Source organism: Eubalaena glacialis, chromosome 15 (assembly GCF_028564815.1).
Source record: "Eubalaena glacialis isolate mEubGla1 chromosome 15, mEubGla1.1.hap2.+ XY, whole genome shotgun sequence".
NCBI lineage: Eukaryota > Metazoa > Chordata > Mammalia > Artiodactyla > Balaenidae > Eubalaena > Eubalaena glacialis.
In genome coordinates, this window is record NC_083730.1 from 92849503 (window position 1) to 92980037 (window position 130535).

The 130535-nt window shown below is 48.7% G+C and overlaps 1 protein-coding gene across 5 annotated transcripts; it reads left to right on the forward strand.

Moving 5' to 3' along the window:
* Positions 1-21273: 21273 nt before the first annotated feature.
* On the forward strand, positions 21274-118477 carry SFSWAP (splicing factor SWAP). 5 transcript variants are annotated; one of them, XM_061169184.1, is made up of 19 exons: positions 21274-21622; positions 24171-24340; positions 24922-25053; positions 30224-30309; positions 36089-36314; positions 37261-37373; positions 38322-38457; positions 62293-62533; positions 63540-63671; positions 64178-64271; positions 65208-65379; positions 72592-72822; positions 73920-74110; positions 91794-92063; positions 105273-105424; positions 106715-106840; positions 116403-116558; positions 117723-117795; positions 118179-118477. In XM_061169184.1, the coding sequence occupies exons 1-19, from the start codon at positions 21405-21407 to the stop codon at positions 118242-118244; spliced, it is 2985 nt and encodes a 994-aa protein (XP_061025167.1). In that variant the 5' UTR covers positions 21274-21404; the 3' UTR covers positions 118245-118477. The 5 variants fall into 5 exon arrangements, with proteins under 5 accessions (XP_061025167.1, XP_061025163.1, XP_061025164.1 ...); XM_061169180.1 differs by lacking the exon at positions 105273-105424 and having other exon boundaries at positions 91794-92059; XM_061169181.1 differs by lacking the exon at positions 105273-105424 and having other exon boundaries at positions 91794-92059; positions 116406-116558.
* The last annotated feature ends 12058 nt before the right edge of the window (positions 118478-130535 follow it).

The window sequence follows — 130535 nt, forward strand, 5'->3', positions numbered from 1 at the left end:
CTTGGTTAAAGCCAGTTCTACTCCCTCCTAACTCTGGCCCTTCCCGCCCGAGCTAGCAGCTGTGGCAGATCAAGGAAAATGAGACGGAGGCTGGGTCACAGAACAGGAGCTGGGACAGGGCAGATGAGGCAGAGCCTTTTCCCATTAGCGCCACCTAAGCCAGAGCCGTTCATGGAAGAACAGAACTCACTAGTCTCTTATGTGGTTCATCTGATACGGCTTGGAAGTGTTTCAGTAACAGCTTCGTTAAGTATTCAAAGAGAGAAATCAGGGCCCTCCCTGGCGGTCCAGTGGTTAGGGCTCCGGGCTGCCACGGCAGGGGGCGCAGGTTCGATCCCTGGTGGGCCAAAGAAAACAACACAACACAAAAAAAGCCTAAAAGAGAGAAATCAAATTCCATACAGTTTAAATCAAAAAGGGCAGGCTCCCCTGGCAACGCAGTGGTTGAGAATCCACCTGCCAACGCAGGGGACACGGGTTCGAGCCCTGGTCCAGGAAGATCCCACATGCCGCAGAGCAACTAAGCCCGTGCGCCACAACTACTGAGCCCACGTGCCACAACTACTGAAGCCCGTGAGCCTAGAACCCGTGCTCCACAGCAAGAGAAGCCACTGCAATGAGAAGCCCGTGCACTGCAACTAGAGAAAGCCCATGTGCAGCAACGAAGAACCCACGCAGCCAAAAAATAAATAAAAAAGGGCAAATGGGCTGAAGGCACTGGGCACAGTGGACCTTGAGTCTGACCCGTACTGTTAGGGATCTCCGTCTGTCTGTCTGTCTGTCTTTGTGGCTCTCCTGACATTACCAGGCACTTGTCCTCCTGTGGTCACACCGGGCGGCACATGGCACCTTCAGGCTCACAGCCCCCAGTGCCTGTGTTTCTGAAGGACAGACCCGTCTATTCTGAGGGCTCCAGTGAAGTGGGGGACACCATGGTCCAACTTCACTGCGGACCATGGAGGGTTCCCTGTGGCCCGTGAAAGGGAATATCCTCAGTCACCAGGCTTGGCTAACATGTCCCCTGCTGGGCTCAGAGGTGGCTCTGCCCCCCTCGAATGAATGGACTGAGAATGGGGATGCGGTTCCCAAGGAGGTGCTGGGCCAGCACATGTACACACACGGCCCAGGTGAGGCCGATAGCCTGGGACACGTCGGGCGGAAGGTGAAGGCCAAGCAGACAGGGAGCTGGGACGGGAACAAGCTACAGGGCTTCTAGCCTCAGCCTCCAGCGGCCCCTCCCCATCCTCCCACCTGCTGAAGAGCCACACCAGCATCCTCTCCAGGGAGGACTCAGAGGCCGGAGGGAGGTGGCGGGGCCGCAGGTGGACAGAGGCGGGTGCTGTGGGCACCGAGTGGACCAGGCGGGCCTCAGGTGAGCGAGGCTCAGGAGGGCTGGCGGGGAAGCCACGGGAGGTTTCCTCTGCTCTCTGCTCCCCCCGTGGAAGCCCTCTGTGGGGTACGGAGGGGGCACAGGCAGGATCCGGGGAGACTAGATGAGAGGGACCCTGCAGGGCACACCTGGCCCTGTGGCCCCAGGCGCAAGTAGAGAGGAGGTTAGGGGCCCTGGATGTCCCCAGGAAGGGGGATCAGGGGACAGAGGTGAGGCAGAGGTTCACATCCCGTGGGCATCCTGCACAGCTGACACTGATGCTGTTTACTCCCCTCCACAGACACACAATAGATGTAAGTCATTGGATGCCCGGGTACCATGGTGATGGTGCCATAGCAACCCCCACCTGTGGTCTCCACACTAGTGCAGGTGGGATTAATGAGTTTAGGTTAATTTAGTAACATAATTGCCCTGGGGAGTCAGGTCTAAAGCCACTTTGAACGCTGGGCCCTGACCATCCAGGACCCTCCGTGAGAGGACAGAGAGGAGACGAGGTCACAGGTGGGATCAGGGAGGAACCGCACCTGAGCTCCACGCCTCCCGTCTGCCATCACTGCTGCCTCCGTGGCCACGGGCAGGGGAAGAGGGAGGAGCGACCTGAGCTGAAGGTGTGGGTGATGTTTACACGGCCCCTGTGGCCAGCGGCTCGCACGCTGGATCATTCACATCTGGAGAATCATCAGGACCACAATAGCCCCGAATCCCTCCCAGCCTCCCTCCCCCTTCCCTCCAGGGTACCATCGTCCTCAATCCTGTCTCCCTCACCCTTGCTTTTGTTTATGCTTTACCCCCTCTTCATGCGTCCTTCACACACAGAGGTGATTGTTGTCACTCTGCACATCTATAGGATGCAATTGTCCCGCCCGTGATCCCCTGTGATTTGCTTATTGTGTTCAACTTAACCTTTGGAGCATCATCTGTGTTAAAGAGTCCGTTGAATGTGCATTTTCACTGCTGTGTACAATTATTTGTACCACAGTTTATTATCCAGTCTCTGGCTATCCATTCCATTCCACACATTTGTTTCTTTGTTCTGTGAACAATGCTGCTCTGCACACTGTAGGTTGTCGAGATGATTAAATGAATCTACCTTGTTTATCCACCTGTGTATTTACCTTTCCACCTGCCTATGCTGAGTGCAGCGCCCGGCAGACAGCAAGAGCCACATAAGTGTGTCATTGTTATTACTCTTGTAGGATCAGTGACGGTGCTTGAACCGGGTATTCCGTCGACTGTGGCGTGTGGACACACACACTCATTCACACTCTCACACTCACGCTGACACGAGCACACACTCCTTGGCTGGATTTTATCAAAAGACACCACAGATCGATGTGAAGAGTGAGGCTGCACCGCCCACCTGTCTCATCTCTGACCTGTGACGGATGCTCAGGGAAACAGACCCCAGGCGAGTCCAGCCAGGCCCTCTGGGCAGACAGAGGTGCAGGGCTCTGGCCGGGTTGGGGATAGGAAGAAGAGGCTGGGTAAAGTCTTCCAGGGCCAGAGGGAGGTGAGCTTTCCCCAGACCAGAGTGCTGGGATCCACAGGCGTGACAGTGTCACAGGTCCACCAACTGTGCCCTCCCCAGGGAATTCGAGAGCTCCATGGAGACACACCAGCACCCCTCATCCCACAGGGAATCAGGAGTGAGCCAGCTTGCTGACCTCAGAGTAAGGCCACGGACTCACTCCCACCAGGCTGGGGGCCACAGCTGGGCGGTCCAATGACCTCTGAGAACCTACAGATCAAAACATGCTGCTCCAGAATGAAGCCGGCCCGGGGCAGCATCTCCTGAGCTCCGTTCTGCTTCAGTCTCCTTCCCAGGAGCCAGGGCCCCTCTCCCCGCTCCCAAGAGGGCCGGTGGGTCGGAGGGGAGACTGAGAATGGGCGATTCGTCTGTATGCGAGCTCATGGCAGGATCTTCTCTACAAGGTGGGCTTTTCCCGTTTCCCTCACGCGTGTAATCCCACTGTTCAGAGCAGCGTGGGCGCATGGTCCGTGCCCGGTAAACACGCACGACGTGGCTGGACTAACAGGTCTCTCCCCTGGGAGGTGGGGCCCGGCTGGGGTGGGGTGCAAGGGCCTGACTCTGGGTTGACCAGACGGAGGTCGTGGAGGAAGGTCTTCAGCTCTGTTCTAGAAGAGCTGAGGATGCACACAGGAGAAGGTGGTGCTGAGATGAGCCCAAAGGAGGGGCTCCCAGGAGGAGCAGGGCTCAAGGTGAGGGGGGGCGAGCACCCCGCTGATGGAGGCTGTGCTGTGTCTGTGCTGCTTCAGCGGGGCTGTCCGTCCACTCCTCACGACTCAGTGACGTCAACATGATGACTGTCCCCATTTCACAGACGGGCACACTGAGAGTCGGAGCGGTGACATCATTGCCCACGGCACGCGGCTGCGAGCTGCATTCTAGCTCAGCTCTGCCCGACCTCTCAGCCTGTGCTCCTCACGTCCTCCTGCCCCAGACGCGGACCTGCCAGCAGGTCCCGGAACCCCCGGCACGTGGAGATCACGGGGCCTCCTCTCCCGAATCCCAGGCTCTTCCCCACCGGCTCCAACTGAGAGTCCGGCTTTTCTTTCCTCTGCCCCCAGAGCACGGGCACAGGCCCAGGCAGCATTAATGACAGGGGCAAAGCCACCTTGGATGGTGCCTGGTCAGGACCTTTCTCACTCAGTCTCTGCACGGTCTGAATCACGAGCAGGAAAACAGCTTCGGCATGAATCCTGGGGCAATAAATTGCAGCAAGCACACTGCCAGGAAATAAGGGCACGTCTACAGCTCTGGGGAGGTGGCCCCTGAGCGGCGGATCAGAGGAGGCTTTACCAGGAGCCCAGCATCCTGAGTCATGGCTCCACCCCCGAGTCCTCATGGACTAAAGATTTAGTCACTCAGGTGTGAAATAGGCAGGGCTTTCAGCCTTTTCTCCATGGCGTGCGCATGACGGATGCTCTTCGAATGCGCAGCAGACAGTCTGCCGGGGCTCATCTAGAGTCTGACAGACCCAGAAAGGCTGTGCAGGGAGTGAGTGGAAACAGGAGCTCCTGAGCCCCCGACGGCCTTCAGTAAACGTCACTCTCCACCACACGCTCCCCCTCTTTCTAGGGATGGCTTTCCTTTAGGGGTTGACACCCCCCACCGCCCCGCACTGTCAGTCCCTGTGGTCTAGGTGGGGCCTTTGCCTTTTCCTACCTGTGAATCATGTGACTTGGGTCCACATAATAAATGCACAGAATCCTCGGCCACAGCATTATTTGGGGTTAGGCATGTGACCTAATCTGGACCAATCAGAGTCGTGTCGGGCTGCTGTAGGAGCTATTGGGGAAGTCAGGTGCCCTTTCTGGAGGGCAGGGGAGGATGGAGGTCCTGCAGCACTGATGAGGTCCCAGCCGGGCGGGGTCCGGGGGCTGTCGGTGGACACTGTGGGACCTGAAGTTGAAGCCCACACGGAGGAGGGCAGAGCTAGGAGGGAGAGACAGAAAACTTCTTGATGGTACCTTCAGGGAGACGAACGCAGTCACACCTAAGTCCAGGTAAAATACGCAGATTCCTTCATTTTGTGAGCCAACAGGTTCCCTCTACGTGCCGATTAGGGTCAGGGTTTCTGGTGCTTTGCACAGAAACTGTCCCCAGCTGTGCAGTCTCCACGACCTCAGACGACTAACCTCAGGGTGCTGAGTAGATGTCACACTGGCTGGAATTCCAAGCCCTCTCCTCCTTCCCCCCCCCCCGCCCCCCGCCACCACACACCCCCCACCCCCCGCCACCACCAGCCCCGCCCCCCGCCACCACCACCGCCCCCGCCCCCCCCCGCCCCCGCCACCACCACCGCCACCCCCCCCCCCCCCCCCGCAAGTCCTCACGAGTACGGACTAATGAGAGCCACGTGACCAAAGTCAGTTACTCTAGCAAATCCGTTCATTTGTTAAACACTAAAAAGTTCCCAGTCTTGACACCTTGCTACTCATAAAAGATTGCTTGTGAGACCCCACAAAAACGGTAGTGACACAATGGTGTGTTTTAGCAGCAGGCTAAGAACAGCTGAACAGAAGCGGATCTACCAGTAGAGTCCGCCCCTGCTGTGAGCTGTGTCCTCCTGCATCAAATGTCCTTGCCCCCTCCCTGCGAGAGAGCCCTGACTTTATTGCAGGCAGCAATGCCCCCAGGGTAGTACGGAGATCACACCCACCGGCTCCAGTGCTCGTTTCTGCCCTGTGAACGTGGAAGTTATATTCACCTACATTACGCTTTAAATAGAGCTTGAAATGTACCCAGTTGAGGAAATATTTACACATGATCAAGGAAATGTCACAGAAAAAGTGTTCAGTTGCAGAAAATGGCCCTGTTCTTAGAAGGAACCCAGATGGGAGGGCAGCGTGACGAGGACATTACAGAGCCTCCGTCCTCAGCCTTTCCTTCCCTGCCTCTGGGGCCATGTCCTCAGGAGGTGCTTCCTTCCCTCTGGGTGGGATCTTTGCTGAGCGATCAACGAAAGAAAGGGTGTGGGACATGTGGCCACAAATCCTTCCTGAAATGCCGCAGGTTCCCGGAATGCCCAGCAGGTGTGCACTGTCCCTGCCCCCAGGAGCCCCTGCTGAGGACAGAACACAGGCTGGGCAGGTGTCCTCCTGGGGGAGCGAGGGCTGAGGGGCGGTGGTGGGGATGGGCAGGGAGGCTGCTCCACGTCATGTACCTCCTTCTCTAGGGGGAGAGGCCCTCTGCCTGTGCCCAGTGACCGAGTCTGCGCAAGGAAGCCCCTATGTCCTTCCCAAGACCTGCCAGGTGTCGTGGAACCACAGCTTCACTCTGGGCGTGCTTGTGACCCCAAACGCCTAGTTTATGCCTGTGGAATTGTCCCCATCTCGTGGTGAGCTGGCCAGCGCACCCTCCCTGCGTCTAAAGGACACGAGGTAGCTTTTGTTGGGACCACGGTTAGAGGAGATGCAAAGGTGGACAAGACCTGAGGCACCTCCAGGACGGATGGGGGCAGGACCCATATACTGATCGCCGCGGGACAGGCCAATAATTGAGAGACGAATTGCTGGGGCAAGGAATAGCAACTTTATTCGGAAAGCCAGCAGACCGAGAAGATGGTGCGCTCGTGTCCCAAAGAACCGTCTTGCCTGAGTTAGAATTCAGGCTCCTTTTTTTTTTTTTTTTTTTTTTTTTAGAACATTTTACTTCCCTTAATCTTCTAGGCTCCTTTTATACCCAAGGGGGAGGGAGTAAAGTCAAGCATTCCCCGGTTCCCATCAGCCTCCGGAGGAGATGTGTTAATTTCGTCCTCCCTGCAGTCATTCACAGGTGGGCCTGGTGAGGGTGTTCCCTGTGAGCTAAAGAAAGGTATTTCAGCTTAATGTTCATTGCCTGGGAGGCAAGATTCCCAGAGATGGGCCATTATGGATAATTTAAGTTCATAGGCAACATCCCTTTAGTGATTAACTTGTAATAGAATAAAAAAACGTTCTTCCCTATTACAAGAGGACAAGGGGAGAGGGAGGAGGTGGTGAGCCTGGACCCCAGGAGGTGACTGGGAATGGGGACAAGGGAGTGGAGTCATGGAGGGAACTCCTGGGAGGGAGAGCTCCCCGCTCCAAACTTGGGGTAGAGGGGGCGAGATCTAATGCGCTTTTTATTTTCTATCAACTGATTTGATTTCTATCTTAGCACCGTGCAGCAGGGGACACTCACTGGGCCAGCATCCTCTGTGTCCTGCTTCTCCCCCTGCATCATGTGACCTCATACCCCACAAACTGAAGCCCACAGCTCACAGGGGATGGAGCAGGGCTTGGCCTCAGTCTCTCTGACCCAAAAGTCACTGATGTGCCACTTCCCTCACCGGGTGGGGAAGGAAAGACTGAACATTGTGGGTCCATCAGTCTATGAGGACAGGGGACCAGGGCTCCTGGGGAAATGGCCGATTCTGGGGCTGGAGCAGGAAACACACAGGTGAGGGGGGAGCCCCTGGTGATGCCAGAGATTAAGGAAGTGTGAAATCACATGCATACACGCATGCAGGCACACACGCCCATGAACACAATCACAGGACAGCAAGAGCGGTCCACCGGAAAGAACTCCCATGGCCAAACTGGCACAATTTGAACAAGAAAATAAAATCATGTCGCCTTGTAACTCAAAGTGTGAAATAAACACCCATGAATTTTTACTGATATTGAATAACTAAATAGACGTTGGAGGGTATTCAAATCTCCAGGGCAGAAAAATCCCAAATAATATTTTGTATGTAGCTCCCCCTCCTCAAGCAGGTGGACTCAAGCGTGGGCTGAGCCAGTGACTTCCTTCCGAGGAGGACAGTGTGGAAAGGGAGAGATGGCAACTCTACAGGAGAGACCCCCAGACACATCCCGGCCAGGTGACCAAGGTCAACACCAACGGGATGGGTCATGCTGACGGCGGGTGCTCTGGGTGATGGGATACGAGGGCACTTCACCTCTGTACAACCATCACCCTGGGCAATCGTGAGAAAAACCCCAGACAAATCCCAATTCGGGACGTCCTACCAAGCTCCTGACCGGTGCTCCCTGAAACTGTCCAGCTCATCAAAACAAGGAAAGAGAGAAACGGTCTCAGCCAAAGTAAACCTAGGAGACCCAACACCTAAACATAGTGTGGTCCCTGGATGGGATCTGGGAACAGAAAAGGGACATTCAGGAAAAATGAGGAAATCTGATGAAGTGTGGAATTCAGTTACAAATGCATCAATGTTAAGTCAACTATACTCCAAAAGAAATTATTTTTAAAATAAAAATATCAGTTACACCAAAAACAAAAAAATACGTCACTGTTGGTTCGTTGCTTGTGACAATTGTATAATGTCAATAATTGTAGAAGCTGGGTTTGGAGTAGATGGGAACCATCTGTACTATCTTTGCAATAATTCTGTAAATCTAAAACTCTTCTAAAATTTAAAGTTTATTAAAAATTACATGAATACATACAGAGTGGGCATTGGGGTTGTGGAAACAAGGGTGCGGATCCATGGCCCTTGGATGTCATTTCCAGCACGAAGCTGGATGTTGACATGAGAACCCTGGGCCTGGCAATTCTGCTCATTTCCTCAAGGCAACCAAGGTGCTCTTAGCCCATTATACTTGTATGTGAGGTTATGCTTTGCTTACTTCCTTCCCAGATGAAGTATGAAATGGTTAAAAAGCATGGAGTATAAAACGGGATCCAGTGGGGGAACCTTCTTCTTTGTTGCTTTGGCCACAAAGCCTCCTGTTGGCCTCACCAGAGGTAGTCAGAATGTGATCAAGTTTATACACATATCTGCATATCTATACATACTGTTTGTCCAAAAATGGTAGCAAACTTAGACACGTTTTTTATTTTATATGACCTTCCTTTTCTCAATGAACAGAAATCTCAAAGATTCTTCCGCATTGTTGGAACTACCTTGCCGTCATTACGGTCAAAGGCTGCACAGCGTCCATTGTACAGACGCCCACGGTTCACTGAAGTGGTTCCCTATCTGGCGACATTTAGCTCAGTCTTTTGTTTCAACAGACAAGCCTGCAGTGAACATCCTTGCAAGGATGCCCTTGTGCGTATCACAGCACTATTTTTAATGCCTGCTTGGAGAGCTGTGAAAATACTGCACAATAATTTATTTAGTGGATCCCTGTTTTTAAACCTTTCGGTTGTCTCCAATTTTTCCACCATTATAAATAGCATTGCTATGATCATAAATATTCACACGCACCCCTGAATACTTCCTTGGGATGAATTTCTAGAAGGAGCTGCTGGGTAAACACATTTTAACCTTGAAGCTGCTTCAAGCCCATTTCCCAACGCCTGAGTCAGGGCTGCCCCGCATGGTGGTGCAGGTTGCATATTGCTCAGAGGTCCCAAAAGGGGCAGGAAGGGGCTGAGGAGGAGCCCTTGGTCTACTCTGCAGGTATCCAGGTGCCCCCTGGAGCAGGTAACATTTTCGAGTCTGCACAGAGGCACAGTAAGTGCTAGCAGAGCCCTGGCTGAATTGTCAGACAAAGAGTCTGAGGTCAGAGGAGTCCCCTGACTGAAACTACCCACAAGGGGCCCCAGGGCCCCAGGGGGTGGGGTCAGGGCCAGCGACTGTCCAGTCTCACCCAGGTGACCCTGCGCATTGCCCAGGGTGAGGTGCAGAGCCCTCTCCCTTCTGCCCACAGCCCCTGGACCTGTCCGTCAACAGCAGGCACGGATTCCCCCACGGGTCACCAGCTGAGTGATGCCCGTCTGGGTCCTGAGGGTTTGCCTAACCCCACAAATCACCCCACGTGGATCAGCCATGCTCCGTGGTCCTGGGAACCTGTGGATCCCGGAACGGAGGACGGGGCCTGGGCAGCAGCCGGGATGCTGGTGGGGACCGTGAGGAAGATCCTGCCCCTGACAAGGGGGGTCGGATGGACTGAGCTGGGCGCTCCCTCTGAGCCCAGGCCCTGGGCCCCCTGGTCACGCCCAGTGCAGGGAGGGGTGCTGGCGTCTGGACAGAGAGCTGTGGAAGGGGAGACGTGGCCCTGAGGGAGCCGTCCCAGCCGAGGGGGCTCACAGCCCCGCGGGGGCCCTGCTCCCTCAGTCCCCAGGCTTGGGAGCCAGCTCTGTCCCCAGGGGCCGGCCTGGGGCTGCGCAAAGAGGGTCTCTCCTCCTGGGCCACCCAGCGCCTCTGCCGGGGGGGTGGGTGTCCCAGCTGAATTCCCCCAAGGTTTTCACGATCACACTTTATGGGGAAATCCCGGCAGAGCGCCAGGCTCTGTGCACACTAGTGGCAGCGGTCACCTCGGAGCGATAGCGCGGATCTTAGCGGGTAAAAACACACTTAGAGTAACCCCTACGACGACCTTCCAGGCAGAGGTTTGCCTGTCTGAACGGAAATGGCACCTCGAGGGGACCCTGCGATGGGAGAGTCAGGACCATCTTCACCGCAGAGACAGCAGCGGGGGTCTGGGAGCTCCAGCCACCTTTGATTGCGGACTTAATGCACTGACCTTGTGCAACTTCAAACCCCCGTTTGGGTGCAGAAGTGGCTCTTTTGAGATGATGGGCTTTTAATGATCACCCTTGACCCTGTCAGCTCAGTGACTGAATCTACAGGAGAGACAGAGACAGGGAGGCAGAGAGATGGAGAGAGAGAGACAGAGAGAGACAAAGACAGAGATAGAGAGAGACAGAGAGATAGAGAGACAGAGACAGATAGAGAGACAGAGACAGAGACAGATAGAGACAGAGAGATAGAGAGACAAAGACAGAGATAGAGAGAGACAGAGAGATAGAGAGACAGAGACAGATAGAGAGACAGAGACAGAGACAGATAGAGACAGAGAGATAGAGAGACAGAGACAGAGAGGAAGTGGCATCAGGAGTGTCTTCTGGGAGGTGCAGGGTGGCCCTGCCGGGACCCTACTCCCCAGTCCTGTGAGGTAAGATCTGGGCAGGGGGGTGATTTGGGGTTTTCCTCTTTCCTTCCTCTGCAAAGAGACGTGGAACCAGAGCCAGAGGATGGGGGGAGAGGGAGGAGGAGAAGCCTCACGTGTCTGCTCCAGTGACAGGAAGCACTGATCCCAACGGGCATGTCCGTGTGTCCACGTGATGGTGTTGAGGCAGGAGTTGGGCTCCAGGCTAGACATTTACAACTGGCCTCCTGTTCACACTTCCTGGGGGGAGAAGAAGATGGGCTCCAGGCCGGACATTCATTACCAGCCCCCTGTCTACATTTCCTGAAGCAAGAGACAAACGGGCTCCAGGACTACATATTTATGACCGGACTCCTGTCTATATTTCGAGATATGCACCTCGATATAAAAACCAGCAACAGAAATAGGGTAAATAACCGGACATTGGACATTTTTGTGGCAGGGACAGAGTGGGACTAAACCCTGGTAAAAGATCAAGAGGTCATATATTTCCCATCCTTGGGGCAAGGGAGACATTGCACATGTGCAGAAAGCCTCCTTGGGGGTCAAAAAGGAGGGGGCACCACCCCATAATAGGTGATGCTAAGGCCGTCCCATAGGCCTCTGGGCTGGAATCCATGTTGGAAAGAAGCTGCGCACACGTGTTAGGGAGGGTCCTAGGGCAGGGCAGGTGTGGAGAAAGAAACCAGATAATTGGCCAGAGGTGAACAGAGACCCGGAAGAACTGCCCCATATAAGTGACTTAACCGCCTCTTTACTGGGGTCCTCCTCGTTAGGGGGGACGCCCACACCCTTGCTCTCCGGGTGTGCATCTCTGCCCTGCTTCTGTCTGAACTAAACAAGCTGTTTCTCTGTGTGCTTTCCCACTTGTTGCTGTGCTGTGTCCCTAATAATAAACTTTGCGCCTGTTTTTACAGTTTTGCCTCCATGAGAAATGCGTTTTTCACTGGGGGCAAGAGCCAGGGGGTGTGCTGGCTGGGATTCCTGGTTTTCATCCAGGCTCCCCAGGTTCAACTCCTGGGCAGGGAATTAAGATCTCGCTTCACGCCACCACTCACTGCTGCGTCTCCGAGATCAGTGTCAGACCCGCTCAGGGAGAGGCCAGAGCAGCTGGGGAGGCTCGGGACACAGCCAACTGCCACCACCTCCCCACCCTGTGGCTTTGAGTTCACAGGCCCTAACAATTGTTAGTGTTGAAATATGGGAATGCGTCTCTAACCGTGGTGAACAGGCAGTGCCCCAAGCCCCGCAAGCGCCCCGCCCTCTGCCAGCCTCCTCAGGACCTGGTGACTAAGGGGTTAACGCGTGGCAAGGCTGCGTCGGGGAGGGGCAGGGGAGGGACACACTGAGTCCACTGGGACAGCCACTCCCTGGCCCCAGGACAGCATCTACATGCCAGAATCCCGGAATCGCCGCCCAAAGTTGCAGACATTCCAGTTCTTCAAGAGAAGTTTCCAAATACATAAATATTGTTTCAGATATTTAAAAAACCCTCTGTGGACCAAACTTGACCCATTCCAGACAGAATGCAGACCGCAGGCGGCAGGGAGACCTTTCTAGTCCAAAACCCACCTATGTCCACACATCCCAAATTCTGCAAATCTTCAGGTCCCCTAAATCCACCAATTTTCATTTATTTACACAGGGAATTCAGACCTGGAAGCTGAGTGGAGCTGGGGCATTTGGGGACATTGCCCAGGGAGAGCTCAGGTGGGTTTTGTCCCTGTGAACCCCCCCTCCCCCAGCCCACTCGCTCAGACGACCCTGACTCGGGCTCCCAGGGCCGTGGGCAGGGCTGTGAGAGCCCAGACAGGTTTATCCAGCACTTCGACAGAGTGAATGTGATCCCTGAGATTTAACCCTCTGGGAACAAAACCGTTCCCCCGGCACAGGAAACAGCATTCGCCACCATCATCATTTCTATGCTGTTCACTCACCAGTCATCATTTGTATGCTAATCAGCCTCTCCAGCCCAGTAGACTCCCGAGCACTGGTCCCAGCACTGAAGTCACGCCTCTGGGCCTCCTAAATCCGATCTGCCGGGTTCAGCCCACACCCTGCTGCTCTTTCCCACCTCTAGGTCGGCCAGGCTGGATGCCCTGTCGCACGCCTGGCTGCCAGCCTCGCAGGCAGGAGGTAGGTGGTTCCCACCGACCCCAGGCTCTGGGAAGCAGGAGGCAGAGGCCAGCTCTCTGTGCACTGGGCCCAGATTGTGAAGACTGTCCGTGCATGTGGCGGCCCGTGGCCTTCTCTGCGTGCATGCCTCCCTACCGGGTTCTCCTGATGCCAAAACTACACAGCTCTGCCAGGTGAGCAGAGGGGGCGATGGTGCCCGCAGTGAGTCCCAGTGGGATCGGAGAGCTAAACTTAGAGAGAGCCGTGCATTCAAATGTGGACACACCCCAGGGGATGCATCATCCAGCGAGCACATCTCGCTTCCCCCGAGCCCCTGGCGGAGGCGGCCGCAGTAGTGTTTAGCAGTCCCAGTTCCTGAGGAAGTGGATCCCTACGGGACATGCCCGAGGGACTGGTTACGGGGCAGACGCTCGGGCTTTTCCAGGGGTCTGAGAAGCGCTGAGCTCCGCAGGGTCCCCCCTACCGGAGCCCCTTCGTTAAAGTATGATTTTGCTGGTTCAAATCACATGTAAAAGCATGTAGGGACTTCCCTGGCGGTCCAGTGGTTAAGACTCCGCACTTCCAATGCAGGGGGCACGGGTTCCATCCCTGGTTGGGGAGTTAAGATCCCACATGCCGCGGGGCGAGGCCAAAGTATAAGTAAATAAATAAAAGCATGTAAAGCAGAGATTGAAAGATGTTTTATTGGGGCCTGCTTCTTCCCACTTTAAAAAGGGGGAATAGAAGTTCACATAAAAACCCAGACTTTCAGCTGCACCTCGGCGGCCCTGGGCTGAGGTCCGAGCAGGGCGTGGCCAGGGTCCCTTTCCCCTGGGCTGGGGTCCCCTTCCCTGCTGTGGCGTCCTCATTGGTGTTGTATGCCTGAGCCCTTTCATGTTGCCGATGTAGAGGAAAAGACTATTTGGAGACTCGTAAAGAACCAGGTTGTTTTTTAGAGGGATGTAAGAATTTTGAGGCTTAGAAAAGGGAGATTTAATACAGGGTAAGTCAGCAACTCCAAAGACCACCTGCTCCTTGTGGAAGGAAATCCACCAAGAATTGGTCTCAGTGGAAAGAAAATGTTTTCCAACTTTGTTTCTGCTGCTGATTTGAAGGAGAGTCTTGGGTGAAGGACAGGGTCGTTCTCAGATGCCCCTGGATGACGGCAGTTTGATGCCACCATTTCTGTTCTTTCTGGGCTCATTTGACAGATGGCAAAGGATGTAACTTGGCAACAGCAGAAAATACTAAATGCTCTCGCACCTGTTTCACAGATCACTGGTGTACCCGCACACACTTAAATCATACATGTCCCTAAGTTAAATCCCCCAGCATGAGGGTCTGGATGCTTTCTGCAGTGGTGCTGGGCTCAGAGTAGCCACTAAATAGACCTTTACTAACTTATCTCTACAGCGACCTTGGTCTCTCCCCAGACCAGCCCTAGTTTCCAATCTCTACGCTCACCTGTGCTTCCACAGCTCAAAGATGACAGCGTGGACCACACTGATCAACAACAGTGTCACCTGGGTGTGGTCCCCACAGTGAAAATGTCCAAAGACAAAAGCAACCTGGTCCGGATCTGTACACCCCCAGTGGGAACGCTTGGTGGCGTCTTCTCAAGCTGAGTGCTGTAACACATCAATTCCACCCCTAGGTGTATACCTGTCGATTTCAGTGCAAAAGTGTGCCCCAAAAGGCACACATAAGCATGGTCATAGCAGCACTGACCCGAACTGAAACTGCTCAAATGCCATAAACAGTAGAATGGATAGATTACTGGTGGTTTTTCACAATGGGAAATTATTCAGCACTAAGAATGAAAAAACTAGAAATCACACACCACGATATGGATGACTTGCAAACATGACGAGTGAGACACTGAATACAGAAGAGCATGCAACGTCATCCCATTCACCTAAAACATAAAAACAGGCAAAACTGATCTACCATGATAAAAGTCAGGGAACAGCTACCTTTAAGAAGGAAACAAATCAGTGTATCATGATATATGGAAAAGACCATGATTTATTTATTTATTTATTTGTTTGTTTGTTTGTTTGTTTATTTATTTTTGGCTGTGTTGGATCTTCATTGCTGTGCACGAGGTTTCTCTAGTTGTGGTGAGCGGGGGCTACTCTTTATTGAGGTGTGCAGGCTTCTCATTGCGGTGGCTTCTCTTGTCGCAGAGCACGGGCTCTAGGCGCGCGGGCTTCAGTAGTCGTGGCTCGCGGGCTCAGTAGTTGTGGCACGCGGGCTCAGTAGTTGTGGCGTGCGGGCTCTAGAGCACAGGCTCAGTAGTTGTGGTGCACTGGCTTTGTTGCTCCACGGCATGTGGGATCCTCCCAGACCAGGGCTCGAACCCATGTCCCCTGCATTGGCAGGAGTATTCTTAACCACTGCACCACCAGGGAAATCCCAAGACCATGATTTTTAAATGGGCAAAAGATTTTAATAGACACTTCAAAGAATATATCTGAATGGCTAATAAACATGTGAAAAGACACTCATCATTAGGGAAAAGCAAACTAAAGCCACAATGAGGTATGCACCCCCTAGAATGGCTAAGATCAAAAGGATGGACCATACCAAGCACTGGTGGGAATGGAAAATGGTGCAGCCATCTGGAAAACAGTTTGGCAGTTCCCCAAAAGTTAAATACAGAGTTACCATATGTATTAATTTCCTACTGCTGCTGTAACAAATGGCCACAAATGTAGTGGCTTGAAACAACACATTTAGTTTCTTTCACTCTGGAGGTCAGGAGTCTTAAAGGGGCTGAAATCAAGGTGTCGGCAGGGCTGGTTCCACCTGGAGGCTCCAGGGGAGAGTCTGCTTCTCACCTCTTTCAGCTTCTAGAGGCGCCTGCGTCCCTCCAATCTGCTTCCGTATTCGAGGCCGGCTCCCCAGACTCCCACCTCCGTCTTACAAGGATCCTTGTGACCACGTTGAGCTCACGCAGATGATCCGGGATAATCTCCCAACTCCAGACCCTTAACTTAATCCCATCTGCAAAGTCCCTCTGGCCATACGAGGCCATGTCCACAGTGAATGTGTGGGTACTGACACCCAGACACGTGTATACGGAAAGATGAAGTTCCTTGGTGGGCAGGAGCACAGGCCCGGGGGGCAGGCAGCCAGGGATCTGTGACCTTGGACAAGTTAACAAACACCTCCAGGTAAGACTGAGATCACAGAGCACCTTCATGAAGGGGCCATCAAAGAAGAAAATTCAAATGAGCAAACCTTAAAGATCTTACTGGCTTTATGCAGTGATTCATGAATCAGGCAGCATCCAATCTAACAGATAGAAAGAAGCACCAAGAAGCTGTACAAAATGAAAGACTTTTATAGACAGAAGGGAAGAGGAACAAGGAAGTCATACTAGACCAAAAATGGGTTGGTTATTGCAAGGTTACTTTCCTGTAGGAGGTGACAGGCATCTAACAGGCAGGTGACCTAACTGGTGCTGATCTGGTGATCCTGGTTCACAGGTTTAAGATCCCATTCCTGGAGAGCCAAAACCGTTATTAAATTAGGTCTTAGTTTGGTGATGTGGGGCTTAGCATAATCAACTCCATTTGGGGACTGTCGTCTTGTTTTTAGCCAGGCCTCGTGAGGACCAATTGGATAATACACGTGCTCAGGAGGGCACCTATCTGCCCTCATGTCCACTATGGTCCTCCTGCCCAGTGTCACGAGGGGCTTGGCCTGCAGACGGAGCCTCCAGGCTCCCTTGCCCACTGGTGTCACCTCCGTCCAGCAAATGCTGACAGTTTGGGTGTTGGAAGGTGGGAGGGGAGAAGCCTGTGGACGTCTCTGCTTCTCTGTTTTGAAAGGCATCTCCTGTTCTATCTGTATCTTTTTCCTGATTCCAGGGCTCTGCACAGCACCTTCTTCACAACCCCAGGTCTGACGGGGCCACCTTCCCCCTGCTCAGCCAGCGTTCAGGATGGTTGGGGCGCCAGCTCTTGTCTGTCTCAGGGTTGCCCCACCTACTCCTGTTTTCAGCTCTTCCTACACCTTTAGTACCAGTCCAGGGTACTAACTTCCCTCTGTAGAACCACCTTTGTTTTCCTAAGTGAACCCTGATTGAAAAGTGCTCGATAATATAAGCTATTATTTTTTTAAATTAATTAATTTATTTATTATTTATTTTTTGGGTTGCATCGGGTCTTTGTTGCTGTGCGCAGGCTTTCTCCAGTTGCAGCGAGCGAGGGCTACGCTTCGCTGCGGTGCGCGGGCTTCTCATTGCGGTGGCTTCTCTTGCTGTGGAGCACAGGCTCTAGGTGCGCGGGCTTCAGCAGTTGTGGCTTGTGGGCTCTAGAGCGCAGGCTCAGTAGTTGTGGCGCACGGGCTTAATTGCTCCACAGCATGTGGGATCTTCCCAGGCCAGGGCTTGAACCCGTGTCCCCTGCATTGGCAGGAGGGTTCTTAACCACTGCGCCACCAGGGAAGCCCCTGAGCATGTTCAGATTCATAGAAATTGTATGCCCCTTTACAGTATTTATGTGTTTACGTGTCTTCCCCCTGCCTTTTATGAGTAGGGATAATGTAAAATGTAACAGATATTGCTAATTTGCCCACCCAATACCCATTCTTCCCTTCTTTGTTAGCAAAGAATCTTTATTCAAGGAGACAATGCATCTCACCTAGGGGCCGCGATGTTATTGGCCACTGAATGAAATTTCCAAACGATAGACAAGGCATTGTCCTTAATTTTTGTCCAACTGGGGATACAAATACATGTTTCCTATCAGCCAGGAGTTCACCGTCCTGTGAGGTGCGCTCAAGTGCCTGACACATGGTAAGTGCTCACGTGAGATGGGCTGACTGATATGCTTTTTCATAAACCTGAACGCAAGCTGGGACCCATGGCCTGACATAGGACTTATATTCCCGATTTACTGCATTATTTACAGAAACTCTTGCAAATGTATAAAAACGAAATCCCATTTGGTTGAAAAGGACAAAACTGCACGAAGATGGACCTAGAAATCTAGACCATATAGACCCATTTTCTATGACTATTTACTTCCAAAAACGTATCACCCCTTCACAGCCTCTGCCTGCCAGTGTGGGGTGATCTTAGGAGAGGCATTTCCTCTATGGCCTCACCCAACTAGGCTGTGACTAGTTACCATTCACGTGGCCAGTTAGCATTCATGGCGGGGACCTGGCTAGGTTCTTAGCCTCATTGGACGGATGAAGTAACTGGAGATCAAAGAGCTCCAGTTTGGCTGGACTGAGCTAACGTCCACAGCAATGGAAGGAGCTGGCCACAACTACTGAAGCCCGCATGCCTAGAGCCCGTGCTCCGCAACAAGAGAAGCCACCGCAATGAGAAGCCCACGCACTGCAACGAAGAGTAGCCCCTGGTTGCCGTAACTAGAGAAAGCCCGCACACAGCAACAAAGACCCAATGCAGCCAAAAATAAATAATAAATAAATAAAATTATATTAAAAAAATGCACTCGACAGAGTTGTGAACACCCTTGTAACTATCACCCAGCTCAACAAATGTTTGCAGCATCCCATCAGCCTTTCCTGATCATAACCCTCTGCTTCCCCCACCTCCCTCTCATAATCATCTCTTTTAACATTGCTTTACTTTGCTTTAATCTTTTTTCTTTTTTTAAAACCCAGATTTATAGAATTGCCATTACATGATGCTTTTATTTTTAATTTTATTTTATTTTATTTATTTATTTTTGTCTGTGTTGGGTCTTCGTTTCTGTACGAGGGCTTTCTCTAGTTGCGGCAAGCGGGGGCCGCTCTTCATCGCGGTGCGCAGGCCCCACACTGTCGCGGCCCCTCCCGTTGCGGAGAACAGGCTCCAGACGCGCAGGCTCGGCAATTGTGGCTCACGGGCCCAGTTGCTCTGTGGCATGTGGGATCTTCCCAGACCAGGGCTCGAACCCGTGTCCCCTGCATCAGCAGGCAGACTCTCAACCACTGCGCCACCAGGGAAGCCCTCTTTTTTTCTTTTTAAAAGCAACTTCAATTTTATTTATTTATTTATTTTTAAATTTTATTTTTTGGCTGTGTTGGGTCTTCATTGCTGCATGTGGGCTTTCTCTAGTTGCAGCAAGCGAGGGCTACCCTTCGTTGCAGTGCGCGGGCTTCTCATTGCGGTGGCTTCTCTTGTTGCAGAGCACGGGCTCTAGGCATGCGGGCTTCAGTAGTTGTGGTTCGCAGGCTCAGTAGTTGTGGCTCGCGGGCTCTAGAGCGCAGGCTCAGTGGTTGTGATGCACGGACTTAGTTGCTCCGCGGCATGTGGGATCTTCCCTGACCAGGGCTCGAACCCGTGTCCCCTGCACTAGGCAGGCGGATTCTTAACCACTGCGCCACCAGGGAAGTCCCCTTTGCTATAATCTTTTACCACCTAAACACTATAGCTTAGTTTTGCCTGTTTGAATTTTAGGATTGGAATCACAAAAGTACTATTTGTACTTTTCTGTCTTGCTTCCTTTGCTCAAAATTGTTTCTGATTCATCCAGGCTCTTGCTTGTAACTGCAGCTCATTCAGTTTCATTATATTCCATTGTGTATATAACTATACTACAATTTATTTAAGCATTCTGTTGTTGATGGACACTTGGGCTGTTTCCAGTTTGGGGTCATTCAATAATGATGCTATACTAGTGGGAAGCGGCCGCGTAGCACAGGGAGATTAGCTCGGTGCTCTGTGACCACCTGGAGGGGTGGGATAGGGAGGGAGGGTGGGATAGGGAGGGAGGGTGGGATAGGGACGGGGGGTGGGATAGGGACGGGGGGTGGGATAGGGACGGAGGGTGGGAGACGCAAGAGGGAGGGGATATGGGGATATATGTATACGTATAGCTGATTCACTTTGTTATACAGCAGAAACTAACACACCATTGTAAAGCAATTATACTCCAATAAAGATGTTGTAAAAAGAAACAAAAAGTTGCTATAAACACTTGAGTCCAGGTCTCCTGCATGTCTTGGGGTATCAGGTAAGACAAGTGCAACTGCTGGGTACTGGTAAGTATGTTGACCTTCACTAGATAGCGACGGTTTTTAAAAGGGGTTGTACCAATAAACTAAATAAACAGAATAAGAAACAAAACAAAACAAAGTCACCCCGCATCCAAGTGACAGGTCTCTGCAAAAGGGGTCGCCACCACCGCCCCCAACCACTTTTCTCCCACATGGGTCCCAGGACCCCCAAGTCCGTCACCGCGAGGGGCTTCCCGGTTTACTAAGCTCTTTGACAGCCGCTAAGGAAACCTTCCGTGGTACGCGAGACGAGAGTCGTGACCCCCAGGACCGAAAACAAACCAGGGCACCAGAAGGCCATGCGACCCATCCCAGGGCACAGCCTTGTCAGCCACCCCCCGGGCCTCAGAGTCCCGGCCCCAGAACACCCGACCCCACGGCCCCCCGGCTCCAGAGCGCCCGACCCCACGGCCCCCCGGCTCCAGAGCGCCCGACCCCACGACCCCACGGCCCCCCGGCTCCAGAGCGCCCGACCCCACGGCCCCCCGGCTCCAGAGCACCCGACCCCACGACCCCACGGCCCCCCGGCTCCAGAGCGCCCGACCCCACGGCCCCCCGGCTCCAGAGCACCCGACCCCACGGCCCCCCGGCTCCAGAGCGCCCGACCCCACGACCCCACGGCCCCCCGGCTCCAGAGCGCCCGACCCCACGGCCCCCCGGCTCCAGAGCGCCCGACCCCACGACCCCACGGCCCCCCGGCTCCAGAGCGCCCGACCCCACGGCCCCCCGGCTCCAGAGCGCCCGACCCCACGACCCCACGGCCCCCCGGCTCCAGAGCGCCCGACCCCACGGCCCCCCGGCTCCAGAGCGCCCGACCCCACGACCCCACGGCCCCCCGGCTCCAGAGCGCCCGACCCCACGGCCCCCCGGCTCCAGAGCGCCCGACCCCACGACCCCACGGCCCCCCGGCTCCAGAGCGCCCGACCCCACGGCCCCCCGGCTCCAGAGCACCCGACCCCACGGCCCCCCGGCCCGGGCGACAGCCAACAGGAAACCTCGCCCAAGAAAAGAACATCCGCCCCCACCGAGGCGCGCACTCGGCCCGCGAAGCACCCGCCCTCCTTCCGCCCAGAGCCGGGCAGGGCCAGGGTGCGGGCAGCGCGCGATCCAAAGCTGCGCTTTCGCCACTGCCCTGGACGGCCGCCGGAGAAAAATCAACACGAAACACACGCTCTCCTCTGATAACTGCAGCCCCTAACGTGGCGGCGCCTCCGAATGCGAAAGGCTAAAGCCAAATCTTTTCTAGCGGCTCAAACTGCCCCGGGGGTAGCGAATCTGCAGAACCTGCTCGCCGGAAGTAGGGCCGCCCCTCGCCGGAAGTCGCGCTTCCTCCATTTTGTTGCCCGCTATGGCGGCGGTGTAGAGGTTGGGGCCGGGATGCGGCGCGTTTGACTGAGGGGGTAGGCCAGGCGGAGACATCGGGGACATCGTCGCGGCGCAGAAGAGAACCAGCCTGGACGCCGGGGACGCTGTCATGTACGGCGCGACCGGAGGCCGCGCCAAAACCGAGAGGAAAAGCGGCGCGAAGGAGGAGGCCGGGCCGGGCGGTGCCGGCGGCGGGGGGAACCGAGTGGAGCTGCTGGTCTTCGGCTATGCCTGCAAGCTGTTCCGAGACGACGAGCGGGCCTTGGCCCAGGAGCAGGGACAGCACCTCATCCCCTGGATGGGGGACCACAAGATCCTCATCGACAGGTCGGTTCCTCCCCCCACCCGCCGCTCCTCCCCTTCCCTCGCCCGCTTGATTTCGTCTGATGTTGACTTGATGGCCAGGACTGGAAAGGGGTTTTCTGGAGCCATCAGGGATCCGGGAGGGCACCCACTCCCCTGTCTCCACATCCCCCTGGTTTTCGGGGGGAGGGGGACGGTGAAACCGGCCCTAAGGCCCTGGCTGGAGCTGCGTGTCGCCGGGGGGATCGTCTCTGCCCCCGCAGCCCCTCGCGACCTCTCGCTCTTGTCGCTGGGTTGCAGTTGCCACTCCGGGCAGTGGAAGTTGCCCGGGCCCTGGGCCTCTCCTGATCGGCGCTCTGGGGCCCTCCGCGCTCCCATAGCTCGGTGTGGGTGGGAGGGCAGCCCGAAACGCCGCAAGCTTGATGCCGCAATTATATACCTCTTGGGTCCCATGAGTTGGCTTTGAACCTGTCGTACTCCCAGCGCTCTCTGTGGAGCGCGCGTATTTTGCCGGCTTGACATTTGACTCCCCCCGACTCCTCCCCCATCCTGTGTTAATCCCATGAGTTTGACAGATTCAGGCCGAGGGTGAAGTTGCCAATCAGTTGGAGGCCAGTTGACTTCGTGCAGACACTGGCCTTGCTCTTAGAGGTAGCGTTCTTAGGGCTGGTTTCACTGTCTCTTAAAACTGAAGGGTGGAGCTGGGATACAGATGTGTTCTTTTCAAATCAAAGGTGCTTTAGGTAGTCACCCTGGAGGGTGTTTAGTCACTTTGGGCAGCGGGGTCCCGGGATTGGATTTCTAAAGATGTTTGATTTGAAAAGGATGACCTTACATGATGTAGGTTGTTTGCTCTCTTCCCCTCCCATGTTTTCAGTCCCTCTTTCCTTCTCCTCCTTGGGATTTTTGTTAGTCGGTTTGGTTTTTGCCAATTTGGCAACTCTGCTTCTGGGGCCTGGACTGAAAAGTAACTGTGACCAACCGTTAGACTGTGGAATAGTCTCCGAGTGAAGGAAGCCCATCGTTTGAGACAATTAAAACTGGATTCTGCAGAGCCCTGGAACATGACTGTAGGGATAGCCCCTGAGCTGGCCAGAATGGACACATTAATGACCAGACGGCTTTTTCCATTCCCGACGTTTCCATTTGGCGTTAGATCTAGACCAGAAGGACTCATGGACGGAGGGTGGCCAGCTCAGGTCTGGCCCTGAGGGCCCCCATGCTCTGCTCGAGCATGCTGTGCCTTTAAACCATGGCTCCTATTGAATCATGCTGCCTGAGCTGTCAGGCAGCTTCCTTTTCCAAAGTGTTACTTGCGGTATTTATTATTAAAGTTTGATCAGCGAGGAAATCTGAGCTTTTTATACAGTTTTCCATATCATTCTGTATATGATGTGAGTTAGGTCTTCCAAAACCAGTGGGGAGCAAACACTACACAGGTACCTGTGTAATATTTTAAAATAATGATCTACATTTGTAAGTTAAGGAGGTTTACAGCATAGTAAACATAATTTTGAAATTTAATAAAATGCAATAACTTGGCTACCCTGAAATTTTTGGCCTTTTTTTCTTGTAAATGTCTTTTTTTACCTGTAGTATTTTCTGGTCCTCATTACAAAAGTCAGCATTAAAAAATTAAGCAGACTTTTGTTTGTCTCTCTCCATTTGTTTTTGCAACCCTAAATCTGAGTGTTTTAAGTGAAATTTACTAATTCACTCATTATCTGAGAGGTGCACATTGACAGCATCTTCATGGAATCTTCTGTGTTAAAAGCATGGCAGAAAGTGCTCTTCTTATTCTTAATTTGGCTAAAGTATCTATTGGTCCATGCAAGTACACATGGATGTGTCTTCATGTATGTTATATCTTGGGGGCATAAAGTCTGGAAGAAAATAATTATACTGCATCTTCTAATAGTTTTGCTCTGTTTCTAGTGAACCTCCTTAAACTGCACGTATATGTCACTGTTCCTATGTATGTGTGTCTCTCTATCACATAACCCAGCACTTATTTCCTCAGCCAAGTGGCTAGGGGGCGAGCCTAGCCAAGATTTTACCTCCAATGGACGCAAGTTTCTTTGGTGAAGATCTCTGCTGAGCGTTCGGGACTAGCGGAAGGCAGCGAGGAAATTGCGACCGTTTGGTCCTTGCGGATAGGTATTTATGTACTCGGTGTGTGTGAATGTAAGCGATGATACTTGACTTCTCAGAAAAAAATTTTTTTTTATTTTTTATTTTTTTTTGCACATGGCATTGAATGGTTAACCAAACCATACACGGTAAGAACTGCCACTGAAGTGGATACCATTTTAAGCTATTAAAGGATTGTTTACCTTTAATTATAAGTTTTGTCATATTGTAGAAAGGAGTTTAGACTTTGTTAAGATAACTTGAGCTTAAAAGTAGGTGAGCTATGACTAGCCAAATTAAATATAGTTCTGAGAAGAGTTTGTATGTTTGTTTTCCTATTTTTATTTCTTTATCTTAATCGGTAAGTATATGTATAAAACATCCCACGCAAACCAACCCAGACGTTAATTTCTTTCCGTTGACCAGCATGTTCATATTACAGATATGATGGGCGTGGTCACCTGCATGACCTTTCTGAGTGCGATGCTGAGTATTCCACATGGAACAGAGATTACCAGCTCTCTGAAGAGGAGGCACGAATAGAGGCCCTGTGTGATGAAGAGAGGTATTTAGCCTTGCATACGGACTTGCTTGAGGAAGAGGCAAGGCAAGGTACTGCTCAAGAAAAACTTATTTAAGCAACAAACTCTTTAAAATTTTTTAAGTATTTAAAAGTTTACTCCCATTCATTTTTTTATACTCACTCTTTCTGATATTATCTTGACAGTACCCAGTGGATTGGAAAAACAGGAGTCTTTGCGTTCTGAGAGGACCTCAGGATAGTTTATATGTAGAGCCACAAAGAATTTTCCCAGCTTTTGAGGGCAGACTGGGATTTGAAAAAACAAAAACCAAACTCTTTAACTGTTCTTCTTTAACAGTATCGTATAAATTAAAATTGATGTTCTTGTCTTTGCCTTAACAATCTTTAATACAGTTCTTAATCCCCAAATTTCTCAGCAGGAAGAAATTTTCCACAAAAGACATGTATTCTGCTGTCTGTGGTAAACATGTACTGGCAAAAGTACATATTGATAGATATGAAGTGTGAATTTTTAGAAACGTTTTTGCCTCGAAAAGAGGTTGGAAAAAGTGTGCTGTATGCTTTACTGATAGCTACAACTTTAGAAATATATAAAATTTTTCTCAGTAAATTTCTATTTTTGTTAACATCATTCTTATTTTTATTCAAGAGGAAGAATACAAGCGGTTGAGTGAAGCGCTAGCGGAGGATGGGAGCTATAATGCAGTGGGATTCACTTACGGCAGTGATTACTATGACCCGTCCGAACCAACAGAGGAAGAGGAGCCTTCTAAACAGAGAGGTGGGGGGCTGCCCAGGGTGATGACGTTGGGCAGGTACTACGTGTAGCAGTAGAGCCTCCCATACACGATACGGGCACTAAGTGATTACAGCATCACTGGGACAGAAAGAGAACATTATTGGTATTAGGGTAAAACAAAGCTAAAGACCAGAAAATGAATTGTTAATGGAGATGGAGAGTGAATTCAGACTTTAGTTATCTGTCTAGGATCTGGGTGCCTTTCCTTTATTTCTTTTGGATTCAGGGAATAGGAAGTTACTCACCCTGGATTCTTTGTTTCTTGATAGACAATATATGTGTTGAAATCCACAGTGACTTGTTCTTGGGGCATTGAAAGGACAGGCATTAACCACCCTCCTGCTAACCTGCTTCTTCATATCCCCTCCACGACTGAAATAATGGCAGATGTCCAGCAGAAGGACACCTGTGGAGTCAGTTATTACCAAACAGAAAACAGCACAGTATGTCCTGGTTAGGCTCAGTAGGCCCTAGGACATAGACTTACCATGGTGTTTTAAAATAATGTTTACATAGAATTAAAGATCTTAAATTTATGCCTTTCTGGATTAACTCGGAATATTTATTTAAAAAAAAAAAAAAATAGGGGGCTTCCCTGGTGGCACAGTGGTTGAGAATCTGCCTGCTAATGCAGGGGACACGGGTTCGAGCCCTGGTCTGGGAAGATCCCACATGCCGCGGAGCAACTAGGCCCGTGAGCCACAACTACTGAGCCTGCGTGTCTGGAGCCTGTGCTCCGCAACAAGAGAGGCCGCGATAGTGAGAGGCCCGCGCACCGCGATGAAGAGTGGCCCCCACATGCCACAACTAGAGAAAGCCCTCGCACAGAAACGAAGATGCAACACAGCCAAAAATAAATTAATTAATTAATTAAAAAAAAAAAAAAGTAACAAATGTTCAAGTACAATTGGTGTCTTAAAAAAAAAAAATAGTGTTACTAAAAAATCCAGACCCATGCAGTTCAGGAACAAATGTCCGTAGTCACTTTGGTAAGACCTGAGAGCACCTTTATTACAGCCCTGCATTCTGATCAGTCATGAATTACCAATAATGATAATCATTAAGGGTGGATACATGAAGGATGGATCACTCTATTCATGGTATTCTGTTTAAAGAGAAGGAGAACTTCAGAAACCTATCCAAATGTTCAGAATAATGAACAGGAATCTCATCATAGAGGGATTTAACTTTAGAGCTAACTGAACCTGTGATGTGGGACTCGACTGTTTTCTCCTTAAGTAACAAACCTCCTGACAAGTATGAAGTAATTGTAGCAGTTTAATTTTAAACTGCTGTCTGCCCTGCACGGGGTGGCTGCACTGGGCTTCTCCCGACCCCTTACCAGGGGCGTGGCCCTGGGAGAGCAGGACAGACACTTGCCTTGTTGCCCTTCCTTCCCTTCTGCTCGTTGCTTGACGGACACAGCTCTGTTCTGCGAGCTTCTAACGAGCTTTTCCAGGTGTAATTTTAACCATAGTGAGTTAAAGCGTGGTGAAGGTATTAAACACCTTTTTCCGTTGACTTTTGGATCTGACCATACCTCAGAAGTTAGGGTGCAGTAGACATGTTCTTGCAGGTTTAAGAAGTATACACTCATTCCTTTATCCAAAATAATTCATCCACTTTGGGATTCTGAATAGTTCCTGTTTTATTGTTGTGTCTGAACCATGTACGTTATGTCTGCTTTAAATATTTAGTGTTTGATCAGAAGGAAGGAATGCATACTGCCACCGTTTCACAAGTGAAGAATTGAGATTTATAGAGCCCAGATGTCTTTTGCAAGGTCCATCGACTACCTTTGGAAACATGTATAATAATCATTCCTTAACATTTCAGATTAGGGATCAGCAAACTATGACCGAGGCCCAGCTGGCACGTTTCTGTGAGGTTTTATTGGAACAGCTGTGCTCATTTGTTCATGTTTTGTCTGTGCGGCTTTTGCACCTCAATGGCAGAGTTGAGTAGATGAGACAGAGACCACGTGGCCCGAAGAGCCAGAAATATTTACTGTCTGGCATTTTACAGAAAGAGGTTGCCCGCCCCTGTTCTAGGTGATGGGCACTTGTCTTGGTGTAATTATTGGGCTAACTGATGTTGAGCTTTGTTATGATTATTGAATTTTAAGAACTTCCATGTGACTTGGTTTCTCTTCCAAGTTTTAGTATGTTTTCTCTTTAACGTAAAGTTCTCTGTATTTAAAATGTTGTTTCTTTCTGTAATCACATCCTCAGAACTTTGCTTTGTATGCTGATTAACTTTTTAATGGAATGGGCCCATTCCATTAATGGGCACATGTAAACCTTACAGCTTGACTCTTCATGTTTAATTTACACTAATATAAATAAAATGCCACATCTATAAATAACATGTACACATGCACACAAACACATACATACGTGTATGTGTACCTATACATACACACACTTTTTAAATGGAATTCAAAATATTGGGTATTTGGTACCCAATACCACTAACAACCAAATTTTACTTTACTGCTGCGTTATCTTAAAATTTGAAAATTTAAATTTTTGTTTGTTTTCCTGAGTCACCAACATGTCTAAATATTCCTTGATTTCCAGAATTACTATGCAGTTGACCCTTGAACAGCACAGGTGTGAACTGTGCAGGTCTACTCATTCTCAGATTTTTTTTTTTTCAATAAAACAGTACTGCACTGTTGGTTGAATCCACAGATGTGGAACCGCAGGTACAGAGAGGGCCAACTGTGGGACTTAAGCATCCACAGATTTTGGCTTCCCCTGCAGATACTGAGGGATGACTGCATTGTCTGGGCGTCTTTAGCACTTTAAAACCTTGTGATATTAAACAGAAGCATTTGATGGCACCTTTATTTCTGTGTAATTTAACTTCTGTCTTCCCTTTTTGCAGCTTACTGTTTTCATCCCAGTTCCATCCTTTAGATTTTCAGTTTTTCATCATTATTACATATCCATTTTTTTAAACAAGAAAAAGTTATTTAAATTTATCTGAATCTGAGTTAGTATTGCAGTGGTTGGTTTTTATTTTGTGCTGCTAAAGCCATTTTTCCGTAAAGAGAGGTATGTATAAGAATAGAGCAACGCTGTGTAACCCACCTGTTCCAAACAGCTCTTTTGATTCCAGTGGCTTTATTTTTTTTTTTAACATTTTAATTTTTTATTTATTTATTTATTTATTTATTTATTTATGGCTGTGTTGGGTCTTCGTTTCTGTGCGAGGGCTTTCTCTAGTTGCGGCAAGCGGGGGCCACTCTTCATCGCGGTGCGCGGGCCTCTCACTATCGCGGCCTCTCTTGTTGCAGAGCACAGGCTCCAGACACGCAGGCTCAGTAGTTGTGGCTCACGGGCCTAGTTGCTCCGCGGCATGTGGGATCTTCCCAGACCAGGGCTCGAACCCGTGTCCCCTGCATTAGCAGGCAGATTCTCAACCACTGCGCCACCAGGGAAGCCCCCAGTGGCTTTATTTTTGAGAACAACTTAGCACTAAGGAAAGGCTATTTCCTTAGTTTCCATCACTTTGTCATTTTAGGGAGATACGGTAAAAGTTGTACTTTTATACAGACACCTTTGGCTTCATTGCCAAAGGAAATTGGGGATTCTAAGCTGTTACTTGGCATGTCGCAAACCAGTGTTTTCTAATATCTACCAGTTCGGTGTGTCATTTGGTTACTGGAGCTGAACGGGTGTATTGTTGATTATAGGGAACTTTCAGGCCACAATAAGTCTTTAGTCCTTGGGTGAGAGTAAGGCTACGTGAGCTTGTGGGACAGTATTAAATACTCACTTAATAGGAACTTATAATCAATCTGTATCTCATCAGACTACAGTCCCCAGGTCTTTGTGTACTGTGAAGCCTGTTTAAAATTCCCTCTTGGCTTCACAGAGAATTAGGTTTGATAGGAGACTTTTGAAATTGTTCATCTCTTCAAGAGACTCTATTGTGTATGATGGAAACGTTTGTTTTGATGAAGATTTAATGTTTATTTCATGTCATCTTTTTTGAAAGAAAAACTTAAGTAGATGTTGAAATCCTTAAAACTGTTAGCTTTTACAAAGTTTCTACTATTTTTTGTACATTTCACTGTATTCTTTTAAATTGATCATCTGAGTGATTGAATTGTATATAGGTACCTTAGAATTCAGAAGGCTATAATGTGTAGTGCCTTGTCTAATATACAGTAGACAAATGTTTATTAAATGAACCATTAAAGAAGAAATGGAGGGACTTCCCTGGTGGTCCAGTGGTAAAGAATTGCCTTACAATGCAGGACGCGGGTTCAATCCCTGGTCGGGGAACTAAGATCCCACATGCCGCAGGGCAACTAAGCCCCCATGCCACAACTACTGAGCCTGTGTGCCACAACGAGAGAGCCCACATGCTGCAAACTACAGAGCCCACGCACTCTGGACCCCGTGCGCCACAGCTACAGAGCCCACACGCCCTGGAGCCTGCACGCCACAACTAAAGAAGAGAAAACCCGCACGCTGCAACTAGAGAGAAGCCCGCTCGCCGCAAAGAAAGATCCCGCATGCCTCAACAAAGATCCTGCGTGCCGCAACTAAGACCCAATGCAGCCCCCCAAAATAAATAAATAAATAAATAATTAATACGTCTTTTAAAAAAAAGAAGAAGAAGAATTGGAAATACATCTGATTATTTGTGAAAAGAGAGGTGGTTTGCTTGGGGGGAGACGTCTTGGCAGTTACGTGCAGGGGTTTTACGGTTCAGTGGTGAAAGCGGTTGTCTTGGAATTGAGCACCGTGTCCTGTGCCTGACGCTCTGGGGGACCCACAGCGACAGTTTGAAGGGCGGTCCTAGCAGATCAGAGGGGCTGGGAAGGAGGAGAGCCGAGCGCGGAGCCTTGTGTAGGAAACGCTCCCATGCCTTGTCTCGCTGCACCCTCCCCACGGCCGGGGAGTCCACGCTGCCGCTGCGTCTGTACCCCCAGCCCCTCGGGGGTGTGGTAAAGTGATTCTGCCCACACGTGGTGGAAGGAGCAGAGCGCGGAAGTGTTCCCGGGAGGGGTGGTGTGCGACAGAACCGGGGAGGGCCCGTCGTGCCCGCGCCCCCAGCCCCGTAGTGGCTTACAGCTGGCGGACGTGCCTCCTCTGCAGGTCACGGTTCTGAAGTTCTACGTCTTCTTTTTATACAGAAAAACACGAGGCTGAAAATTTGGAGGAAAACGAGGAGCCTTTCATTGCCCCTTTAGGACTGAACGTGCCGTCTGATGTGGAGCTGGTAGGTGTCTTTCTCGTTCACAATGCTGTTAACATTTGTTACTACTTACCGGGAGGTACTAGTGTGAGCGCCCCACCGTAATCACAGCTGCTTTCTAGTTTGGGTGCGTAATGCTTTAAAATCATTTGTGAGTTAATGGAGAAAAAAATCACACACCACCTCTCTCCCCCTGAAGAAAAGGGGAGAAATTACAGCAGAATCACCAGACCAGAGCATTGGGCCTGAGGAGCTGGCCCGCTCTCAGAGACCGTATGGTTGAATCCCCAGACTTTACCAGCGGGAAACCCAGTCAGAATTACTGGCGAGGGGACTGCTAGCCGTGTTTAGGTGCAAAACCCTCCTGCCCGAGGCAGCGTGGCCTTCAGTGCAGTTGCCGTGTCCTGTCTTTTGCTAGCGTGGTTTTGTGGGCGCTCAAGGTAGGGACCTTTACCGTAACATTCTCTTGGCACCCTTCCACCCGGTTCTCCTCTCCGTTATGACTAGGGCCCTGTGGCATCTCCAGGCGGCCCCTGCCCTCGGGAGGGACACCTGGGTGGCATCCTCTTGGCCTAAGTGCTCTGCAGCGGGGTCTCTAGTTCCCATTGATCTCACTTTGCTATTTCAGCTACGTCCAGTCAAGGTTACATTGTAACAGGCCCCATTGAGGGTTTTCTAAGTATTATTTAATGCTAGTAACCCGGTAAGGTAGCTTCCTGTTCCCCTTTCACAGATGAAGAAAAGTGAAGAAGTTGGGTCGCACGTGCCAGGCAGGACCTCTAACTCATGGTCTTAGCTGTTGTGCCATCATGAGTCGCTGTGCTTTGTGGGATTCTTACATGTTCATTAGGGATGTTTAAAATATTTGTGTTGCGTGTACATACTGGGAAAAGGGATATTCGTGCTCAGAGTAAAGGTTTTTCTTTGGCATCTTCCTAACTGGATTGCAAGCACCGTGGACGTGGGCATTCCAGCTCCTTCATTGTGTCCTGCTGCAACATCACTGAATAAACAGTGGATGCTGAAGTCTCCTCATAGAAGGCGTCTCCTGCGTTCCCCGCGCTAGCACGTGCGACTTCCCTTGTCGAGCGCAGCGCGAATCTGCTGGTTCTCGCCCTTCGGTTTTATGTGACGACGGGAGATAGCAGAATTTAATTCCTGCCTCCACCCATTCCTTCCTCCACTTACTCCTTTATAAATCCTCTCCTTCTCTTTCTCTTTTCTTGCAAATGTGGGTAAAAATTTCTTTGGATTTTGCCAAGTAGAATTACTCTTTATGTTTGATTCCCGTTTCTACCGTTGATCAGTTTGCTACAGTTAAAACTGAAAATGTTATCTGAGGATTTGATATCCTGAGACTTGTATTGATATATTTTTATGTATTGTATTTTTTTTTTCTGGAATACGCTATTCTACGTGAGAGACACATTAAAAACAGTCGCTCTCTTACCCACATGTAATGCTAAAAGCTTTTATTTAAGGTTGACTATATAGATTTTTATTAAGTTTTGGTACGAAAGATCATTTTTAAGCTTTTATGCAAACATAAACATAGAGGTGTAGTAGATTTTGTTGCCTTAATTCCTACTGAAGTATTTAATGGTTGTATGTTCCCAGAGTCAGCATCACTAGGCTGTTTAGTGGCCTGCCGGGACCGAAAGCGTCTGCTCCCCGTGGAGAGCACAGCAAGCCTGGCGTATAGTGGTCTGCTCTCTCCCGATGTTCTTATAAAATGGTCCCCTGAGTAGGAAATCTCTGCGATTGTGTAGAAACCATGTGTAAGTGCTTACCAGGTCGCCTGTGGACAGCTAGCTTTTCCTGTATGGTGGCATCAGTATGTCATTCTTCAGAATTGCTGTGAATCGGGGCAGTGATTCATTGTATACATCACACACTGTCGTGTCCACGTTAGTGGGGAGACTGTCTAGGAGACAGGTGTCTGCGTCGTACGTTCCATCTTGGTGACCAAGCATGAAACTGCCGGCTCGTGTTTAGGTGACACTTGCTGCCTCGGTGGGCAGGGGCTGCTCTGGCAGCGGCGGAGGCGGGGGTGGTAAGGAGAGCGGGTGCTTGAGGGGTTCTCAGGTTTTAAACTAGGCTTTTGGATTAGAACCTCATGGCTGCAGGGTCTCTGGGGTTTCGTGCGAAGGGTCAGGAGCAGTGAGAGGTCACAGCGCCCTGGAAGACTCATGCTGGCGCCTGCTTGAGGCTGGCCGCCTGGTCCCACTGGGCCTCTAGACTCCAGCTCCTCAGGTGACCTCACAGCTTTATTTTAGCTTTTCGTAGTGACTCTGTCCATTTGTATGTTTCTTGGGAAGTAAGGACCTATTTTCTCCCGGAATATGTAGCCCAGCATCACTTGTCCCGACATTGTGTTTTCAGTTACCTGTCCCTTTCCCAGGGACTTGAAGACCTGTCTTTGTCACCTCCTGAGTTCTACACGTGCCCAGGTCCGTTTCTGGCTGTGTTGTGTTGTCCTGCACTGCGGGGAAGGTGGAGGGCATGTCTCAGCTCAGTCTCTCACCCACCCGAGACGCCGCAGATCTGAGTTCTGAGCCCAAACGAGGTTTCCACAAACCCTGTCCAGAGGTGCGCGAGGTCTCGTGAGCCCCCCGCCTGTTCTGTGCCACCTCACGGTCCCCTCGGATCAGCCAAGGGGACCAGAAGTGCTGCTGCTTGGCACACCCGTCTGAGTGTGTTTACAAGGGAAATGTGCTTGTTTAGCATATTTTATGGACAGAAGGAAAAGGGGGGAAGGATACAATGTACAATTCTCGTCCTGGTCCTGCGCGGTGACACCAGTAGGTTAATAACAACACCAGATAATGAGTATTCATTGAGCATGTGCTGTGTGCCAGGCACTCTGTTTGCTCGGATCTTCCATCCTCACAACACCAGTACCTCTGACGGGGACACGGGGGGACACGGGGCAGAGCCGTCGAGAGCAGCCGCCCCAGGTCATCCTGTAAGGGTCAGGCCTGCCCTTCCAGCCCAGAGCCACTCAGAGCTCGGAGCCACTGCGGTTACGCTTTACTGAACGTCGTTCTGATGAGAGCGTTAGTCTCACCATAAGTTCAGGTGCTGCGTTGCCATGGGATGGGAGTGGGGAGAAAAAAGAAGCATGATTTACCCCTGTGTTCCTGTGGAGTCCTGCCTTTTCTTGGGGGTTTGTGAGGACTTTTCACGTATGATGAGTGCTAAGCCCTGGTCCAGTAAGTTTCGTGCACTTTTGTTCTCCTGGCACTTTGTCTTTTACCTGTTTGTTCCTCTTTCCATGCAGAATTTAAAGGTATTTGTGAAGTCATATATGTCACCATATATGTCACCATATTCGTTTCTGGCTTCAGGATTTTGAATCTTGTCTTAGAAGACCTTTCCACCCCTGACAATTTTTAAATATTTTCCTATACTTCCTGCTGTTACTTCCATAGTTTTGTTTTGACAGTTGAGTTCATGCCTCAGTCTGATATTATTTGGGGCTCTGATCACAGAGGAGGAGAGAGGGCCAGCCCAGCTGCGCCTGGGGCTCCTCGCTTATTCACCCCACCTGCCGCCCAGCCTGGCCCCCAGCCCCACCCTGCTCCAGGGATCGGAGCGCCAACATTTTCCAAAGCTCTTTGGAAAGTCGGTGCAGGTTTTCTGACCTCACATACTGTTGTCCCATTTCCCGATGCCTACTCTGGAGTTTCTAGAGCCACGTTAATTTTGGAGATGCTGGGAGGTGTTAGTCCCCCTTCTTGGGCTCCGTTGCTTTCTTTAAAGGCTTCCATAAATTAGAAAAGCATTTTCCCCTGGACCAGTCAGTCTTTGTAACACATACATATTTATATGTTGGCTACATCCTTAAAATCTCATCTTATGGTAGGAATAATCATATTCTTAAATAGAAGAAGATTTTTCTAAAACCTGCATGATAAGGAGAGCAGGGAATGACTTTCTCCAAACCAAGTGTTTATCTTATATCCACTTGCTTCAGTAGCAGATCTTGAAGGATGCTTATAAGGTGCTTTGTTTTTCTATAATCGTTGTCGCTTTGTAAAATTACCCATACATTGCTTTGTAACTGCTGTAGCCATAATATGATATCATAAGAGGGCCTGCTTTTAAGAAATTTTAGACCAACAGTTTGGTTTGGTCAATAGAGAACATCTCTACTTGGGGGGTGGGAGGGGTTGTATTTTCCTTTAAGGATCATCATTCTGAAGTGATTATTAATAATTGTCATATATACGGAATACACTAATGCAAAAATTAATCTTCCAGTTGAGCCAAAGCTACTGAAAATGTGCGTCAGGATCCGCACTTCGGTGCAACAGTGGGCCTTTAACATGGACTCTAGTGTATTTTGGGATCAGTAAATAACTTTAATCGTAGACATTTATCCAGTTTAAGTGTGAAGGACATCATTAGTTCAGGAATTACATTTGAGAATTAAGGCGTTTGTATTTTGTGAAGGATTCAGCCCTGAAATTACAGTAAGCATCTTGAATTCTTAACCGCCCATTATTAGAATAATTTCCCACTTTATTTGCATGTAATTTTCTAGTGTTAATCTCTTCATTAATATTAAAAGTATTTCGGACGTGTGGCTTCCAGCTTCTGGTCCGAGGGGCTCCATGTGTGGGTAGGCATAGCTCAGCTCATGCTGGGGCGGGGGTAACTTAGCAGCACGTGCAGGAGAGAGGTGGGGTCTGGCTCCAGGTAGCGAACGCGCTCCAAGGCGACCAGATGACTCGCCCAGTAAATGTGGGTGAAACCGTCTCTGCTCTGGCCAGACCACAGGTAGCTGGGCCTCAGTTTGGAGCTCTGTACTTTTTTTTTTTTTTTTTTTTTGGCTGCGTTGGGTCTTCATTCCTGCACGCGGGCTTTCCCTAGTTGTGGCGAGCCGGGGCTACTCTTCATTGCGATATGCACGCTTCTCATTGCAGTGGCTTCTCTTGTTGCGGAGCACGAGCTCTAGGCCTGCGGACTTCAGTAGTTGTGACACGCGTGCTCAGTAGTTGTGGTTTGCGGGCTCTAGCGCGCAGGCTCAGTAGTTGTGGCGCACGGGCTCAGTTGCTCCGCGGCATGTGGGATCTTCCCCGGACCAGGGATCAAACCTGTGTCCCCTGCATTGGCAGGTGGATTCTTAACCACTGCGCCACCAAGGAAGTCCCTGGAGCTCTGTACTTTTAAGTGGGAGCGTTGATGAACGGGCGCCACGGGGCAGTCTTACAGGGAGTAGGAAGGAGGAACGGGGTGAGGAGAGCTCAGGTGCAGAAGGAAAGGCTGGGCGTGAGCCTGCGGCTTTCCTTGGGTGTACAAAAGGAGTGTTTTCCAAGCTCTAAACACTAGTCCCTGCTAAGAAAAAGGGAGGAGAAATGATTCTTAGATCCTTGAGAAACTTACTGAAACATGCACCCCTCTCCCTAGAAAATTGCATGTGTATGTGCAAAATTTGCATACAACTCCCCAGAGGATTGATTCACAGCCCCCTGAACCCTATCACGGAACCCTGGTTAAGGGCCCCCAATATACAGAAACACATTGATTGGTGTGGAAAAGCTTGCCTCCTGTGGGTTCAGTACAAAGCTAGAATGGCCTGCCTCAGCAGGTGAGTTTTCTCCCCACAAAATACTGCAAAATTCAGAAACTGACTGAGTGTCGTGTAATGGGGCCAGTGCCACAGTCTGTTCAAACTGGGCTCTTTCCATTGAAATGTCTCTAGTCACTAGTAAAACCAGGGTTATTCCTATGTTTTAAGTCACACGCTCAGTGGAAAAGAGGACAGACTGATAACATGAATGCGTGTGTTCTCTCGTAGCCACCAACAGCCAAAATGCATGCCATTATTGAGCGCACAGCCAACTTCGTGTGCAAACAGGGTGCACAGTTTGAAATAATGCTGAAGGCCAAACAGGCCCGAAACTCTCAATTCGACTTTCTACGCTTTGATCACTACCTCAACCCCTACTACAAATTCATCCAGAAAGCTATGAAAGAAGGACGGTATACGGTCCTGGCAGAAAACAAAAGTGAAGAGAAAAAGAGTATGTGAAACTGTTTCTGTCCTGTGTTGGGCTGGGGGAGGGGTTGAGATCTGCGCTGTAGGACTTCCTGGACGTTTGTGAAATCCTGCCACTAAGGCACGAGGATTAAACCTGCTGTGCAGTAAGTCTGAACATATATTAGATTCTTAATTAATGTTTTCATAGATGGGTGACACGGAATTACATGTTGATGTCATCAGAGCATAACCATCTAGGTTGGGACCGTGCCCCCCACTCTGGCTGTTGAGCACGTCACAGACAGAACAGCCAGCCTCGTGCTCCGTGGATCGTTCTAGCGTGCACCCCGTGTTAGCGCCTGAGGCTAAGTTACACAAGTCCGCAGAATGAAGTGGCTAATCTTACTCTCTTTTTTTTACTCTACCTTAAGCTGTTGTCTTTATAAGTATCTAAATTTGGAGTTCTTACTGCAAAGACCAATTAAGTATTTTGAATAACATTCCGAGACAACAGTACATATGTCTGCCATTGAATTTTTCTTTCAGCTGAAACACGATTTTCAAAATCAGTTGTATACATCTTACTGCAGACCTCATCTTCTCCATGTTTGTTTGTTTGCTGTAGTTTTGTAAAAAATCTGTTGCTGTTATTTTACCTTCATAAATCAGTAAGATTTTTGCCTTTTTTCCAAAAAATTTAAATATTCAGTGGCTCCGGACTAGTAAATGCCAGAGGGAAGGTGCCAGCGGGGCCGAGGTCGTGCTCCTTTCTCGCTGCCTTTATTTCTTATAATCCCACTTGATAAAATCACAAGCAGATGTCATTCTGCTGAATGACTTGGGTGGCAGCAAGACAGGGAATATTTTCCAAAGGTGGTTTTTGGACAGATAACCAAGAAATGGCTGCATATAGTTCTGCCTTTGTGTGCGTCTGAGGTCTTACGTAATTTATTTGTACCTTGACGTCTTGACATGTGTTTTGCTTTCAGAGTCGGGGGTGAGCTCTGACAATGAAGATGACGATGACGAAGAGGGCGGGAGTTACCTGCACCCGTCCCTCTTCGCTTCCAAGAAGTGCAGCCGCCTGGAGGAGCTCATGAAGGTTCTCGTCTCGTTACTGAGCTGTAGCTTTATGCCATAACAAAACTGCTCATTTAACTCTGGAAAATTGTTAAGCAGGCATTTCTTTGTATAATAGCTGCTTTTTATTTTATTAGCATTGACGTATATCTCGCCTTTTTGTTTGGCTTGGTGGCAAAGGATTTGCTCCCTTTATTTCTTATATATCCCATTTTATAAAATCACAAGCAATTTATTTTCATTTTATTATAGTTTCACTATTTGGGATATTTAGAATAAGTAAAATGTTGGTTAAGACTTGGAAAATTACTTTTTCATGCAGGTTTTATTAAAACAGGATTAGATTTCATAGGTGTCCAGGGTATGTGCCACTTGAAATAATCTGTTACCGTCACGGATAACATAATGTGTTAGCAGGAAACATAAATTAAAGAAAAATTTTCTTTTCATTCTTATTATAAGGAGTTAATCCACACCACTCATTGTGCCATTTGTGATGTGAAAAAACGGGTCCATCAGACCTAAGCGTATCATTTCAGCAGTCACGTAGTGTGGCTGGTTGATTGGACTTTAAAAGCTGTTGGTGATTAAAAATCAGAAATTGCTTTAAGGATGGACAGAGTTTGAGGTTTTGAGTGAATTTGGAGGCTCACACTTTTCTCGGCAGCAATCTAGTCTTGGTCATCCCTCCTTCTTTTCCTTCATGTCATTAGGAAGATTGAGGTGATTTGTTTATTCAGTTCCTCTGGAACTCACAACCAGCTAGAGCTCTTGTCGGCCACGGTTAGGGCCTCCCCTTGTGTGCCCGCCCACATGTGTGGGTGTGGTGCACGCGTGTGTGCTGCGTGCATGCGTGTGCTGAGGTTTTTCTGAAGCGTAGACACCGTCCTAAAGCCTTCTTGCCACAGAAGGGTTCTGCGTGACTCAAAATGCAGGATGTGGTGTGACCTTGCACCCTCTCTCTCTGCAGCCTTTGAAGGTGGTGGACCCAGATCACCCCCTTGCGGCACTGGTCCGTAAAGCCCAGGCCGACAGTCCTGCCCCCACTGCACCCACGGCAGATGGCACGGCCGTGCAGCCCTCCCAGGTGGAGTACACCACTGACTGTGAGTACCTCACTGTGCGCCTCCGGGCAGGGTGTCAGGTGCAGGGGCAGGTATGCAGGTCCGGTAGAGGTGCCATGAGGAGCGTTCATGTTGAGCATCCTTAGCATGTGGCTTCATCCTTTTGCCTGTCACTTCACGTTGGCAAGATGGCTGCCCTATCACCAGCATCAGCCCTGCATTCCAGAAAGGATGAAGAGGAAGGGCAAGAGCAGAAAGCAGTTTCACATGGTCTTCCCATCCTGCAGCACAGGCTGGGAAATGGGCTTTCAGTTGGATACATCGCTGCCCTGAATGAAATCAGAGTTCTGTTAAGAAGAACGGGGAAAGTGGACATTGGCGGACATGTATTGTACGCCGTGGTTGCTTTCCTAAAAGACACAGGGTCTTCTGTGCGCCTCGGGATTGGCTACAGTGCCTCCTTGTTCTTGCTGATTGCCACTCTTTTCTCTGTTTAATTACTTAAAGATTATTAATAGAAGGTAAATCTTGAAGTTCTATTCAAGAAATCATTTGAAAGTATTTAACCTTGGTCTCATTATCAGGTCTTTTTAAAATTATTTTATTCAGAGGTTAATTACTGAATGAGAAGAACCTTTAGCAAAGCCACGGGAATTCATCTGTTCAGCCTACTTCACAGGGACATCTGATGCAATGAATTTATAAAGCTTGTCACTCTCAGAGATTGGAGGGTCAGCCTGAGGTTAATTCCCTTTTAAAATGTAAGCTGCTTGTTACTTCAGGAAGAAGCTTTTGTTAGAAATGATAACTGTGTCCTTTTGCAATTCCCGTCTGGCACTGGCATGCAATGTGTAATTTTGATGCGCTAAATTAACATTTTTAGACTTCAAAAATCAGTTACTTGAGTGAACTTAATGCATGTGTCTTTAAAAAAATCTCTTAGAGAACTCAGATAATTTCTTTAATGCATAAATCAAGTTAAATCCAGTTTCTTTAAACGTTCAAATCAAAGAGCAGATCTGGTGCGGTCTCATCTTACCTGCCGGTTGGTTCCGGGCTGGGGGTGCGATGGGCATCAGAGTGGGCGGTAATCCCTGCAGCGCTTTGTAAATCACTCCTCATGCCTCCCGGTGGGGATCTCAGTACAGACAGCCCGTCCGTCCGCCCGGGTGAAGCCCGTGAATCGCGAGTTGGGCGTGACCGGGAGCTTCTGCCCCCATCTTTACCTCAGTCCAGGGTATGAGCTCACTGAGTGGGATGTCTCTGGCTTCCTTTTTCCTTGCTTTCTCTTTTCAGACCTGTCTTTGAATTTGCACAAGTTGAATGCGGTGTCCCTGCGCCTCCTCTAGATTTCTAGAGCTATTAAACTTCTTGCATCGGAAAGGAATAAAAATTCAGGGTTGAGTGGCCATTATCAGGTTATTCGCGCTGCTTATCACGAGTGTGTGTGCAGTTAACTGTGAGGTCGGTAATGGCTCTGTTTCTACACACCCTGTAGGACTGGGCAGGGGAGTAGCCGAGAGAGGCCACTCCGTGACTCGGGGTTTCACTGCGAGGTCCCACGCTCTGATTGTTGACCATGGCCTGGGCCGAGTCACGGCCGGCTGGAGGATGAGAGGGCTGGGCAGGACCCAGGGAGCCTGGAGCCCCATGGCCTCAGTCCCTCCTGCCACTCATTAGGGGCCCCAGAGGCCAGGGTGACCCTTGGCAGCCTCTCCCCCGGGGGAAGTCCCACCCTTGCTCTGTGCAAACCCTGCAGGCCAGTCCATGGGCGGGATGTCCTGGTTCCCTCCCTGGCCCCTGACCCCAGCCGGAGGTGCTCCCGCAGCAGGGGCACCAGTTAGTAACCGCCTCTTCCCTTCAATAAAATAGTTGTGTTGACAGTCATCTTCTCCTTCACACACGCAAGAGTGACAGACACGAGTAGGAGAGGCGGTATGGGGGTTACGCCTGGTGCTGGGCACGCGCGCTGCGTTGAGGGCCAGCCTCACGTGTGCCCAGGCCAGTGGAGATGAAGGAGGGAGTCGGTGCCGACAGAGGGTGTGCTGCTGAGATGTGGGTTTCAGCCATGCCAGAGGGCCGGGACCAGTTTCTGGGTTTTCCAGAGAAGCAAGGAACCTAGCGTGTTTAGGTGAAACATCTCAACTTACAAATGTCAGCAGTGAATTCATATTTTGTAAAAGTACAAGGCTTATTTTGTAAAAATACAAAACGTAAGGCAAGCCAGATGCTACTCATAGGTGCCCGCGTCCAGCCTCTGCTGTGGGTGCAGGAGGGTACCTGGGCAGCGGGACAGAGGGAGGTCGCAGAGCTTCTCTGTGGAGACGGTGCTCGGCAGTAGTCAGCTCTGCCCGGAAGCTGGGGAGGGGCTGTCAAGTGTCCTTCAGATTTCACACAGATTTAAACGCGTCGTGCTGGGAAGTGAGAGCAGTTTCATTAAAATGGGGAGGACAAAAGCCAGACTCCGCGGGGTGGGAAGTGAATGGGTGGTGTAGAGGTGGAGACCTGAGCGCGGCCGCTTTGTGGAGAGGGGAGGGGCAGCCTCTTGCCCTTAAATTTTAATAACTTAATCAGCATAAAGCCCCCAGTTTTCCTGGAATTTATTTTGTACCCTTTCAGTCAAAGATGCAGTTCTCATTTCAGGGAAATTATTTTCTATTATACCTCTGAGAGCCCTGCCTCTAGGATCGACCCCTTGAGTTGCCACGACAACAGCCCATCTAGCATCCGGGAGTCATAGGATGGGAGAGGCGGCCTTAGAATTTGGATCTAGATCAGAAAAATGCCTAGAAGAAATGAACAGAGACACCTGTACTTGGGTTCTCAAAGATGTTTTTATTTGTGATTAGAGTCTATGGTTATCTTAAAAAATAGCAAGCAAGAATATGAAAAATTTGAAAAAGAGGCAAATAAAGGCGACATGGCCCATCAGATAATAAAATGAGATGTTACAATAGAAGTCCTTGGGAGGCCTAAGTAATTGGTGGTTTACAGAAAATGTGTGATTAAAATGCTACGTACGTACGTGCCTGACATGTGCTGCTGTTGACCCACTTCTGACGTGGGCCATGGCCTTGCCTCTGATGGACGTCCTCACCACAGCCAGCCTGAGTTCTGTGAGGTGAGGTGCACGCCAGGCGCCCAAGAGCAGAACCCCAGGCTTGCAGTGTCTTACTTCAAGGCTTTCACAGTTCTTTCTCCCTCCTTGGGTTCCACAACAGTTTTTTGTTTTTGTTTTTTAAGCAATTGGTGTTTTATCCGATCTTTTCAAAGGATTCAGTTTCATTTTCACAGAATCAGTAATTCTCTTTTCTCACTCAGATTTCATCTGTTTCCATAAATTTTAATTAAATATGTAATTACAGTACGTTTAACCAGAAAAAGTTTAAGTGAAAAACTCTGCTGGTAAAAGCAGAAAGGTTCAGCATTCTAAAGAGGAGCGTCCTGGCCTGGTGTGTTCGTGCCTCCGAGGGTCTCCCCAGCCCAAAACCCAGGAGACTCTTCAGAGGGAAAGGATGAATGAGCCCCCCCCCAGAGACAGGTTCAAACAAGGAAGGACTGGCTTATGAAAAGCATGGTGTCGGGGAAAAGCTATTCGGAAAACAGATCCCATTAGAGCCTCACCTTTTATCCAACAGCAAAACTACTTCCAGGTGTAAGTGCCAGATGTGAGAGTTCTCAGGAAAGTAACGACTTTTTTTTTTTAATTTATTTTATTTATTTAGTCTTGGCTGCATTGGGTCTTCATTGCTGCACGCGGGCTTTCTCTAGTTGCGGCGAGCGGGGGATACTCTTCATTGTGGTGCGCAGGCTTCTCATTGCGGTTGTTTCTCTTGTTGCGGAGCACGGGCTCTAGGCTCGTGGGCTTCAGTAGTTGTGGCATGTGGGCTCAGTAGTTCTGGCTTGCAGGCTCTAGAGCGCAGGCTCAGTAGTTGTGGCGCACGGGATTAGTTGCTCCGCGGCATGTGGGATCTTCCCAGACCAGGGCTCGAACCCGTGTCTCCTGCATTGGCAGGTGGATTCTTAACCAGTGCGCCACCAGGGAAGCCCGAAAATAACGGAACAAGAATCATCTATTTTAAGCCAACAGACATTATATTCAACTAATGGAAAAAACAAAACCGTTGAGAAAGCAGAAAAAACTAACAAACAGTGTTTACAGTCAAATAGGAAAAAAAACTTATAGCCCAGTAGAAAAATGAACTGCAGTATGAATAATTCACAAAGGTAAAAATGACCATACAATTTTTTTTAAAGGTTTACCCTTGCTGCTCACTCAAATGGCATTGTATCTGCTGACTTTAGAACCTAACCTCCGTGGAAAATAAAATCCAACATTTCATTTAAATCAGGCTGCAGCAAATATGTGAAGAATCCAAGACTTTTTGTTATGGTGGAAAAATATCCATTCGCAGGCACACAAGAACACTTTGAAATTATAAGTCTTAGGATAAAGTCGAGGTTTCTGGGCTGTGGAAAATGTTGTTTCATGTATACCTGTTTGAATTTCTTAGTAATCACAGAGATTAAATAAAAGAGAGACACGCCATTTTTCAGCTGTCATGTAAGCAAAGAAGGAAAAGGTCGACATCATGTTGCTGGTGGGAGTGTTAGACTTGTGGAGGGCAAGCTGGCAGTGTAGACCAGAACCTAAAATGCGCGCCTTTGACCCAGAACTGAGCTTACAAGAATGTTCATTGTAATAACGATTTTTATTAGCAGCAAAAGACTGAGATGCCCTGTGTGTCCCTCCGGGAGGACGAATGGAGTAGGGTTAGGGCACAGCGGCAGCTGGAGGCTCTACCTGGGGCTCCTGGTGGGCGAGGGTGGGGCCGAAGGGGGCGTTTGGTGTGAGACTGGAGGGGCAGGTAAGAGACTGGTACCAGCGGTGCGCTTAGAAGAGGGTGCAGGGCGAGGCGGTGACTGCTTCCCTGTCCATTTGTACTGCTTTGAACCTTTGGAAAAATTACAGATTTGTGTGATGCTCATTTGAAACACTCGTATCTTGAGTTAATTCTTTGCAGGTTTGAGATTTTAATGGCCAGACTGTTTTGTCAGCTCTCCCTGTATCCTGTTGAGGCTGAAGCAGTCCTTGTGACCGCTTGTGTCCCAAACAGAGGCTAGGGAGCCCACCTGCTGGGGCCCATCCAGGCAGCTGGAGTCACTGAGCTTTTCCGTCTTTTTACATTACTTGGTATTTAATAATCACCTTAGAATGTACTCAGTCGTCCCTTGTTATTTACTTTCTGCTGATCAGAGGTTTTCCTAGATTTGGCAGTCTAGGAAGAAAAGCATCTATTTTTATTTTAAAAGAATTTTTTTCTAGAAGCTCCTTAAATATAGATATGTGAAACTTAAACAGTCTCTTTCATGTATTAGCCTGACAGGGAACTGTCTTTCATGCTGTTTTCTGTTATTATTTAGTTGTCTTCTGCTATTTAGCTATAAATCCTTGCAAAAAAGCATAATAAATAAAATAAATTATGCCAGAATCAGTAATGCTGAAATACTACCCACTATTACAGCATGCGGGTTTTTTAAATAAAATGCCAGCTCGGTTTTTTTGATGTTTCGGTCTATAAATAGCTTCAGTGAAATTAAACCACATCACGTGGCTGCAGTAGATATTTTCATGCTTCTTCCCAGTTTTTAAAATGTGGTTTTGCTATTGTTTTTAGCCTTTTTTTTTTGCAAAGTCATGACCTTGAAATGCTTTACTTACCTTCCAAACTCTTTTTTAGAAATAGCTGTACTATAATTCAAGAGAAGTAAAAGGGAAAAAGTAAAAATATTACCCAAGATGCCACCATCCAGAAATAGCCATTTTTAACATTAGGTGAGCATCATTGACACAGTGAAAAAGACTGAGATATTGTGGGAAAAAGGGGAAAAAAAGAAAGCTCATATCTTTAGAATACAAAGATAATTTCTATGCAAAGATAGATTAAAAAGTTGATGTATAGATAGAAATATTTGTGTTAAAGTGGAAATAAGCTTTATAATTTTACTTGAATTTAGCTGAAGAACTAATCAAAATGAAAATGAAGTAATTCCTGAACTTCAGTTAAAAGTTTCTTCCATACCTCAAGAATTCAGTTCTAAAAGGAGAACATCAGAGAGGTTGGAATTGTAGGGGTTTTTTCAAGCTATATGTTTTTTATCTTAGATGTTATTAATCAACTAAGAAATTAGAGAAAATTCAGCGCTAGTAAAATGCCTTCCCTTCACCCCTCCCCTAACTGCTGGGTTTTTTTTAAGAAATACTGTGTTTAGATTGTGAGAGTTTAAAGTAGTATTTACATTCTGTTCTTTTCCCTGGTTGGTTAGTCTGAGTTCTACGGATTAGTTTTTTTGTCAGAGCATCTCTCTTTGAGTTCTTTATCTGATTCGTTTCTTGGTCATTTGAATTTCATAAACAAGTAAGTTTTTACAAGGGTTCCATTCCATGCATTCTTGAAAAGTCCCTGCCATCGACCCTGGTGTAGAAAGGAAAACTTGCCTGGGTATAAAATACTTGGGTTGTATTTTCTTTCTCTGAGATCTTGTAAACTAGAATCTCACATGGTCCTTCCTATCAGAGAAACCTGGGTTGGCTGACTTCTGCCACTGACTAGTTGAGTGAGTTAGTTGGTTGGTTTTCATTAGTTGCGCCTGGGTGCTGTTCTCTGAGATCTTATGTTTGAAAATGTCTGCTGCCCTTTGACATAAATAGCGAGTAGGCAGAGAATAGTGCACTTAGTCACACTTGCCTGGAACTTGGGAGCGTTGCTGCATGTTGCTGTGGAAGGGGCGAGGCCAGCTCCATCTTCCCCTCCCTCACCCCTTAAGAGCTTGCTTTTTCTGACTGGATACCTAAAGAATTCTCTTTGCCCTTAAATTTTAATAACTTAATCAGCATAAAGCCCCCAGTTTTCCTGGAATTTATTTTGTACCCTTTCAGTCAAAGATGCAGTTCTCATTTCAGGGAAATTATTTTCTATTATACCTCTGAATGTCTTTTAAAAGACACCAGTTTCCTTATTTTGGATCATCTTGTTCTTCCATATCTGTCATTTTCTTTTTTTTTTTTTTTTTTAATCTGTTTCTCTTTGGCATTCAGCATGATTACATCCACTTCCTATCCATCTTCTCCTTGGTTGGTGACTTGATTTTTTTCAGCTGTGACTATTCTGTTCCTTATAGTCAATAATGGTGGTATTTTCGTCCTCAGTTTGTTTTCTAAACTCTCCAGCGGGTTTGCAGACCTTTTCTGTAAAGGATGTAAGCGTTTCCAGTGTGGCAGCCGAGCAGCCTCTGTGGCAGCTACTGGTGCTGGTGGAGCATGAAAGCCACACTGACCGTCGGGAACAAGGGCACGTGGCTGAGCCCTAATAGAACTTGATTTATGGACACCGAACCTTGAATGTCATAGGATGTTTACATCGTGAGCTCTCCCGAGCTGGGCTGAAGCAGGCACCCAGGCCCAGTTCCTGACCCTGCTCAGCAGGATCCCTTCCATCTCATTGCTTGTTTTACTTCCTTTTCTTTGTGCTCAGTTGAATTCCTGTCTCTCCAAATGCGTCCGTGGCCCAAAGAACTCAGAGGTTGCTTGGGTTCTGTTTCCTTCCAGACTCAGTTCTTTGCTGTTTGCGTGGCGTGTTCCTCGCTGGGCTCCTTTTGCTGGGCCTTGTCCTTTACACCTTCCCCCACTCAGGTCGGCAGCTCCATCCAGACCTTTCATCCCAGCACTGGCCACCCCTCCTAGACCCCGTTCTCACCTGCCCTGAGATGCTTTGTCGTCCCTCCCAAGTGCAGCTCCTCTGGAGACTCCATTCTCTGCTCTCACGAGACCCCCAGAATGCCCTGGAGCGGATGTCCTTCCCCGAGTCGGGGGCCCAGGGGAGACTTCTGACAGCACAGAGCCCCGGCCGCAGGCTCCCACCTCCCATACCCCTGAGGCTTTGCCTCACCCTGAGCTCCTGGTCTCACGCTTGAGCCGCCTGATTTTTCCACCCGGACTCTCCAGAACCTGTTCTTATGTAACTTGCCTCCAAAACCTCCATACGGTATAAAAAATTCAGGTCATTTTGTTTGAGGGTCACTGATGAAGACTTTAAGTAATGGTTGGAGACAAGGCATCTCGAGAAGCAAAAAAAAGAGCAGTCGCTTTTCAACACTGGCCTTAAAGTTCCTGAGTCACACATTCATGTATCTAAAACGGATCCATTTGGGTGGTTTCCAGCGAGTTTACAAGTGAGAAATTCTCCGTGTCACTACAGAAGTCTTCAGATTTTCCTCTTCCAGTTTGGTGACAGCAAAACAAGTCTCCTTTTGTTTGGGGATTCTTTTTCCTTAAACACAGGGCTGTCTGTATGTCACAGTGAAGGAAATTAAGCAGGGTGGCTACTGTGAGCCCATGTTGAGCTTCCATCTTCTCCAGCGTCTGGCTCCTGAGCCCTTAACAGCCGTCGGCCACCGCCATTCACTGTGGCAAGGGGAGCCTCAGGGTTTTTAGACGCGGTATGTGCTGATCCAGATGGTGAAAGCTTTTAAGTATTTGGGGGATGGGGAGGGTCATAATGTATTATTTTCTAATAAATTTATTTATTTGTTTGTTTGTTTGTTTTTGGCTGCGTTGGGTCTTCGTTGCTGTGCACGGGCTTTCTCTAGTTGCAGCAGGCGGGGGCTACTCTTCGTTGCGGTGCGCGGGCTTCTCATTGCGGTGGCTTCCCTTGTTGTGGAGCATGGGCTGTAGGCGCTCGGCTTCAGTAGTTGTGGCACACGGGCTCAGTAGTTGTGGCTCGTGGGCTCTAGAGCGCAGGCTCAGTAGTTGTGGCGCACGGGCTTAGTTGCTCCACGGCATGTGGGATCTTCCTGGACCAGGGCTCGAACCCATGTCCCCTGCATTGGCAGGCGGATTCTTAACCACTGCGCCACCAGGGAAGTCCCAGGGTCATAATATTTTTTTACTTAAAAACTGTGGACGTAGAATTTGAGGGAGTTTTTGGTTTGACTGTAGTTTTCCCTTGCAATTGTGTATGATACACAATTGTATCATAGATTGTGTATGGTAGAGAGCTAGTAGATAAGTGCTCTGCCTAGAGCTAACGGTGTCCAGAAGGGGTTTTTAAGGAACTTCTGAAAATTATCCCAGTCCAGGCGGTGAAGCCAGAAGGCTTGAGAACAGACATCAAGAGACAGTTGAGTGGATACGAGAGTTTTAAGAAAAGGGATAGAGAGGGAGGTTTCAGCTTTGATTTCTCTCATTCTACTTCTGAAGCACCTTGAACGTTTTTAATATTCCCTGGGATTATTGGGCACTTTCCTCACCCTTGAAAATGCAGAATTCAGTGATAATTTTGCTTACCATTGAATTGTGTTGTTGATGCATAATATTTAAACTCCTATAGTTTAATCTATCCTCAGGTAAAGGTCTTCAGTGTGAGAAAGCGTAACTCTTAACTGTAGGCAGAAAAAAATTCTCCAATCAAGTAGACTGGTTTTTTTTGTTTTTTTAAATAAATTTATTTATTTGTTTTTAGTTTTGGCTGTGTTGGGTCTTCATTGCTGTGCATGGGCTTTCGCTAGTTGTGGCGAGCAGGGGCTACTCTTTGTTGTGGTGCGTGGGCTTCTCATTGTCGTGGCTTCTCTTGTTGCAGAGCATGGGCTCTAGGCGCACGGGCTTCAGTAGTTGCGGCATGTGGGCTCAGTAGTTGTGGCTCGCGGGCTCTAGAGCACAGGCTCAGTAGTTGTGGCGCATGGGCTTAGTTGCTCCGCGGCATGTGGGATCTTCCAGGGCCAGGGATCGAACCCGTGTCCCCTGCGTTGGCAGGCGGATTCTTAACCTCTGCACCACCAGGGAAGTCCGACAGCTGTTATTTCTTGAGCTGTTGGCCACTGGCGCCAATCTGGACACGCCGTGTTCCCAGCCTGTAACCCGGGGTGTTCCGCTGACTTCCATTCATTGCTTTACCTGTGTTGTTAGTGCTGTTCTCTCCTTGTTTGTTTGTTTACTCCTGTATTTTGCTGGAGCACGTCCTCCAGTAGTTTGCGAAGAAAGGGTACACAGGAAGACCGTTTTTTTTGATTCTTGAGTGTCTGAAAATGCCCTAATTCTGCTCTCACTCATGGTAGGTCATTTGGATGGGCCCAGAATTGTGGTTTGAATATTGCCCTTCAGAGTTTGGAAGGTTCCAGGCCACCATCTCCTAGAAGCCTTTGCCCTGTGCCATTCCAGTTCCTGTTCTTCCACATGTGACTCGTACATTCACTGAACAAACTGGCATCGCGGGCAAGCCATGCTGGGAAGAGCAGTGCACGGCATTCCCTCCATCGTGGAGCAGAATCAGTGAGACCCCTGGGGGAGTCCACCGTGCTGGCGGACGGAACCAGGGAGGCCCTCGAGCCAAGGCTTCCGGGGCCCAGAGGCCTGAGGAAGCCCGGGTGAGGCCCGATTTGGGTAGCGGGGGGAGGGGGGGCATGGGACCCGAGGCAGGTGCCTCACAGAAAGCGGACGTGGCTGCGGCCTTGATGGGAGTGACGCGGCTGGGCGGGCAGTATGGCGGCTCTGGCTAGTCTAGGAAGGGGTCCCTGGAGCCTCTAGGGCAGTGGCCGGAAGGGCTCTGGTTTCCGGGAGGCGGGTATGGGTCCGAGAGAAACCACGGAGCCCGGGCTGACTCAGCAGGAGGAGGCGCGGCCGCAGGAAGCAGGAGCGACGGTGTGTGGGCACAGCTGTGTTCTGGACGCAGTCCCTTTGAGATGTCCCGGTGCGCGTGTCGAGCAGGCACTTAACATACCAGTTCAGCTCAGGGCTGGAGATAGCAGTTCTGGAACCAGCAAGTGTAAGTAGGATTTAAAGCCGTTGAAGTTATTAGGGAAGTCCCAAGGATGCAGGTGGATGGAGACCGGTTGGCCATCCAGTGACGGAGGCCAGGGGGCCAGGCGCTGCCCGGGGTGGGCAGGGGCACTGCGGGCGGGCGGGCGGTCTTGCTGCTGCTGCCCAGGCCCGCTCAGCTGGTAGCACAGCGCTTCTTTTTCACGATCTCGTGTGGATAAAGTAGATCGGTGTTTTAAGAGTATACTTATTTTTCTCCACGGAACTCAGGAAAGCTATTTTCTTTCATTCTTCATACAGACACACGTTTATATTTCTGAACTGACAGCAGGGATTGCTGACCAGCCCGCTGATCTCCAAGAACCCTTCCAAGGCTGACATTCTCTTCTGAGAGTTAGATTTATACGAGATTAAGATCACATACAAGGATCAGTAAATTGGCCCTGATTTTTGCAAGAAGCCCGTTGAATAGAGGGGCTTTGGAAGGGAATTAGGCAGGTCTGTCTGACCCTGGGTTCCGCAGCTCCGTGCGTTTCTAAGCGCGCAGAGTGTCAGGGAGGAAGTGTTTAAGAACGTGCCGGTGGTTTTAAGCAGCTCGATCTCTCCACGCAACTATGCCTGCCCTTGGGAAGTGTAGGCACCCGTTGACATTTCTGCCTTAGATTTATTTGGAGTAGGCATGTTTTAATAAACATTATCATGATGTTTATTAAAATCACATCGGCATTTCACTTTGTGTAAAACCCAATCCCCTCTTGAAAAATCCAACGGAGAGTCCTGAGACAGCAGCAGCCCTAGTAAGGAGTCTTATGCCTTGGAAGCCCGGCGAGAAGTGGGACTGCGGGCGCCCTTTGGAACCCTGCACAGCACCCCGTGTCTGGGCCAGGACGGCGAGCTCCAGGGAGCCAGACCTCTGTCTGTCCTCTGCCCCGTCTGGTCCAGCGATTCTCAAAACTGAGCATTCATGAGGATCTCTGAGTTGGGAGCTGTACACAGAAACACACGTTCTCTAGTTGGGAGTCATTTTAAAGGGTTTCCAATTCAAGGATTTCTAGAGCTGTGAGGCCCCGCTGCAGCGATGAGTGCACGTCTGCAGTGTCTGCCACGGGGCGGTGTCGGCGGGCTGGCTTCCCGCTCTCGCGGAATGCCTCAGCACGCGCCTTGCCGTCAGCGGGCTTTGCTCGCTACACGCTCCTCTGGTGCCTGCTCTAACCTGGGAGCTGTGCAGCCTCCCTCTCACTGCTTTTAAGATGCTTTGCCTTCTGTGACCACAGCCCTGATCGCAGAGAACTGCCCCAGGGATGTGTGTGCAGGAGGGCAGGGCAGGGGCCTCCTGGGGCGGGAGGTGGTTCTGGAGGTAAAAACTTTGGTTTAGTTGAAGTACAGTTGCTGTACAATGTTATGTAAGTTATAGGGGCCAACATAGTGAATCACAACTTTTAAAGGTGATAGTCCATTTATAGTTATTATAAAGTATTGGCTGTATTCCCTGTGCTGTACAATATATCCTTGTAGCTTATTTATTTTATATGTAATAGTTTATGCCTCTTAATCTCCTACCCTTGTCTTGCCCCTCCCCCTTTCCCTCTCCCCACTGGTAACCGCCAGTTTGTTCTCTGTATCTGTGAGTCTGCTTCTTTTTTATGTTTACTCATTTTAGTTTTTAGATTCCACATATGTCATGTCATACAGCATTTGTCTTTTTCTGTCTGACTTAATTCACTAAGTGTAATACCCTCCAGGTCCATCCATGTTGTTGCACATGGCATTATTTCATTCTTTTCTATGGCTGAGTAATATTCCACTGTGTGAGTGTGTGTCTGTGTGTGTGTGTGTGTGTGTGTGTTTGTGTGTATACACCACATCTTCTTTATCAACTCATGTGCTGATGGACACTTAGGTTGCTTCCATATCTTGGATATTGTAAATAATGCTGCTTTGAAAGTTAGGGTGCATGTATCTTTTCAAATTAGTGTTTTCATTTTTTTAGATATATATTTATTCGATTTTAAGGGGTTTTTTTGTTTGTTGGTTTTTTTTTTTTTTTATAATGTGGTATTTTTTTTTTCCTAAGGTTGTGTGTTTCTAAGATGCCTATTCTCTTTTTTTTTTTTCCACACACACACTGTATTTTATTTTTACAAGAGATAAATAGACTGACATCAAGCATTGTACATGGATGACCACAACAAAAGCAACAATGATTGCAATTACCAAACATGAAACACACTCATACTATGTCATAATATTGACATTCAGTCCAGTAATCCTCCACTGTAGCAGCTCCTTTACTTTGCAGTGAAAATTGATTTGTATATTCTTTGCCTCTGAGTCCTTGTGGGATTTTTTTTTTTTTTAATTCAAACAGAAAGTCACAAAAATTATACTCATCCTCATCAGTTCACTCAGTCCCATGTAATTAATTTTTTTTTCATCTTGATCTTTTGTTAGCACTTTTATGAATTCATCAGTTTTTCATTAGAGTTCTGAAAATGCTTATTCATTCAGTTCAGCAGTACAGTCAGTTACCAGAAACCTGTACTTGTCAGAGTCTTTTCCATGAATTTCTTGAAGATGAAACCCTTTTATAGGAACATATTTGCAAAAGCATCAGAGTATACCCAGAACTGTCTGTAAATGACAAAAGACTTAAAAATAACCACGGTTAAAGATTTGATGAAAGTTCATAATAATGCAGTTGACAAGAAAATTAGTTATTTCTGAGATATACATTTTAAAGTAATAACTAGGATTATGACTTATAACATTATACCAGAACATATAAGATTTTTAGAAATTTCATGTAATGTCTGAAACATTTATATTAACATATTTCCATACAAATAACCCAGTGAAAGTTTAGTATTAGTTGTTTCGTTTGTTTGTTTTTTTATACTGCAGGTTCTTATTAGTCATCAGTTTTATACACATCAGTGTATACATGTCAATCCCAATCGCCCAATTCAGCACATCACCATCCCCACCCCACCGCAGTTTTCCCCCTTTGATGTCCATATGTCTGTTCTCTACATCTGTGTCTCAACTTCTGCCCTGCAAACTGGCTCATCTGTACCATTTTTCTAGGTTCCACATACATGCGTTGATATACGATATTTGTTTTTCTCTTTCTGACTTACTTCACTCTGTATGACAGTCTCTAGATCCATCCGCGTCTCAACAAATGACTCAATTTCGTTCCTTTTTATGGCTGAGTAATATTCCATTGTATATATGTACCACAACTTCTTTATCCATTCGTCTGTTGATGGGCATTTAGGTTGCTTCCATGACCTGGCTATTGTAAATAGTGCTGCAATGAACATTGGGGTGCATGTGTCTTTTTGAATTACGGTTTTCTCTGAGTATATGCCCAGTAGTGGGATTGCTGGGTCATATGGTAATTCTATTTTTAGTTTTTTAAGGAACCTCCATATTGTTCTCCACAGTGGCTGTATTAATTTACATTCCCACCAACAGTGCAAGAGGGTTCCCTTTTCTCCACACCCTCTCCAGCATTTGCTGTTTGTAGATTTTCTGATGATGCCCATTCTAACTGGTGTGAGGTGATACCTCATTGTAGTTTTGATTTGCATTTCTCTAATAATTAGTGATGTTGAGCATCTTTTCATGTGCTTCGTGGCCGTCTGTATGTCTTCTTTGGAGAAATGTCTATTTAGGTCTTCTGCCCATTTTTGGATTGGGGTGTTTGTTTCTTTAATATTAAGCTGAATGAGCTGTTTATATATTTTGGAGATTAATCCTTTGTCCGTTGATTCATTTGCAAATATTTTCTCCCATTCTGAGGGTTGTCTTTTCGTCTTGTTTATGGTTTCCTTTGCTGTGCAAAAGCTTTGAAGTTTCATTAGGTCCCATTTGTTTATTTTTGTTTTTATTTCCATTACTCTAGGAGGTGGATCAACAAAGATCTTGCTGTGATTTATGTCAAACAGTGTTCTTCCTATGTTTTCCTCTAAGAGTTTTATACTGTCCAGTCTTACATTTAGGTCTCTAATCCATTTTGAGTTTATTTTTGTGTATGGTGTTAGGGAGTGTTCTAATTTCATTCTTTTACATGTAGCTGTCCAGTTTTCCCAGCACCACTTATTGAAGAGACTGTCTTTTCTCCATTGTATATCTTTGCCTCCTTTGTCATAGATTAGTTGACCATAGGTGCGTGGGTTTATCTCTGGGCTTTCTATCTTGTTCCATTGATCTATGTTTCTGTTTTTGTGCCAGTACCATATTGTCTTGATTACTGTAGCTTTGTAGTATAGTCTGAAGTCAGGGAGTCTGATTCCTCCAGCTCCGTTTTTTCCCCTCAAGACTGCTTTGGCTATTCGGGGTCTTTTGTGTCTCCATACAAATTTTAAGATGATTTGTTCTAGCTCCATAAAAAATGCCATTGGTAATTTGATAGGGATTGCATTGAATCTGTAGATTGCTTTGGGTAGTATAGTCATTTTCACAATGTTGATTCTTCCAGTCCAAGAACATGGTATATCTCTCCATCTGTTGGTATCATCTTTAATTTCTTTCATCAGTGTCTTATAGTTTTCTGCATACAGGTCTTTTGTTTCCCTAGGTAGGTTTATTCCTAGGTATTTTATTCTTTTTGTTGCAATGGTAAATGGGAGTGTTTCCATAATTTCTCTTTCAGATTTTTCATCATTAGTGTATAGGAATGCAAGAGATTTCTGTGCATTAATTTTGTATCCTGCAACTTTACCATATTCATTAATTAGCTCTAGCAGTTTTCTGGTGGCAGTTTTAGGATTCTCTATGTATAGTATCATGTCATCTGCAAAGAGTGACAGTTTTCCTTCTTCTTTTCCAATTTGTATTGCTTTTATTTCTTTTTCTTCTCTGATTGCTGTGGCTAGGACTTCCAGAACTATGTTGAATAATAGTGGTGAGAGTGGACATCCTTGTCTCGTTCCTGATCTTAGAGGAAATGCTTTCAGTTTTTCACCATTGAGAATGATGTTTGCTGTGGGTTTGTCATATATGGCCTTTATTATGTTGAGGTAGGTTCCCTCTATGCCCACTTTCTGGAGAGTTTTTATCATAAATGGGTGTTGAATTTTGTCAAAAGCTTTTTCTGCATCTATTGAGATGATCATATGGTTTTTATTCTTCAATTTGTTAATATGGTGTATCACATTGATTGATTTGCGTATATTGAAGAATCCTTGCATCCCTGGGATAAATCCCACTTGATCGTGGTGTATGATCCTTTTAATGTGTTGTTGGATTCTGTTTGCCAGTATTTTGTTGAGGATTTTTGCATCTATATTCATCAGTGATATTGGTCTGTAATTTTCTTTTTTTGTAGTGTCTTTGTCTGGTTTTGGTATCAGGGTGATGGTGGCCTTATAGAATGAGTTTGGGAGTGTTCCTTCCTCTGCAATTTTTTGGAAGAGTTTGAGAAGGATAGGTGTTAGCTCTTCTGTAAATGTTTGATAGAATTCACCTGTGAAGCCATCTGGTCCTGGACTTTTGTTTGTTGGAAGATTTTTAATCACAGTTTCAATTTCATTACTTGTGATTGGTCTGTTCATATTTTCTGTTTCTTCCTGGTTCAGTCTTGGAAGGTTATACCTTTCTAAGAATTTGTCCATTTCTTCCAGGTTGTCCATTTTATTGGCATAAAGTTGCTTGTAGTAGTCTCTTAGGATGCTTTGTATTTCTGCGGTGTCTGTTGTAACTTCTCCTTTTTCATTTCTGATTTTATTGATTTGAGTCCTCTCCCTCTTTTTCTTGATGAGTCTGGCTAATGGCTTATCAATTTTGTTTATCTTCTCAAAGAACCAGCTTTTAGTTTTATTGATCTTTGCTATTGTTTTCTTTGTTTCTATTTCATTTATTTCTGCTCTGATCTTTATGATTTCTTTCCTTCTGCTAACTTTGGGTTTTGTTTGTTCTTCTTTCTCTAGTTTCTTTAGGTGTAAGGTTAGATTGTTTACTTGAGATTTTTCTTGTTTCTTGAGGTAGGCTTGTATAGCTATAAACTTCTCTCTTAGAACTGCTTTTGCTGCATCCCATAGGTTTTGGGTCGTCGTGTTTTATTGTCATTTGTCTCTAGGTATTTTTTGATTTCCTCTTTGATTTCTTCAGTGATCTCTTGGTTATTTAGTAACATATTGTTTAGCCTCCATGTGTTTGTGTTTTTTACATTTTTTCCCCTGTAATTCATTTCTAATCTCATAGCATTGTGGTCAGAAAAGATGCTTGATATGATTTCAATTTTCTTAAATTTACTGAGGCTTGATTTGTGACCCAAGATGTGATCTATCCTGGAGAATGTTCCATGCGCACTTGAGAAGAACGTGTAATCTGCTGTTTTTGGATGGAATGTCCTATAAATATCAATTAAATCTATCTGGTCTATTGTGTCATTTAAAGCTTCTGTTTCCTTATTTATTTTCATTTTGGATGATCTGTCCATTGGTGTAAGTGAGGTGTTAAAGTCCCCCACTATTATTGTGTTACTGTCAATTTCCTCTTTTATAGCTGTTAGCAGTTGCCTTATGTATTGAGGTGCTCCTATGTTGGGTGCATATATATTTATAATTGTTATATCTTCTTCTTGGATTGATCCCTTGATCATTATGTAGTGTCCTTCCTTGTCTCTTGTAACATTCTTTATTTTACAGTCTATTTTATCTGATATGAGTATAGCTACTCCAGCTTTCTTTTGATTTCCATTTGCATGGAATATCTTTTTCCATCCCCTCACTTTCAGTCTGCATATGTCCCTAGGTCTGAAGTGGGTCTCTTATAGACAGCATATATATGGGTCTTGTTTTTGTATCCATTCAGCAAGGCTGTGTCTTTTGGTTGGAGCATTTAATCCATTCACGTTTAAGGTAATTATCGATGTGGATGTTCCTATGACCATTTTCTTAATTGTTTTGGGTTTGTTTTTGTAGGTCCTTTTCTTCTCTTGTGTTTCCCACTTAGAGAAGTTCCTTTAGCATTTGTTGTAGAGCTGGTTTGGTGGTGCTGAATTCTCTTAGCTTTTGCTTGTCTGTAAAGCTTTTGATTTCTCCATCAAATCTAAATGAGATCCTTGCCGGTTAGAGTAATCTTGGTTGTAGGTTCTTCCCTTTCATCACTTTAAGTATATCATGCCACTCCCTTCTGGCTTGTAGAGTTTCTGCTGAGAAATCAGCTGTTAACCTTATGGGAGTTCCCTTGTATGTTATTTGTCGTTTTTCCCTTGCTGCTTTCAATAATTTTTCTTTGTCTTTAATTTTTGCCACTTTGATTACTATGTGTCTCGGCGTGTTTCTCCTTGGGTTTATCCTGTATGGGACTCTCTGCGCTTCCTGGACTTGGGTGGCTATTTCCTTTCCCATGTTAGGGAAGTTTTCGACTATAATCTCTTCAAATATTTTCTCTGGTCCTTTCTCTCTCTCTTCCCCTTCTGGGACCCCTATAATGCGAATGTTGTTGCGTTTCATGTTGTCCCAGAGGTCTCTTAGGCTGTCTTCATTTCTTTTCATTCTTTTTTCTTTATTCTGTTCTGCAGCAGTGAATTCCACCGTTCTGTCTTCCAAGTCACTTATCCGTTCTTCTGCCTCAGTTATTCTGCTATTGATTCCTTCTAGTGTAGTTTTCATTTCAGTTATTGTATTGGTCATCTCTGTTTGTTTGTTCTTTAATTCTTCTAGGTCTTTGTTAATCATTTCTTGCATCTTCTCAATCTTTGCCTCCATTCTTATTCCGAGGTCCTGGATCATCTTCACTATCATTATTCTGAATTCTTTTTCTGGAAGGTTACCTATCTCCACTTCATTTAGTTGTTTTTCTGGGGTTTTTTCTTGTTCCTTCATCTGGTATATAGCCCTCTGCCTTTTCATCTTGTCTGTCTTTCTGTAAATGTGGTTTTTGTTCCACAGGCTGCAGGGTTGTAGTTTTTCTTGCTTCTGCTGTCTGCCCTCTGGTGGTTGAGGCTATCTAACTTGTTTTTGTTTTTAATATTTATTTATTTGGTTGCGCCGGGTCTTAGTTGCGGCAGGCGGGGTCCTTAGTTGTGGCTCACTGGCTCCATAGTTGAGGCGTGTGACCTTAGTTGTGGCATGGGAACTCTTAGTTGTGGCATGTGGGATCTAGTTCCCTGATCAGGGATTGAACCCCGGGCCCCCTGCATTGGGAGCGCGTAATCTTAACCACTGCACCACCAGGGAAGTCCCTGATTTTTAGTTTTTTGAGAAACCTCCGTACTGTTTTCCACAGTGGCTGAACCAATTTACATTCCCACCAGCAGCATATGAGGGGTCCCTTTTCTCCACATCCTCACCAACCTTTGTTATTTGTTGGAGGTAAACCTTAGGAGGGGCTTCACAGCAGGCAGAAGACACTGTTTGGAGGTGCCCCTGGCACCTGCAGACGAAATGAGGGGCATGATACTGTTCACCATAGATTGGGGGGCAGGCCAGGCCAGGCATGGCTCCGGGCTGAGGTTGGCCTATCACTGTCACAACCGCCCCGGGCCTCAGTGTCTGTGGGGAAAAGGACAGAAACAACCTTCTCCCTAAAATCTTTTCATCTGTGACATCCCGCACATGAAATGGGAATCTGGGAGAAACAGTGCATAATTGGAATTGGCTGCACTCTTGGGTCCTCAGCTGTGGCGTTGCCCTGAGCAGGCACCACGCAGCAGGAAAGTCTGCATTCTCAGCTCACCATGCCTCAGGTGTTTCATTGCCATCAGGGTTATTTTTGGATACAGAGGGATTTTCAAATTCCTGTTCACCTTTGCAAGGTGTAATTAGAATTTGTTGGAAAGGACTCACAGAGTGCGTGGATAAGAAGTGAGAGGGCATCCTGCGTGCATCGTCTTTAGGTTTCTGCTTCCAGTCTGTCCTCCTCTGCAAGATCCCCAGGGCATGTGCCCTGGGCTGGCTTTCTAGCGTGGGAATCCCTGCATCTGGAGCAAGACTTGGCTCAAGGCTTAGGAGATGCCTTCAGGTTTGGAAGCTTTGTTTGATTTTCACACATGGAAATGGAGCCTTTTCTCTTTGTGAGCTCAGCTATGCATTTAAATTTTTTCCTTATATTTTACAAGCCTTTTTAGGTATTTGTAATGGGTGAGTTCCTGAGTTAATCTGCCATCTTTCTGGCAGGGTTATTTTTAGACTTTGTTTTAATTCAATGTGATGGGTGGCTCAGGTACAGACTGATGGTTAATCTGCATGTTCATTTTTTCAAAGGGATGATCCTTGGTTTTGAAAATAATTTATTCACTTCTGTTACATAAAGAATGCATTAAATTGCAATTGCGTAATATATAGTTGACACTTAGCTGTAAAGTGATTTTTCTAATCCATGCGCCTCATTGGTTGTAGCTACGACTTTGAGATGTATTTTGGCCTGTTTTCAGGCCAGAGGCTGGCCACCTGGCATAGGAAGGACGTGGAGTGTCTGTCCTGTCCTTGAGATGTGACACTGGGCGGTAGCGGCTCTTGCTGCCCCTCCCGAGACAGGGGGTGCTCTGTGGGCGGGGCTACGCTCTGGTCTTGCCCCTGCTGCCTCACCCCTCCTCCGTGGCGGTGTCTGTGCCCGGGGGTGAGAAGAAGGGCCCCCGTCGCTCGACCGAGTGTGGGGTGAGTGGGGCAGTCGTTCCACTGTTTCATGGAGGGTGATACAGCTCACAGAAGCCTCTGTTCATATTTGAATACCTAACTGGGTTAGGAGAAGCTTATATTTGAAGCATCGAATCCGTCTGTCCACCCGACAAATTCTGTGTGCTGGGTGCTGGGGTTACAGAGCGAACGTGTCTTTCCTGCCCTCTGCCCCCGCCTTCCTTCAGAGATATGGTTTGAATGTCTCTGTGCTGAAGATCACACAGAGAGGATATTGAGGCCACTCATCTTTTTTTGAAAATGTGGAACACTGAGGTGAACGTGAGCAGTGGTTGGTGCACAGCATCGAGCCAGCGATTCACAACTTGGGGGCTCAGACGCGCATGATTCATAGACAGTAAAAGCCGCTACCAGCTGCGGGTGTGCCTGCAGCGCACGTGAGTGACGCAGCCGTTCCAGCCGAGGACGGACGGGCTGGGGTGTAGCTGTCAAGGACAGGTTGGGAGCTGCTGCACCACTGACACCTTCCCCACGGAGCGTCCGTGCTGGAAACTGCAGTCAGTGCGAAAGCTCTCACTATTTGCAGATGTTTCTGTTTTAAAGTAAATTAATTGAAGATCAAAATAAAGTTCCTTAATGAGAAAAATCTTTCACCATGCTCTAATGAAGAGGAAATTAAATCTCTGTGTAGTCAGAACCAGTTGCTTATCTACAACAGGATTAGAAATTTAAATTCTTAATTCGTTCATTGGATCTTCTGTGATTTCACTGGTCTTGAATATTTTTCCCCCAAAATAAAAAATGAATAAACTTACAGGAATTTTGATTGTTTTAAAAAATGGGCTCTATCTTACAGATACTTGCATGGGTGGGCAAAATATATAGGAAGTTATTGTACTTCACTGTTTATAATAATAAAGCCCCAAATGATCTCAGTGTCCGTCAGGACTTCTTAAATCAGTTGCAGTACGTCTCTGTGCTGGGGTGAAGGCACGCAGGGGTTACAGAGCAGCACAGCTTTGTAGACAAGATGACTTCCAAGACAGGTGTGTGTTTGTGTATTATTGAAGTATAGTTAATTTACAGTGTTGTGATAGTTTCTGGTATACAGCAAAGTGATTCAGTTACATATATATAAGAGATACATACCAGATTCATTTATATGAATGTTGTATATAAAATATATTCTTTTTCAGATTCTTTTCCATTATAGTTTGTTACAAAATATTGAATATAGTTCCCTGTGCTATACAGTAGGACCTTGTTGTTTATCTATTTTGTATATAGTAGTTTGTATCTGCTAACCCCAAACTCCTAATTCATCCCTTCCCTCCCTCTTCCCCCTTTGGTATTGTTCTCTATGACTGTGAGTCTGTTTCTGTTTTGTAAATAAGTTCATTTGTATCGTATTTTAGATTCCACATATTAGTGATATCATATGATATTTGTCTGTCTTTTTGTCTTAGTTCACTTAGTATGATAATCTCTAGTTCCATCCATGTTGCTGCAAGTGGCATTATTTCATTCTTTTTTATGGCTGAGTAATATTCCATTGTATATATGTACCACATTTTCTTTATCCATTCCTCTGTCAATGGACATTTAGGTTGTTTCCATGTCCTGGCTATTGTAAATAATGCTGCTATGAACACCGGGGTGCATGTGTCTTTTCCAGTTAGAGTTTTCTCAGGGTATGTGCCCAGGAGTGGGATGGCTGGATCATACGGTAGTTCTATTTTTAGTTTTTAAAGGAACCTCCATACTCTTTTCCATAGTGGCTGTACCAATTTCCATTCCCTCCTACGCTGTTGGTGGGTTCCCTTCTCTCCACACCCTCTCCAGCATTTATTATTTGTAGACTTTTTAATGGTGGCCATTCTGACTGGTGTGAGGTGGTACCTTGTTGTATTTTTGATTTGCATTTCCCTAATAATTAGCGATATCCAGCATCTTTTCATGTGTTTATTGGCCATCTGTATGTCTTTGGAGAAATGTCTATTTGAGTCTTCTGCCCATTTTTTGATTGGGTTGTTTGTCTTTTTGTTACTGAGCTACATGAGCTGTTTGTATATGTTGGAAATTAAGCCCTTATCGTTCACATCATTTGCAGATGTTCTCTCCCATTCTGTGGGTTGCCTTTTCATTTTGTTTGTGGTTTCCTTTGTTGTGTAAAAGCTTATTAAGTTTGATTAGGTCCCATTTGTTTATTTTTGCTTTTGTGTCTTGCCTTGGGAGACTGACCTAAGAAAACATGGCTGCGATTTATGCCCAGACAAATGTTTGTTTTTTTTTTTTTTTTTTTTTTGAAGTAGTGTTCTTTTTTTTTTTAAACATCTTTATTGAAGTATAATTGCTTTACAATGGTGTGCTAGCTTCTGCTTTATAACAAAGTGAATCAGTTATACATATACATATGTTCCCATATCTCTTCCCTCTTGCATCTCCCTCCCTCCCACCCTCCCTATCCCACCCCTCTAGGTGGTCACAAAGCACCGAGCTGATCTCCCTGTGCTATGCGGCTGCTTTCCACTAGCTATCTATTTTACATTTGGTAGTGTATATATGTCCATGACACTCTCTCACCCTGTCACATCTCACCCCTCCCCCTCCCCATATCCTCAAGTCCATTCTCTAGTAGGTCTGTGTCTTTATTCCCATCTTGCCGCTAGGTTCTTCATGACCTTTTTTTTTTTTTTTTTTCCCTTAGATTCCATATATATGTGTTAGCATACTGTATTTCTTTTTCTCTTTCTGACTTACTTCACTCTGTATGACAGACTCTAATTCCATCCACCTCATTACAAATACCTCCATTTCATTTCTTTTTATGGCTGAGTAATATTCCATTGTATATATGTGCCACATCTTCTTTATCCATTCATCCGATGATGGACACCTAGGTTGCTTCCATGTCCTGGCTATTGTAAACAGAGCTGCAATGAATATTTTGGTACATGACTCTTTCTGAATTATGGTTTTCTCAGGGTATATGCCCAGTAGTGGGATTGCTGGGTCATATGGTAGTTCTATTTTTAGCAGACAAATGTTTAAATGAGAAAAGTAAGGAGTGGAGAGAGTGGAGAGCTGGTGTTTAGTCCTCAAACGGGTCATCTCACAGGCCACACAGGAAGGGAGCCAGTGCTGCTGGACAGTGGACTTGTCCTAATCTGCCCGCTCTGCAGTCAGGGAGGACATCAGTTGTGTAGTAGGAAGGTCCACGTTGGGCTGCCTTGAATGTCCCCATGCATGTTCACTTTCCATCGTCCCTGGGTGTGTGTCTGGGCATTGCCTGATTCTTCCAAACTGTGTGTCACCTGGGCAGCCTTTCTTATATCAGAAAAACAAAACGATGTGGTTGACGTTGGACAGAAGTGACATTGCATTTGGAAAAGTGTCCCTTTTTTACTGTATTGTGGATTCTTACCAACTAGCCTGTCATTTGCCACTCTCACGCCCCCAAAATGTGTCTTTTCACAGCAACAGTGGCAGCCATGTACTACAGCTACTACATGCTGCCCGACGGCACCTACTGCCTGGCACCTCCCCCTCCAGGGGTTGACGTAGCCACTTACTACAGCACCCTGCCTGCCGGGGTGGCCGTGTCCGGCTCTGCTGGAGTGACAGCCACGGCCCCGCCCCCTCCAGGGACCACGCCACCGCCCCCCCCAAGCACAGCAGAGACGAGTAGTGGGGTGACCTCCACCACCATCACCACAAGGTATGCTCTCACCTCTGCTGGTCACCTGGAGCACCTGTGTTCTTGGTTTGGGCTTCTTTATAGCGTGCGTCACGTAGAGGGTCTCTGTTATCCGAGTACTTATTATCCAAATCCCCAAGTTACAGGGTTGATTGGGCAACAGAAGCTGTCATAACGTAAGCACTCGTGGCAGTGAGGTCTAACCACTGAGAAAATGAACTCCCAGTTAACATCCCACGCCACTCCCCTGAATCCAGCATCTGTTCTTCCCTGTGTGCCGCCATCTCGGTGGGGCAGTACTAGGCACAGTCAGTGTGAAGTGAAGCCCAGTTTCTGCCAGAAATGCAGGATTTCATAAAGCTGATGCAAGTGAATCTCTCACGAGCGGTTAGGAAATGAGGGTGTGGCTGTTAGTCCAGCGAACCACTGAATAACAGAGCCGGCAAGGCAGGGACTGGAGCCCCGGCACCTGTCCTGGGCAGCGTGGAGGGCGCGCCGCATGTCTGTGGGTGAGCGAGCACGTTATCAGAGGCACTGGCATGTCTCAAGCTGGAAAGACGCTCAGGAAACTTGACGGAACACTTGGATAGTTCCCACTGTCTGATCATGCTGAGAAAGTCAAACATGAAACAAAGGGTGATGAATCACGCTAGCCAGCATGCTTTCATATATATATAACAAAAATTCACACTTGATTTGTTCTTGGTTGTTTCTAAGAATTAGCAATTGGGGGGAAACGTGAGGAGAGAAAAGGTGAACCTTTCATGCCCTTAAGTGGCACTTTGAGTAAAACCCCTATGTTCATCATTGGCAGTGATATTTTGGTCCCTGTTTCGAATGGATTGACTTTGATTAGTTTTCTGTAGTCCCAGTCATCTCAGATAAGGGCCTCCCTGTCTGTGTGTAACTTACCTGCCGGTGTGAACTGAGACAGTGCAAGTCCCCCAGCAGCCTTGCTGGCCGCCCCCCTGCCGCTGATCTGGAGGAGGGCCTGGCACTGTGGGTGTGACCCCGCTCTCCTCCGCAGTGCACTTGCTTCCGTGGCCGCCATCATCCCCCCGCCCCCCGACATTCAGCCCGTGATTGACAAGCTGGCAGAGTACGTGGCCAGGAACGGCCTTAAGTTTGAGACCAGCGTTCGTGCCAAGAATGATCAAAGGTGAGTGAAGGAGTTTATGTGAGGTAGATGAATGGTATTTGGGGTTTAGTTTAGCTTCTTTTTTTAATCTAGCTACATAATTGTTTATATATATATAGATGTATTTTTTATCCTTATGTGTTTAGATAAATATATCTTGTTAAATTACTTAGAGTTGGGGTGGTGGTCTTTTTTATTGTTATATTTTTTTTGTTTGTTTAATTTGTTTTGCTTTGTTTTTTAAAAATGTTGAACCTACCTAAAATAAAAAGCTGGAATTCATGCTTTTCAAGAATCTGCTGTGGAAATTTAGACACACACTGCACTTTGTTTTTTTAATCAAATAATGTTCCATGCTCGGGTCGTAACATAACAACAGGAGGCTGTGGTCGCAACGTGATCTGTGTGATCGCCAGGGTCAGTCACTGCGAAGCCTTAGAGCAGCAGGTGTGGTCCGTCGGAGCCGAGGGGTGTCACAGCGAGCGAGCATGTCTTGTTGAATGACTCGTCCCGTTCTCTGTTCCTAGGTTTGAGTTCCTGCAGCCGTGGCACCAGTATAATGCCTATTATGAGTTTAAGAAGCAGTTCTTCCTCCAGAAAGAAGGGGGCGAGAGCGCACAGGTACGTGTCTGGGAATAAGTAATCCTCGGGATGTGCACTAATAGGGTTGGTTGGTTTTACACTCACTTTTAGGTGTAACGTATGTCTTGCATTTGCCGAATTTAACTTTTCCCACCTCTCTTGTTTTACATCTGTTGAAATCTTTGACCCGTATTCATAGTTCATTGATGATCATTTGTCCACAATGTTGTAAACAAAGTAATCCTGTCTCTTCAAGCATTTGGTGTTTTGGTTGGCTGTTATTTTTAACTACTTTGGATGGAAGCTGTGTATTATACTTTTGTTGTGTTAACATGTACTTAAATGCCTAAGTGTAACCACAGGTGCTCCCAGCTGACGGGCTGGAGCCACACAGGTGCTGCCCACCCACTGGCCTCGAGCGCCCCCTGCCAGCAGCTCGCCTCACGACTCCCATCCCTGCAAACGTCCCCACACTTGGTTCTCAGGCACCTGTTAGAAGCATTTCCTCCTGTCCTTGTAATCCTCTCTTCTGCCTCTCCTCTCCTCAATTACATGGACACCCTAATGTCTTTCTAAAACCTGTTTTGGTAGAGAGGTGACGTAGGCTTTGCGTGTCAGTGGGTCTCTCCAGGCTTTTTCCTCTGACTGCTCAAACTGAAGCAAGTGGGCTCCTCTGTAGGTGCCGGGCATAACTTGGTGCTCTAAACGTGTCTCAGTGATCAGTCTCCAAGGAAGAGGCAGTGGGCGTTGGTCCCCAAACCAGCATCGCAGGGAGAGTACCTCCTTCCACTGCTCTGTTCATCCTGCTGTATCAGAAAGCAGTACATCTGAGTTAGCAAGTGTATTCCCTGGTGTTCCTTAGGCAGTAACGTAGCCGTGCTGTTGTCCTGTGAAATGTATGTACTGCATAACTTTTCTGGCAAATCCTGTGTCATTTCCAATGGAGCAGTTCAGAGTCACGCTTACCCTCTGCAGGCTGTGTCAGCACCGGAAGAGGCTCCTGCGGAGTCTGCGCCTGAAAAGCCGAGTGACGCTGGGGAGGATAGCGTGTCTGAAGACGTGGCCGACGCAGGGGGCAGAGGTGGCTCCTCGGGGAAGAAGGAGGCGTCGTGCAGCAAAGCCGTCCCCGACGGGAAGCTGGTGAAAGGTACGCTGCCCTCGCTACCGAGGGTTCCGGTTTTGACCTTGTACCTCACAGGTGTCACTTCAAATTAGCAAGGAAGAACGCTGGACCGCTTAAGGTCAGGTGCCTTTAGCCACAGGATAGGAGGAAATGGCTGCCCCTTTTAAGTTGCTGTTATTAATAAAGCTTGCTTACTTCATAGTACTTTCCTGATTTCGGGTTTGGGGTCATTTGGATATAAGCTCATCTTAGGTATGCGTTTGTTTAACAGCCTGTTCTAGCAATTTAATGGAAATGTTTAGGATTTTTCAAGTAATGTTTTGTACCCCCCGCCCTTGGACTTCTGAAACTATATGCAAACTATTGTGCCAATGGAATTAGTTTTCTTTATTTGTTAAGGCAAGTCCCTTGAGGGTCTCTACCAGGCGGTATTCCACTCGCTCCGTTTCAGTTACCTACTCTTATGTTCTTGGGAGGAGTTTTTCATCTACCAGGACAGACATACATGAAAAGAGCAAATATAAATAAATAGAAAGAAAAAAAAGCTGACACAGGCACGTTAGCAGGGAACTCTGTGGTTGGCCGTGTGAAGAAGCAGGGAGTTGCACCAGGTGGGGATGAGAAGGGCTGTGCAGGGGGAAGGGGGCTCCCAGAGACAGAGGAGCTCCCAGGCAGGACGGTGTGGTCTGAGCTGCGTGGCCTGTTCAGAGACGGGAAGTGGTCTGAGGGATCCGGGTGTCAAGGGGGGCACACCTGCCAAGGTAACCATGGCCAGCTCGTGGGGCTCTGCCTTCCTGGCGGGTCTCAGGGCTTCCAGCAGGGGCAGCACACCTTATGGCTTAGATCAGAGGAATCCCTTTATGCAGTATGGTGAGTGTGTGAAGGGATCAAGGCAGAGAAGCCGTGCGGGAGGTTCTGGGTGGAGCTGGTGGCCTGAAGTGGAGGAGGGGACGTGGCCGGGCGGTGCAGGAGCCAGTGCCCGGGTTGAAGGAAAGGCAGAGGAGATGCGGGATGGGCGGGACGGGCCAGGATAGCAGGAAGGCCTTTTCTGTGCGTACAGATGCCTTTTCTGATACAAAGATGGCAATCAAGAGTAACCAAAATGACCCAGATGGGTAACTGGGAAACTTCAGTGATTTAGGAAAGCATGGAAGTACCTGTGAGCCTCTCAGTCCAGGAGGTCACCTGAGCACACATGTTTAATCCCTCACCCTTCCCAGCCGCCTTCATCTCTCATTGGAATAACCAAAGGAACGTATTAGTAAGAAGAGAGTAAACACAGTTACTGCTCCAGAAGCAGGGGGAGGTACTGTTCATGTTTAAGAAGGACAAGCCAGCCCACCTGGACTTCAGTTCATAGGAAAGAGCAGGACATTTGGGGACTCAGTGGCAGGGACCCCAGGGGAACCCACTGTCAACCCAAGAAGGGGGCGGGCAGAAGGCCAGAACCACCAGGAGCATCCAGGGGGCAGCGGGGCCCCAGCAGGGTGTGGTCGGGGCGCAGTGGGCCAGCCCCGCGTGGAGCGCCCTCCGCGCTCCCGTGAGCAAGCGCCCTGGGATTCGGCAGACGAAACAGCGCTCGCCGCTTCCCTCGTCGTGCCCTCTGAGCCTGAGGCTCCCGAGAGATGCGGATGTCCGACGGAACCCACCCCGCCCTCAGCTCCGTCAGGGTGAGGATGAGGAGACAGTCACAGCTCCTGCAAAGAGGCAGGAGTTCAGAAGGACACGATCTGAGCCTCGGAGCATGTGGGCACCTTGGAAACAGTTACTAAGTGACAGGAAAATTCTTTTAGTCTCTGATTCTTATTCTCACAGAGTTAAAGATACTGTAAAATTAGTGCAACCGATAATCTGACATCTGGAAAAGATTGTTTAGAAAAAGATTGCCAAATTTTAAAATATAATAAAAACACTAAAAATCAGATTGGATGAGAAGACAAATTCAAAATTTTCCTCAAATTTCCAAGGAAAAGGACAGAGATGGAAGAAAAAGCATCCAGATGGGAAAATAGACAGGTTGTCCTTCACAGGGGAGAAAAAGCAGGCTCGCACATCAGACGTGTAATCTATAGCATTAAATACCAGGTAGTTAAGATCTATCTGAAATTTTGAATGAAAAGTATTCTGAATGCTGGAGCACAAAGATTCTTACAGACATGTCAATGCCCTGAAATTAATCAGTCAAAGAAGGTGAGGACAATGAGAATATTATCCAAAAATTATCAAATGCAGTGAAAACTTAAAAGAAAAATCCATAACCTCATATGCTTATGTTGGTAAAGAAAAAGTAAAAACAAAACAAGCATTCAACTCAAGAACCTAGGAAGAAACTTTATATAAAATGCATGTCAGAAAAGCAGAAAAGGAGAATCAATAAAAATCAAAGCAGAAATGGGTGAGGATATAATAAAAGACCAGTAAAACTTATCATCATCGTACAAGTTTAATACAGAAAAAAAGCAAATGCACAGCATAATGAGAGAGAAAACACGGTATTTTTTAAGTACACGAGAACAATATATTTAACTAAATTTGAATAAATTTGAAAATAACTGAAAAAAATTTTCTAAGAAAATATATTGATAAATTGCTAAAACTATCTCCAGAGAGGCAGTAAAATGACAGATCTATAGGCCTGAAAGAATTTAGAAAACATTGGTCAGTGAAATAACCTCTAAAAGCAGGCAGGCCAGGACAAAGTCAAAGTCAAGGTAACTTCCCTCAAGAAAGAGAAAAGCCTGTCTGATTAAAGCTACTCCAGAGCCCAAAGATGGAAAGTTAGGAAGCTCTCCAGCCCTAGTACCTTAACCCCATAAAGCTTAGCAGTCTGCAGGCCAGGACCCCTGGGAAACCCAGATGTTAGCACCTCAGATGGAAGCAAGCTTGGAATGACAGTGAGAGCAGGTATGAGCAGGTGGGGTTCCGAGCAGGTGGGGTTCCTTGCAGCCATCCCAGTGCGGCATCCCACGAAAACTCTCCAAGTACAGTCTTACCTTGCTAACAGATGCTGGAAAAGCACCAACATTTCCTGAGATTTTTATGATAAAGCTTCCCTAGTATGACAGTAATTGATGTTGGAGAAACAGGCTCTCCATTTTGAAAAAAATAAGACTCTTACGTTACCTCTGACAATTACAGTGATTCCAGATAGATTTAAGTGTTTAAACGTAAAAAATAAAATCATAAAGTAGAAGAAAATAAAGGTAATTTTTTTCTAGTCAGAGTGGAAAGGATTTTCTAAGAATTGAAGCCATGAATGATAAAGATAGGTCTGATGGGAGCTGGGCCTGTATAAAGTTGAAAGACAAATGTCAGGATGGCAGTGATTGCTAATATAACAGAAGATAAAGGTCAAAATCCTTGCTATAGAAAGAGCTCTTGTAAATCAGTAAGAAAAGTCACTGCAGTAGAAAAACAAAAGACATGAAAAGATAGTTCACAAAAGAAGGAAAACACTTGGTCAGTGAATAAACTTTTTTTTTTTTGGCTGCATCAGGTCTTCGTTGCTGCACACGGGCTCTCTCTAGTTGCGGCAAGCGGGGGCTAGTCTTCGTTGTGGTGCGCAGGCTTCTCATCGTGGTGGCTTTTGTTGCGGAGCACAGGCTTCAGTAGTTGCGGCACGCGGGCTCAGTAGCTGTGGCTCGCGGGCTCTAGAGCGCAGGCTCAGTAAGTGTGGCTCATGGGCTTAGTTGCTCTGCGGCATGTGGGATCTTCCTGGACCAGGGATCGAACCCGTGTCCCCTGTACTGGCAGGCGGATTCTTAACCACTGCACCACCAGGGAAGTCCTAAACTTTTAAAATATATCCTCACTAACAAGATACTGTTCTTTGCCTCCAATTTGGTAAAGTTAGAAAGTAACAGAGAGGGTGCGAGTGGTAGGACCCTCACTCACGCGTTGTCCTTGGAGTGTTGTCGGTAAGGCCTCTCCAGGGGAGAGCCCGATGATGGGGACCAAACCCTAAAGGCACTCCCACTCCTAGAAACGTCTGGCTCACCAGGACGTCTCGACCAGGTGTTCCTCCCAAGGCCCGTGGGCTTTTAAAAATAAAAAATTGGGAACCATCATGGGAGACTGAAATCAATTGGCATGTCCATACTAAGAAATATTATTGCCATTTATTAAAATGATGTATGTTGACATGGAAAGATGTCTACACTTTTTCTATGGAAAGGTGTCGCTTACTAAGTGAAAACAGCAGGCTATAGAACTATAAAGTATGGTCCCGTTTTTCGTGTGTTGGTACACTTGCACACGTACGTGCCTCGGAACCATTGTGTTCACATCATTTCTTTCCTGTATCTGAATAGCAGCTGGTCCTTCATTTTGTTCACCTGTGTTTTCAACATTTCCCATGGAGAATATATATTACCTTAGAAGTTAAAAGTTAGCAATGAAACTTGATACCTTAAGCAAGGAAGCATATTTGATGTGGAAGGTGGAGGGCGGGGCACCGTCGGCTCGCTCACGAGTGTTTCCTGAGCACAGGCTACTCTGCATCAGTGCGCACCGGGGCCACGTTAGTCCTGCGGTCTTGCCCGCTCCAGGCTCCGGGGTAACCAGACCACACACACAGCACAGAACGTCAAGAGTGGCGTGAAGGAGAGAGGCCGGGCAGGGCCTGTCTGAGGAGAGGCTTCATTTGAGATGAGACGAGCAAGAAAGCCAGGCATGGAAAAAGGATGACAGCTCCAGGCAGAAGGCAGGGCGGGGCTGGAGCGCAGTGCAGAAGGGAGGAGTGGGAGAGGAAGGGAGGAGTAGGAGAGGGGGCCCCCTCCACAGCTGCTGTTCATCCTTAACACAACAGGAAACCGCTGAAGGCTGTAGGAAGTGCTTTTCACGTGTTGAGATGTGACTTGCAAATAAGGTTCCAGGTAGAAGCAGTAGTTGTGTAATTGAATAATTCTACAAAGAAAATAGTTCCTGATCCCCTGCTTTCTGGCTGAGCTATGCTGGGAAGGTTACTTGACCTTTTTAGCCTCAGTTTCCTCATCTGTAAATGGGGAGGCCTGATAGTATGTGTCTCCTCCGGGGCTTGCAAATGTTAAGTGAGGTGAGGCATGGAGACTCTGCACGTTAGTTCTTTTATTACGTCACTATTTTTTTAATATAAATTTATTTATTTTTGGCTGCTTTGGGTCTTCGTTGCTGCGCGCGGGCTTTCTCTGGTTGTGGCGAGTGGGGGCTACTCTTCATTGCAGTGCGCGGGCTTCTTGTTGCGGAGCACAGGCTTTAGGGCTCACGGGCTTCAGTAGTTGTGGCACATGGGCTCAGTAGTTGCGGCTCACGGACTCTAGAGCGCAGGGTCAGTAGGTGTGGCGCACGGGCTTAGTTGCTCCACGGCCTGTGGGATCTTCCCGGACCAGGGCTCGAACCCATGTCCCCTGCATTGGCAGGTGGATTCTTAACCACTGCACCACCAGGGAAGTCCCTAAATCACTTTAAAGTATGTATCGAACAGTGGTGCTGTTTGGCACTGTATTCGACATGCATTAAACTGTGTTCCAGAAGTTTTCATTTTAATATATTTGTTGATTGCATATTTTTTAATTCGGAGGAAGAGATTGGGAGTAATTGTTTTAAAATTATTTTGTGATATAATACTTTAGCCCAAGTTAACTTGAGTAATTTTGATTAACATTTAACTGAAGTTTTCTTTTCTATGTTTCTTTGACTCTATTCTTAAAGAGACCATATGACTAGAGGCTCTAAAGTGTTAATATTATGGAAGTTTTTTCCTATGGAGAATTTCACACAAGTACAGACACAGAGCCTGGTGTAACAGTCACACCCCACACGCGCAGTGCTCAGCACCCAGCTCCCGTGGCCGACGCAGGGCAAATCTGAGAACTCTCAGTCCAGCACACCCCCAGGATGTTCTGAGGCAGATCCCAGCATCATGGCATTTTATCCATCAGTGTGATCACATTTATCTCCAAAAGATAAGGGCCGTTCTTAACATAACTGCGGTAAAATGGTTAATATTGACTCCCCTAGCAAAGTGTATTTTTCACCCCATGTTATATCTTTGTTTGGGGGTTGTTAGGAAGGTAGACCTCAGCGCACCACATACAGTGCAAGTGCATAGCGTTGCATAATCAACACAGAGACTGATTTTGCCCCCTTTTCATTCTGACTTATAAAATATCACTTTGCTAACATTTAACATCTTGGGGTGTGCTTTGTAGCTTGAGAGATTATTGATGAGAGATGATTATATGTCAAAGATCTGGGTTATTTACCAGCTTCAAGTCACACTTGGGTTTGGAACCGTAAAATGCTGAAAGTGGAGAAGCCCAGGGGGGGCCAGCTGGGTGAGCTCACCTCCACAGTTATAGCCACATCAGAACCTGCCTTCGGTAACCTAGATCCACTTCCCTCTCAGAGTCAGCCCGTTTGCGCTGCACTTGACATTGCCCTTTACTGTGGTTTACTTGAATAACTTTCATCAGCAATAACACATGGTTTTTAAAAATAAAGTATCTCATTACAACCAGTTAGGTGTTGTTAAGAGCCATTTACCATAGTCTGAGGAGGAAGGGAATCAGTGAGTGAGTGTTGAGTAGATGGGGGGAAGGGGAAGAAGATTGTTTCCTTTTGGGCCTTTGTATTTCTCTTAAATTAAAATTTCCAAATATTCTAGGAGAGAAAAATTGAACCACCTAAATTTTTGTTACACTAGGTTTAAAATTTTCTTGAAGGTGCAGAGAATAGTCTGACCTAACGCCTAGCACAAAGTAGGCACCCAGTCAAACGTTTGCTGAATAAAGGAACAGATTCTGCAGCTTCCTCTTGTAAGAAAAGGTTACCTTATATGGTTGGGAGTTTTTAGAAGTACCTTTTAATAGTGGAGTCCCATCATATGCTTACTTCCGCACACTCAGCGATGTGCTGAGCCCAGAAAAAGAAGGAAAACACCAACAAAAATTGACCATTTGCCCATGGAGTGACCCCAGCTGGCGCTCCGTGTGTGCATCCTGACGCGGCCCGAGATGGAGCCGGTGCTCTGCCTTCCCCTCCATCGGGCTCGGCACGTGTGACGTCCTTTTAAATGCCCTCTGACCTCACAGGCACTGCCTGCTGCCCCTAGACCCTCCCTCTGCGTAAGATGTGGCTCCACTCGAGACGTTGCTCCCACCAGCTGATGCTCATGTGGATGGTGGGGCCCGTGAAGGTTTCTGCTCTGTGCTTCCAGTTACTTAAAAATGTATTACCATTTTCACCTTTTCTCAATAGCTTCATTTGCTCCAATAAGCTTTGCAATCAAGGCCAAAGAAAATGATCTACTTCCCCTGGAAAAAAATCGTGTTAAGCTAGATGATGACAGTGATGATGATGAAGAAAGCAAAGAAGGCCAAGAAAGTTCTAGTAGCGCTACAAACACTAACCCGGCAGTTGCCCCACCCTGTGTAGTTGTTGAGGAGAAGCGGCCTCAACTTACCCAGGAGGAGCTAGAAGCAAAGCAAGGTTTGTCGATATGTTTTAAACTTCTTAAAAGAAAAGTACATGAATACGAGATTAACCTGCTAAGCAGAGCCTCCAGCCTTTGGAAATCAGGAGCGCTGGGGGCCGTGTGCTGTTCTTGCCCCTCTGAGAAGCGCTGTGGGGCGAGGGGCACGACTGCTCCTTAAGCTCGGATGTGGTGCCCGCGGCGATTTGTTTTCAGAGCATAAGCTGAGGGTGGCCGAGAAGGCTCTAATGGCAGCCTTGGGGCAAATGCTCAGCCTGTGCGCCCAGCTCGGGCTAATGTTCCGAGCTGGGAGACGCCTCTTTGTGAGGCCATCTCCCTGCAGAAGCATCGGACCCTTGAAGGTGCTGGGGCCCAAGCTGGTTTTCAGGCTGTGGCTCGTCTTCAGGGGTCACGGTGTGGCCACCGCTTGCCTCTGACGCATGGCTGGCAGTGTTGTGGGGAACGTCTTGTCGTGTTCTGTCCCTCCTCCAAAATAAATTCTATTCTGCTCTCACTAAAGCAGTGAATTAACAGTTGCGTTTGCAGTTTTTATCTGTTCTAACTGGTTTTGTGAATTAATTTTTCTGTGTATACACAAACAGATCACGCAGCATTGCTGGGAGGTAATCCTTTAACCACAGGATGCTCTGCTCTCGGGAACTAGCATGGTGCTGCTCTCCCCGGGCGCACCTGTGTTCACGCGTGTGTACCTAAATCTGCGTTTATTGCGTGTGAACTGAACAGTGTGTCAGATCGTTTGGAATAAAACACTTTTCACGGTGTTCCTTACCTGGTAATTTGGGCACATGTTTATGAGAACCATTCCAAGGTTTTCATCATTTCAGGTTTCACTGCTGTGGAATCCCATCAACTTTCTGACTTTGATTTTGAAAGTAAAATATGAGAAGTACCAGTAGTGAGCATTATAAACTAATTCTCTGAGAATTCTGTTTGCCCGATTTGTTGACCTTTCCTGAAACCTGTATCATATTCATGTTTTAAAATAACTGCATTATATTTCATGACCCTTTTACTGCCCATGAAAATTAAGATAGCAAGATATTTATGCAGTACTGCTTGCTCTAAACATCTTTTTTTCTGTTTATTCCTTAAGCAAAGCAAAAGCTGGAGGACCGACTGGCAGCTGCTGCCAGGGAAAAGCTTGCCCAGGCGTCTAAGGAATCAAAGGAGAAACAGCTTCAAGCAGAACGTAAAAGGAAAGCAGCTTTATTTTTACAAACCTTAAAAAATCCTCTGCCAGAAGCAGAAGTCGGGAAAGTGGAAGACAATCCTTTCAACGTAGAGGTAAGTTAAACAAGAGTCCACGTCTGTGTTCTGGGCAAAGCGCGGTTGGTAAAAGTACCTGAGTGTGGATTCCTCTGGCCACTCAGCTCTCGAGCCTGCATGAAGGCTGTGAGCAGACCCCGCTCTTCTGCCACGTGGGATCGCGTGCTTTTCCGGGCAGACCTCGGAGATACCGTGGTTTCAGTTCCAGACCATGGCAGCGAAGTAAACCACACGCATTTCTTGGTTTCCCAGTGTGTATAAAAGTTATGTTTACATTATACTGTAGTCTATTAAGTGTGCAATAGCATTATATCTGAAAAATATATACATACCTCAGTTTAAAAGCCCTTTATTGCTAAAAAATGCCAACCATCATCTGAGCCGTCAGCGAGTGGTAAACTTTTTGCAATAGTAACATCACTGATCATAGATCTAATAATGAAAAAGTTTGAAACATTACGAGAATTACCAAAATGTGACACAGAGACGTGAAGTAAGCAAATGCTGGTGGGAAGGTGGCCCTGATAGACTTGCTCGACGCAGAGTTGCCACAAACCTTCAATTTGTAAAAAACAAACAAACAAAAAAAAACACGGTATCTGTGAAGTACAATAAAATGAGGTCTGTCTGTACCGTAGAGCTGGGGTCAGTAAGAACCTGATGAAAACTCCCTGAATGCACAGACACACCAAATACTGGGTGCAGTGTCAGAGACACGGACCTCTGGGCCCAGGCTGGGAGCCTGTGCTTCGTGGTGAGCCTCCCAGGAGCTGCAGGAGAGCTTCGCCTGCGAGGCCCGCATCGGGCCTGGACGGACTCGCCAGAGCACTGATGCTCCTGCCACAGCAGCGGCCCTTGAGCTCACACTGACGGCCAGGAATCTTACTCAGGGGTCTGTGTTAATAGCAGCACTTTAATTAAAAAGAAAAGTAAGATATGGTTACCGTCATCTTCTCTTAAAGGGGTCAGATCCTCACAACTCTTTCCTAAGCTGTAGAACCAGAGCTTAGCCCCCGGCCCATTTCCTCCCTTCAAATGGCAGTGGGGCGTGGGGCGTTGGACTGCTCAGAACACGGCCTGCCCCGCTTCTCCAGGGGTCCCCAAACGTCTTTCGCAGCTGCCTTTTTCCTGTAACGTAGAACGGGCGCTGTGCGTTTTTTACTTTAATTATGTTGACATTTCTGAGCGTCTAAGGCCGTTATTAAAAACTGATTTTTGCTGCATGTAGCCACTGGTTTATTTGTTTCTCCATGGAAAGCAGCATTCTAAGTTCAGATTTTCAGCATTCTGTTGAAGGTCGAATCAGCGTTCTCACCTCAGGAGTCGGTCTGAAATTCAAATCTGGCAGTAGACCTCAAAAATAACAGCTGGATCGGACTGGGCAGCACGAGTGCCAGCTTCCGTGAGAGCTTGTGGCTTGCGGGCTGCACTCTGGCGGGCTGGGTGCTGTTGCCGTCCTCCTGGGCACCCGGCCGCCTGCTGGAGCACCAGCCTGGCCGCCTCTGTGCTTCCCTGTGCCGCTTCCGGAGGCGGCCACCTGGGGAGGCCACAGGCAGGCGGGCCCAGAGAAGCACCTGCAGTCATGCCCTGGCTTTGGGAGCACCTCTGCACCAGTGCAGGGATGAAAGCACGCAGTCGCTAAGACCGCCACAGGTAGAAAAGCGGGGAGAGGCAGAATACAGAACAGCTCCACGTTTATGGCTGCAGCTGTAAAAACATGTATATAGTGCGGGGAGGGGGGGCAGGGAACTTAAGAAGGCGAGGGAGCTGCCACAATGGGAGGGGTGTGAGTGGGCTATTTTAATTTCCTTTATTGTTTTGATGTCATTTGCGCAGGGAATATAGGGCTTAATTAAAAGGTATCTGCATACATAGATACTGTAACCCATTATGTTACGTGGTTGCATCTATATTTTATAATAAAACTGGGGGGTTTTAGTTTGTTTTTGGTTTTTTTTTAATATCTTTATTGGAGTATAATTGCTTTACAATGGTGTGTTAGTTTCTGCTGTATAAGATAGTGAATCAGCTACACGTATACATATAACCCCATATCTCCTCCCTCTTGCGTCTCCCTCCCACCCTCCCTATCCCACCCCTCTAGGTGGTCACAAAGCACCGAGCTGATCTCCCTGTGCTATGCGGCTGCTTCCCACTAGCTATCTGTTTTACATTTGGTAGTGTATATATGTCCATGCCACTCTCTCACTTCGTCCTAGCTTACCCTTCCCCCTCCCCGTGTCCTCAAGTCCATTTTCTATGTCTGCGTCTTTATTCCTGTCCTGCCCCTAGGTTCTTCAGAACGCTTTTTTTTTTAAGATTCCATATATATGTGTTAGCATACAGTATTTGTTTTTCTCTTTGTGACTTACTTCATTCTGTATGACAGACTCTAGGTCCATCCACCTCACTACAAATAACTCCATTTCGTTTCTTTTTATGGCTGAGTAATATTCCATTGCATATATGTACCACATCTTCTTTATCCATTCGTCTATTGGTGGGCATTTAGGTTGTTTCCATGTCCTGGCTGTTGTAGATAGTGCTGCAATGAACATTGGGGTGCATGACTCTTTTTGAATTACGGTTTTCTCAGGGTATATGCCCAGGAGTGGGATTGCTGGGTCGTATGGTAGTTCTGTTTTTACTTTTTTAAGGAACCTCCATACTGTTCTCCATAGTGGCTGTATCAGTTTACATTCCCACCAACACTAACCCTTTTCTCCACACCCTCTCCAGCATTTATTGTCTGTAGATTTTTTGATGATGGCCATTCTGACCAGTGTGAGGTGATACCTCATTGTAGTTTTTATTTGCATTTCTCTAATGATTAGTGATGTTGAGCATCCTTTCATGTGTTTGTTGGCAGTCTGTATATCGTCTTTGGAGAAATGTGTCTATTTAGGTCTTCTGCCCGTTTTTGGATTGGGTTGTTTGTTTTTTTGATATTGAGCTGCACGAGCTGCTTGTACATTTTGGAGATTAACCCTTTGTAAGTTGCTTCGTTTGCAAATACTTTCTCCCATTCTGAGGGTTGTCTTTTCGTCTTTTTTATGGTTTCCTTTGCTGTGCAAAAAGCTTTTAACTTTCATTAGGTCCCATTTGTTTATTTTTGTTTTTATTTCCATTTCTCTAGGAGGTGGGTCAAAAAGGATCTTGCTGTGATGTATGTCATAGAGTGTTCTGCCTATGTTTTCCTCTAAGAGTTTGATAGTGTCTGGCCTTACATTTAGGTCTTTAATCCATTTTGAGTTTATTTTTGTGTATGGTGTCAGGAAGTGTTCTAATTTCATTCTTTTACATGTAGCTGTCCAGTTTTCCCAGCACCACTTATTGAAGAGGCTGTCTCTTCTCCATTGTATATTCTTGCCTCCTGCATCAAAGATAAGGTGACCATATGTGCGTGGGTTTATCTCTGGGCTTTCTAGCCTGTTTCATTGATCTATGTTTCTGTTTTTGTGCCAGTATCATATTGTCTTGATTACTGTAGCTTTATAGTATAGTCTAAAGTCAGGGAGCCTGATTCCTCCAGCTCCATTTTTCTTTCTCAAGATTGCTTTGGCTATTCGGAGTCTTTTGTGTTTCCATACAAATTGTGAAATTTTTTGTTCTAGTTCTGTGAAAAATGCCATTGGTAGTTTGATAGCGATTGCATTGAATCTGTAGATTGCTTTGGGCAGTATAGTCATTTTCACAGTGTTGATTCTTCCAATCCAAGAACATGGTATATCTCTCCATCTGTTTGTATCATCTTTAATTTCTTTCATCAGTGCCTTATAGTTTTCTGCATACAGGTCTCTTGTCTCCCTAGGTAGGTTTATTCCTAGGTATTTTATTCTTTTTGTTGCCATGGTAAATGGGAGCGTTTCCTTAATTTCTCTTTCAGATTTTTCATCATTAGTGTATAGGAATGCAGGAGATTTCTGTGCATTAATTTTGTATCCTGCTACTTTACCAAATTCATTGATTAGGTCTAGTGGTTTTCTGGTAGCATCTTTAGGATTCTCTATGTATAGTATCATGTCATCTGCAAACAGTGACAGTTTTACTTCTTCTTTTTCGATTTGGATTCCTTTTATTTCTTTTTCTTCTCTGACTGCTGTGGCTAAAATTTCCAAAACTATGTTGAATAATGGTGGTGAGAGTGGGCAACCTTGTCTTGTTCCTGATCTTAGTGGAAATGGTTTCAATTTTTCACCATTGAGAACGATGTTGGCTGTGGGTTGGTCATACATGGCCTTTATTATGGTGAGGTAGCTTCCCTCTCTGCCTACTTTCTGGAGAGTTTTTATCGTAAATGGGTGTTGAATTTTGCCAAAAGTTTTTTCTGCATCTATTGAGATGATCATATGGTTTTTATCCTTCAGTTTGTTAATATGGTGTATCACATTGATTGATTTGCATGTATTGAAGAATCCTTGCAACCCTGGGATAAACCCCACTTGATCATGGTGCATGATCCTTTTAATGTGCTGTTGGATTCTGTTTCCTAGTATTTTGTTGAGGATTTCTGCATCTGTGTTCATCAGTGATACTGGCCTGTAGTTTTCTTTTTTTGTGACATCTTCGTCTGGTTTTGGTATCTGGGTAATGGTGGCCTCGTAGGATGAGCTTGGGAGTGTTCCTCCCTCTGCCATATTTTGCAAGAGTTTGAGAAGGATGGGTGTTAGCTCTTCTGTAAATGTTTGATAGAATTCGCCTGTGAAGCCATCTGGTCCTGGGCTTTTGTGTGTTGGAAGATTTTTAATCGCAGTTTCAATTTCAGTGCTTGTGATTGGTCTGTTCATATTTTCTGTTTCTTCCTGGTTCAGTCTCAGAAGGTTGTGCTTCTCTAAGAATGTGTCCATTTCTTCCAGGTTGTCCATTTTATTGGCATATAGTTGCTTGTAGTAATCTCTCATGATCCTCTGTATTTCTGCAGTGTCAGTTGTTACTTCTCCTTTTTCATTTCTAATTCTATTGATTTGAGTCTTCTCCCTTTTTTTCTTGATGAGTCTTGCTAATGGTTTATCAATTTTGTTTATCTTCTCAGAGAACCAGCTTTTAGTTTTATTGATCTTTGCTGTTGTTTCCCTCATTTCTTTTTCATTTATTTCTGATCTGATCTTTATGATTTCTTTCCTTCTGCTAACTTTAGGATTTTTTTGTTCTTCTTTCTCTAATTGCGGTAGGTGTAAGGTTAGGTTGTTTATTTGAGATGTTTCTTGCTTCTTGAGGTAGGATTGTATTGCTATAAACTTCCCTCTTAGAACTGCTTTTGCTACATCCCATAGGTTTTGGGTCATCATGTTTTCATTGTCATTTGTTTCTAGGTATTTTTTGATTTCCTCTTTGATTTCTTCAGTGATCTCTTGGTTATTAAGTAGTGTATTGTTTAGCCTCCATGTATTTGTATTTTTTACAGATTTTTTTCTTGTAATTGATATCTAGCCTCATAGCGTTTTGGTCGGAAAAGATACGTGATACGATTTCAGTTTTCTTAAATTTACCAAGGCTTGATTTGTGACCCAAGATATGATCTATCCTGGAGAATGTTCCGTGAGCACTTGAGAAGAAAGTATATTCTGTTGTTTTTGGATGGAATATCCTATAAATATCAATTAAGTCCATCTTGTTTAATGTATCATTTAAAGCTTGTGTTTCCTTATTTATTTTCATTTTGGATGATCTGTCCATTGGTGAAAGTGGGGTGTTAAAGTCCACTACTATGATTGTGTTACTGTCGATTTCCCCTTTTATGGCTGTTAGCATTTGCCTTGTGTATTGAGGTAGTCCTGTGTTGGGTGCATAAATATTTACAATTATCATATCTTCTTCTTGGATTGATCCCTTGAGTATTACGTAGTGTCCTTCTTTGTCTCTTGTAATAGTCTTTATTTTAAAGTCTATTTTTACTGATATGAGAATTGCTACGCCAGCTTTCTCTTAATTTCCATTTGCATGGAATATCTTTTTCCATCCCCTCACTTTCAGTCTGTATGTGTCCCTAGGTCTGAAGTGGGTCTCTTGCAAACAGCATATATACGGGTCTTGTTTTTGTATCCATTCAGCCAGTCTGTGTCTTTTGGTTGGAGCATTTAATCCATTTACATTTAAGGTAATTATCGATATGTATGTTCCTATTACCATTTTCTTAATTGTTTTGGGTTTGTTATTGTAGGTCTTTTTCTTCTCTTGTGTTTCCTGCAAGGAGAAGTTCCTGCAGCATTTGTTGTAAAGCTGGTTTGGTGGTGCTGAATTCTCTTAGCTTTTGCTTGTCTGTAAAGGTTTTAATTTCTCCGTCAAATCTGAATGAGATCCTTGCTGGGTAATCTTGGTTGTAGGTTTTTCCCTTCCATCACTTTAAATATGTCCTGCCACTCCCTTCTGGCTTGCAGAGTTTCTGCTGAAAGATCAGCTGTTAACCTTATGGGGATTCCCTTGTGTGTTATTTGTTGCTTTTCCCTTGCTGCTTTCAGTATTTTTTCTTTGTATTTAATTTTTGACAGTTTGATTAATATGTGTCTTGGCATGTTTCTCCTTGGATTTATCACGTATGGGACTCTCTGCGCTTCCTGGACTTGATTGATTATTTCCTTTCCCATATTAGGGAAGTTTTCAACTATAATCTCTTCAAATATTTTCTCAGTCCCTTTCTTTTTCTCTTCTTCTTCTGGGACGCAGATAATTCGAATTTTGGTGCGTTTAATGTTGTCCCAGAGGTCTCTGAGACTGTCCTCAATTCTTTTCATTCCTTTTTTCTTTATTCTGCTCTGCAGTAGTTATTTCCACTATTTTATCTTCCAGGTCACTTATCTGTTCTTCTGCCTCAGTTATTCTGCTATTGATTCCTTCTAGAGAATTTTTAATTTCATTTATTGTGTTGTTCATCATTGTTTGTTTGCTCTTTCGTTCTTCTAGGTCCTTGTTAAACGTTTCTTGTATTTTCTCCATTCTATTTCCAAGATTTTGGATCATCTTTACTATCATTAATCTGAATTCTTTTTCAGGTAGACTGCCTATTTCCTCTTCATTTGTTTGGTCTGGTGGGTTTTTACCTTGCTCCTTCATCTGCTGCGTGTTTCTCTGTCTTGTCATTTTGCTTAACTTACTGTGTTTGGGGTCTCCTTTTCGCAAGCTGCATGTTCGTAGTTCCTGTTGTTTTTGGTGTCTGACCCCAGTGGCTAAGGTTGATTCAGTGGGTTGTGTAGGCTTCCTGGTGGAGGGGACTGGTGCCTGTGTTCTGGTGGATGAGGCTGGATCTTGTCTTTCTGGTGGGCAGGACCGCATCCCATGTTGTGTTTTTCGGGGTGTCTGTGAACTTATTATGATTTTAGGCAGCCTCTCTGCTAATGGGTGGGGTTGTGTTCCTGTCTTGCTAGTTGCTTGGCAACTAGCTCGTGCCCATCTCTCCAGCACTGGAGCTTGCTGGTCATTGAGTGGAGCTGGGTCTTAGCGTTGAGATGGAGATCTCTGGGAGAGCTCTCGCCATTTGATATTACGTGGGGCTGGGAGGTCTCTGGTGGTCCAATGTCCTGAATTCGGCTCTCCCACCTCAGAGGCTCAGGCCTGACACCAGGCTGGAGCACCAAGACCCTGTCAGCCACACAGCTCAGAAGAAAAGGGAGGGGATAAAAAGAAATAAATAAATAAAATAAAATAAAGTTATTAAAATTTTTTTAAAATTTAATATTATTAAAATAAAAAAATTAAAAAGTAATAAAAAAAAAAGAGAGCAACCAAACCAATAACCAAATCCACCAATGATAGCAAGCGCTAAAAACTATGCTAAGATAAACATAAAAATCAGAAACTAGTAAGTCACATACAGCAGACCCCAAGTCTACAGTTGCTCCCAAAGTCCACCGCCTCAATTTGGGATGATTCGTTGTCTATTCAGGTATTCCACAGATGCAGGTACATCACGTTGATTGTGGAGATTTAATCCGCTGCTCCTGAGGCTGCTGGGAGAGATTTCCCTTTCTCTTCTTTGTTTGAGCAGCTCCCGGGGTTCAGCTTTGGATCTGGCCCCACCTCTGCATGTAGGTCGCCTGAGGACGTCTGTTCTTCGCTCAGACAGGACGGGGTTAAAGCAGCAGCTGATTCGGGGGCTCTGGCTCAGTCAGGCCGGGGGAGGGAGGGGTATGGAATGTGGCACATGACGTTGCACCAGCCTGAGGCGCCGTGTGATCTCCCCGGGAAGTTGTCCCTGGATCATGGGACCGTGGCAGTGGCGGGCTGCACAGGCTCCCGGGAGGGGAGGTGTGGATAGTGACCTGGGCTTGCACACAGGATTCTTGGTGGCTGCAGCCACAGCCTTAGCATCTCATGCCCATCTCTGGGGTCCAGGCTGGTAGCCGCGGCTTGTGCCCATCTCTGGAGCTCGTTTAGGCGGTGCTCTGAATCCCCTCTCCTCGCGCACCCTGAAACAATGGTCTCTTGCCTCTTAGGCAGGTCCAGACTTTTCCCCGGACTCCCTCCCAGCTAGCTGTGGTGCACTAGCCCCCTTCAGGCTGTGTTCACACAGCCACCCCCAGTCCTCTCCCTAGGATCTGACCTCCGAAGCCCGAGCCTCAGCTCCCAGCCCCCGCCCGCCCCAGCGGGTGAGCAGACAAGCCTCTCGGGCTGGTGAGTGCTGGTCGGCCCTGATCCTCTGTGCGGGAATCTCTCCGCTTTGCTCTCTGCACCCCTGCTGCTGCGCTCTCCTCCGTGGCTCCGAAGCTTCCCCACCCCCCGCCCACCCCCTGTCTCCGCCAGTGAAGGGGCTTCCTAGCGTGTGGAAACTTTTCCTCCTTCACAGCTCCCTCCCACTGGTGCAGGTCCCGTCCCTATTCTTTGTCTCTGTTTTTCCTTTTTTCTTTTGCCCTACCCAGGTACGTGGGGAGTTTCTTGCCTTTTGGGAAGTCTGAGGTCTTCTGCCAGCATTCAGTAGGTGTTCTGTAGGAGTTGTTCCACATGTAGATGTATTTTTGATGTATTTGTGGGGAAGAAGGTGATCTCCACATCTTACTCCTCCGCCATCTTGAAGGTCTTCTGATGGTGATGTCTTTAATTGCTTTGAAACAAAAATACTTGAATTAAATTGGGAACTGTCATAAATGAGATTCACACTTGAAAATATTTTCAGCCTAAAGCAGTGCCTAAAGCTTCTGGAGACAGGTGACCCTGAGTTTGTTGACTATTCTGTGTGCACTTGACTCTCAGATGCTGGCACATCTGACCTCACTGCACAGGTGTATAATTGTAGTGTGTATGTGGCAGGGGGATTACTTGAAGTTTGATGGGGTTGGCCCAGTGGGAATAGGGGGCACCCCAGATCCGTCTGAGCAGACACATGCAGGGCTGAACAGGGACACTGTTCAGAAGGCCTGGCTCAAAACCTGGCAGGATTTTGCTGTCATCTTGCAGCTCATCTGCCTTAGAGGCGCTTTCTGTTTTCACTTTGCTCTCTACAGAAGCAGTGTATCCATGTGATTTTGAAAGTTCAAATGCTAGAGAGAGGCATAAAATGAAGAGTAAAAGTCTTTTCCTTCTTTTGCTTTAATTCCTGTGGAAGTATCCGTTTTTAATTCATTTTTTATTGTGTAAAATATACATGCAATGTATCATTTTAACCCTTTTTAAGCATATAATTCAGTAGCATTAAGTACATTCATGTTGTTGTGCAACCATCCCCACCATCCATCCCTCTCGAGGACTTTTTCTTCTTCCCAAACTGAAACTGTCCCCATTAAACACCAGCTCCCCACTCCCCTCTCCAAGCCCCTGGCACCCATCATCCTATTTATCTAGGTATAGATTTTAAATACTACAATAAGAGGACTGTGCCCTATCCATTATTCTGGTATCTCGATTTCTTTCACTTCTGCTAGGGATCTTTCCATGTCAATGTCAGAGTAGTGCCTGGTGTGTACTAGACACTTGGTAACCGTTTACAGGATGAGTGACTCTCAGTCCTTTCATACATCAGTCCTGAAATCAAGCACCACTGCATGTGCCATACTTGTGCTGGTGGAAATGCAAGCCGCTCCTGGGGTTTTACTGTTACAGCAGTGCTACTTTAAGCCTTGTGCACTCACTGAGGTGAGTATATCCACAGGATAAATCCCTGACCGTGGAATTGATTTTTAAATTTCAGATTTAAAATTTTTTTAATTTATTTTACTGCTAAATTAGAACCTAGAACGATTATAGCAGATTTGGGGGGTTTTGTTTTCGTTTTGTTTGTCTCTGTGGTGTAACTGTGAATGTAACTGTCTTCACGCCCTGCCATCACTGGCTGTCATCCACCTTAATTCTGTGAGTCTGATAGGTGGGAAAAGATGGTATCTGTTTGGTTTAACCTATATATTTTAATTATAGGTGATACTGAGTAACTTTTTACGGGTTTTGTGGCCTTTTTATTCCCCTGCTGTGAACCCCTTCCATAGCCTTTACTTTTCTCCTGGCTGGCTGGCTTTTCTCTCCTGTTTTGTGTTAGCTCTGTATCACCAGAGTTACCAACAGTTTCCTTTTTGTCTTTTAATCTGCCCCACTGGGAATTTATTTCATTCTGGGGAGCATATAGCTAGATACAACACAATGCACTAAATCACACATCTTTTTGCACTAGTTCAAGGGCCCCTTTATTATACACTCAATCCCAGCTGTACCTGCTCTGTTAGTGCGTGCTTGTCTGTTCGGTTCCATCGATCTCTTAGGAGAGGTGATTTTTACATGCTCAGGTATAACTTTTAATGATGCCTTGGAGTGTGTTTATTGATGTGGACAGATACTAGTATGTTACATTTTTAAGCAGTATATAAAATATTTAAAACACTATTCATCAGTAGTACTTAGGAATCTGTGTATATACCATCCCATTTTTGGTGTGTGTTTGCTTGTGTGTGCTCTTAACTCAAAACAAAGAGAAATCAGAAGTCTTGAATTGAATCCCTGTTGAATCATGCCGTCATTTACGTGGTAACAACAGACTTCAGGACATTGTTTAGATAACAGTAATTTTTTCAAGTTAATGATCCTGCCAAGTTTACAGGTCCAACAAGAGTTTGAAAAGGAAAGGGGAACAAAAATCAACCCATGTTTGTTGAGCCTATGTTATAATTCAGGGCACTTTGGGATGTGAATTAGAAGCCTGTTTCTTATCCCGTGACCAGTCGCATTCGTGTGGTTGGCATCTGCCCGTGGACATTTCCACCAGGTCAGCCCTGCGGGGCACAGAGCAGCTCTGAGCAAGAGGGTGAGGGCCCCGGGCCCCCAGGACAGCAGAGGTGGCACAGGGTGGGGTCTGTAGAGTGCTTGGGGACTGGGCGGGGTCTTGGGGAACCACAGTCATTTGGAGAGGTGACGGGGGCGAGGGCACTCCGGGGCCAAAGACCCACAAGCTGCGGAGGCGGGTGAAGCCTGCGCAGGCAGCAGTGATTGGCCCCACCCCGCACTGAAGGGTCTGTGGAGGAAGGGGCAGATCCAGCACGGCGATGGGGACAGGTCTGGGAGAGGCTGAACCGCTGCAGTACGTTTCCACGGAAGAATATGGATACAGCGGCACAGCACTCTGAGTGGGCACAGCTGATTAGAGGGCAGGAGAGGGTGCCAGCAGAGTGGAAAAGGCGGAGTCATCTGGAAAGAGGCCTCAGCAATCAGATCTGGGCGATTGCCCTGCTTGGGAGGTCGAGTTGGGAGACTCGGGCTTGACGTGCACGGGTGGACATTTGCAAATGCAGTTTTAGAGGATGCGTTTCAAAGTCTGATTTCAAACGTATAAAAAATCTTGAGTCCTTTGTGTAATTATCCCATTTCGTGGTTAATGTAGTGTTACTTCAGAAATAAGATTTTATTTTAGAATGTATGTTAGTCTGCTTTAGAGCAATTTATTTTCCCACAGCAGGAAATAACAGTTGCTAGTTTGTCTGCTAATTTGTTGACAAATACTTCATTGTGATCAAAGACTGATCAGTATTGTTTCCCACTGTTACCAAAATAAGGGACGCAAGTTTTTAAATACTCTTTTTTTTTTTTAATTTACTTATTTATTTTTGGCTGCGTTGGGTCTTCGTTGCTGCGCACGGGCTTTCTCTAGTTGTGGCGATCGGGGGCTGCTCTTCATTGTGGTGCGTGGGCTTCTCATTGCGGTGGCTTCTCTTGTTGCGGAACACGGGCTCTAGGCGCGTGGGATTCAGTAGCTGTGGCTCGTGGGCTCAGTAGTTGTGGCTCAGGGGCTCTGGAGCGCAGGCTCAGTAGTTGTGGCGCACCGGCTTAGTTGCTCCGCGGCACGTAGGATCTTCCCGGACGAGGGCTCAAACCCGTGTCCCCTGCATTGGCAGGCGGATTCCTAACCACTGCGCCACCAGGGAAGCCCTTAAATACTCTTATAAATGACTGATCTTTCTAAAGTTCCTTCCTGATTTTGCCAGTCATGACTCAGACCAACCTGCGTGTTCTCCTCCCCCATGAGGATCTGTGCTTTGATCATTTTTGCTGGAGTATTAACATTCCATCCCCAAAAGGCCGCTTTGCTTGTCGGACACTGGTTGCCGCACGGCTCTGTTGCTGTGTCCCCCGCGGGCATCACAGGCAGCTAGCTCCTCACGGGTCGCCCTGTGCAGAGCCTCAGCCAGGCGCCTTCAGAAACCAGACAAGGGAGGTGTGGGGCTGTAGCGAGGGTGTTGACCCGGCAGTGACTTGGTCTTGGGGTTTCGTATAATTTATGGTACAAATTAGCAGGGCCGTTGACTCCTTCAGGATGTGCACTGTGCAGTACGGTGGCCACCAGCCACACGTGGCAATTTCAGCTTCACTCAATTAAAGTTCAGGACTCAGGTCCTTGATCACACTGGCCACATCTCAAGCGCTCAGTAGCCGCACATGGCTGGTAGCTAACTGCAGTGGGGGGCAGTGCAGAAACAACGTTTCCGTCACTGCAGCCAGGTCTAGGTTACAGAGCTAACTGGGTATTTAAATCTCTTTTTTCCAGTAGTTTGAAAGCCTGGATTGCTGCATCAGTCAGGGCCCTGATTACACATGCTAGAAAACCACCCGACTGCCCCCAAATGACTTAAGCAAGTCCAGTGACTAGTTGGGTTCACCTTCTGAGCCGTGAGGGCGGCGCAGCCTGCTTGGGGCTCACGTATGTCTCGAGGGTTCCTCTGCAGGCTCGGCCTCCCGGGCGGGCTGAGCTCCGCAGCTCTGCTCCCTCCGGCCCCTGCCTCAGCGGCTCACTCCGCAGCCCCGCCCCACTCAGCCGAGGTCCTGGCCTTGAACCTGCTGACCTGGGCCAGCCTCGGGTCGTGTGCTTCTCCCTCAGCGTAGCACGGTGGCCGGGGAGAGCAGAATGTCTGGTCTGTCTTCCGCTTCAGCTGGAGATCTTCATCCAGAATTCACGCACTGAGAGCGCAGAGAGGGCCATTGGCCACACCGGCGGTGCTTTTGCAAGTAGGGGAGAGGGTGCCGGGCTGCAGAGGGAGCAGGTGGCCACCGCGCTTTTCTCAACGGCCCGAGTGATGTTTTCCTGAAATAGTTCTGTGGCTCATGTCGCTAACATCCACGAACCACTCCCTCTGTGTTGTTGAGTCCGTGCCCCCGGCGCCAGCTGTGCACCCAGGAACGCCTTGGGTGTAGTTGGAGAGGCCAGAACACACGCCTGTCCTGACGTGTCCCAGGTGCTGGCCGCTCCCCGAGACTGGACGTGACGGAAGCCCTGCCTCTGAGCAGCCCTGTAGGCCCGGGCAGACCAGGCCCTTCGGCTTGTGTTTGGGTAGAGCTCCTGTATCCAGCCGTCCTGTCTGGCAGTGCGGGCGGCCTGGAAGCCTCTTCAGCCTCACCCTGCGTGAGGGGCGTGACCCGCGCCTGCTTCCCCCTGGTGCGGTCACGGTCACGAGAGCCGCCGCCCTGCGTGGTGGGACGCGTCATGGGGTTGCTTGGTTTCAGAAGTGGAGCCGTGTTGGGGAGAGCGTACATCTCAGGACCCCAAGACGTGCTGGCACAGACGGCCTGCCCCTGGGGTCACCATTGTTGGGGGGCTGCCCGGGGGCGTGTGGGCTTGGTTATCCTTTTTTTTTTTTCTTATTCTCAAGTCTTAACTGCCGGGTTTTTTTAATATCCTCTTAGTACTTTTAGGCTGAAAAAAACAGTGAGGTCGTCACAATGCATCTTCTTAATTCAGCCCAGCCAAGGCCCCCGCCCCTCAGTTGCTGATTTTCACTTTAATGGTGAAGGGTAATAATCAATCATTTTATTGGAATAAATAGACCCCATGACTTAATGACGAGTTATATTTTGAATATATTGATTCACTTATTCCCTTGCCTCAAAATGAAGTACTAAACTATAACCACAGTGGTGAAATAAGTATTCCTAATGGCGGGCGTTAGTTAGGATAAAGGCAAAAGAAACAGTAATAAAGTTCAGAGGTACAAATTATCAGGTTGGCAATAACGTATAAATAGGAATTCATCTCCTGAGCTGCCACTCACCCTCTCCTGTTGTCCTGGACTGGCCACCTGCAGTGCCTCGCCCACCTGGTTCGTATCCTTGGCAAACGTCCGTCAAGGGGGGGCGTGTTTCCCCATCGCTCCCCCGTTTAGTGCAGCACTAGTCATCACTAACGAGTGCCGTGGTTCTGTCCTCATGTGCGGGCAAGGGAGAACCCTGAGGGAGAAGGACAGCCATCCTGTGTTTCTCCTCACTCAACAAACCACTTACATAAAGGATGGAAACCACGTCTCAGTTCTCCTAAAGTAGACTCTCTGCTTCCCGGGGAAAATCTCCACAGCAGCCCTGACTGCCCTGTGGCTCCTGGGGCCGTGACCACTAACTCCCCATTGCTGGAGGCCTCGTGCATGCCGGCATGGAAGTGCTCACTGGCGGCTCTTACCCCCAATTCCGTCTCCTTGTTCGTGCAATGTATATTCCTAATTTAGAGTCCACAGTTACTGGGATTTTTTAAATGCACTAAAAGCTGGTTCTTCCAGCCGTGCGGCAGCGGGTTCTCTACTAGGCAGCATGGCTGGCGGCACAGCCAGCATTTCCCTTCCGCCAGCCTGTAAAGTTAGAAAGCTCACTACGTTTTATTTATTTTAGTCTTAACATATCATTTTGTATATATGTTTATGGAGTGCCAGAGCGGGAGTTAGGTGTCCTTAGAAGTAAAAGTTCATTTCGACATGTTAGAATTGTTTAACAACAACCAATTATTTTAAAATGTAACCCGAAAAATATTATTGCACTAAAAGAATTTGAAGTGAGAAAGACCTTTTTGATAGGAAGAACTGTCTCACGGTGAAGTGGGTTCCCTGGAGGCAGTTTAGGCAGAACCTTAAAAATGAACTGGGCAGCGCTGACATGGAGGAGGCGAGTGAAGCCCAGCCAGGAACGCCAGGCCGCCCGTGCGCCCCCCATTCTGCAGTGGCCCCGGCTACAAAGGGTACTTTGGCGGGAACAAACTGCTTTGGGAACAGGGCATACAGTTCTTGAGCGATTCTGGGCCCTGCTGCCTCTCAGCTCACAAGGAAGGGAAGGTGTGAGAGACGGTGTTGTGAGTGTAAAGGATAGGCAGGCAGAGCACTGCCCTCGGGTCGCAGCCCTGACCCCTAACCCAGGGTGGCATCCTCGTCCGGCCACGGGAGCACCGCCGCTGAGCCTCTCAGAGCCAGGGCAAGAAGCGCAACTTTAGAAGAACCATTTGCACAAAGTGTCGTTTTCCCTCATCCAGTTGGCCTTGTCCAAATGGACCTGCGGAGAAGAGAGGGGAGGCCGGTCCTGCTGGAGCCCAGCGCCCGCCAGCAGCCAGCAGCCAGCACCCACGCGGCCCGCGAGACGGGGCCGGGCTGCAGCCCCTGCCTGGGATTGTTTTCCGTAAACCTTATGGCTGAATCCTCCAAGGCACAAAATGATACATTGCAGATTTCTTGGTATATCTCTGCGTGTGGTATTTACTGGCTGTAGTTAAAATTCATGTAAAATGAATTGAGGAAATGACCTTTCTCAGGACAAGGGGAAGGGCTGCAGGTGGGTGGCCACAGATGCAAATGTAAAATACTGGTGGTGGTTTTTTGGAGTTCTGGGTTTGTTGGGGTTTTTCTTTTTTTCTTTTTTTTTGTAAATTCGTTTTTTCATCTTACAGTGTGATGTGGACAAATGTTAATGTCAATAAAAATAGGATTACCACATCATTTTTTAAAGTTGAGTACTAATTCACTGCTTGGATGGACCATAGTGAACCAGGAGTACCCTTTGGATGGTCATTCAGGCGGTTTATAATTGTTGATCATCACAAAGTGCGATGTGGTCCTTAGGTGTGCGTCTCCAACACTTAGGTGACTGTGTCTTTAGAATAAAGTCCTAGAAATGGGAGTGCTCTGGATGCCACAGCGCTGAGGGTGGCGGCTCCTCGATGTGTGTGCTGGTGTCCCACTGTGAGAGTTTAACAGGCAGCGTGCTGAAGATCACACACGCCTCTGTGTGTCTGTCATGCTTGGGTAAAGAGGTTTTTAAGGGCGACCGCTAACTTGCTGAGCGCGCCGCCGTGGTATGGTGCATTCGCATGCGTGGAGCACGGCTGACTCGCACTGACGGGGCCATCTTGTTTGTGGTTCCCACTAGTGGCTTCATTTGCTTCTTTCAGTTTTACTGAGGTATAATTGTGTCAACGGAAAAAGAGTGCACAACGTGAGAGTTGCGGGTCGAGTTTTATTTGGGGCAGCATGAGGGTGATGGCCCAGGAGACAGCCGCTCAGGGGCTCTGGGGAACTGCTCCGCAGAGGTGGGGGCCGGGGGGGGGTCGGCAGACATGTGACTGTGGTGAAGGGGTGCGTGCAGTCAAGCACACGTCTTGGCAGAAGGTGGCCGCCGGTCACGAGGAGCAGGTGTCACCATCCATGATGTCAGTGCTTTTCTAGGCATGAGGAGGTACTAGAACTGGGCTCTTAACCTCTTCCCCTGAAAATCTCTAACTCTCTGAAGGCCTGCTCTGCCACTTTTTCCCGGAGCACAGAGGGCCTCCTTCCTGATCTCCACCCTGAACTCCTTTCAGTGTGTGTCAAAGGTCAGCGACGGCAGTGGCCAGGGACTTCATCCTTGTAGAGCAGATGGCGAGTGACCGTTTTCTGGTTAGCGGTTGACACACAGCATTGTGTGTTCAGGGTGCACAGCATGATCTCACTTACATGTAAAACAAAATAACTACCGCAGTACGTTAGTAGGAGTGAGGAGTTCACACCCATCACCTCATACAGGGACAGAGAAAGAAGGAAAGAAATGCATTTTCCTTGTGACAAAGAGTTTTTTAAAAATCAAAGAGGAACCTCTTTTGGTTCAGGCAGAGCAGAGATTCATAAAAACGCAATACTAGAGGAATCTCCTTTTCGGTGGAAAGTCACAATTATTTACGAAAGAGCAAGCGGGGCTCTTTTCCTAACACGGTGCCCTTCGTGCGCGTTCCTTTCGTCAAATCCAGCTGCCACCGCCCAGCAGGCTTGGGAGGGAACCCTGCACGGGAAGGCTCGGCCAGGAGAGGTGGGCATTCAGCTCTTGACTTCGAAGGAGCCGTCATTCTCCCTAAGATGCCAGGGCAGTATTTTTAGCGCCACAGAGGGAGGTGTGGTCCGCTCTAAGAGGTGTTGGTTTGTTATCGGTGAGAGGGCCCCAAAGTCGGAAGCTTATAAACACACATTTTTAAATGTCGCATTTTCCCTGTTAACATCCAGACGTTTGCTTCTGTTCCCAGGAAGCCAGTACTGTGTCCTGCCCTCTACTGGCCGGAGGCAGACCTCTGCCCACTTTAGACATTAAGCCTCCGGAAGGGCGCTCAAGCAAAAACAAAGACCCGCCGAGAGAAGAAGAGAGAGAGAGGAAAAAGAAAAAGCACAAAAAACGGTCTCGAACAAGATCACGCTCTCCCAAGTACCATTCGTCATCCAAGTCCAGGTCTAGATCCCACTCGAAAGCAAAGCATTGTCTTCCCAGTGCCTATCGGACAGCACGGCGCTCGAGGTGGGTGTGCAGGGCGCCCCCGCGGCCGTGCATCTGGTGTGGGTGCAGACCCCCGCACCTGCTCACCAGCAGAGCTGGGCGGAGCCTCCCTAGCCCAGCCCCCCGTAAACACAGACCCACACACCTGCGTGTGTTGATGAGAGATGCGCCCTGCCAACCCAAATAAGATCTTTTCAAAATATTTTTTTTTTTTTTTTTTTTTTTTTTTTTAATATTTATTTATTTATTTATTTGGGCCCCGTCTTAGTTGCGGCAGGCGGGCTCCTTAGTTGCAGCATGTGAACTCTTAGGTGCAGCATGCACGTGGGATCTAGTTCCCTGACGAGGGATCGAACTCTGGTCCCCTGCCTTGGGAGCGTGGAGTCTTAACCACTGTGCCACCAGGGAAGTCCCCAAAATATTTTTTTAACCTGACTTTCTAAGGTTCATCAGCTACTGCCAGGTTTTTTAAAAATAGAGGTGTTTACATTTTAACAGGTCTTAGAAGCAAGCTTAGCATATCGGCTGAAATGTGTGGAAGATTCACAGGTTGGGGGTCTTTTGCTTGGTGTGAACGAGTAGGCTTTCCCAGGCTAACTCCTTGTGAATGTGCAGATGGCGAAGCAGCAGGAATTTGTACCTTGGCTGTGTTCAGCTTCCCTGGCACAGCACCTACAAGTGCACATGAAGGAGGGAGCACAGTGGCACACGTCCGTTTTCTCGATTAATTTGCTTCTCCAAACCTCTCACCCACAGTCACTGTTCAACCAAAAACCACCTTTACAAGGAGCCAGCTTTTGAGGAAGCAGCTTAACATTTCAGGCAACAGAAGTAATAAACATGAAAACCTGTAAGGATCACAGAATTTGCTGCTTAGTAAAGCAGGTATTTTTCTTTTTTTTAAAGCACCTGGCTTGCAGGAGGTTCAGGAAAGCAAATTTTTAATTTTAAAACTTACCTCATGCCTTCTGATTTATTACTGAATGTTGATTGGACTTCTCTCAGTTTCTCTTTAGCACAGCACTTGTACTGATCTAGTTCTTCTTCTACACCTGGTGTTAGTTCTTTCCTTTCTGTGGGAAAAATGCAGGTGCCCTATACTTTTTATTTTTTATGTTTTAAAAAAAAGTATACTTGTATACACATCTGCCTGTCTTGAATATATCCTAGAACAACATGCTTTCCCTATTTTTACCCAGACCAGACCTTAAAGGCTTGACAAGTATTTACACTTGTCTACGATGAAATTAGAATAAATTTGATCTTTGGCTCTCTGCATTTCTTTTTAATAAATTTATTTATTTATTTATTTATTTTTGGCTGCATTGGTCTTTGTTGCTGCACGCGGGCTTTCTCTAGTTGTGGTGAGCGGGGGCTACTCTTCGTTGAGGTGTGCGGGCTTCTCATTGCTGTAGCTTCTCTTGCTGTGGAGCACGGGCTCTAGGCACACGGGCTTCAGCAGTTGTGGCACGCGGGCTTCAGTAGTTGTGGCTCGCAGGCTCTAGAGCACAGGCTCAGTAGTTGTGGCGCAAGGGCTTAGTTGCTCCGTGGCATGTGGGATCTTCCCGGACCGGGTCTCAAACCCGTGTCCCCTGCATTGGCAGGCAGATTCTTAACCATTGGCAGGCAAAGTCCCGCTCTCTACGTTTTTGCTAGTTCTTTAGAAGTTCCATCACTCCTCCCTCTCTCTCTCTTTCTCTCTCTCTCTCTCTCTCTCTCTCTCACACACACACACACACACACACACACAGAGCTTGTTGTTGTTTAATTAAATGAACAACTTTGCTGACGTAGTTTCAGTTTTTGAAAGTCCCCAGAAACTTGTATGTATATGTCAAAACTTTTTAAAGTTTCTTATTTGAAAAAATTTCTTATAACATTATATAGTGGAAATAAATAAATAGGCCTGTACAAGCCCTCTGAGTAATAACATACCCAGTAAAATTCTTCCTAGTTACCCTTTATTCCAGGGCTCAAAGAGAAGAGAGTATAATTCATTCATAAAGCCCCATCTGGGGGATTGGTAACTCTCAGCGTCCCTTAGATTGCTCCCTAGGGTAGGAAGTGGGGATTGGTAACTCTCAGGGTCCCTTAGATTGCTCCCTAGGGTAGGAAGTGGGGATTGGTAACTCTCAGCGTCCCTTAGATTGCTCCCTAGGGTAGGAAGTGGGGATTGGTAACTCTCAGCGTCCCTTAGATTGCTCCCTAGGGTAGGAAGTGGGGATTGGTAACTCTCAGCGTCCCTTAGATTGCTCCCTAGGGTAGGAAGTGGGGATTGGTAACTCTCAGCGTCCCTTAGATTGCTCCCTAGGGTAGGAAGTGGGGATTGGTAACTCTCAGCGTCCTTAGATTGCTCCCTAGGGTAGGAAGTGGGGATTGGTAACTCTCAGCGTCCCTTAGATTGCTCCCTAGGGTAGGAAGTGGGGATTGGTAACTCTCAGCGTCCCTTAGATTGCTCCCTAGGGTAGGAAGTGGGGATTGGTAACTCTCAGCGTCCTTAGATTGCTCCCTAGGGTAGGAAGTGGGGATTGGTAACTCTCAGCGTCCTTAGATTGCTCCCTAGGGTAGGAAGTGGGGATTGGTAACTCTCAGCGTCCTTAGATTGCTCCCTAGGGTAGGAAGTGGGGATTGGTAACTCTCAGCGTCCCTTAGATTGCTCCCTAGGGTAGGAAGTGGGGATTGGTAACTCTCAGGGTCCCTTAGATTGCTCCCTAGGGTAGGAAGTGGGGATTGGTAACTCTCAGCGTCCCTTAGATTGCTCCCTAGGGTAGGAAGTGGGGATTGGTAACTCTCAGGGTCCCTTAGATTGCTCCCTAGGGTAGGAAGTGGGGATTGGTAACTCTCAGCGTCCCTTAGATTGCTCCCTAGGGTAGGAAGTGGGGATTGGTAACTCTCAGGGTCCCTTAGATTGCTCCCTAGGGTAGGAAGTGGGGATTGGTAACTCTCAGCGTCCTTAGATTGCTCCCTAGGGTAGGAAGTGGGGATTGGTAACTCTCAGCGTCCCTTAGATTGCTCCCTAGGGTAGGAAGTGGGGATTGGTAACTCTCAGCGTCCCTTAGATTGCTCCCTAGGGTAGGAAGTGGGGATTGGTAACTCTCAGCGTCCTTAGATTGCTCCCTAGGGTAGGAAGTGGGGATTGGTAACTCTCAGCGTCCTTAGATTGCTCCCTAGGGTAGGAAGTGGGGATTGGTAACTCTCAGCGTCCTTAGATTGCTCCCTAGGGTAAGAAGTGGGGATTGGTAACTCTCAGCGTCCCTTAGATTGCTCCCTAGGGTAGGAAGTGGGGATTGGTAACTCTCAGCGTCCTTAGATTGCTCCCTAGGGTAGGAAGTGGGGATTGGTAACTCTCAGCGTCCTTAGATTGCTCCCTAGGGTAGGAAGTGGGGATTGGTAACTCTCAGCGTCCTTAGATTGCTCCCTAGGGTAGGAAGTGGGGATTGGTAACTCTCAGCGTCCTTAGATTGCTCCCTAGGGTAGGAAGTGGGGATTGGTAACTCTCAGCGTCCTTAGATTGCTCCCTAGGGTAGGAAGTGGGGATTGGTAACTCTCAGCGTCCCTTAGATTGCTCCCTAGGGTAGGAAGTGGGGATTGGTAACTCTCAGCGTCCTTAGATTGCTCCCTAGGGTAGGAAGTGGGGATTGGTAACTCTCAGCGTCCTTAGATTGCTCCCTAGGGTAGGAAGTGGGGATTGGTAACTCTCAGCGTCCTTAGATTGCTCCCTAGGGTAGGAAGTGGGGATTGGTAACTCTCAGCGTCCTTAGATTGCTCCCTAGGGTAGGAAGTGGGGATTGGTAACTCTCAGCGTCCCTTAGATTGCTCCCTAGGGTAGGAAGTGGGGATTGGTAACTCTCAGCGTCCCTTAGATTGCTCCCTAGGGTAGGAAGTGGGGATTGGTAACTCTCAGCGTCCCTTAGATTGCTCCCTAGGGTAGGAAGTGGGGATTGGTAACTCTCAGCGTCCCTTAGATTGCTCCCTAGGGTAGGAAGTGGGGATTGGTAACTCTCAGGGTCCCTTAGATTGCTCCCTAGGGTAGGAAGTGGGGATTGGTAACTCTCAGCGTCCTTAGATTGCTCCCTAGGGTAGGAAGTGGGGATTGGTAACTCTCAGCGTCCTTAGATTGCTCCCTAGGGTAGGAAGTGGGGATTGGTAACTCTCAGCGTCCTTAGATTGCTCCCTAGGGTAGGAAGTGGGGATTGGTAACTCTCAGCGTCCCTTAGATTGCTCCCTAGGGTAGGAAGTGGGGATTGGTAACTCTCAGCGTCCCTTAGATTGCTCCCTAGGGTAGGAAGTGGGGATTGGTAACTCTCAGCGTCCTTAGATTGCTCCCTAGGGTAGGAAGTGGGGATTGGTAACTCTCAGCGTCCCTTAGATTGCTCCCTAGGGTAGGAAGTGGGGATTGGTAACTCTCAGCGTCCCTTAGATTGCTCCCTAGGGTAGGAAGTGGGGATTGGTAACTCTCAGCGTCCCTTAGATTGCTCCCTAGGGTAGGAAGTGGGGATTGGTAACTCTCAGCGTCCTTAGATTGCTCCCTAGGGTAGGAAGTGGGGATTGGTAACTCTCAGCGTCCTTAGATTGCTCCCTAGGGTAGGAAGTGGGGATTGGTAACTCTCAGCGTCCCTTAGATTGCTCCCTAGGGTAGGAAGTGGGGATTGGTAACTCTCAGCGTCCTTAGATTGCTCCCTAGGGTAGGAAGTGGGGATTGGTAACTCTCAGCGTCCTTAGATTGCTCCCTAGGGTAGGAAGTGGGGATTGGTAACTCTCAGCGTCCTTAGATTGCTCCCTAGGGTAGGAAGTGGGGATTGGTAACTCTCAGCGTCCCTTAGATTGCTCCCTAGGGTAGGAAGTGGGGATTGGTAACTCTCAGGGTCCCTTAGATTGCTCCCTAGGGTAGGAAGTGGGGATTGGTAACTCTCAGCGTCCTTAGATTGCTCCCTAGGGTAGGAAGTGGGGATTGGTAACTCTCAGCGTCCCTTAGATTGCTCCCTAGGGTAGGAAGTGGGGATTGGTAACTCTCAGGGTCCCTTAGATTGCTCCCTAGGGTAGGAAGTGGGGATTGGTAACTCTCAGCGTCCTTAGATTGCTCCCTAGGGTAGGAAGTGGGGATTGGTAACTCTCAGCGTCCTTAGATTGCTCCCTAGGGTAGGAAGTGGGGATTGGTAACTCTCAGCGTCCCTTAGATTGCTCCCTAGGGTAGGAAGTGGGGATTGGTAACTCTCAGCGTCCTTAGATTGCTCCCTAGGGTAGGAAGTGGGGATTGGTAACTCTCAGCGTCCTTAGATTGCTCCCTAGGGTAGGAAGTGGGGATTGGTAACTCTCAGCGTCCTTAGATTGCTCCCTAGGGTAGGAAGTGGGGATTGGTAACTCTCAGCGTCCCTTAGATTGCTCCCTAGGGTAGGAAGTGGGGATTGGTAACTCTCAGCGTCCCTTAGATTGCTCCCTAGGGTAGGAAGTGGGGATTGGTAACTCTCAGCGTCCCTTAGATTGCTCCCTAGGGTAGGAAGTGGGGATTGGTAACTCTCAGCGTCCCTTAGATTGCTCCCTAGGGTAGGAAGTGGGGATTGGTAACTCTCAGGGTCCCTTAGATTGCTCCCTAGGGTAGGAAGTGGGGATTGGTAACTCTCAGCGTCCTTAGATTGCTCCCTAGGGTAGGAAGTGGGGATTGGTAACTCTCAGCGTCCTTAGATTGCTCCCTAGGGTAGGAAGTGGGGATTGGTAACTCTCAGCGTCCTTAGATTGCTCCCTAGGGTAGGAAGTGGGGATTGGTAACTCTCAGGGTCCCTTAGATTGCTCCCTAGGGTAGGAAGTGGGGATTGGTAACTCTCAGCATCCTTAGATTGCTCCCTAGGGTAGGAAGTGGGGATTGGTAACTCTCAGCGTCCTTAGATTGCTCCCTAGGGTAGGAAGTGGGGATTGGTAACTCTCAGCGTCCTTAGATTGCTCCCTAGGGTAGGAAGTGGGGATTGGTAACTCTCAGCGTCCTTAGATTGCTCCCTAGGGTAGGAAGTGGGGATTGGTAACTCTCAGCGTCCCTTAGATTGCTCCCTAGGGTAGGAAGTGGGGATTGGTAACTCTCAGCGTCCCTTAGATTGCTCCCTAGGGTAGGAAGTGGGGATTGGTAACTCTCAGCGTCCTTAGATTGCTCCCTAGGGTAGGAAGTGGGGATTGGTAACTCTCAGCGTCCCTTAGATTGCTCCCTAGGGTAGGAAGTGGGGATTGGTAACTCTCAGGGTCCCTTAGATTGCTCCCTAGGGTAGGAAGTGGGGATTGGTAACTCTCAGCGTCCTTAGATTGCTCCCTAGGGTAGGAAGTGGGGATTGGTAACTCTCAGCGTCCTTAGATTGCTCCCTAGGGTAGGAAGTGGGGATTGGTAACTCTCAGCGTCCCTTAGATTGCTCCCTAGGGTAGGAAGTGGGGATTGGTAACTCTCAGCGTCCTTAGATTGCTCCCTAGGGTAGGAAGTGGGGATTGGTAACTCTCAGCGTCCTTAGATTGCTCCCTAGGGTAGGAAGTGGGGATTGGTAACTCTCAGCGTCCTTAGATTGCTCCCTAGGGTAGGAAGTGGGGATTGGTAACTCTCAGCGTCCCTTAGATTGCTCCCTAGGGTAGGAAGTGGGGATTGGTAACTCTCAGCGTCCCTTAGATTGCTCCCTAGGGTAGGAAGTGGGGATTGGTAACTCTCAGCGTCCCTTAGATTGCTCCCTAGGGTAGGAAGTGGGGATTGGTAACTCTCAGGGTCCCTTAGATTGCTCCCTAGGGTAGGAAGTGGGGATTGGTAACTCTCAGCGTCCTTAGATTGCTCCCTAGGGTAGGAAGTGGGGATTGGTAACTCTCAGCGTCCTTAGATTGCTCCCTAGGGTAGGAAGTGGGGATTGGTAACTCTCAGCGTCCTTAGATTGCTCCCTAGGGTAGGAAGTGGGGATTGGTAACTCTCAGCGTCCTTAGATTGCTCCCTAGGGTAGGAAGTGGGGATTGGTAACTCTCAGCGTCCCTTAAATTGCTCCCTAGGGTAGGAAGTGGGGATTGGTAACTCTCAGCGTCCTTAGATTGCTCCCTAGGGTAGGAAGTGGGGATTGGTAACTCTCAGCGTCCTTAGATTGCTCCCTAGGGTAGGAAGTGGGGATTGGTAACTCTCAGCGTCCTTAGATTGCTCCCTAGGGTAGGAAGTGGGGATTGGTAACTCTCAGCGTCCCTTAGATTGCTCCCTAGGGTAGGAAGTGGGGATTGGTAACTCTCAGCGTCCCTTAGATTGCTCCCTAGGGTAGGAAGTGGGGATTGGTAACTCTCAGCGTCCCTTAGATTGCTCCCTAGGGTAGGAAGTGGGGATTGGTAACTCTCAGGTCCCTTAGATTGCTCCCTAGGGTAGGAAGTGGGGATTGGTAACTCTCAGCGTCCCTTAGATTGCTCCCTAGGGTAGGAAGTGGGGATTGGTAACTCTCAGCGTCCCTTAGATTGCTCCCTAGGGTAGGAAGTGGGGATTGGTAACTCTCAGCGTCCCTTAGATTGCTCCCTAGGGTAGGAAGTGGGGATTGGTAACTCTCAGCGTCCTTAGATTGCTCCCTAGGGTAGGAAGTGGGGATTGGTAACTCTCAGCGTCCCTTAGATTGCTCCCTAGGGTAGGAAGTGGGGATTGGTAACTCTCAGCGTCCCTTAGATTGCTCCCTAGGGTAGGAAGTGGGGATTGGTAACTCTCAGCGTCCCTTAGATTGCTCCCTAGGGTAGGAAGTGGGGATTGGTAACTCTCAGCGTCCCTTAGATTGCTCCCTAGGGTAGGAAGTGGGGATTGGTAACTCTCAGCGTCCCTTAGATTGCTCCCTAGGGTAGGAAGTGGGGATTGGTAACTCTCAGCGTCCCTTAGATTGCTCCCTAGGGTAGGAAGTGGGGATTGGTAACTCTCAGCGTCCCTTAGATTGCTCCCTAGGGTAGGAAGTGGGGATTGGTAACTCTCAGCGTCCCTTAGATTGCTCCCTAGGGTAGGAAGTGGGGATTGGTAACTCTCAGGGTCCCTTAGATTGCTCCCTAGGGTAGGAAGTGGGGATTGGTAACTCTCAGCGTCCTTAGAATTGCTCCTAGGGTAGGAAGTGGGGATTGGTAACTCTCAGCGTCCTTAGATTGCTCCTAGGGTAGGAAGTGGGATTGGTAACTCTCAGCGTCCTTAGATTGCTCCCTAGGGTAGGAAGTGGGGATTGGTAACTCTCAGCGTCCTTAGATTGCTCCCTAGGGTAGGAAGTGGGGATTGGTAACTCTCAGCGTCCTTAGATTGCTCCCTAGGGTAGGAAGTGGGGATTGGTAGACTCTCGAGCGTCCCTTAGATTGCTCCCTAGGTAGGAAGTGGGGATTGGTAACTCTCAGCGTCCTTAGATTGCTCCCTAGGTAGGAAGTGGGGATTGGTAACTCTCAGCGTCCTTAGATTGCTCCCTGGGTAGGAAGTGGGGATTGGTAACTCTCAGCGTCCTTAGATTGCTCCCTAGGGTAGGAAGTGGGGATTGGTAACTCTCAGCGTCCCTTAGATTGCTCCCTAGGGTAGGAAGTGGGGATTGGTAACTCTCAGCGTCCCTTAGATTGCTCCCTAGGGTAGGAAGTGGGGATTGGTAACTCTCAGGGTCCCTTAGATTGCTCCCTAGGGTAGGAAGTGGGGATTGGTAACTCTCAGCGTCCCTTAGATTGCTCCCTAGGGTAGGAAGTGGGGATTGGTAACTCTCAGCGTCCCTTAGATTGCTCCCTAGGGTAGGAAGTGGGGATTGGTAACTCTCAGCGTCCCTTAGATTGCTCCCTAGGGTAGGAAGTGGGGATTGGTAACTCTCAGCGTCCCTTAGATTGCTCCCTAGGGTAGGAAGTGGGGATTGGTAACTCTCAGCGTCCCTTAGATTGCTCCCTAGGGTAGGAAGTGGGGATTGGTAACTCTCAGGGTCCCTTAGATTGCTCCCTAGGGTAGGAAGTGGGGATTGGTAACTCTCAGCGTCCTTAGATTGCTCCCTAGGGTAGGAAGTGGGGATTGGTAACTCTCAGCGTCCTTAGATTGCTCCCTAGGGTAGGAAGTGGGGATTGGTAACTCTCAGCGTCCTTAGATTGCTCCCTAGGGTAGGAAGTGGGGATTGGTAACTCTCAGCGTCCTTAGATTGCTCCCTAGGGTAGGAAGTGGGGATTGGTAACTCTCAGCGTCCTTAGATTGCTCCCTAGGGTAGGAAGTGGGGATTGGTAACTCTCAGCGTCCCTTAGATTGCTCCCTAGGGTAGGAAGTGGGGATTGGTAACTCTCAGCGTCCTTAGATTGCTCCCTAGGGTAGGAAGTGGGGATTGGTAACTCTCAGCGTCCTTAGATTGCTCCCTAGGGTAGGAAGTGGGGATTGGTAACTCTCAGCGTCCTTAGATTGCTCCCTAGGGTAGGAAGTGGGGATTGGTAACTCTCAGCGTCCTTAGATTGCTCCCTAGGGTAGGAAGTGGGGATTGGTAACTCTCAGCGTCCCTTAGATTGCTCCCTAGGGTAGGAAGTGGGGATTGGTAACTCTCAGCGTCCCTTAGATTGCTCCCTAGGGTAGGAAGTGGGGATTGGTAACTCTCAGCGTCCTTAGATTGCTCCCTAGGGTAGGAAGTGGGGATTGGTAACTCTCAGCGTCCTTAGATTGCTCCCTAGGGTAGGAAGTGGGGATTGGTAACTCTCAGCGTCCCTTAGATTGCTCCCTAGGGTAGGAAGTGGGGATTGGTAACTCTCAGCGTCCCTTAGATTGCTCCCTAGGGTAGGAAGTGGGGATTGGTAACTCTCAGCGTCCCTTAGATTGCTCCCTAGGGTAGGAAGTGGGGATTGGTAACTCTCAGGGTCCCTTAGATTGCTCCCTAGGGTAGGAAGTGGGGATTGGTAACTCTCAGCGTCCTTAGATTGCTCCCTAGGGTAGGAAGTGGGGATTGGTAACTCTCAGCGTCCCTTAGATTGCTCCCTAGGGTAGGAAGTGGGGATTGGTAACTGTCAGCGTCCCTTAGATTACTCCCTAGGGTAGGCAGTGGGGATTGGTAACTCTCAGCGTCCTTAGATTGCTCCCTAGGGTAGGAAGTGGGGATTGGTAACTCTCAGCGTCCTTAGATTGCTCCCTAGGGTCGGAGGTGAGCTGCTTTCATGGTGAGTGCTGAGCACGTGCAGTAGGTGCTGGCGTCTGGTACTGAAGTGAGCCTGTCTGGTCAGATGTGACGGCCACAGACCTTTCCCACGGGCTGGTCTCTTCAGAGCTGGGCGTGTTCGTGAAACCCTTGGAGTTTTAACTTTCTAGGACTCATGTGGTATTTATTGACTATCTATATATAATAGAGTAAGTCATTTTGTATATTATTTTAATACATTTAAAATATTTTTAAATTTTAGAATAGATTTACATATTTTATATACAAGTATATTTTATATTGTTTTCATATATTCGGTGCTGAGAACTGCAAGAAGCAAAATCCTAATCCTTAGTTTGTAATTTTCAGTTAAAAGAAAAAGTTAAGTTCAAAAAATGTTTAGTGTGAGTTCTGTGATGGCAAACCACCAATTTTACCTTAATTTGACCTATAGTTAAAATATTTTATGTGTAAAAAGAGCTGAGTATTTTCATAACTCTCAAACTTATTTTTTTAATCTCAATAGTATCTGTGTGATACTTTTAGTTAATTTGAGTTAAATCAGCTGACTTAAGTTCACTAAATAAAGTCAGATCTTTGATGTTTGTTTGATGTTGCAGTTTAGATAAAATATCAAGGCAGAGCACAACTTTATTATAACATTTTTTTAAAATTATATTATAAAACAAAACCTTCCGAGTATTTGTCCGGGAGTGTTTGCCTTGAAAGCTCCCGTGTGGCGGTGATGCTCCTTGAAATCAGAGCGCCGCTGAGCTCAGGGCCCAGAGGCCGGTTGCAGGTCTCTGGCCAGAGGTATGGAGGAGAGACCAGCTGTCTTGTGGGTCTCTGGGCCCTGCGGACATAAGTCAGATAAGTCACCTTCACCAGGTAGAATCCTGCCTCAGCTCTTATTTCTGAGAAGAGTGAGTTTTATTTGAAAATACTGCATTTTTTCGTAAGCTGGTTACAGACCTGCTTTCTTAATCCAGGCTCACACTAATAATTCCTAGGGATCCAACTGGACTTATAAAATAAACAGTTATAAAATGAGAGAGGTTGGTATTCTTGGTGATATGAATTGTTTGAAGTATAAAAAAAAGAAATATAAATTTTAACCAAAATATTGAAGTGGCTAATGATACTGTCATAATTTTCTCTTTAACTATCTGTCTTTTCAGATAGACTAACCCATGACAGACATAATGTCTGCATAGGATATATGAGACTTGTTTCTTGGGCCTGACACAACTTAATCAATTGTTTTAAAAAGACTACCGCCAGCTCCAAGTAAAATGACATTTGTTAATATTTCTTTCTACTTGTTGTAGGATATTACAGTTGAAATATATTTTCTCTTGTATATTAAATTACTGAAATCCTATATAAAATGTAGAAAGTTAAGATTAAAAAGCTTTTATGTCGTAAGTAATTTTTATGTTAATATGTTAATGCTCGTATGGTTGAAGTCCCATTTATCAAATATGTCTTAAATTATAGATGACTCTGGCTCTCCAAAGCTGAATTCGTCATAGAAAAATCTTTAGTTTTGGAAATCAGTCTTTTGCTTCTCAGAAAGCATAGTGATTACCGAAAGACAGTATTTGGTGTCTTTTAAATCAACATTGATTAAAGTATAAGACTTCTTTCTCTGTTGTTTTCTACTTTTATATCACATTAGGTTTTATACCTTAATGGGATGAAGATGTACTCATGCAATTCACTGCCTAAAATTAAAATCCGCTTGTAACAGTGTAGGTATTTTAAAACAAAGCTCAATGAGACTGAAGCTTGAAATTCAGCTTATTTGTAAAGCTTTTGATGAGATCGCCTGCGGCATCGTGTCGTTGGTTAGCTGGTGGGGGGTTGGTCTCGCTCGTTCTGCGGTTGGGGGGATTCTGGGTGGAACTCTGCAGCCCCGCAGTGCGAGGTGCTCTGTGTGGAGGAGGGTCAGGGCCCCCCGTGTCGCTTCCAGAAGTCAGGCTCCCTCGGGGAGGGGTCTGGGATCTGGGGGTTAATGTGGCTTTTGCAAGTGCTATATTTAATGTTCAAAAAGAACTCAGGCGGGCAAAATTGGGGTCGTATTTTAGTTTGAAATTTGTAATTCCTTGCGTTTTCCCCCTGATAACTGCGTAGCAAACCGGTGAGGGTGATTGGTTTAATCTCCTGATCCTGGCCCCTAGAGGGGGGTGGGGTGCTTGGCGTTGCGCCGAGGCGCCGGTTCACGTGCTGGTTTCCAGGAAGTGAATCGTAACCCCAGGCAGAGCCGCGGCCGCCGTGTTGGTGACAGCGCTGGGGAGAGACGCTGCCCCCGCAGGAGGGGAGGAAGGGTTTGCGGGTGAAGTCGGGTCCACAGTTCAAGCTTGAGAAGAACTAAAACCTGGGAGCCTCTTGCATGTTGAGCCTGGTTGGTACCAGATCCTTGCTGCCGGGTCCCCAGCGCTGCTTGTTCAGTTCCGTGAGGACCTGTGAGTAGTAAAGAAACAGGAATGGAGGAAGTGGGTTCCTGAAATGGTTGAACGCTGGTGGAAAGAAGCTACTTATAAATATCACTGTCATTCAGATGAGAAGTTTCCTTATGACTCTCTTTGAAAGCAAACCATTATGATCATTTAAGAAAAAAAATCTGAGTTGCATTATGCTTGAAATTTTTTTAATTCAGACTATTTCATTGTCTTTATGAGAAGGCCTCCGGTCACGTTATACAGATGATTTACTTACAAAATGGAATTCCTGTTTCTTGCACTGTGTCATGGTAGCAATATTCAGACCCTACTTAACAGAATAAAAGCATTGGAGCTTCTTTAATTAAAATAAAACCTAAGTATTATCTGGTGTAGCTCATGGCCCTTCGTTCTGAGATGGGCTTTTTCCCAGGTAACTTGGAACCTACTGCTAACAGGCACTTCACTTCAAAGAAAGCTAGTACCAGTGGCCACTGCAAAGTGCTCTTGTATGTCAAAGTTAGGGATTTTCAGACATTAAAAACTAATTTATTTTCCTGATTATTGAGTTTATTGTAGAAGTCTGTGTTTAAGCGTTCCGTAGGTGCTATGGCTTTGATTGAGCAGAGCTTTTTTCGGGGCTCTAGCACCGCGCAGGCCAGCACATGTCATTCTGAATGTGAAGTATGTGCCTCCGTACCACAGACCCACGGCCTCCCAGGGATGCTGAGCTCGGAGGCTTGTCAGGGCAGCTCGGCAGTGGCGGCAGCACAGCAAGGCAGTTATCGGGCAGCCTCGACCACGAACAGATTTGACTCCTGGAGCTCTTTTGAGGGAAAGCCTGGTAAAATGTCAAGGTGTCTGACTGACCTCACCTTTGTAATCTGTTACTTAAATCTTAGGAAAGCTCTGGAAACAAAAATCACAACCATTGTATAAGCTGAAAAGCAGTTGTGTCAGAGGAGCCCCAGAGCGGAGGCACGCGTTTCTCCCGGAGCAGGTCATTCCGTGGCTGCGGTGTTTTTCAGGAGTGACTCAGGGTTTTCCCTGTGACACAGAGGGTGGAATGTGATTACAGGCTGATCTTTGCAACAACGGTGTGCGCTGTTGGGGGTTTTACTGTGACTAAAATTATTCCTTGTAGAACTTCTTTAGATGACAAAATCAAAACATCTCTTCTGTATATCGTTTTTGAGTGGGTTGTCATAGAAACAGAACGGAAAGAAATTCCCCCCCCCCGCAGATTTCTGCTTATTTCAGGTCTCCCCAAAACAGTAATTTCACTGAATAAACAAAAAACTAAAATAAGAGTCCTAAACCCATTGTTAAAGGGCCCTCCGTTAGGACCTTGACCCCGTGGGTGAGGGTCTCGAGTTGGAGTTCTGCGTGCTGGTGTCTGTGGGCCGTGGTTGCCCTGTGTGGATCACGGCACTGCATGAATAGAATAGTCCTTTTCCAGGCACAGGAAAGGGAGGAAAAAATGTTAGACATCTTGTAAACAAATGATTTAGCCAAAATTTTCCTGGGAACGGCATGGTCTGAATCGGATTGAAGGTTCAGGCTCCCTGCCAGCGGGCCTGCAGCCTGATCTGCGTGCTGAGAGGCCATAAGATGAGTGCAAACAAGAGAGGTTTCCAGGGGGTCCTCGAACTTCATCACGTTTCAGTTTCTTCCTCTTGCCAGTATTCAGAACAAGAGGAAACAACTCACTTGAATCTTGTTGCCTTTCCTTACCTAATTTTGACAGAAATACCAGTGAGCTGAACGTTCTTTAGGGAGACCAAATGGGCAAAGGCAAGAGGAAGGAAGAGCAGCAGTAGGCCCGCGTCCACCAGGAACTGCAGGGAGACCCCGGTGGGCGGGAGCTGGCCACTGCTGAGTGTCTGGACCAGCAGCTCATGGCTCCGGCCTCAGCATGAGTTGTGCCCCACTTAGAAGCTTAGCATCGGTGTGATGAGCGTTCTGCCTCTGAGCCTGGATCCGGTTCCGGGTCAGCAGAGTAGGGAGGCTGGGGGCGGGCCTTGAAAGGACAGGCAGGGACCCGCCATGCCCCACGGGCTCAGGCCAGGGCTGGCCTCCATCTCAGCAGCGGAGGTGCTCCCCTGCCCACCCCACACAGGACTGAAATGCCTGCTTTCCTCTGCCAGGTCCCGGTCCCGGTCCCCTCGGAGACGAGCGCACTCCCCCGAGAGACGGCGGGAGGACAGGAGTGTCCCCACCGCCTACCGAATGAGTAACAGCCCTGGAGTCAGCAGGAAGCGGACCCGGTCCAGGTAGGCGGCGGAGCTTTCGCAGACACGGGACCTGCGCTGGAAGGTGGGGCTCCCACGTCTCCGGCACAGAGCTGTCCGGAACCGGGGAGCAGCCGCTTCGGCCGATCCCGAGTCATCCTGGCAGCGTTCGCACTGCTCTGGGACTCAGAAGCAGGGGGCGCTTGCCTGTGCTGGGACCCGTCTGTCTTTGCAGCTGGTTGGCCCTGCTGGGAGCTCTTGGGGTCACATTTCCCCCAAGTCTAGCTGCCCCTAGACCCCCACACACAGCTCCTTACCCTGTACGTGTCGAGAAGGGAAAGGAGTGGAGGGACGAGTGACAAGGAGAATCCGAAGTTCAGGTCTCAGGTGGATCCCTCCTGCTGCCCAGGTGGCCACGCCTCGGCTGCAGCTCCCAGGAGAGGGCCACAGGGTCCTCGTGGGGTCTGAGAGCAGGGAGAGGGCCCATCCTCTGGCCCCTTGACCGCTAGGAGAGACCTGTCTAGTTGAGGAGAGTGAGAGAGGCTGGTTCCCATGTGGCCGTCACCCCCAGTCTGGGCCTTGGATGCTCAGCAAGCCAGGGCCCCTGCCCCCGCTCCCAGGAGGAGAGCTCTGGGGCTGACCTCTGCCACCAGAGGCCCTGGCACCACCACTGACTTGAGACACAGGACCCAAGCCAGGAGCATGGCCGGTGGACCAGTGGGCGTTCCCCTCTCGGGCGAGGGGTGCCATCTGGGGATCGTCCCGTCCAGCGTGGGTGATGCCACCTGAATGCTGTATGTCACTTGGCTTCTGTATTTCCATTCTCTCTGAAAATGAGGGCTTCCCGTTTTTTGTGTCCCTGCACTGGAGTTAAGGCGGGCCCCGGCTCTGCTAGGTAGACAAGGAACATTGCTGTCCCGGTGACCAAGACACCCAGAAAAGGGCAGGACACCATTGTTGCCCATCGTAGTCTCAGACTTCATGACGCCATGCTGCTGAGTGTCAGGACACCCGGGGTTCCAGAACCTTCCAGAGTCTTCCAGAGGACAAATCTGCATTTCAGGTGTCCACCATTCTTGGACAAATGAACCCAGCCATCACCCAAACCTGCCTCAGAGACGCCCCTCCATCAGCAAACACCCTCAACAGGAGCAGTTCTTTTTTTTTTTTTTTTTTAACATCTTTATTGGAGTGTAGTTGCTTTACAATGTTGTGTTAGTTTCTGCTGTATAACAAAGTGAATCAGCTACATGTATACATGCAGGAGCAGTTCTGAAAGGCATTTCTAACTGAAAAATGTTCCTGCAGTCTGGCTAGTTATGCAATAGTTCCATTAAATGATAAAATGTCATCTCTTTTTCTTAAAACAGAAAAATCAGGAAAGGAGCTGTAAAACTGATATATTTCAGTGAAGGCTTCATGTACAGACTCACTCCGTCTGTTTATAAATTTCGTTTTTTGCCTTGGAACTCCCACACTAAGCATACGTGACTGTTGCAGGATAAAATGATGAAAATTGAAGTCCATTTTAAATTTTATTCCTTATGCAAATAATTGACATTTGAAATTTATCATCACCCTTGGTATATGTAAAGGGCATGGTCTAAAATTAATTCCTTGAAGCCGAAGATCTCTCCTAACAGAAGAGTTCTTGCTTTGCCCTCAAATCAACCTTTGCATTAAAAGAGCTATCACTAGAGAAGATGGTGATTATATTAGGATTCATCAGAGCTTGTGTTATCATCAGAACTTTAATATGTCAGACAAAAGAAGTTAAGATTCAGCTTACTTGCAGGGCCTGGCTACCCTGCCCTGATAGACGGGATCAAGCCTGTGACCTGACTCAGGGGTCGCAGTGGTAGACTCAGGAGGAGCCCAGTAGAGGGGAACACGTGCACGATTACTGGTCGACTTCCTGGGCTTGATTATAAACCCCGAGTTTCTGTAGGCCAAGAATATGTTCTGTTAGCAGGCGAGTTGTGTTAACCCAGCAGTCAGGCTGTCCCCTCCGTCCTTGTACTCGGAGTAGCTTCGGGGTCTCTGCTTCAGTGTGGCAGCAGGCGACTAACTCGTCCGCCAAGTCAGGGTCACTTTAATCCCGTCAGGTCACCCCGACTGAGGGGAAAGTGCCTCCTGCCAGATTTGAAGGATTATTTCTGCAAGCTGATCACTGAGTGCTGCTTTCACTGACTTTTTTTTTTTTTTCTATTTTCTTTTTCTTTTTTTTTTTAAACTTAACATTTTTTTAATTAATTAATTAATTTATTATTTTTGACTGCGTTGGGTCTTCGTTGCTGCACGTGGGCTTTCTCTAGTTGCGGCGAGCGGGGGCTGCTCTTCGTTGCGGTGCGTGGGCTTCTCACTGCGGTGGCTTCTCTTGTTGCAGAGCACGGGCTCTAGAGTGCAGGCTCGGTAGCTGTGGCTCACAGGCTCTAGAGCGCAGGCTCAGTAGTTGTGGTGCACGGGCTTAGTTGCTCCACGGCATGTGGGGTCTTCCTGGACCAGGGCTCAAACCCATGTCCTCTGCATTGGCAGGTGGATTCTTAACCACTGCACCACCAGGGAGGTCCCTGACTTCTATTTTTGAAAAAATTTTAACTTACTAGAAAGTTTTTAACTTACTACTTAAAAACACCCATCTGCATGTAACTTGTAGCTTGATTCAGTGTTAACGTTTTGCCACATTTGCTTTCCTTTCTCTCTCCTCCTCTTCCTCCCTCCCTCACACCCTCCTGTGAGTGTATATTTCATGACTTTGACAAGCCCAGGTCACCTGTATCATTGAAGGTCCCACACTCTGGATTTGTCTTACTGTGTCCTTTTGGCTGCGTTCATGTTAAGTATTTTTGGCAAGTTGTGTTAACTTCCCATTGCATCACACCAGGAGGCACACAAGTGTCCCTTTGTCCCATTGCCAGTGACACTGAGTTTGATCACTTGGTTGTGTCTGCTGTGTAATTGTACCTTTTCCTCTTTGAACTAACAAGTCATCTGTGGGGTGGCACTGGAACAGTGTGAGTGTCCTGTGGCCAGCAGCTTTCTCCTCATTTCTTCTCTAAACACCCCCCTTTGTTTTAGTATCACTGTGGACTTTGGGTTTGGGGATTTGTTTTTTATTTGTTGTGCAACAATCCGTTGCCATTATATTCTATTTGATGGTAACATTGTCTCACATTTGGCCCCATTGTTCTTTGAGTACTTTGTCACTTTTGGCCCAAGATATTCCAGGCTTAGCTGGTGCTTTCCCTGCCCCAGACCTGGGGTCAGCTGTTTCTCCTAGGAATCCTGGTTCCTTCTAGTGTTTGGAGATCCAGATCTGGGCAGAGTGAATATTTTTAAAAGTAAAATTGATGAAAATGTTTAGCCAAATCATATTACAGTACATTCCAACAGGAAGTTCCAGTTACTTTATGACAGTAAATAGTATGTGATTGGTTAGGGTGGGGGGCAGGGTTTAGCATTGAATTCCTACAGCTCAGCACTCACCGAGCACATCGGCAAATGCTTGTTGAGTGAGCGAATGGGAATATGCTACTGTTCTGTGGTTCTTGTATCATACATGAAGCGTTATTAATTCAGTGTAGATTATGACAATTGAAAGATGCATATAATTCCCTAGAGCAACCACTAAAAAAAAAAGATTAAAAATCCAATAGAGACTGTTAAAGAGAACCATAAAAATGCTTTATTAATGTAAAAGACAGCAGAAAAGTGGGGAAGAGGAGGAAAAAGAACAAATGGACAGCTAGAAAACAAGAAGATTGTTAACACCATCCATACAAATAATTACATTAAATGTAAGCAGACTAAAAACTCTAGTTAAAAGACAGAGATTTTAGACTGCATTAAAAAGCAAAACTTAATACTAAGCTGCTTATAAGAGACACTTTAAATATACAAATAGGTTAAGATCTAAAAGATAGAAAAAAGATACACTGTACAATGCTAATAAGAAGAAAGGTGGTGTGGCTGTATTAACAGGAGACCACGCAGACTTGAAAAAGTGGTGCTAGAGATAAAGAAGGCAGTTCCATAATGATGAAGGGGCCAGCTCTTCATGAGGGCATAATGTTTTATATGCGTGCATTGAATAAAAGAGCTTTAAAATACTTGAAACAAAACTGACAGAACTAAAGGGAAAGGCAGGCAGTAGAACATTACAGATGCAGCAAATATGAACAGCACTGTTAACCAGCTAAACGCTACCACCTGTAGTGAAGCATGCACACTCTCGTGACATGCGCGTGGGTCAGTCACCAGGCTAAATCGTTCCCTGTAACACTGAATTAGTCCCAGCACATTCCAAAAGACTCAGATGACACAGAGTATGTTTTCTTACCACATAAAAATCTGTAGAAAGGTATCTGGAAAGTCCCCAAATACTTGGAAGTTAACACATTTTAAATTACCCATAGGTCAAAGAAGAAATCACAAGAGAAAGTAGAAAATATGTTGAAATGAATGATAATGAAAATGTAACATACTCCTTCTGCAGCTGTACTCAGAAGGAAGTTAGTAGCTTTAAGTGTTTATATTAGAAAAAAAAAGAAAGGTCTAAAAACTAATCTTCTGTCTTAAGCTAGAAAAAGAAGAACAAATTAAACTCAAAGTAAATAGAGGCAAGGAAATAATAAAAGTAAGATCAGAAATCAACAAAATAGAAAACAGACTCACAGAGGAAAACAGTAAAACCAAATGATGGTTCTTTGAAAATGATTTTAAAAAATGATAAATCTTTTTTTAGATTGATCAAGAATGAAGGACCCTATAGACATTAAAAGGATAATAAGGAAATAAATCTCATTCTGGTTAATTTAACAGCATAGGTGAAATGGACAAATTCCTTGAAAGAAACAAACTACCCAAATGGACAGCAGAAGAAATGGAAAATCTAAGTAGCTCCACATCTGCTAAAGAAACTGAATTTATAATTTAAAACCTTTCCACGAAACTCCAGGCCCAGATGACTTTTATCAGTAGAGTCTAACAAACATTCAAGAAAAAGGGGATAACCAATTTTATAGACACTTCAAAGGAAATAGAAGAGAGAACACTTCCCAGTTCACCTCATGAGACCATCCTAAAGCAGAGGGACAGTGTGTGCACATCTGTGTGGTGTGGAGTGTGGTGTGTTTTGTTGGGGGGGGGGTGTGGATGTGTGTGCACACGCATGTGTTTATTCATAAACTAATACTCTCAGGAAAATAAGTGCAAAAAATCCTTAACAAAGTATTAGCTAATTTGAGTCTAGCAATTAACTAAAAGGATAATACATCAGGACCAAATGGGTTTTGTCTCAGAAATGCAAGGTTCTTTAACATTCAAAAACCAGTCATTGTAATTCACAGTATTGACAGAAAAAGTGAAGAAAATCATATGACATCTCAGTAGATGCAGAAAAAATATTTGACACAATTCATCACCCATTCATTAAAAAGAAAAAAGGGGGGAAAAAAAAACTTGGCAAAGCAGGAATAGAAGGAAACTTTCTCCGTCTGGTAAAGGGCATCTTTTTTTTTTTCCTGGCCACACCCTGTGGCTTGTGGGATCTTAGTTCCCCAACCAGGGATTGAACCCGGGCCCTCAGCAGTGGAAGTGTGGAGTCCTAATCACTGGACCGCCAGGTAATTCCCAAAGGACATCTTTGCAAAACCTACAGCTAGCATCACACTTACTGGTGCCTTCCCCCTGAGATCAGAGACAAGGCCAAGGTGTCTGCTCTGTAATAGAATTCATAGCCTCGACAGTGTGGCAAGAAAAAAGAAATAGAAGGCCTAAAGATTGCAAAGGAGAGCATAAAACTGTGTCTTCTTACATAATCATGTAAAATCTTAAGGAACCTCTAAGTTTATTTCTGTATACTGGCCTAGAACAACCGAAAAATGAAGTTAAAAACAATACTAATTGGAACAGTATCAAAAAAGCAAAGTACTTATGGATAAATGTAAGGAAATATGTATAAGATCTCTCTACACTGAAAATCACAAAACATTTCAGAGAAAAGGTTTAGGAAACCTAAATAAATGGAGAGAAAGTCCATATTCATGGATTGGAAGGCTCTGTATTGTTCAGATGGCTCTTCTCCACAAAATGATCTGCAGATCCAATACAATCCCAATCAAAACTCCCTTAGGCTTCTTGTAGATACTGGCGCGCTGACTAGCGGTCAAAGCAACCTTGAAAACTAAGTTGGAGGACTCTTGCTACCAATTCAAGACTTTACTAGAGAGCTACAGTAATCAGTGTGTGCTGTACACCTTAAAAAGGTGAAGAGCCAAAACAGTGCAGTGAGGAAAAGCCCTTTCAGCAAAAATTGATTGAACAACTGGACATCAGAATGGAAGAAAAGTGACCTGTACCCCAAATACCAAGCTTAACTCAAGATGGATCACAGACCTAAACATGAAAACTAGAACCATTCTGTTTTTGAAGAAACAAGGAGAATACATTTATGAGGTGGCAGAGATTCCTGAGGATGTAGAAAATCCCACCGTAAGAGAAAAAAATTATAAATTTGACTTCATTGAAATTAAAAACTTCATTCAAAAGGGACAGTTAAGAAAATGCATCGGCAGGCCCCAGACGGGGAGAAATATTTGCAATATGTATCTTTGACAAAGGCCTATGTCAATTCCAAAAAGGCAGCCCAATTAGAAAAGGGGCAGAGGGCTTGAGAGACATTTCATAGAAGAATGTATTTGCGGTCCATTTCTCCATCGGTCTGGAAGGTTGTTGTCATCGAGCTGTCGAGGAGAAGAGCTTCGAGTCCCTTAGCGAGACCTCAGCTGTGCAGCCTCCTGGCCAAGCGTCTGCAGTTGCCTACTGCTGGAGCATTCGGTGTGTCCCCGGGTGTTGCAAGCTGTCTGTAAGCTTGCTGTGGCTGAACCAAGAAAGAAGGCACATGCAGATGTCTACAGAAGTTACGATTCCATAAAAGATTTTGCGGAGATGAGGAAGGCTGGTATCTCTTAGAGTGCAAAGTGATTTTGGAATGTAAAGAATCTCTTTGGGTTGAGTTCCACGGTAGTTTGTCACATACTTGTGTTTCGAAACTATGAACTGTGCATATCTGGGCTAAGGAATAGTTTCTCTTGATAAATAAACCACAGATACCTTGGTGGAAAAAAAGAATATATTTAAATAGCCAGTGAAGGTAGCATATGAAAAGGTGCCCAGCTTCCTTAGTCATCTGTCGGGGAAATGCAGATTAAAACCACAGTGAGGTGTTCTTTACACTGACAAGAACGGCCGAAAAATGACTAAGTGTTGAAACACTTGGGAAGCAGTTTGGTGGTTTCCTGCAGAGTTCAACATATACTGCTGCATGGCCTGACCGTGCCAGCCCCAGGTGTTTACTCGCCATAAACATTTGACCACGGACGCAACTTGATTTGTAATTGCTAAAAACCGGAAACAACCCAAATGTCTGTTAACAGGAGAAAGCCTCAGCCAGTGATGGCAGATTCATACAGTGTAATGCTACCCAGCGGCGAAAAGAAACCCACGTCCTGAAGAATCTCAGAAACATCGTGCTGAGCGGAAGAAGCCGGTCACAGGAGACTGATACTGTGTGACCCGATGTATCTGAAGTTTTCCTTTACGTGATAGAAATCAGAGCAGCGGGTATCTGTGATGGTGGGGCAGGGGATGCAGATGCCTGACAGCATCCGTGGAAGAACCTTCGGGATGGTAGAATTTCCTGGTCGTGACAGGGGTCTGGGTTTCACCATGTCTGCCAAAACTCATCAAATAGCACTTCAGACCTTTGCATTTCGCTGGATATGAAGCACACCTCAATTTAAAAAACAAAAAGATTAGTTAATTCCTTAAGCAAACGCTTAGAAAGTTTTGTCATGAGATCAAGTTGTAGTGAAATTGAATGTGATTTACAGCTCAGGATTGCTCACCTACCTTTAATTAATTCATGTAGGCAGCCATAGGAACTTAGCCGGATTTGGGGCTGAAATCATTTGGGACGTATGTCACGTCCCAAATAAATATTTTATTTATTTTTTTATTTGCTGCTTCCTTTGAAATCCTAGCCATGTGTTTACAGACAAAAAGTCACAAAACGTCTGCAGTGTAGGAAGTAGGCCTGTGGTGTGCACTTCCCACTTCTGTGTACCCAGCACCTCTTCTTTATGGACCACTTCTCTTGCTCCTGGCCTGCACGTAGGCCAGCGCACCAGGGACACTTCCCACAGCTGAACTGAAGTTGCCCAGCTGCCACCACCCAGGGCCAGCTCCTTGTTGTTGAGGCAGAGCCAGAAAGCTGCGCCCTGCCCGGCGGGAGGGCCAGCTTGCTTCGCTGGCCAGCAGCCTCCTGCACCAGGGGTCCACGGGACCGCCCCAGGGAAGTGCCCCGACGAGTGACAGGCGGGCTGACAGGTGCACTGGTCTTGGGGTGGGTGGGCGTGTAGACAGGCCCTGGGGTGTCTCCGGGTTGGGAAGGGCCCGTGAGCCACCTGAGTCCCGAGGAGCCAGGAGGAGTGTGAGCTGTGCAGGCGGTGACCCAGGACGTGCGTATCGAGAGCAGTGACGACACGCAGGGGAAGTGACAGCGCCAGGAGCCCGTCGTCCACCCCCCGGCCGCGCTCTGAGGACGAGGACGAGGGCGCGGGCATCGGGCGGTGTCTCCCGAGGCCCAGTTCCTGTCCTGTCGCCCAGCTGCCCACGGCCAGGGATCCACCCTCTAGTGCTTTGCAGCAACACGCAGCCCGGGAGGAAGGGGGGAGCGACAGGAACTGAGACGGGGGCTGATGAAACCAGCGGTGACCTGTGCCTGCAGAGACTCCAGGAGACGGTCCCAGCAGGAGGGCGGCCTGCAGCTCTGGCGCCCGCGGGTTCTGAAGGGCGGGCAACGGTGGTCTCAGGAGACGCGGGGAGGGGCCTGCACCTCAGCGCTTCCACCACCTGCACATTCCCTCTTGCTGGCTGTGCTTCAGGGCCGTGGGGAGGAGGGTCACAGGGCAGGGCGTGGAGTGGAGTGAGACCCGCCTCCGGGCGGGAGGCGGTGGGCCCAGGTGAAGTGCAGTGCGGGCTGCGGCTCTGGAGGGGGAGGAGGAGCTGGGGGGCGTTTCTGACGTGGAATCACGGGCCTTGGCGACTCGGAGGACGTGGGCCGCGGGCAGCGAGGCAGCGAGGCGCGGCCGTGAGGGCCGGTGGGAGAGCAGGTGGCCCCGGGGGCCCGTCAGCCTCAGGCCGGAAGGACACGCGAGCGTCTGTGCTGCAGCCCTCGGTGTTAACGATTTTCCACTAATGGTTGGACGTTCCCATTAAGTCAGCGTAAATGAACAAGCAGTACCAACAGCGCTTGGTTACTTACCTTGGGTTATTGTAAATGCAGATAAAGTGCTGATCGTGTTTTAAACCCACAGACACCTGACTTCAGGACTTCTGCCGAGAAGGTGGTCTACGTTTTACTTCTGCACGACTTTTATTTTGTTATATCCATCCGTTTCAAGTTAATTAAATGTGTATAGTTTTAAAAAGGAGTCAATGTGTATAGAAGGGTGGGTGAAATTGCCGCATTGTCCCATGGAGAGCACCCAGAACTCCTTCAGAGCCAGCGCTGTGCCTTTGTCTAAAACCGCTTTCCTTCCAGAAGCCCCCATGAGAAGAAGAAGAAGAGGCGCTCACGGTCGCGGACCAAGTCCAAGGCCGGCTCGCAGCCAGCCTCCCCGAGCAAGCAGGCCGCGCGCCGGCACTCGGCCAGCATCTCTCCTGTGGAGAGTCGGGGCTCCAGCCAGGAGCGCTCCAGGTAACCCCGCCCTGACCTCTGGGCCACGGGGGTCACCGAGAAGGGGCGGGCTGGCAGACCCCCGGCCCCGGGCCCTGCGCCCCACATCCTCCTGCACGTGTCACTCGGGCTCCAGATGAGGAGAGGGCGGACACCGAGGTGGGTCAGCAGCGAGGCCGCCTGGGCAGCGCGGGTCCAGAAGCCGCCTCCGGTGCCCCGGGCCGCCCGCCCCGCGCTCGGGCAGAGGGAACCCTGTGAGCGGGTGCGGGGCGGCCGCGTAGTGTGCCAGCAGCCGGTCCCCAAACCAGTTTCTCTCCAGGCTCCCCGCCGATGGTACCTTGTCCTCACGCGGGCCGTATGGGGTGGGAGCTGGGGAGCCCGCTGTGACCAAAGGAGGGGTCAGGCACTGGACTCCGCAGTGACAGGGGCCCAGGACCCCCATCCACCCATCGCTCCCTCTCAGCCCGAGCAGGCAGGGGTGAACCCGTCACTTCCTGACCGCGCAGGCCGTGGGGATGTCGGCGTCCACACTGATGGTCCCGCGGTCTCCCCGTGCCAGCGCAGGTGACCCCCGTCGCCTGGCTGCCCGTGGTTGTCGGGGGACATTTGCCAGACAGTCCTGTTTCGAAAAGCCGCCCGCCCACACCCACCCACCCAGAGCCTGGGCAGGGGTCGGGGGCAGGGGATCAGGTCCTCCATCCCGCCTGTAGACCCTCTGCTTCCGCAAGTGTGCGTTACGGTACCCCGATGCTGGTGGGTGAGCAGCTCACTTGAGGTGGGTCAGAATCTAAGGTGCGGCTTCTTTAAAGGTAAAACGTGACTCAGTACAGGCCCCGACCACCCCTTGTGTGTCGTGTCCAGGCCCCCGAAAGTCCTCACGATGCGCCACAGGCGCCCACTCGGGTTGTGGTCAGGCTCTGGGAGTGTGGCGCCAGCTTTCTATGCTTCTGTCCTTTTCTTTATCTCTTTTTTTTTTTTTTTTAATGTGTCTTATATAATGTTTATATGAACATATCTTTGAGTAATGTTGCATTTTATGAAATATTTCAAATGTGTTACATAAAATACAAAAGTGAAATACATATATTTATAATGTTGATTTCTTTTTTAAGGATACCGGAAACAGGTAAAACGGCTTTTTAAAGTATTTTTTAAGCCTCTGACCTCTCTCTTTACTTGCGTTAGGGGAGTTTCTCAGGAAAAAGACGGTCAGATCTCCTCAGCAATTGTTTCTTCCGTGCAGAGCAAAATCACTCAGGTAAGGTGGGAGTGGGTCTCTCTTTCCTCCCATCTTCTTCTAAAGGGGCTAGTTTCCACTCCCTGTGTCCCCTCATCTTGTGGGTCCTGACGGGGGGTCCCGGCTGGTCCCCTGGAGGCCGTGGTGTCGGCGTTGCCCGGGGCAGCTGGTCCCTGGGCCCCCCTTTCCGGGCAGCCCCGTCTCCTCCTTCCCGGCCAGGCCTGAGCGTCTCCTCCTGGGCCCTGAGCCTGCCTGGGTGTGTCCCCAGCCACCCAGCACATTGCCCCCAGTTTCCTCGGTCTTCACCCGCTAACACGTTCGCGAGCTACTTCCCTGTGTGGAGCGTCCGCTTCCCGAGTCTTAACGGGAGCCCGCAGGGATGCCCTCTGTCTCTCCTCGCACAGGACCTCATGGCCAAAGTAAGAGCGATGCTCGCAGCTTCCAAAAACATGCAGACCAGTGCCTCCTGAGACTCGGCCGTGGGCGACTGGGCCTGGGGCCCCAGGAGCTGGCAGAGCAGAGAGCCCCGTCCTGCAGAGACCATCCCGCTGGGGCTCCTGGACGGTTGGCGGGTTTTGTAAATTAATTTTTGATGACATTTTAGGTTTAAGATTTTTGACCAGCAGTCTCTTACCTGTATATTTGTAAATAATATCCTGTTTCTGTGAAAATGTATTATCAAATAAAACGGGAGGAAAACACCTTTTCTAGCTAGTAACCGTGGGCAGTTTCTTCCTTGTTTGGCTTGTGAGTTCTTTACTGTTTGCCGTCTGTCACTGGCCTCTAACACTTGCTACGTGGGTGTCGCGCGGCATGGGGACGGCTGTAGGGGTCGCCTGTCCTGCTCCCCCGGCCCTGCACCGGGGCACAAGGCCACAGCCGTTTCAGCCCCCCGCAAAGCAGGAGAGGCAGGTGGCCTGGAGGTCCCGCCCCACCCCGCCCCCTGGGCAGGGCGTCGCCGTTTGGGTGGGTTTCTTTCTATCTTTAGCACCAAGATGTCCTCCACGTTCACCCGGATGGATGGTGCTGAATGAGGCCGTCCCTTCACTGGGCCCTGCTCGGCTGGCCCCCGGTGACCCCACCGCAGGCTTCAGCCGCGGCCACGGAAGGGCGCTTGGTCGCGTCACGCGGGGTCCCGGGCCTTTCTCTGCAGAGTGCTCACGGCCCCCGGTGGTCTGTGCCTCCTCTCGAGCACCAGCGGTGAGGGCCTGCGGCGCCGCAGCACGAAGGTCCCGCGCAGCCCGCTCACACGCGCCTGCGCCCTCGTTCTGCCGGTCGTCCAAAACCCAGAGATGGAACCTTGACGTTTTCCTTCTTAGAAAGCAGACCCCTTCCCAGGAGTCCTGCTCGAGATCGTCGGGAAAGCAGGACACACCCCTGGGAGCTGTTTGTGGGCGGATGGGCGGGGGCGGGGGCGGGGCCCCACTTCCCGCTCCGGCCGAGGTCCCGCTGCCAGGCAGACGCGAACGCAAGTCGGTGTCGTGCACACCTGTCCCTTCGCACAGTGGTGGCCACTTGACGCAGAGTTCTGTACTTCGTCCTACGTGTGTGCCTTTGAGACAGGGCCGTGTCGGCACTTAAGGACCTGCCCTGGCCATCGCCGTCCACTGGACACGGTCCTGGCACACGGACCGGGTGCGTGTGTGTCGGGGGCATCCTCCCAGATGGACGCCAAGTTTCCTGCTGTTTGAAGCGTCCCCCCCACGAGAGCCAGCCACACTGGACATCCTGGTGCAGGCGTCACCTGGGCACACAGGTACCACGGAGGCTGCAGACTCCATCCCTAGCGGTGGAAGTCACAGGGAACGTGTGCTTTTGATTTCGATGCAAGTAATAGCCTTCCAGAAAGGGCTCTCTGCCAGCCAAACCCGAGTGCCTTTTCTGCACCCTCCCCAAAGCCGTGTGACGCAAACGTTACCTTGGCTGAATCAGAAAGATACAAAGTTCTCACATTTTAATTTCATTTCTTTAATCATGAGTAAGATTGAGCAACTTCTCTGTATTTAAAAATCCATTTGTATTTCTCCTCTGTAAACCAGCCTTGTACTTCGGCTGTTTATTACTATTGAGTTTCTTACTGCACTATAGGCGCTCCTTTCTGTATTATTTATTTTGTAAATAATTTTCTCCCAGTTTGTCACTTCTCTCTTGACTTTATATTTTTAACCTGCAAAAATTGCTTTTTTCACACGGTCCTTCATTTTTCTCATGGCGTATGGGTTCTGCGTCCTTAGACAAGACTGGTGGGCTCCGACCGTGACTTTCTCTCTCTCTGCTACTTGTACGCCTTTGCTGTTTTGTGCAGAGCCGTCGATTGGCTGGATCATTTCCACTGTGAAGGAACTGGGGTTATGAGCCAGAGGAAGAGTCCTGGCAGGAAAATGACCACTTGGGCCGACACCAGCAGGACAGTCACTGACCGGGCGCTGTGGAGCGGGCGTCTGTCATGGGGGTGCATCCTCCGACGTCAGCTGCGGGGAAGCCCTGGCAGAGGACGCCCGGGCTGGGGCCGTGGGCTTCGTCCGGCGTCTGTCAGGCCCCGTCTAACACGGTGGACATTTCTGTTTGCAGCCAAGCGGGCTGGGGTGATGGCAGGTGACATCAAGCTGCCAGGGGAGCTTCGTGGTGCAGTGAGGAGACGCGGTCCTTACACGGACGTCGCCCAGACGACACCTGCCGTGGACTCGGTGTCAGGGTCCGCGAGACTGGCGACCACCATCACCGCCGCGGGAACTGGAGGAGAGGAGGTCCTCAGCCCGGTCTCCCATCGGTCAGCGCTGGTCCAGGCAGATCCCGGGGCGGGAGGTGGGGCAGGCGTGGCAGCTTCCTGCACCTAAAAATGCCAGGGAATCGGGCTCTTCACGGTGTGTATGACGCACGAGTCATCCCTGCTGCTGCCGAAGCCACGCACACCGGCCCCGGGATGTGCTCTGTGGGCCACTGGGGAGGGGGAGCTCAGGGCCCCCGGGGATGGACTGCCCTCCTGTCACTGGGCGGCTTCCCGTGTTCTCAACATTCTGCTAAATACTTTTTCCCCTTTAAAAATATTCTCTCCTTGGGAATGTGCTGGCGGTCCAGTGGTTAGGACTCAGTGCTTTCACTGCCGAGGGCCCGGGTTCGATCCCTGGTCGGGGAACTAAGATCCCACATGCCGCGGGGCAGCTAAGCCCATGCGGGGCAACTGAGCCTGTGCGCCGCAACGAAGACAGGACGCAGCCAAAAATAAATAAATATTTTTTAAAAAACACATTCCCACCAGCTCTCAGTGAGGCTTTGCCTGGATGTCCCCGCCCGCCCGGGCGAGACCTGCGTCCAGATCAGCTCGCTCTCCGTGACCCAGATTCCTGGAGAGAAGAGAAGACGGGCAGCGGGAGAGAGCCAAGCAGAGAGCGCCGGGGCCGGGCTGCTGCCAGGAGGGGCTGGAAGCTCAACCCGACAGCCGAACCGACAGGTGGTTTTCAGCAGTTTGGGGTTCCATTTGTGTTGAATAAGTGATTCCTCCACCTGGTTAAATATTACTTCCTTGTGTGTCCTTCCAAGTTGCTTTTTACAACTACAAGGAAGTGGGAAATTACGGTCTCCGCCCGGCCCACTTCCGCATCCGCGTGTCCTACTCACAGAAAAGCAAACTGCGTGCCTGCTTCCCCTGCGCCTGCGGTTACTCTGGGTCTTGGAGCTACTTCTGTATCTGTACAGAAAGCTCCTTTATCTTCTCTGTAATAAGCTTTAGAACACGTTCCGATTTATTGAAAAAGTATGAAGAGAAAGTTCTCACAGGCCGGCCAGCACCCCTCACCCCGCACAGTTCGCTGCACCGACAGGAGGGACACGTGTCGCTCTCCGGGGCCGACGTTGATCCATTTCCGTCACCTGCCGCCCACGCGCTTCAGATCGCCCTGCCTCTGACCGGCGCCCCTCCCTCCAGCCGCCTTCAGCTCCTCGGGGGACCCTCACCGCCCGTCCCTGACGACGGGAGGGGGGAGCGGCAGAGGGCGTCTCCCCTGACCTGGGCGAGGGTGGAGTCGGGCAGGGCAGCTCCCGGCGTGGGGCTGGGGGAGCCCGAGTAGGAGCGGCCCTTCCACCTCCCGGCGAGGGAGCAGGCGAGCGGCTGCCCTTCTCGGTCTTCCTCCAGCTCTGTCCCGGCTCAGCGCCGGCAGGGGCTTCGGCGGGCACGGCGTGGCCATAGGTCCCCGGGCGAGAGAGGGACGCGGGCCAAGCCCCAAGGAAATCGGGCGCCGCTGCCCAAAGAAGGTGCGAAGGACGCCGGGCCCTCCGAGAGCCAGCCGTTCACCCCGCTCCGTGCCCGCGCGTCAGGGGCTGCCCGCCTGGCGTCTGGGGCCGGTGCTGAGTCCCCGTGACAGACCAGGCCGCCCCGCCGTCCACGCGGCCAGCAGGCGTCGGGCTCCGGCTTCGCAGGGCTGGCGGGACAGGGCGCTGCAACGCGTTGCCTGCACAGACGGCGTGCGAGGGCAGGGCCCCAACTCACTCCGCCTCGGGGGGCGTGAGCTCCTCATCGCGGGCAGCTCAGGGGAACTGGGGGGTCAGGCGTTAACCGGGGGGCTGAGGAAGCACGGCCAGTGGCTCCCCGCTCATTCTGACGTTCAAGCTGCACAACCAGCGCCGGGGTCTCCCGGGACAGAGGGGGCGGGCGGGTGGCGGAGGGCAGGCCGGCTGCGCCCTCTAACGCGGAGACCCTCTGTGGGCGCACGGGGCCTCCCAGCTGTCAACTCGGTGCGCAAAACCCACTCCAGGGGCCAGCGCCCTCCAGCCCAGCCTGGGCCCAGGCTCGGCACACGAGCCAGGTGATGACAAAGCCCTGGAAGCGGGAGGCCCGACAACACAGCCTGGTCCACGGCAGCGGTCGGTGGGCCTGGGGGAGAGGGGACGCCGAGCAGACGGCGGGAATGGGGGCAGGGCCAGGCCTTCCGGGCTCAGTGACCGATGAGGGAGACAGACAGAGACACAGAAAGAGAAAGAGGAGCCCAAAGTGACTCCCAGGGTCCCAGGTCGGCAAGGGGAGAGGCCGGATGATCCCTGTGGTGACGGATTAGATGCGGAGCCCTCAGCGCGAGAGCACGTTTAGCTGAACGTAGCTACGGGAGGTTGCATGTAGAAGCGTTTATGCATATGTGCGCCCACACAGGTTACTACACACGCAGGTTACTACACACACATACTTCTTTCAGCTGACACACGAGACCCCAGGAGCACCTGGATGGGATCCCAGAACAGAAACAGGACGTTAGGGGGAAAATGAGAAAGTCTGACACAGCAGGGACCTCAGTTAATAATAATGCGTGGACATCAGTTCACTGACGGTGACAACGCTCCACAACACGTACGATGTTAACAGCACAGGAAAGTAGGTATGAGGCACACGGGCCTTTTCTGCACTATCTTCACAAGTTTTCTGTAAATGCGAAACTGTTCCAAATTTTAAAGTTTCTTTTTTTGGCCGCACCGCGGGGCACGCGGGATCTTAGTTCCCCAATCAGGGATCCCCCTGCAGAGGAAGCAGTCCTAACCACTGGACCGCCAGGGAATTCCCAAAGTTTACTTTTTTAAAAAGAAGAAGAAAAGAGAAACTCAAACACGCAAACTCTGCCTTCTAAAGCCGGCACCTAGGAACGCCCGCGTTTTGAATGCGCGTTAGCTTGTACGGTGAGCGCACATAAGCCGTCAAACCTGCTCGCCCAGCGCGCTTGGAACCCTGGGCCCCAGAGTCCAGCGGGGAGGGGACAGGGGCGTCACTCGGGAAGAGTGGCCTCAGTCACACACGGCATCCATCGTATGCAGAACGCCTGGTGCCGAGGCTGCCATCCGAACGCGGGTGCCCCTCGACTGGGCTCCAGAGCTAATCTTCCAAAACGTCGTGTGAATAGAGAGCTGGAACTAGGGGCTCGAACGCTACCAGAGGAAATACTTGTTGACTTCAATCAAGTCAAGGTGTAGAGCTGCATTTCCTTTTGCCATTATTTGTAACAGACTTGTTCGCAATGAGTGCTTCTGGGTTAAAGACACAGTGAGCAGCTCTACAGAAATAACTGTCACGCCCAGGTTTGCAGCCTGGGCTTCGGGGTTCACAGCTACACCTGCCATGGAGTCAGGAGTGCAGGGGGTGTGGTGGGGAGCTGACGCACCCGCGCTGGGGACACACGGGTTTGCCTGGCGTGGCTCATCCATGGGACTGTCCAGGGAGGAGGCTGCCGGCCAAAGGTCTCAAACAGGCCAGAGCTCGGCGGCAGCGGCCTCGTGCCCGCAGCACGTGGCTGGTAACTGGAGCCTCCAGAGTCAGCATGGCAGGCAGCAGAGCAGGGAGAGAGCGACCCAGGACCAGCCTCTGGGGAGCCTCGCACGAAGGGCTGGGTGGAGGGAGCTGAGGGCCCAGGGGACCCGGGACACCAGGCCTCTGGAGCCCCGGCAGTGGCTGGTCCGCTCAGTTCCTCGCCGCCTTGGCGGTGGGCTGGGGCAGCCTCCCCTCGAAGGTGGAGGATCCTTCCTGAGGCCCTCATGGTGCTGCTGAGAGCCACTGAGGGCAGGACAGCAAAGCCCCCGGCCTTGAGGGGGGCCCGGAATGAACAGACGAGAAGGTACCAGACGGCAGGTGGTGGAGACTGCACAGCGGGGAGTGGGGCGAGGGCAGGGGCTGCTTTGCAGAGGCTTCAGCCAGGAGGCATCTCTCAGGAAGAGGCGCGGGCGAGACCTGCGGGAAGTAATGAGGGTCGGGGGGAGCTCTGGGGCTGGGGGGCCTGGGGGGAAGGGGGAGGGGCGGAGCAGACTGGGCCCACAGGCTGGGGTGCGAGCTGGGACTTGCCCCCCGAGCACAACGGAAGCCCCTGACGCTGAGGCAGGTGGCACCATCCCTCCACGTGTGGGGAAGGTCGCCCCGGCCCTGGTTTAGGGAACAGCAGGAAGGCAGGGTGGGCACAGCTGGGAGGTGTGTCAGGGTCCTGGGCAGCCGCCCAAACCACCACTAAGCAGGGTGTGAAAACTCAGGAGTTTGTCCGCTCAGTTCTGGGGCCAGAAGCCCGAGGCCCCGGAGCCGCAGGGCTGGGGCTCTGAGGGCGGATGTGCAGCTGCTCATCCCGCCCCTGGTGCTGCCGGCGTCCTGGGCGCTGCTGTGTCCTTGGCTCGTGGCCGCACGGCTCCCGGCCCTGCTGCCACCTGCCCGTGTGCTTCCCGCCTTCTCACCTCCTCTCCAAGGACTCTGTCACTGGGTTCAGGCCCCACCCGGACAATCCAGGATGGGCTCATCTCCAGCCTCAGCTTTGATTCCATCTGCAGCAATCTCTTTCCAAATAAGCTCACATTCTCAGGTTCTGGGTGGACGTGAATTTGGGGGGACACCACTCGCCCCGATACAGGGCCTTGGAAGGAAACTCCAGATGCTGTGCAGGAGGCTTGAGCTCCGAGGAACACACGGCTATAGGCTGAGGGCAGTGTGAGTGTCAGACCCTCTCCGTGCGTTCCCAGCCGGCTAGGCTCCTCCCAGGACTATTTAAGAAGGAGCATCCCACAGGAATAAAGACACAGACCTACTAGAGAATGGACTTGAGGATATGGGGAGGGGGAGGGGTGAGATGTGACAGGGTGAGAGAGTGGCATGGACATATATACACTACCAAATGTAAAATAGATAGCTAGTGGGAAGCAGCCGCATAGCACAGGGAGATCAGCTCGGTGCTTTGTGACCACCTAGAGGGGTGGGATAGGGAGGGTGGGAGGGAGGGAGACGCAAGAGGGAAGAGATATGGGAACATATGTATATGTATAACTGATTCACTTTGTTATAAAGCAGAAACACACCATTGTAAAGCAATTATACTTCAATAAAGATGTTTAAAAAAAAAAAAAGGAGCATCTCTCCCCCTCCCCCTGCCCTCCCCCACCCCTCCCCTCCCCCCCCACCCCCTCCCCCTCCCTCCACCCACCCCTCCCCCCCACACGGACAGAGCACAGACCTGACAGCGCCTCCAACACCTCACCAGCCTGCTTAACTTTCCTTGTTCTTTAATGTGTGTTTAATAGGGATGCACGGTGAAGAGCTGTGTCTTGCTGAGTCTAGAAAGCTCTTCCCATAAGTCGGAAACCAACTGCACGTGACAAAGCAGCCCGTCACCGTGTGCGTGGCGGCCCTTCCCCTTCTTCGCGCTCTCTGAGATCGTGGTACCGCTGATTCAGTGATGCACAGTAACTTGGCTTCTTCTCAGTTTCACAACCTGCTGACCCCTGCGAGCAGCTGTCCACTGTGCAGCCGGGGCCGGAAGAGCAGCAGCCACACAGCACAGACGGGGCAGGCGGGTCCGACCTGCCGGCCCTTCACCAGCGGGCCTGGAGCAGAGCCCCTAACCCGTCATCCCCTCCTTTCCTTCTCTCCTTTTAAGCGGTGACTCACACACCATGCCACTCACCCCTTTAAAGTGGCTTTTGGTACACTCATAGCACCGTCCAACCATCAACCACTATCCAATTCCAGAACATTCCCACCACCCCAAAATAAACCAACCACTTACTCATTACCAGTCGCCCCCTTCCCCTCCCCCAGCCCCTGGCAGCCACCGCTTTGCTTCCCATCTCTCTGGATCTGCTGGTTCTGGACATTTCCTATAAATGGAATCGTACACCTCGTGGCCTTGTCTTCCTGTTTTTTCCACTTACATAGTGTTTTCCAGGCTCTTCCACACTGCAACATGCATCACAACTTCATAGCTTTTTAGGGCCGAATAATATTCCATTGTGTGGATACACCACATTTGTGTGTCCATTCATCACAGGTCAATGGATATTTGGGCAGTTTCCATTTTTTGGCCATTATGAATAATGCTGCAACGGACACTCATGCACAAGTTTGTCTGTGGACATAGGTCTTCAGCTTTGGTTCTTTTTAAATTGGGAGTAGCTACATCGCCTCCAAGTAGGGCAGCCAGAATTCACTGAGTTGGGTCTGTACGTCCTTAGATCAGTTCCCAGAGCACAGTGACCGGACGACAAGCCTGGAAAGGGTGCAGGAACATGCACTGTCGGCCTCTTTCCTGCCAACACCCCTTTCTGGCACCTGCACCCCAATTTTCCTCCGGAAAGCCACCCTCCCCGACTTGGCCCACGTGGTAAGGGTGGGGCTGACAGGCCCTCAGCCCAAGACCCAGGCCAGCCAATCAGAACTCACCTCTGCTTGGCCCAGTGATGGGCTCAGGGAAGAGCACAAGACCCAAGTGAGACAACCCAGGACCTTCCCTGAAATGTTAGAAAGGGCCTCCTCGGGACTTCCCTGGCGGTGCAGTGGTCAAGACTCTGAGCTGCCAGCACAGGGGGCACGGGTTTGATCCCTGTTTGGGGAACTAAGATCCTGCGCGCCGCGTGGCACGGCCAAAAGAAAAGGAGGGCCTCCTCTTCTGGGAAGGGTGGGGGAGCACGCAAGGTCAGCCAAAGGGAGGAAGCAGCGTCTGGGCCCAGAGCCCCTGGAACCAGCCATGCCTGAAACCAACGCTCTAATTTTCCCTCTTAAGCTGGGTTTCTCGGAGGCGCCTGAAATTGTTCCTCCTGCACAGGGACCAATGGGGCCAAGGGGGCCAGAGACTCGTCCTGGATGGAAGACAACGGGGAGCGCCGGGGAGCACGTCCCACAGACAATCCCAGCAGTTAGAGCATCTTCTCTTCAAATACTAAGAGGTGAATACAAGTCTTCTGAACCGGAACTGATTTCTCTTGTAACGCCCTCTCTGGAGGCCGTGGCATGGGGACCCACCTCCCTCTCAGGCAGGTCCCCCGGAGAGGGAGGGGCTGGGGTGCTCCCCAGGGGCATGGGCTGGGCAGAGGGTCCAGCTCCAGGACCAAGAGTTGCACTTGGGAGCTGAGTGGGGCGGGGCCCAGGGACACCAGCAACACCCCACCCCAGCCCCCATGGCCACTCGGCCCGCACAACCCCCTGCGCACCTGGTCCCCGCCCTGACGACCTCTCACCTCTGGCTACGACCCCCTCTCCCTCCATCTGGGCATCTGCTATGGGCTGAACTGTGTTCCTCCAAAATCTGGATGTTTCCGTCCTGACCCCCAGCACCTCAAGATGTGACTGTACTTGGAGATGGGGTCTTAAAGGTGATTAAGGTAAAATGAGTCCATAGGGTGAGCCCCGATCCAGTGTGACTGGTGTCCTTATAGGAGGAGGAGATCAGGGCACAGACACGCACAGGGACGACCACGTGAGGACACAGGGAGGACACAGCCGTCTACACGCCCAGGAGAGAGGCCTCGGGGGAACCAGCCCTGCGACACCTCCATCTCGGACTGCCAGCCTCCAGGACACGGGACCATAAATGTCTGGGTGCTTGTTACGGCAGCCCTAGCAGACTCACACGGCATCTAGATACCAGCAAAAACATCCCAAATGTGGCAGTACTAAACACGTCTCAGCCATCCTGACTATCGCCCATGGCTGCGACTGTCCGGGCTCGGCCGGGCAGTGCTCCTCAAGGCCTCCCTGCAGCCACCCCCCGACCATCTGAAGCTTCTTCACCCACAAGCTGGCCCCTGAGCTGGGAAGACGCAAAGGGCCGGCTAGAACAGCTGGGGCTTCTGTGCATCCTCTCTCTCTCTCCCTCTCTCCGCCCCCACTGAGATGGCAAGTGTCTTGCACTGAGTGCCAGGGGGTCCAGGGAAGCCTGTGGCCTTTTCTAAGGCAGGCTCAGAAGTCATCACGTGAGCCCTTCAGGCCCATCTGCTGATGGAGGTGGACACGAAGGCCAGGGGTGTAGCCCCTGCTGGGAAGCATAGCCAAGAGTTCAAGGACAAGTTTTTTGTTGTTGTTTTTGGCCGTGTTGGGTCTTCGTTGCTGCGTGCAGGCTTTCTCTAGTTGCGGCGAGCAGGGGCTTCTCTTGTTGCAGAGCACGGGCTCTAGGTGCGCAGGCTTCAGTAGTTGCAGCATGCGGGCTCAGTAGTTGCGGCACGCAGGCGCTAGAGCGCACGGGCTTCAGTAATTGCGGAACATAGGCTCAGTAGTTGCGGCACGCGTGCTTAGTTGCTCCGCGGCATGTGAGATCTTCCTGGACCAGGGCTTGAACCCGTGTCCCCTGCCTTGGCAGGTGGATTCTCAACCACTGTGCCACCAGGGAAGTCCCAAGGACAAGTTTTAAAACCACCTCCCCCCCTCGGCACTCCAGCCCCATGCCTGAACCTCCAACACACAGAGGCGGCCCCGGGGCCTTTGCACGGGCTGGCCCCCTGGCTGACTGCTCTTCCCTCAGGCCTTTGCGAAGCTGACATCCCATCCTCCCGATCCCGCCCATAAGATGCACAGGAGTTTCCTGTGGCTGCAGTAACTGTGACCACAAACCTAGTGGTGCCAAGTGAGGCACATTTGTTCTCCCACAGTTCTAGAGTCCGGAGGTCTAGAGACAGTTTTGCTGGGGTGAAAGCAAGGTGTGAGCAGGGCTGGCTCCTTCTGGGGCTCCCGGGGAGGCTCTGCTCCTCACCTCGTCCAGCTTCTAGAAGCACCTGCATCCCTCGGCTCCTGGCTGCATCACTCTGACCTCTGCTTTCATCACCACGTGGCCTCCTCCCCTGACTCTGAGCCTCCCCCGCCTCCCTCTTTCAAGGGCCCTTGTGAGGACACTGCGACCACTCCCATCTCAAGATCTCTAACTTAATCACATCTGCAAGGCTCCCCTTACCACATAAGGGGACACATCCGTGGATTCCAGGGATGGGGCCTGGAACCTCTGGGAGCCACTGTTCCACTTTGTACCCGATTCATCTATGCCCACCCCGCTGGGTGTCAGCCCCACAAGGGCAGGGATTCAGGCATGTGGCCAGTGCCCCATCGCTCTGCTAGACTGAAGGCCTGGGGCCTGGTCTAAGGGCACCACCTCCCCTTGGGGCCCCATCTTGGAGAAGGGACCTCCTTGAGCAAGTTGACCTTTCCCATCCAACACACACCTGTACCCTGCTCTTCCCACTGACCTTGAGTTACACAAGCAAACCAGGAATAGCTGCTCCTGGTAAGAATGTAAAACCGTGCTGAGACACTGAAGGCCTTGGTCCCTTCACATCCTGGTACCTACCTGTTGGTCCTCATCTGGTCCCCTGAGCAGACCAAGCTCAGAAGAGATGACACATGTGTTTGTACATGGTACACATGGTAAATGTAACTATGTAGTTGTTTCGCGGGGTTTTTCTGCTCTCTGCTTTTTTTCTCATAATTTTCTTTTTCACTCAACAATAGGTCTGAGTAGCCTTGTTGGTACACCTGGATCTAGTCCACTCTTTCTCACTCAATGTAGCGTTCCATCTTTGGGGTACGTCCCAGTGTGGTCATCCCAGGGCAGCCACCAGCTTACACAGCACCTGCGGGTCTTAGAAAAGGTGCCCATTTCTGCAGTGGGACATGACCCCACCGCAGCAAACACAGGCCAGCAAACGGGCGCAGGGGGACTCTGCCCGTCACCCGTGTGCTTGACCACGGCCAGCACCAGCGCACACAGGCAGTTTCTGGGGTTTTTTTTGGTTAGCTATTACATCTTGCATCAGCCATCTTGTACAAAGATGCGAGCGTGTTTCTAGGGCAGACACCAAGAACGCTGGGCCATAGGAAATGTACGTTTCAAATTTTAATAGCTGCTTCCTGATGGCCTCCCAGCGAGGCTGTACCAGCTGGCACCCCCTCCAGGAGCACCAAAGTCCCCCTTCCCTCCTCGGTGAGTGATGATAGATGACTTTCTCAACGTCGCCCATCTGATGGGTGAAAAGTGGCCTCTTGTCAGCGCTTG

Excerpts from the sequence above, each read along its gene's own strand:
- SFSWAP (XM_061169184.1), top strand. The coding sequence starts at position 21,405 with ATGTACGGCGCGACCGGAGGCCGCGCCAAAACCGAGAGGAAAAGCGGC. Across the intron at positions 37,374-38,321 it reads GCCTGGAGGAGCTCATGAAG|CCTTTGAAGGTGGTGGACCC; the intron begins GTTCTCGTCTCG and ends CTCTCTCTGCAG. Across the intron at positions 74,111-91,793 it reads ACAATCCTTTCAACGTAGAG|GAAGCCAGTACTGTGTCCTG; the intron begins GTAAGTTAAACA and ends TTCTGTTCCCAG.